A 144,179-nucleotide genomic window follows, 5' to 3' on the forward strand; every position below is an offset into this window, starting at 1 on the left:
TTGTGACTGAATCATTGATAGGGAAACTAAAACTGGGGAACACTTAGGGCTAGTTCACACGTGAACTGCCCGCGCGGGTTTTGACACAGAGAGAGACGCGGCGAGCCGCGTCTCTCTCTTGTCAAAACCCGCCCGCCGCGACCATCGCTGTCGCGGCTTAACCCTCTGCTGTCGGCTCAAATGAATGAGCCGACATAGGAGGGAGCTGCCGGGGGCGGAAGCCGCGCGGCTGAGCCTGCGCGGCTTCCGCCTGAAGAAAGGACATGTCCTTTCTTTTCTCCGCTAGCAGCAGCTCGCCGCTAGCGGAGAACAGAAGCCCGGCGGTCTCCATAGACCACCATTAAGGGGAGGTTTTGGACGCGAAATCCGCTGTCAAAAACCTCCCCTTATACTCACGTGTGAACTAGCCCTTAAAATGTTTTAATAGTGCATTATTAAAGGGGTTGCCCATAATAAGACCAATATGGCTGTTTTCCTCCAGACAAAGTAATGCACCTGACTACAAATTTTGTCTGGTACTGCAATTGAGCCACATTCATGTCAATGGAGCTTAAAGAGGACCTTTCACCACTTTTGGGCACATGCAGTGTTATATACTGCCAGAAAGCCGACAGTGCGCTGAGTTCAGCGCACTGTCGGCTTTCCCGATCTGTGCCCGGTGTAAAGAGCTTACGGTGCCGGTACCGTAGTGCTCTATGGTCAGAAGGGCGGTTCTGACCATTAGCCAGAGACGTCCTTCTGCCTCACGGCGCCAATCGCGCTGTGCTGTGGAGCCGGGAGGAACGCCCCCCTCTGCTCACAGCGCTCGTCCATAGACGAGTATTATCAGGAGCGGGAGGGGACGTTCCTCCCCGCTCCACAGCACAGCGTGATTGGCGCCGCGAGGCAGAAGGACGTCTCTGGCTAATGGTCAGAACCGCCCTTCTGACCATAGAGCACTACGGTACCGGCAACGTAAGCTCTTTACACCGGGCACAGATCGGGAAAGCCGACAGTGCGCTGAAATCAGCGCACTGTCGGCTTTCTGGCAGTATATAACACTGCATGTGCCCAAAAGTGGTGAAAGGTCCTCTTTAAGCTAAGTTCACATCTGTGCCGACTCCACTGCATAAACCGACAAAAGAGAAAAGTCCTGCTAGGAGGAGAGCTCAGCTGTGAGCCTAGACTTAGCTGTAAAGCTGAATTCACACAGGGTTTTTTGGACCGGATTTTGAAGCGGGAAGCCGCCTGAGAATCCGGCCAAAAAACGCCTCCCGCCGCTAGCCGCGACTGTCATGGCATTCCGCTCCGGATTACGTCTGCCCTTTTTGCGGCTGATTCAGCGGAAAAAAGGGCAGGTTGCTTCTTTTTTTCCGCAAGCGGGAAGAAACGGCTTGCAGAAAAAAGAAGCAAATGGCTCCCATTGAAGTCATTGGGAGGCGGATTCCGCGTCAAAGTCCATCCAAAAAAACCCATGTAAATTCAGCTTAATACTAGAAATGATCAGTGGACAGGTGTAGCACTGATACTAAAAGAAAGCAGCCAAGTTTTATTAATCTTGAATGGCTCCTTTATAATATGTCTGTGTGAGGGGAAAAATATCGGTGCAAAGAGAGAGAGAGAGATTAGTTTTCAGCCATCTTGGTCTGCACGTTCCATATTAGAAGACTTTTTGCACGTATCCTATTATTCTTCTTGAGAGAAATTGCTGCTCTGTTATTTTGTTCAGAATGTTCAGAAGAATATCATGTCCCATAACAAATACAGAATGTCCACAAGATATGAAATCAGTCTAAACCAGTTCTGAGAGCTCAAGGCCAGACCAGCCATCTGAGCAGTCTGTGCAAATACTTTCATAAGACCAAAAATGGAGGACACGGACAACCATGTGATAACTCATGAATTGCTTCTGCACATGTTCATAATCTGTAACCGCCCATTATATACTCTAACCAATGATAATTCATATTTTTATGTGATGTATCATATTGGCATACATCCATAATTCATCTTTATAAGCTAACAATTTGTAATAAAGTTTAGAACACCTATGATTTACAGCATCTGAGTATGCGTATCTTATTGTTCTCCGAGCTCGTTATTTATCTTTCTTTGTATTTTTTTAATAAGGCCAAGGGAGGTAAAAAAACAAACCCAACAAACAAAAAAACACCTACTCACCTTTCCCCAGTACTCCAAGCATGGTCCAGTCCTTCTGCTCATCTGTCTTCTTGCAGTGGAATTCCTCTCTGGCTGTGATGTCCTAGGTCCCTTCCACCAAATGAATGGCCTCAGTGGTCACGTGCAACGGAGACCTCTGCCGGAAGACAACAACAAACCTGCAGGACCGGAATGTGCTGGAAGGCACCAGAGTAGCCGGGACATGTGAGTATGATTTTGTTTTTTTTAACCTCCCCCGGCTTATTTAAAAAGTAAAGTTTATGCCTGAACAACTCCTTTTATCCCATATGTAACCTACAAAATAGCGCTCAAATGTGGACATATACTTTAAATAATATTTTCTATATGCAATCAAACTTAATTAGGATTCCCTTTTATCATGTCCTTGGATACGTGTGAAAACTTTCTTGACGTCATCTTTTTTGGCTAGCTGTTCAGCAAATATTCCATTGCAATCCGCAGTGTCGTTGAGCCCACGTTTCAAGAGAAAGTCCACACATCCTGCATGCTGACCAGAACATGCCATATGAAGTGCTGCAGGGGCAAAAAAAAGGTTATTTCTTCTCAGCATATGCCTGATTTCTCAGTGAGACTAGGGTCACACCATCGCTTGAAGTCCATTCAGGGATTCTGTTCCCCTCTCCACTTGCAGAGAGAAAAGCGAAAATGTAGAGAGAAAACTGAACAAAAATGCAAACACAGATGTGAACCTAGCCTCAGAAGCATGTATAAAAACTAGTGTAATAATTTGAATTGCATTACCTACAAGTAACACCAAAATATGTGGTCCAAATATCAGCTCAACAGAACACTATAGAGCAGGGTCAGCAATCTGCCACAACCCAGAAGTTTTGAAAGTACAACTGCCTTCATGCCCAGTCAGCCATAGCACGTCAAGGTTTGCTGGAAATTGTGGTTTCACAACAGCTGGAGTAATTCAGTTCTTGATCCCTGCATACAGCCTAGTCACAGAGGTTTTCCAAACTGGCCACTTGCACTCGAAAGATCTGAAACTAGGCCTCACATCAAAGAAATTTTTAATAGAGGGGAAATTGTATTCTCTTAAAGAATTTTTTTTACTAGCCCCAAATGGACTTTTCATACGAATGACGTATACACAGAGCCAGGGGACTTGCTGATCACCATGGGTCTGGGTTCATACAGCATTAAATGGTGGCCATTCAAGTCAATGGCTGTACATGTAATACATGTGGCTCACTATTCTGAGAAATATTAAGGGTGTTAAAAGTGAAGGACCCTCCTCTATGACATCTACATGCCTTTGTAAGACATATGCACAGACGTTACGTTCAGGCTCCAATGCTTTTCACCTAATAAAAAATCAGACTACCAATTTAATGAAAAACAAAAAAAATTAGATACTGCATATGATGATGTGTTGAAGATTAAATAATTGAAAGATACCTTCTATTAAGGACAGGTATCCTTAGGATAGGGCAGCAGTTTTAGATTGCTGGGGGCCGAGCTCCCAATAGCCCAGTGATTAGCTAATTGAACAGGACGCAGCAGCACTGGAAGCAGCAACACCCTTTCCATTATACAATGTCAGCACTGGTGCTGCAGCTCCTTCCCATTCACAATAATGGGAGAGTGGACTGAGTGCTGTGATTTTGCTGAAGTCTATTCAATCAGCTGATTGGTAGTGGGCTGGGAGTCCAAAGGATACATAATCAATATAAACGTCTTGGAAAACTCCTTCCTCTGGCACACCATGCTAGCTCAGGACAGAAGAAAGTTAATATCTTACCTGATCTTCCTTTTGAATCTTGGCTATTTAAATTGGCTCCAAGAGATAAGAGAGTTGACAAAGAGCTAATATGTCCTTCCTGTGTTAATGTAAGACAAACAGAAGCAACAATTGTTTAAGACAGTCAGTCAAGGAAGTCTGTCAGCACAAAATATGACCTTAATCTGATCACAGTACCCAGTATTTAGGACTTCTGACACAGTTTGGAAATATCCTTTTATTTCTGACCACTGCTCTTTTGCTTTGAAAATTCTTCTTTTATAAATTTGTAAATTGAGTGAAAGGGTTTTAGGGGGGTGTAACCTGCACCTCGGGCTTCTGTCAGCACTGCTGAGATTGTCAAAAGTGGAGGATGGGGGTCATCTAGGTAACAGTGACCACAACACAATAAATTTTCTTGTATACATTATGTTCAGTAGAGGGGGCACTAAAACAATGAACTTCAGGAAGACTAATCTTCATCTGCTGTGAGAGGAGCTTAGCAGGAATTACTGGGACAATGTCCTCCAAGTGAAGGGAACGCAAACAAAATGGGATGTTTTTAAAAAGCATTCCAAGTAGGACCATTGAAAAACATATACGATACCTTATTGGAATAAGTGGGACAGAAATCATAGAAAACCAATATATGTAACTAAAATGGTAAGGAGTGAAATAAGAAATAAGAGGAAGCATGGGGGAAAACATGTGCACCTGGGTCCACAACTGGCTCACTGATATGAAACAGAGGGTACTTGTTAATGGTAAATACTCAGACTGGTACAAAGTCACCCTTGGGGTGCCACATGGGGGTAATTATTGGGTCCCTTCCATTTTAATAAGTTTATTAATGACCTGGTAGAGAGGTTACAAAGCAGGGTGTCTATATTTTTAAATGATACTAAACTCTGTAAGGTAATAAAAAATGAGGAGGATAGTAGAATATTACAAGGGGATCTAAGGAAGATGGAGGCATGGGCAGAGACTTGGCAAATGACGTTTAATGTACATAAATGTAAGATGATGCATTATGGTAAAAAAAAAATGTATGATTATGTACTTAATAATACATTAGTGGATAAGACTGGCAATAAAGACTTGGGGATTTTGGTGGACAGCAAGCTTACCTTTAGTAGCGAGCGCTAGGCAGCTGCCACCAAGGCAAATAAAATTATGGGATGCATCAAAAGAGGTCTAGATTCTCATAACAAAAACATAGTTATGCCTCTATACAAATGACTGGCATGGCCACACATAGTGCATGCAATTTTAGGCCCCAGTATACTAAAAGGGCATACTTGAACTAGACAGAGTGCAGAGAAGGGCTGCCAAGATTATTAGGGGAATGGGTGGACAGGAGTACCAAACCAGATTAATAAACATGCAGGGACAGCACAAAGAACTTTCTAATGATCTTTTTACTCCTAGCCAATGACAGTGACAAGGGGACATCCTCTATATCTGGAGGAGAGAAAGATTCACCAGCAACATAAATGGGGATTCTTTACTGTAAGAGCAGTGAAGCTATGGAGCTCACTGCCTCAGGAAGTGGTGATGGCAAATTCACTGTGCAAGTTAAAGAGGGCCTGGATGCCTTTCTCAAACAGAAAAATATAAAGGGTTATGGATTTTAGATTTTGGTAAGGACAAATTGATCAAGGGTTTTATACTGATTGCTAGACTGGAGTCGGATATAAGCCACATGTGGTGTTTTGTCTTTCTCTGGAACAACACTGTTGAGTTATAGATTGGACTTGATGGACCTGTGTCTTCATCCAACCACATCTACCATGTAACTATATGTAACTATTTCATTAACCTCTATAAGACTGTTGGAGATAGCTCAGTAGAGTACTCTGTCAGTCTCACAGAAGTGAATGCCGCAGTAGTTATGCATGCATACTACCACTCCATTCATACTGGAACTCCCTTTCCTGCAATTCTAGAGGCCTAATGGCAGACCCCAGTGATCCAACACATATCGCCTACCTTGTGTTAGTGGGAAAACTCCATTAGAACTTTTGATCATCATGACTATGCAAAAAAGTCTCTCCAGTGGCTCTCCAGTCTGACTAATAGAAGGGCCACTCAAAGAGAGAAAATCCCAATTTATGAAGGTGGCTGACTAGATGGAACAAACCCTTTACATGTTACATATTGTAAATCAGTGTGGACACCTGACCTTGGCAGCATAATGTAGCGGGCTCAACTGCATAGAAGTTGCTGTTTCATTTACGTTAACACCAAGATGAGACACCAAGTAATGAAGTGACTTGTCTTGTCCTGTAACTGCGGCCCGATGCACTGCCTGGGCTCCCATTTTATCCACTGCTGTATAGCAGACCTAGTGGTAAGACAATGTGAACACATGTAGTATATGTGCATATCTCTAAACTGTAATTAAATAGGTTATTGCAAAGCCAGTGAGATATTAATTTATTAAGAAAAAGGAAGTATATGATTTTCCATAATAACATAATCACAGCTATTTCATTAAGTATTGGACAATGTAAATCTGAACAACTCTGGAAGCCTCGAATGCAAACCTCCAATTCAAATAAATGAGGGCAAGACCTCATAGGTGAATTGGGCTCACATGATGGTTTCCCCCCACCATGTCTTCCATTATTCAAAGAGCAGGTGGAAGAAAAGCTTCTTCGTGAATAACAGGTTTTAAACCAGTCCATTCTCAGAACTGGAGTGGGTCCCAGGGTCTAGACTGTGGGGGGGAATTTATTAAAGTGAGCACAAAGCATTCTGACATAAAAGGTTGTCCATTTTTATGTAATGCCAGAAGTTATATTTAAATAGTTGAAACTTGCATAGTATTTCTGCACACTTGTGTGAGCTCGGTATCCAGTAAATTTATGAGCTGCAGATTCCCACACACACTGGCACTGACTGACAGCTTTCTCCCTAAGAGGGTCGATTCAAATATGGCACATTTGTTGACTGCCCATTCATTTTAACAGAGTGTGCACAAATCCAAGCACATACTGCAGAAAAACTCCCTCAAGTATGGAATGGATTTTTCAATAACAGAACATTTTTGCAATGAACCTGCCATGTGTGCATATGGACAAAGCTGTCGATCAGTTGCCAGGTATAATATATTTCTATACGGGACAAACATTCTGATCCATTATTGTAAATTATTTGTATTTATATGGGTTATTTGGTCTTATACGATCATATTGACTGACTGAAACATGTGATTGATGAAAAATGTTGTAAGTTGAAACTATTTCTTACTCCTTAGCTACAGACCTTTTTCTTTTCTATCAGTAGTTCAGCAATTTGGAGGTGTCCATTCTGCACTGCATCCATGAATGGAGTTACTCCACAGCTGTCCTTACAATTTGGATCATAGGTGCACCTTAGAAAAAACAAAGGATTGGATTGTTTTTCATGTTTCACATGTGATCATCACTGAATGAACAGTATACACTCACCGGCCACTTTATTAGGTACACCTGTCCAACTGCTCATTAACACTTAATTTCTAATCAGCCAATCACATGGCGACAACTCAGTGCATTTAGGCATGTAGACATGGTCAAGACAATCTCCTGCAGTTCAAACCGAGCATCAGTATGGGGAAGAAAGGTGATTTGAGTGCCTTTGAACGTGGCATGGTTGTTGGTGCTAGAAGGGCTGGTCTGAGTATTTCAGAAACTGCTGATCTACTGGGATTTTCACGCACAACCATCTCTAGGGTTTACAGAGAATGGTCCGAAAAAGAAAAAACATCCAGTGAGCGGCAGTTCTGTGAGCGGAAATGCGTTGTTGATGCCAGAGGTCAGAGGAGAATGGCCAGACTGGTTCGAGCTGATAGAAAGGCAACAGTGACTCAAATAGCCACCCGTTACAACCAAGGTAGCCAGAAGAGCATCTCTGAATGCACAGTACGTCGAACTTTGAGGCAGATGGGCTACAGCAGCAGAAGACCACACCGGGTGCCACTCCTTTCAGCTAAGAACAGGAAACTGAGGCTACAATTTGCACAAGCTCATCGAAATTGGACAATTGAAGATTGGAAAAACGTTGCCTGGTCTGATGAGTCTCGATTTCTGCTGCGACATTCGGATGGTAGGGTCAGAATTTGGCGTCAACAACATGAAAGCATGGAGCCATCCTGCCTTGTATCAACGGTTCAGGCTGGTGGTGGTGGTGTCATGGTGTGGGGAATATTTTCTTGGCAATCTTTGGGCCCCTTGGTACCAATTGAGCATCGTTGCAACGCCAAAGCCTACCTGAGTATTGTTGCTGACCATGTCCATTCCTTTATGACCACAATGTACCCAACATCTGATGGCTACTTTCAGCAGGATAATGCGCCATGTCATAAAGCTGGAATCATCTCAGACTGGTTTCTTGAACATGACAATGAGTTCACTGTACTCCAATGGCCTCCACAGTCACCAGATCTCAATCCAATAGAGCATCTTTGGGATGTGGTGGAACGGGAGATTCGCATCATGGATGTGCAGCCGACAAATCTGCGGCAACTGTGTGATGCCATCATGTCAATATGGACCAAAATCTCTGAGGAATGCTTCCAGCACCTTGTTGAATCTATGCCACGAAGAATTGGGGCAGTTCTGAAGGCAAAAGGGGGTCCAACCCGTTACTAGCATGGTGTACCTAATAAAGTGGCCGGTGAGTGTATACCGTAGTTATCTGCTTCTCAGCTCTCTTTCTGTGATATAGTGATTGTTGAGGATGGCTGCACAGGTTAGGTCTGACTTTGTGATCCGTTGGGGTGAAACTGCTGTACAGGAGTAAACATACATTCCTATATTGTGTGAAAAAACAATTTTGCTTCTGTTTGGTGCACCCAGGGTGTGACCATTTCTGCCAGACAACCTACTTTTGTCATAGGTCTCAATTTATGGTGACCACAGACAGGTGCTTCTGTAGACGCTGCCTCACCTGAGGTGCACTGGACAGCTCAGTGTTAAAAGTTGATTTTCTCACTAGTAAGATTGCACATTGACACAAAAAAGGTATATTTCTACACCACTAACAACCTACAAAATCATAACTAAACATCTCTGAGCACAGTTGAAGCCAGTGAATGAGTACAACTTGCTTTACCACGCTTGAGAAATGCAAAGAGGCATTCTAAAACCTCTGAAAACAAGTGAACAGAACTACAGACAGGCCTAGGATGACCACGTTTAGGGCCCAGAAATCCCAGCAAACTTAGTTTCAAGTTCCTTTTTATAGAATCTTCTTATTTTATAATTACAGACTATTAAATATGTTTTCAGTAAGACAATACACAAAGTATCATTTGGGAAGTTACCTTTCTAGAAGAATCTGTACCACATCAAAGCATCCATGCATTGCTGATAAAAAAAAGAGCAAGGGTCATAATCTATAAATACATTTTGTTTTATTAAGTAATAAACTAGTTTTCATGTTTTAGACACTATGGTTTTTATAGCGTAAGGCTGGGAAACTAATCGAAAATAACCAAACTGAACGTCAAGCTTGATAACCAATAGGTACAGATAAGCTCAAATACGTCTATGGAGGATTCATATAGATCGGAGGTTTAATAAGAAAACCATAAGCCTTTGGGGCCTATTATGCTATTCTTATGGTTGGGCGATTATGAAATAAATAAAAATCATGGCAAACTGAACATTTTACCTAAAGTAACGGTTAAAGAACAATTTTTATTAAGACACTCCTCTCACTAAAATTCATTGAGTTGACTTTTGGTTCTTTTGCGATAAACTACCCAGCATTATGTTATAGTAAAGATGTTTATGCAATATGAATATACATTCTGCATATTATTTTGAAGGGTGTTACCTGCCGTGTGTAGAGGTGTTCTCTTTATCTTGCTCTCGGTATTCCAAATATCAGGGAAGGTATCAAGCAGATAGTTGATAACATCAGGGTCACCTTCTCTAGATGCAATGTGAAAACTGTTCCAGCCATCCTTATTTTTCAACTTGGGGTCGGCCTTATGCTCAATGAGATCTTTAATAACATCTAGGTTTTTTCTTGTGGAAGCCATCATCAGGGGGGTCCTGAAATGAGCAGACTCTATTGTTACATTATGTGACTAACCATGAAGAAAAGAAAGGTCAGAAATGAAACATGTTTTCTTAAAGGGTAACTAAACTTTCAAAGAACTTTTGATTTCTGGCATTATTAGTGTCTTTAATACATTTTGTAATATATTTTATTAACAAATTCTGGCTCCTTTCTACTAAATCCTACCTCTCCAATCCTACCTCCTATTCTTCCCCTTCCTACTGTATTGAAAACTCTTCCTGCCTTTTACTGAGTAACTGTGTATGTAGTACAGAACTGTGTAAAATGTAGAGAGAATGAAGTGACGGGAGGTCAATTCAAACAGTTATACCTCGGACATTATAAAACATACAAACTTGCTTTTTGTGTGATATGAAAGAAGAGATTCTCATCTTTCATATGATACTAAGGTTATCTATTTTATTTCCAGTGATATTACTAGTGGAAAACACAGTTGGGATTAAGATATTTATATCATATATAAACACGTGGACAAAATTGTTGGTACCCCTCTTTTAACGAAAGAAAAACCCACAATGGTCACAGAAATAACTTGAATCTGACAAAAGTAATAATGAATAAAAATTCTATGAAAATGAACAAATGAAAGTCAGACATTGCTTTACCTTTTGAGGTAATCACTGCAATCAAACGATTCCTGTAATTCTCTATGAGACAGATATTTTGGCCCACTGCTCATGAACAAACTTGGGTGTGAAGGGGTTTTTTTTCCAGACGGCATGTTTCAGCTCCTTCCAAAGATGCTCAATAGGATTTAGGTCAGGGTTCATAGAAGCCCACTTCAGAACAGTCCAATGTTTTCCTCTTAGCCATTCTTGGATGTTTTAGCAGTGTGTTTTGAGTCATTATCCTGTTGCAAGACCCATGACTTCTGACTGAGACCAAGCTTTTTGACACTGGGCAGCACATTTCTCTCTAGAATCCCTTGATAGTCTTGAGATTTCATTGTACCCTGCACAGATTCAAGACACCCTGTGCCAGATGCAGCAAAGCAGCCCCAGAACATAACAGAGCCTCCTCCATGTTTCACAGTAGGGACAGTGTTCTTTTCAAGATATGCTTCATTTTTCCGTCTGTGAACATGGAGCTGATGTGCCTTGCCAAAAAGTTCGATTTTTGTCTCATCTGTCCATAGGACATTCTCCCAGAAGCTTTGTGGCTTGTCTACATGTAGTTTGGTTATTATTACTTTTGTGAGATTCAAGTTATTTCTGTGACCATTGTGAGTTTTTCTTTCATTAAACGAGGGGTACCAACAATTTTGTCCACGTGTGTACATATTGTATATATATTTTCATATAAATATAGAATATCATACATAACCCTAGCATCATTTGAAATAAGAGAATCTGCTCTTTCATTTCATACCGAAAGCAAGTTTGTATGTTTTATAATGTCCAAGATATAACTCAGTGGCCTAAGGAAGGGATATGAGGATGTCACAAGTAGTGAGGTCCTGTGTCCTTTCATAAGGTTGCTGATTGACCTGATTGGTCATGTGTGGCGGGGTTTTCCCCAGAAAAAAAACAACAGAGCTGCAGGACCGGACCACACTAGGAGACGCCAGAGCACTAAGGACAGTTGAGTATGTTTTTATTTATTTTTCATCTAAATGATGACATACCAGCTTAGCAAGGTTTGGACAGATAAACTTCTATGACTACTTTAGCATACTTGGTACCTAGCCTGAAGCGTGTATTAAATAAGTATCCGGTACTCGATACTTTGCACAGTGCAAAGAAAAGCAAAAGCGATCCAAGGCGAGCTAAAGGGTGGAAACGAGCTTTACAGCAGTCTTGATTTTCCCCAATTAAGTGAGGACCTCAGAAGTAAGTGGCTGGCCTCTGTGCCTGCCTCCCTTACCAGTCAGCCCTCTTCAGGCAGTCCACCTTTGCTCCCTTATTCAGGAGGTACAGCAAGCAGTCTCGGTGCCCCATGGATGCCGCTTCATGGAGAGCCCTCTTGTAGTCATTATTGTGAACCTCCACATCCATACCAACCACCTCCAGGAGGTAGGAGAGCACAGGAAGATGGCCATGGCGGGCAGCATAATGCAACACAGTATCACCGGATCTACCAAAGTGTTTATTGGGCAGAGTAGACAGTAACCTGGTGTCCCTCTGAAGCTCCTCCTGGAGGAGATGTATTTTGCCTTCTTGAATTAATTTTAGGACGTGTTTCTCCTGTTCTTCCAGTGACATGGTGATAGCAGGCATTACAAAGAAGTATCTGCAGCCATAAAGAAGTGCACTGTCCCGCAGTATCTGCACCAGTGCGCAGACATATGTTCAGATAAGGCAGCAGCTACACTGTCCTCTGCAGGTTATTCATATATCACCCTTGGTCGGACTGAGTCAGGCCAGACGTATTGTAAAACTTTAAATGCCCACAACCTAAACCTCGGGTTATTATATGTTTGGCTCCGTAGTTTACAGTCAATGGGCGTGTCCATACGTCTCGTCCAATCAGCTCTTCGCGTACAGCGCCAATAGCCAGAGAAGGCTTTCTTCGGGCTTCCGTACACTGAGTATTACTTTCATTTTACACCACTCTGCTGCTTATGTGGGCTATTGGCTAGAATAAAGTGAGTACAGTGCACACATAGCTACTGTCTACCGGGCCGGAGGGGGGGACGGAAGCGATGGTGTGGAGGGTGGCGATCGCTGGAAAGCAAGGCTGGGACCTCGCAGGGAAACGTCAATGTTACTTTATCCACTAGTAGCAGTACGTGTTCTGTCTGCTCATTGGTCACAAGTCATTGTGATTGGCTACTGGTGGATAAGTTTCAGGTATAGGTTAGGTCAGGGGTAGGGAACGTACTATCTCCAGCTGTTGCAAAACTACAACTCCCAGCATGCATACTGGCTCTGCTGTTCTGGGAACTCCCATGGAAGTGAATGGAGCATGCTGGGAGTTGTAGTTTCACAGCAGCTGGAGAGCCAAAGGTTCCCTACCCCTGGGTTAGGTGATCAGGCATGAGGGGCTGGCCAGTACCGGCCACGTCTGTGTGTAGCTGTGTAGGGGTTTCCACTTTTTAGCTATGTTATAAGCATGGCTGATCTCTGAGAGCTTACTGCATAGACCCCCACTTATGATTTAGAGAATGGGGTCTCTGGTTCAGCCCTTTTAATGATGAGCTGAAGCACCTGAACTGTGGCCCGAGCGCCTCCATAATTGAGATTGCAGGTACTCCACCATGAGACCTCTAGTATAGTGGTTATTAATGGCAGACCTAGGAGCTGTCATGGTTTTAATGGTAAGAGCATATAGGTTCATGCTGCGTTTTTTCGGGTTATCCGATGGGGTTGATCAGTGTGACAACATGTAGCGCAGCTTCGGTATAGATTGTTACTGTGAGGACATACACTTCCTTCATTGCCCCCCATTGAAAGCGGTGGTAGGCAGTTTGGGGTATTATTTTTAGCAGATTTCGAGGCAGAACATACCTAAACCTATCTCCGCTCCAGAAAATACAGTGTGAACCCACCCTAAGGGTCCGTTCACACAGAGATTTTTGGTGAGGAAAAAATCTGCTTCAGGAATTAGGAAATTTGCCAATTACATGTGGATATTCAGTCTCCCATTGACTGCGTTGGTTTTTGGAATACGCCTGAAGGAACCTTTTTTTTTTCCGCTAAAAAAAATCTAGCAGAAACCGTAGAACTCTATGGGGGAGGACACTATGTAAAAATATACATAGTGTCACAAAGATGATATATGTACTGCTACAGACTGTACTTCTCATCCAGGATCCTGCTTGATGGTCTTGACTTCTGACCTACAAAGTTTATGGAACTGTGACTGTCTGGATTTCAATCTGCTGCCTAAAATTCTCACTTCACTGGCCTTGCTGCCCTGTTGAGCAGAAACAAAATGGAACCTCTTTTACTGTCATGCACCAAACCTCAGCATGTGCCTGGGCAAGCTATGAGGGGAAGAGTACTGGAGCAGTGTGAGCAGCTTAAGACTATGGGATGGTAAAATTTGCCCATATAGACCAGTAGTGCAATTCAGGGGAATAAAACAACTTTTGCAAATTCCTGACATTAGCACTAAGCTGGCTCCCCAAGTCATCACAACGGGTAGAACTTACTCTGTCTGCCAGACAGTCACAGACTTTCCTTTGCCATGGACTGCAGATGACAGTTTCAGGGGCTGTGTGCAGCCCATTCTTTGATTCCCTTGCTTTAAAGGAAACCTGCCATTGGGTTAAGCTGTCTAAACCACAGACCGTATAAAATCCTTAAAGTGTCCCTTTTCACAAAAAATTAGTTTTCTAGTAATCATGCAGCATTTCATGAAAACAAGCTGGGCACAGGTGTATATATCTAGGCTTTGGAAGGTGATCCCGATGTGTGTCCCTGTCCTGCTTTGCTCCATTAACAAGTTGCATCAAGTAGACATTTGTCACTCTAACTTAGTCAGGGTTGGGAGAAGCCACAACAGTGGACTCATCTTCCTGTTCTTGGATTTCTCTTCCTCTGACCAGGTTAAGGCAGCATGAACGTAGTGACATCTTTACTTTAAAAAGCATAACACTGCATAAATGTTTATTCACACTGCACCTTTTGTTTAGAGCCTGTATTGACTCTGTGTACAGAGAAAATAACTTCATGAATGTCATATTCAAAGGAACAGCTAAAACCTCTATATTAAATCTGTGTCTCATACACTACTGTGGTTGCTCTATGACAGCTCTATACAAATCTGAGCCATAATATGGTCAGCTCTGTGAGCTCTAGAAGACTTTATTATGTTTTTCCAATTAAAGATAAAGTTGCTTATGTATTTTTTCAGCAATGTTATGGGTAAGAAGGTAAACAGCTCTAACTACACAAAACCTAGTGCTATTGATTCTGTCCCATGGAATAGTCTCATTGCTTGTGACATCCAAAAGTTTACTTAGATTTTACACTGATCATTTTCTTGCATTGCAGTGAAAAGACGGAAGCATCTTACAAAAACAGATTGTCAGGAATTGGCTCAGAGCAGAGAAAGTTTGTCCTCCCTCACTCAGCCTTTCAACCAATGGAAAGCCAAACAAGATGTGCACAGAGGCCTGTACCCTCGTATCAGGACTACCAGATGTCTTCAAGGTAGACGCTGCCATTTTATCTCATGAACATTTCTATGAATGTAAAGACATAGAAAATCCAAAAAGATTAGCCTGGCTTCTTGTCACATTTGGAAGTCAACTTTCGATGTACAGATGCATCTCAAAAGACAGCAAAAGCCATTGATTCAAGTTATCACACTGTGCCACAGTGTTGTTAATAGGTTATGAGTCAAGTTAACCTTTGGAACATCTGTATATGTCTTGTGCAGCTGTTTGTTCATAAATCTGATGTATGCCAAATAGTAATTGGATTCCCCACAAAATAACATCTGTGGAGCTTTGTTTCTCTTCTAAGGGCTCGTTCACATCTGCGCCTGGTCTCCGTTCTGCAGGTTTCCGTTTCCTGCACAAAACAGAGGCAGGAGACGGAAACCTGCAGGACTCTTTCATACCCATTCATTTGAATGGGTTTGAAAGGTGTCCAGCCGTGAGCGCCGGTGAGTGTTTTATGCTCTCCGCCGCGAAAACGTATTTTTAAAATCGGACACAGAGTTGGACATGCAGTACTCTGTGTCTGATTTAAAAAAAAAAACGGTTTCGCGGCGGAGAGCATAAAACGCTCAACACCACTCACGGCCGGACCCGGTCTGACAGCTTTCCATCTTCTGCATGCAGAAGACGGAAAGCTGAGAACGGAGACTTGAACGCTAGTGTGAACCTAGCGTCAGCTGTAAGATTGTCTCATACATCTGTTCATATCTACGCTAACATTTTCTTTTGTTAGAACTTTAGTACGGATGTGAGTTATTGCTATTAGAAATGTATAAATAAATTGACAAGTAAAATGTTGCAGCACTCACAGTAAGGGCTCGTTCACATCTGCGCCCGGTCTCCATTCTGCAGGTTTCTGTTTCCTGCACAAAACAGAGGCAGGATACGGAAACCTGCAGGACTCTTTCAAACCCATTCATTCAATGCGTTTTATGCTCTCCGCCGCAAAACCGTTTTTTTTTAATCCGGACACAGAGTCGGACATGCAGTATTCTGTGTCCGGATTTAAAAAAAACCGTTTAGCAGCGGAGAGCATAAAACACTCACCGCCGCTCATGGCCGGACTCGGTCTGTGGTTTCCGTCTTCTTGCATGCAGAAAACGGAAACCACAGAACGGAGTGCCGAACGCAGGTGTGAACCTATCGTCAGGTGAAAAAAATATTTTTTTTGCTCCATTAGAACTTTTCCCATTAGAACAAGGGACAACTGGGTGTTACCACTTGAAGATGCCTCTAAGGGTGCATTCACACAGAGGGAAATGGCGCGGATTCCACGCCGATTTTGGCATGAGTTCAAATGGAATTAGCGCGGAATCTGCGTTAGATTCCACACAGAGAAAAAGCCTCCTCAAAGAACTCTATGGGGAGGCTTTTTTTACACGCGGAATCTAACACAGATTCCGTGCGGATACGCGCCAAAATCGGCACTGAATCCGCGCCATTTTCCTCCATGTGAATGCACCCTAACATTACCCAGTCAGTGCTGACCGCTAGGCGGTAAGACGACGCACCCTTTTTATAGGACTGCAGGAGATAGCTGAGTATAACAGTTCCATATAAATGGAGCTGTATTGTGCCTACATTATCATCTTTTCTTTGAGATTAGGTGCAAGGAATCTTAATACTCAGAATCAGTGGAGTTCTGAGCTGTCTGGCTGTAAGTGATCAGTCACTTATCTCTTATTCTACAGACAGGGGATGAGTGCTGTTATTGGTAAAACTGCTGTAGGCTGAAGCCCCACCTTGTGGAAACACAGTTTTGTTTTGTTTTTTTGCAGACTTTGATGCGTTTTTTTGAGCCAAAGCCAAGAGTGGATTGAGCTGTAGGTAGAAGTATAAGAGCTGCCTATATATTTCCCATTCCTTTTGCAGCCATTCTTGACTTTGGCTGAAAAAAACGCAGCAAAATCTGCAACAAAAAAGCTACGTTTCCGCAACATGGGGCCTTAGCCTCAGGCTGAAGTGGCACATGGTGTAAATGCTGCGGTTTGACTAAAAAGTGCAGAGCTATACAGTCCCTGCAAAGGACTCTCTCGAATCCCATCCACACATTGCAGAAAAATACCCTCAGCGAAAATGTTGTGATTTCCAAAACCATCATGTTTTTTGGAAATCGCAGCATGTCAATTATGCCTATACAGAAATGCTGGCAGTTTCTGTATAGGTATAATTGAAGTAGAAGGTCCGCAGAGGAAAACTCTGCAAACTTTCTAAGTGCTGCGGGAAAAACCATGATGCTTTTCTGCTTTTAAGCTGCAGCCCGCTATGCTTAGCCTTAGGCTAGGGATACACAGTGCTAATGTTCAGTGGGTGGTTGTGTAGTAATTTTGGCTTGTTTTTAGAAGAGGTTGGTCTACTGTAGGGGGAAACAAAAAAAACCAAAAGTTTCTCTTTTTAAGAGGTTCATTGTAATCAAGGTAAAGTGTTCAATTAATTATGATTTTGAATTGGGTCACATAATTGCCTAATCCTAATTATGGGGTTTGGTTCTTTTAGTCATGTTGATAAAAAATTATAATTCACTGCAAGGTGCCAACCCACTCAGAACTATTAAATGTTTCACAATAAGTAAGATAAAAATTAACTTTTATTCAAACAGTTAAAAGAAAAGGACCCTAGGCCAAGGATGACTACAATATCAGCAAACATCTAAAATTGTAGTATTGCGATAATCTCAAAACAAATCCATATGTCAACCTGGGAGTAGTTACTCATCTTCAATTGTACTGGGACAAACAAAGCAAATAGTATCCAATATATATACCAAAAAAGGAAACCATGTGTCAGAAAAGAGGACTCAATATAAAATATCCTCATATGTTTCGGAATGAACGTGATCTAGTCACCTAATATGCTTCCAATCTATTGTGAGAGAATGATTTCAGATAAAACTAGATTCTATATTTACTCATGGGTTGAGCCACAATCACATGATAGCATATCACTACTCTCCACTACCACATAAGATAGGAATCAATAAGTGTGGCAGCTAGAACTTTGTAGTCAGTAGGTGCTAACTGACCCAAGCTCTAAATTATCTATAATCTCTATGCGTTTCACCCACTTGTCAGGTTCCTCCGGAGATATAAAAGTGATTGTTGTCCCCGAAGGTAATGAAACAATGTCCAGATCAATATGCAAAAAGATTGCAGTCAAAACTGCAGTTCCTGGACCTTTGATGATGAACTTCGGTATTTGTGTGTACACAGAGGGGGAGGTGAGATAGCAGGAAGGCTGATGCTGCTGCTGCTGCTGATGATGACTCATCAGCCTCCCTGCTCTCACCTCCCCTTGTGTACACACAGCACACAGTGCTCACTGAACTTCCAGTGCTCTATGCTGGCTAATTAGCATATCAATAAAAGCGGGCTAATTCAAAAACGGCTGGGAGGATTTACAAATAAAAGGTATGTGTGGAATAGCTTTTCTAAAGGCTATGCAAGTATATGCTTAGTTAAAAATGAGTTTTCCCAATTATAGAATCCCTTAAAACTATGTTTTAGATTTGCTCTGTGATACCTATGGCTTTTTGTATCTGACTTTTTCTGTGATGTTCGGTTTTAGCTGCAGGTCTCTTCTGCAATCCCCTGGAATAATGCAAATTTAAAACTACAGCAAAAAGAGCTTTAGGTGTATGTGTTGCAGGAGAGTTGTTAAAATCTCATCCACCCTGCTACTATTGTTGAACACAGCAGGTTAAAATTTAGTGATCATACTGTATGTGGCCCCAGACAGAGTCTGCAAGAAAAAAACATGTGCCCTCATCATCCTTTTTATATATGCTGCTGTTTGTGCTTTTCTAAACGATCACTCGTACATGTTATATTAGATTAATGTCTGGAGTAGATGCTCCTTAAGCAAGATGCACGTATGGGAAGCAGATTTTCAGTTTTGTATCCTGCTCTGTGAATCTGCTTGGCAATACAGTACAATGCTAGTGAATGGGTTTTACAAAACCACAGGTTTTATGGTCTTCTACAGATTTTCAGATATGCAGTATGTATTTTGCAAAGGATTTCATCCTTTACAAAGGCAAATAGTAAAGTCTAGGCAAAAGCTAATTTTTTTGCATGAATTTACGGGCGACTTTCCAAATTTGCTGCAAATTGTTTAAACAAATACTGTAGCTTTAATGAATCTTAGAATTCTTTTCTAAATATGTTTTAATATTCCATCTCTTTATAGGTAAAGAAGGAAAAAACACTTTTTCTCTTAATACTTTACACGAAAATCTAAGCACAGATAATTCCTGTAGCAGCAGCCATACCCCTGAAATGGCAGAAGATTTGTCTAGTCCTATTGATGGGGATATGGTAGAGATTGACAGTGAGGATGAAGAATCTCCATTGGAATCCACCTTCAGCAGAAAAAGACCTTTTTCTTCTATTGAAAGTAGAGACCTCTATTCACATGCACATTGTCCAGGAGAGGATGCTCCGTTATCTTCCAGCAATTTCTTTGAGGATGATGATGATGATGATGAAATGGGTCTTATGCTTGATTCCATTTCTGAGTCTTGTTATGGACTGTTTGGTGTGACTGATCAGAGCTATCCACCATGTGGACACATTAACCAATTCCCAGATGAACTACTGCAATCCATATTCAGTTTCCTTCCAGTTGTGGACCTCTATGAGAATGTCAGCTTGGTTTGCCATAAATGGAAGTCTTTGGTCCACGACCCGCTGGTATGGATATGTTTTCATTAAAAGGTCATTTGTTGCAGGATTAATTGGTCTGTCTTGGCAGTGCAAATAACTTATTTCTATCTAAATTACATGGTTGTTTTCAATGTTCAATGATGCCCAAATAAGTATCAACATTGAAGGAAAAAGACATGTACCTCACATCAACATTGTTCTATTGCTACTAAGTAAAAAGGAACATGAGTATACATTCTGGTTAAGCTATATAAATGAAACTGTGCTGTGTGGCAACCATTTTTGATGTTGTGTTCTGCCAGTGGGGTGGCTTAAAGCCAAGGGGGCTAAACCTGGCAGCAGGGTTGCAGTTAAAGTGGCTAGTGGACTTATATAGTTTAAATCAAAATGTGACCTAAGAGTCTTATGTTGATTTTTATAAATTTTGCTTAGTATAGTATATTGCATACATTGTATGTATAATGTGAATGTTTGTTTGTGTTTGGATGTACATAGTAGCACCGGTGTTCTGCATTTCAGCAAAGCACATGAGCAGATTTATTAAGACTGTCATGTAATATGCTAGTCTTACTCAACTACTGCACTGATATGTGATGTGCCATGCCTCTCTCGATAAATCTTGCATATGTTAGGGATGTATAAATGCCAGAACTGAATATAATAGTATGGATTCTGCACTCCCACACCCATTTCCTGTTTTTTTTTTTTACGATTTGCCTTTTATGGTGGGAAAATTTAGAAAATATGCAGTTTTTTACTCCAAACTGACATACATGGCCATTATGGAACTTTAAACCAGTACATATGCCTTTTTACATTTCACAATGCATGTATCAGCACCCAGCACAGTGAAGTCAATTCTTGGAAAAACTTGATCTTGAAATTTCAACCCCCTAAGTGCTTTGGTTAATAGCGACCATGGCATCTAGGTGGTTTCTAAAATAGAGCAGTCCCTCTGTCAGACATCTGCACCCACACTGATGTGATCACAAGATGCTGTTGCCATTATATGGTATCTGGGAACTAGAGATAGGTGCATCACATGAAATTTGTTTCACAAATATTTGGTTCGCCTGCCAGTTTCATTTTGGACCAGACTTGTTCAGTTTAAACGAAAAGTGCTTGAGTGTATCCAGAATCTGGAGTATAAGTAGCAGAGGAGCAGTAAAATAAAAAAATCCTAATACTCTCCTTCCCTTACCTCCCTGGGCTTCTTTGCTGCATCCAGTGCACATTCTATAATATTTTCAGGCCTCTTCTGGACTCTTTAGTGGCGTCACAGGCCCCAGGGACTGCTATGGCCTGTCATTGGGTCTGTGCAGTCAAATAGGGTGCAGTGACATCAGCATGCTGAACCTCAGTTTAAATGCTGAGGTCTGGAGTATAATAGGGGTTTATGGATCGTGAACCCCAAAAATCTCTATTTCCGCTGAACCTGATATTTCTGGAGAATTTGTACACTCATCTCTCTCTACTAATGACTTGATTAAAGAAGATCTTTCGTGTCCTCGGGCACATGCGGTTTTATATACCGCTAGAGAGCCGACAGTGCACTCAATTCAGTGCACAGTCAGCGTTCCTGTTACATGCCCTGGGGAAGAGAGATCGGTGCAATTATCGATAGCTGTTCAGTCAGAAGGGCGTTTCTGTCAATCTAGCTGAAAATGCCCCTCCTGACAGTATTGTGTGTAGCGCTATACTGTAAGGGGGCGTAAGCGGTGAAGAATGCCCCCCAGTACTAGTCTATGGATGAGCACTGTCAGGAGAGGGGGGGGCATGCCTTATCTCTCAGTGTCATGGCTGGGCAGTAAGAAACACCCCCTCACAGTATAGCGCTACACACAGTACTGTCAGAGGGGCAATCGCAGCTAGACTGTCAGAAACACCCTTCTGATGGTGAAGAGCTATCGGTAATTGCACCGATATCTCTTCTCCTGGGGCACATAATGGGAAAGCTGACAGTGCGCTGAATTCATCGCACTGTCAGCTTTCTAGCAATAAATAAAACCGCGTTTGCCTGAGGACGTTAGAAAGGCATGGCCTATTAGAATGCCTTTTTGTTTTCACATTATCTACATAAAGCACTGTACTATATGCAAAATATTATACAAGTGATTTAGACTATTATATATTAAAGCGCCCTAGTGGGAGTAAAAATAGTGTGTAAAATCCAAGAAATGGCTTGCTCATTAAGGCCTAAGACATTTGGGGGAGTTACTGTACCTCCTAAAACATTACACAAGTCCAAGTGGACTCTCACTTATTATATCCTTGTGACACACTGTTTGATTATTTTTTTCCAGTTTATAAGGTGGAAGAAATTGTACCATCGGTACATTGCAAAAGATGAGAAGAGTGTATTGGAAATTAAAGATCTTCTTGAGAAGAATGGGATAACTGCAGACAACCCACTCTGTATACTGAATCTAGTAAAGTAAGAAAACTATTAATATTTTGTCTTTTTTTAAAACTACAGCACACAACATGACAAATATAGCAGTTGGCTGTTGCTATCAATTCCATTGACCGTGAACGCAGTAGCACCACTCATGTTTGACCACGCCTCCTTTTAAACCCCTCCTACTTGCTGTCCTAAAGTAATGAGAAAAGGGTGGCTTTGGAACCCCCATTCTAGTGATCAGTGAGGGTCCCCTCCCTCCAGCATTTAGGCATTTATCACATATAGTCATAGTATCTTCCTCCAGACAAGACGCTGATTTACCTTTTATACTCCCATGTTCCATTGTCAGTAGCTCTATAACGGCTGCTGCCAGTGGTGGATGATTTTTTTTTTTTTTTTTGTCGACAACCCATTCATTCCATCCCTGGCCCATTCCCACATAAATTTCATGTTAATGCAGAAATCAATGGGAATGCTGCAGAAACGAACCTATTAAAATATGACATGGAACGGATGGCAAAGGCTGAAATAGAGGCCTCTATTATCGACGTGACACATAGCATATTTAATTCTGGATATTTTATAGTTTCCAATTACAGAATTATTACCAAATCTGACTGGTCAAGGCTTTAATCTAATAGGTCATGCATGCTACAATAGAGGTAATGCACTAGTTAATTGTAACCTTCTGACATTTACTGCCACATCTAAACAATTGCTGTAATTTTTGCTGTTATATCAGGCTAGTTGTCTTTTATACTATGTCACTTTGTGTTGGCATCCCTATAATATATACTTTTATGTATCTAGCTTTGTTTTTATTTTTGTATTTTTTGGTTTTCCCTACTGACTAATGTTTGAATACCGTGCAGGTACTTCACTACTTTCTCAGCACATTTCGCCAACTCACAAACTATTTTGGACTGTCTAAAGAGCCATCATTTATATGACGTTGCTGAAAAATGTGTAATCCAGAGACTTCCAGAGCTGATGTGTAACAATGAGGTAGGTATATATTCTTATTATTTGTGAAGATGACCTTAAATTATAGGTTCAGTCTTGTGGTATCAAACTACTGGACCACTGTACATTGTGGCACTGTAGTTAACTTCTCATGTGAAGGCTTTAAGTGGTTATCCAAGTGTTTGTAAGAAAAAAAGCTGCCTGGCACCCCTGCAGCCTGTACGTGGCCTCAGAGGCTGTGTGCCGTACTGCTTGCATGGACCAGAAGAGGACTGCCAGAGGAACTGCAGTGGACACTGGATTGTTGGGGGATTAAAGAGGTGAGTACTGGTTGTGGGTTTTTTTTTTCTTCAGATACTTGGAAAACTGCTTTATCTGCATGGTGACCGCCTATTAAGTGCAAAACAAGTGTTCTAAGAGACCTATCTGCATATTTACACTCCTAAGTCCATATTTATAGGCGAGAGGTTATCAATAATATATTGTAGGAGTAAATTTCTCATCAGTGTCTAATAATCTATATTTGTTCTGATTATTAAAGTATACATATAGCATTAAAATACAAACAAAGTTAAAACTTTGAACCTATGATAGCCCAGAACTGCATTCACAATTCTGCAGGCTTCAGACCTGAACTTTCTCATCAAATCTATCAGGTCCAGCACCTACACTGAACTCAGTCTTTTGTTTGGCTTTGTATTGTCATCTTCTGAGCAGTGTAGGAGAAATAGGCTTTTGCTAGACTACAATATTTCATATGCTGTTTTGTCATTGGATATTATCAGTCACTGCTAATACTGTAGAATAATTTAACTTAATGCCTTTCTACTTTTTCTGTTTTGCAGACTGTGAATGCGTGGGCAGTCATGGCAGTAATGGTTCTTCTATCAAAAAAAGTAGATGATGTCCAGAGGCTACTGAGATGCCTGCAACAGTTCAGATCACCTCTAAGGCTTAGTGAAGTCATAGAAGCTTTATACTGTTTGGCAACTCTTATCTTTGCAATGAGAGAACACAAGATTCTCATCAGTAATAGGTAAAAAAAAATCAGATCTAAAATAAGTCACACAGCCGTAATGGCTTTACTTGAATGACTTCATAACGTGTAACACAGATCAGTGGTGGAAGCTGTTTTATCTCTGTGTTCTCAGATGGCTGGCCCTCTGTTTCTGTAGTTACCCTTCTCTTCACTAATACTTGACTGGTATAGAAGATTGGTGCAGATGTTATCACATATACAGTATTATAAAACCATGACTTGGATCCCCACTGATCACAAGAATGAAGAGTCCCATATACCCACCTTTTGAATAAAATGACAATTGTGTTTGTGTAATGCCATGTTTGTACTCAGCTTCTCTTTTGCCGTCGCATAGAGATGAGTGGAGTAGCAGTACCCCTATGCTAACATTGCTGCAATTTACATGGGCGATCCCTGTCCTTGTGATTGATGGGATACCCCTAGCATCTTCCTGTGGACGGGGAATAAGTGTTGTTCATGCAATACCCGTCTAAGTAGGAACTTTCATGCACATGAATTGGCATTTAGTTAATTTTTTGCTTCTCCTCTGTTTATGTTTTAACAGAATCCATTACAACATATTTTATTGCCTATATCTTCTGGAAAACAGCGGTTCACAGCAAAAAAGGCCATCCTATGATAATACTAGGTATGTACTGGAATATTCTACATACATGCAAATAATAATTGTATTTGTGTCTGATAATTTATTAACTGCCTGGTGAAATTCAAGGATTTAAAGGGAACCTGTCAAATGACTTTTCCACTATAAACTCTCCCCATCATGTTAAGGATGATGTGATTCCTTTTTCATTGCTGTCTCTGTAATCTTTCTTTTGCAGTAAAGTGAAGTTATAAATGTTTGAAAGCATAAAAAGGAAATAAACCCTAGTAGTCACGGTGGGCGGGGAACAGCCTTAACCTAGTCCTGCTATCTCCTTGCATATCATGCTTTCTGGGTGTGATTGACATCACCTTCACAGTCCTCTCACTCCCTGACATCACAAGGGAGATGTCAATAATGTCCAGGAGGGCGTTATTAGCAAGCGGAAGGCTAACTAGGCTGAATCTGTTCCCCGCCCAGCCTGACTACTTAGGGTAATTTGCATAATGCTTTTTATGCTTTCAAACATTCCTACACATGATGGGTCGAGTTTATGGTGGGAAAACAACCCGACAGGTTCATTTTTAATTTGCACTTGAATTATGAAGAGGAAATAAATATGAATCGATATATCGCAGTACAGTATACTCATGTTAATAGATTATGATTCTTGCATTAACCAGTTTAGAAACTACACTCCTCAAGGAATTTCTAAGGGTCATTTTGACCTCAGTGTCATACATGTGGATGTAACCTGCTGTTTGGGCACATAGCAGGGTTCCAAAGTTATATTTCCAGGTAAAAAAAATAAAGGGCCAAATGTAGGTTTTTCTAAAATCAAGAAGCAAAACAATAAAAAAAAAAAATAAATAAATAAAAAATAAAAATCAGCTTTCTAGTTAAGTGTCACAATCTGGGCCTGAGCTTGGTCTGCTCTTTCTGCTCCAATGTTTTCTTCTGGCTGAATTTCCCGTTGCACGTGATTGCTAAGTCCAATCAGTAGCCTCAGCAAAGAACACAGGACTGCGGCTGGGACTTTCCCTGGAAGAAAACACCAGAGCAACAGGACTGAACCATGCTAGAAACACCATAGCACCGGGGACAGATGAGTATAAGGTTTTTTTTTGTTTGTTTGTTTTTTTTTTTACCTTATAAAAAAATGGTTATCCTGGACAACCCCTTTAATTTTTAGAAAGAATCTTATGTGCTCAAAATGATCACTTATTACATTTTATTATTACATCCTTGATAAATTTCTTAAGGGGTGTAATTTCCAAAATGGTGTCTGAAGAGAAATTCTAGCAAAATCTGCCTTCCCAAAGTCTAATGGCACTCATCCCCTTTCTACGCCCTGCAATTTGGCCAAACAGCAGTTTTCGTTGTATTTTAAAGAAATAATGTTCCAAATTTTAGGGTGCTTTTTTCACCTATTTCCCTTTGTGAAAATGAAAAAATTTGGGTAAAAAAGGAACGATTTATTGGTAAAAATGTATATTTCATAGTCATTGCTGATTCCATTTAAAAGATTTTTCCACCCTGACATCTACGACCCCCTTTGATTAGTTGTTCTAAGCAGCTTGTAGACAGAATGGAGCAGGTAGCAAAAGCTTTGTTTTTGTGTAGTACCAGGTTACTGAAGATCAGCTCCTTTGACTTGAATAGGAGCTAAGCTGAAGAGACTTGGTTAAGCCAGCAGTACAGGGCTACTATGGAGGAATTCAACACTTGGTACCTGGTTGTCATCAATCTTTTCCTTTTAATGGTTTTAGTTTAAAATGTATATTTTATTTTTACAACAACTTGTTTATTGGTATTTACAATTAGAAATGATTTAATACAGATGAAATTTCCATAATGTGTTTTGCAATGTTAATTTGTAATTCTAGACAAAAGGCGACCATCAACCTAACAAATGAGCAGCAGCAAATAATAAACCACGATATTCAAGAAGGACAAGTTGTGAAAATCATGGCTTTCGCAGGTAGGAAAATGGTGCAATGAGATGTTTACAATAAAAAAAAAACATCCATGTATTTGTACAGTGTAAAAAAAAATACTTATGTGAAATATCTGAATATAAATATGTATGAATATGAAGTTCGAACTTAGCATATGACAATATTCCTTTGCAGTTTCCTGTGGACTTAGGTTATTTTTTTTCACTGTCTTTTGGTTTATATCAGAGATACCTTGCTGTTATACCAATACTTATTTTCTTAAATAGAACTCCTTAGTAGAGATGAGCGAGTACTGTTCGGATCAGCCGATCCGAACAGCACGCTCCATAGAAATGAATGGACGTACCTGGTACTTCCGCTTTGACGGCGGCCGGCCGCTTAACCCCCCGCGTGCCGGCTACGTCCATTCATTTCTATGCGAGCGTGCTGTTCGGATCGGCTGATCCGAACAGTACTCGCTCATCTCTACTCCTTAGTAATAAAGAAATAGAGAGCACTACAGACCTTTTATTCTTGCAAGTCCCAGTGGCCAACCCCAACCTGATCACACATGATTGTGATCATTGTGGAAAGCCCTTCTAAATGATGGTAAAGGGGTTGGACAGCCCAAAAGGTATTCTGAAATTTATTATTTTATTTATTATTTTTCCACAATATTGTTAATATTTTAGCTATCAGCGCATATATCACGCTGAGTGGTGAGGAACGCCCCCCAAGTACTAGTCTATGGACAAGTACTGTCGGTAAGGAATGCCCTTCTGACAGTATAGCACTACGGACAGTACTGTCAGGAGGTGCGCTCCTCACAGACTGTCACAAACACCCTTCTGACAGTGAAGAGCTATCAGTAACGGCACCGATATCTCTGCTACCGGGGCACATAACAGGAAACCTAACAGTGTGCTGAATTCAGCTGAATGTTGGCTTCCTAGAGGTATATAAAACCGCATGTGCCTTAGGACATGAAAGGTTCTCTAAATAAAAGGAACGGATGCCAGCCATGCTGCTAAGCAGTTATACTTTTCAGTGTATAGGCACATTTGTCTCTGCTGCTATGCGGACTCCTGTTACATTGCTTATTAGTATTGTGTATATATTTTGTGTAGGTACTGGAAAAACCTCAACACTTATTAAATATGCAGAGAAAAGACCTCACCTACGTTTTCTGTATGTTACATTCAACAAATCCATTGCAAATCATGCTAACCAGCTTTTCCCCAAGAATGTGGTTTGCAAAACTTTCCACTCGTTGGCTTACCAAAACACAGGAAAATTGTAAGTATTTTACAAGCTATTGCTGTTATGGCTACTTTATCCAAGACCATTGCATATCTTATGATACCGAGAATTTGAAAAACAGACAGCGCAGAGCGCTAATAGTGTAATACAGTAAGGTTAAGAATGAATATGACGGATAGCTAGCAATTAGCTGCTCATCTCTTAAGGTTGTGGTAAGTGGATGCACACTTGAGAAAGGTTTTTACCCAAAATGCGTTGTGTGTTACACCTATTTGGAACAAAGATTTATTCAAGTTGGACCAGCGCTCTATCGCTTAATTTTTTTGTAATCTTCTGTATTGCATATCTTAGGCTACAGTCACATCTGTCTAAAAGTCCAACTGAAATTAGAGATAAAAATTCCTACAAGCCCAACGTTTTTTGTACAGAGATGTCACAAAGTAAACAATGTACATATCTAATGTATGTACACATATCATATGTAATGTACACACTCGTGGGGTTATTAAATAGAGATGAGCGAACACTGTTCGGATCAGCCAATCCGAACAGCACGCTCCCATAGAAATGAATGGAAGCACCTGTGACGCTGACTTTGCTGGCGACCGGCCGGCGTCACAGGTGCTTCCATTCATTTCTATGGGAGCGTGCTGTTCGGATCGGCTGATCCGAACAGTGTTCGCTCATTTCTATTATTAAATTATTAACGTCATGTGCCTCACATCATAATAGTAACTACCCTATGTACCTCACAGAAATAACCCTGACATACCCAGTGAGAAGTGCATAAACATCCTAAAATAAAGCAAAAGGATTTACTAAATTAATAACCCCATTTACCTACCATTAGTTGTGTGGCATATGCGGTGAATGATGTAAGAAAAATGGAAGTATCAATTTTTTTTTTTTAACACCATATACCTTGCGTTAGTAACCCCTTACCTTTTAAAATAACCATGTCCAATACAGTGCATGTTAGAGATGGAGAAGACTGCAGACAATTTGGGTACATGTCGCTGGTAGTCAGTCCTTGGGTGCTATACTACACTGTGCCATCTCATCTCTCTCCATTACTCCAGTCTCCCTCGCTGAACTGTTATTCCACTGCTGGCAGTGGTTAGTTAGAGGCGCTGAGGAGCTTACCAACTGCTGCAGCAGAGTAGGAACTTGTATTCCTTGCTGTAGGAGTCTGTAAAACTGGTTCTGTGAACTTCTAGTTGAGTACCCCATGTATAGAAAATGGAAGGTACACTGTAAGTGCAAAAAAAAATTTGCTTAAATTAATTACAAATCTTAACATTTTTGTATGGGTTATTTTTTTTTTTAGGTATGAGCAAAGGAAGAAGCTGAACCTCTTCAAACTCACTTCATATACAGTGAACTTTGTCCTTCCGGAAGGGGAAGCTGGTTTTGTCAGAGCCAAACTTGTAGTTAAAACATTGGAGAATTTTTTTGCTTCTGCTGATGAAACAATTGAAAGAGAGCATGTTCCTATATGGAGTAAAAATAACCGTGGAGAAAGGCAAATGGTGTCTCCATTGGAACAACAGGTACCTGTTTTTTTTTTTTGCTTGTAGAGATTCCTGGACTACCAATAAATTCAGTGGGGAAAATAAACAGCTATAAATATTCCAGAATCCTGGTGCATGCTTTACACCTAATTTATGTGTGAGCAGGGCTGCTGGACTCACCAGTTCCGTGGCATAAATGATGCCTGAATTTTATGCCAACTATGACTTGACATAGATTTTAGTTCTGCCGCTCTGCCCTGCTTGAGAATATGCCTGTTATATGGAGAGGTGTGTCTTTGCGGTTACAGCGTATGTAGATTGCCTTTTTTTTCTGTATCGTATGTATAAAAAATGTACTCATTACTTTTATTTGTAGGGCCTTGGGCTACCACCCCAAAGTTTGTTTACTTGTCCTAAACCTTTCTCCTTCTAAATTGTATGAACTCGAATCTGAATTGAGTAGGTGGTCCCCAAATTACACCCAAATTATCAGTTAAAATCTTAGAATTCTGTTTTCTCTGCTACACAGGATCGGTCCTCAGTATGTTGCATCCACTGCTGGGTTCCAGAAACTGCTAGTGTATGTGGAGCTTGTTTAGCATCGCTCCTATTCAAGTGATAGGTTTGGAAGACGGGGAGTCAAAAACGCAACAAGCGGCAGGAAGGGCTTCTTGGGCATGTGAACCATGAAAAACAGCACCGTCGTGTTAATAACTCCTTAGGCTGCATTTCATTCTATCTTATTTGCACTCGCACAACCTAGCCCAGGCTCGGCCATGTATCTCTCAGATCTGTGCAGCATGTGTTTTTTTTTTTTTTTTTTGGGGGGGGGGGAGTTTTAACTGGCCCATTCACCTCAATGAGTGTACAAGACCTGTGAAAATACACCCAATAGTCACCCAGATAGTCCAATTGGTGAAAAATAATAGAGCATGCTCTGTTTTTTTCATGGATCATGGGCACCACGTGGCTGATGAAGTTGGTCTTGTGAATAGGTTATATTCACATACCATATATACTCAAGTATAAGCCGACCCGAATATAAGCAGAGACCCCTAATTTTACCACAAAAAATTGGGAAAACTTATTGACTCGAGTGTAAGCCGAGGGGGGGGGAAATCCACCATTGCAGATAAAAAGTCTGGTCATGTGAATTGCAGCTTAGTAACTCCATGGGGATCATAGTAATAGCAGTTAACCCCATCATGTCCCTCACATTAACCCCCTGTGTGCCTCACATAAGAGTTACTGATATGTGGGACATATGGAGGTAATTAGGTATCTTCATAATTAAGGTCCTTTATTAGTACCCCCATGTGTTTCACATATTAGTAACCCTTATATGGGCACACAGGGGTTAATATGAGGGACATGATGAGGTTAACTGTTATTAATGTGAGGCCCATGGAGTTACTGAAACTAAATTAATAATCCCAAATGCCTGACATTAATAGGCAGAGTAACTAAAGGAAGGTCCCTGTGTGTGTCACTTTACTGTAGCTTCCTCTCCTCTATACAACAGACATCTTCCATAGGACACAATGAATCCTGGCCACTCATCTGCAGGGTAGACGCTAAATCCTCGTGTGCTAAAGGACCTCTGATGATGTCATGACCATGTGATCGGACTCTGGTGTGGGTGGAGCTACTAGGATTTAGACTCAACCTTATCTACAGATGTTACATACCGGTGGCTACAGGACCTTTGATGACATCACAGTCACATGACCTCATGACAAGCCAATCACAGAGCAGTAGCACTAAAGGACCTCCCCCTTCCAGGTCCTTCCAGTTTTCTGTGCTCCGTGGACCCTGATTCGTGTATAAGCCGAGGAGAGCTTTTTCTGTGTGAAAAATGTGCTGAAAAAGTCGGCTTATACTCGAGTATATACGATAACTGTTTCCATTACTAAGTCAAGAAAAATGGACAAATAAGTTCATCACTGCTGTATCTGTTTTTTGCTAGCCAAGTTTCATTCACTTTGCATCTGTTATTAATGAACAGTGAAAAAAGAACTGGGTTAATTAATTTTTTTTTTTTTTAAATTGAATAACCTAACACGTTTTTTGTTAAAAACAGACCCATTCATGTCTATTGGGTCCATTGTGTCTGCTATTGTATAGGGAGGGGTTTGATGAACATTTTGTAATATATTTTATTAACCTGTACTTTCTTTTACCAAAAAACAAGTTGTAATGTCCCTCCTGACCCTCTATTGCCAGTATATACAAATAGTGGCATATCTAGTTTTATACTACCTAGAAAACTGTTTCTGGCCGATGCCCCATGTTGGGGAATAAGAAACGTCGTGAGAGCAGCATAACATCTAGTAAAACAAGATGCAAATGTATCATAAATAATGTGCAGGGCAGAAAAAGACAACAAAAAGGCAAAATAAATGTGCACGTATTATATGCAATTGTGATAAATGGGATGACAGGAATTCCCCAACCCCTATTTAAACTTTGGTCACACTTGGGTGATTACAGACAGTACGTTTATTCTTGTTTGTATCTTCTTCCTACTGATATTAAATGCTTCTTATGTATTAACTTTTACTTATATAGTAATTTGTTGTTCGCTACAATGTGCTTCTTTTCTTTTTTTCGATGAAAATTGTTCTTGTTTCTCTCGACATGTCATGAGCTACTTTTGTCGCTATTGCTGATATTTTGTTACATGGTTATATCATTCAATAAATACCTTTGCCTAAACATATTTTATACTCATTTCGTGTGTAAAAATTCACAAGGAGCCCAAAACTTCTTAGTGAATTACACGAGGAAGGAAAGGTCTGTAGCACAACTCTACTGTGGGGAATGTAGCTCGGTAGAAGTGGTGGTGCGTTTTAAACAGTCAAGACAGGGATACAAAAATGTGCAGCAATCAGGTTTATTTACAAAAAAACTGGAAAAATAAATAAAACCTTCACTTCAGGCACAAATAAGCAAATTATAATACAGCCTTAACTTCAGGCAAAAATAAACAAATTCCTGCTCATCCAAACAACTAACTGAACAGAAGTTATAACCTAATTTACTACCAGACACACAAAAAAACACAAGCACAAATTGGTCTCACCAGACTCAGGGTTACAGGACAGACCCAGTCACTTCCTCTCCTCCCAGGATCTGCCCTGAAGTGCAGGCTCAGCAGGTTTTTATGGCCCAATACCAAGCCTATGACCCGCACCTGGGGCTGAAGCCTACTCCAGACCCGCACTGGACCACACATAAGGTATCCAGGGGTGATATAGCGTCATACAAGCACTTTGCCTTTCACCTTCTCACTCTACATAAAAAAGTTTAAATGTTAAAATTCTTGTATTGAAAATCAATCTGTATATTTGTGTTCTTCTTGTAGTGCTACTTCTACACTCTCTATGGTTCATTTTATAAATTTCTCTCCTTTCTTCATAGTTTGCTGTGAGAGAAGCATACAAGATATGGACAAAAATGCAAAGCCTTGAAGAAACTCGGGAGCAGGCTTATAAAATGACACATGATGGTGAGAAGTTAATCTTGTCTTTTATTCATAAAGGTTAAGGTATGGTATTGGGTTGCAAAGCATCAGGTAAACGGGCGAACCCTAATAACTGAATTTAATTACACTTTTATCATTTCAATATCAAAAAGGAGTCCTCATTAGAGTCAGATTGATAGTTTATACACCTGAAATGAAGTAGTACTGTGAGAATCTAAAGATTATCATTGTTCTATGCCAAAACAATACTGTGAATCAGGGAATGACTTATAAAATTGCCATCTGAACTGTTTATAAAAGAAATCCAAGGTAATCTGATAGACAAGCAACCCATAAAAAGCAAGATTGATGTTTTTAATGCTTAAGATTTTGAGAAGGTATGTAGTTATGTAGCTTTTGCTATGAATTCGTTATCTTGTTTCTCTCGTTTTACAGGCTATCTTAAGCTTTGGCAGCTCCGCAAACCAGATCTTTCTTCTTATGATGCTATATTTGTAGATGAAGCTCAAGATTGCACGCCTTGTGAGTAGAATACTGTCAAAAGATACACAAATGTATTCATTGTTATCCTAGCTTGGACACTACTGTCATGATCATCTGATGTGTTTATGACACATCAAAAGTCTATGGTTTGCAGCATTTCAAGATGGAATATTTGGAGAAATGAACAGCAAAATGATTTTGTGTAAATTTACGTTTTTGTTTTTTTTTCCCCCAGCCATTATGGAGGTTGTCCTTTCCCAAAAATGTGGGAAAATATTTGTTGGAGATCCTCATCAGCAGATCTATACATTTCGTGGTGCTGTAAATGCTCTTTGTGAGGTGCCTCACAGTCACATCTTCTATCTTACACAGGTGAATATAGCTGTATACTCCATGCATAACCTTTATGATTGTATGACCAAAAATGAACTATTTTTAAACCAAGTTTTTATGTTAAACATATTTTTTAAAGAATTTTTGAATTTATTTTACATTTTCTGTAGTAGCAACAAGGTGGCTCAGAGGTTACCACTGCAGCCTTGCAATGCTGGAGTCTTGGGTTCGAATCCCACCAGGAACAACATCTGCAAGGAGTTTGTATGTTCTCCCCGAGTTTGCGTGGATTTCCTCCCATTCTAAAGACATACTTAAATGAAAAAAAAAGTACATTGTGATCCCTATATGGGGCTCACAATCTACTTTTAAAAGAAAAAAAAAATTCTGTGTCACTATTTATAGTCAAGAATAGAGCTATATGCTGCAATTGTCACTCTGGACATTCATTCTCACCCTGGATTTTCATTGCAACAGTCTCATCATTTACATTACAGACAAAACAGACAGGCTCATAACATGATTTTTCTGTCTGCATTTTTAGGGTAAGTTCACACAGGGTTTTTTGGATTGGATTTTGACACGGGAGTGGAGGGAGTGTCGCGCCACAGACGCCCACGGCTGATACAGCCATGGAATCCGTTGCAACATAGGGCAGCTTGCTTCTTGATTCCGCAAGCGGAAAAAAACTATTGTGGAAAAAGGAAGTGAACGGCTCCCATTGAAGTCAATGGGAGGCGTTTTTTTAGGCTGATTCCGCGTCAAAATCCGGTCCAAAAAACTCCGTGTGAACTTACCCTTAAAGTGGAATGGGGAACGGAATCCCCAAGCGGAGATGAGGCGCAGGTGTGAACCTACTCTAAATATGTCCTAAAAATACTAGCACTAATCGCGCTAATAAGGTCAGCACTATCCAAAAACATATTATTAATAACAAGGCAATGAACACTTGTGTAAAAAGCATGAGGCACTGTGGTTTAACACCATCTATTGTATTTGATAGTGGCTTGTACCTATCCAAAGATCAGAATGTAGTCTACACGTTTATTCCAATTTGTATTCTAGAGTTTCCGATTTGGTGCTGAAATAGCTTACGTTGGTGCTACCATACTTGATGCTTGTAAGAAGATACGACACAAAGCTTTAGTTGGAGGTAACCAAGAAGGTGAGAAGTCAGAAATGTTGCCACTGTTATTTTTAAGCTTTACAAATAACTTTGCTCCAGTATATTGTGCATACAAGCTGTGTTAAGTCTTTGACCAACAGACAAACAATTTTGTTCATGCTAAATGGCAAAGCTCTTGTATCTGTGTCTTGTATTTGAAACTAGTGCTAAATGTGTCATTTACCAAATGCTAGAAGAGACCAATGGACCCTATTGACTTATATGTTAGTCCATTAGGTTCCATTCATTGTCTGTCATTTTGATGGGAAAAACAGTCCTACATGCAGTGCAGCGCCTCCCAATCATATGATAAAGTGTGTAAAAAAGATTCCTTGCAGTTTTGAACATAGCCTGAAGGTTGTATTACACAGCCAGATGTCGGCCCTCAAGTGCCAATCAAGACAAAATTTCTATTATATTTTATTTATGTGTGTGCATATTTTTCATATAGAGATATATATAGATATCTACTAGCCTCTTCCCACGACTTTGTCTGCCGGTTTCTGGCGTCAATGATCCGCTTATATTCAGCAAATTGCTGCCATCAATGTTTTGCCTGCTCTGGAATTTCGGCAGCTCTCAAGCTGTCCTGCTGCTGAACTTGTGCTGCTGATCTAAAATAAATTTCTCTCTGTGTGCCATGGTATTCTTTATGTATATTTTGTTTTTGTTCAGTAGCGATAACAAATTTCTCAACACTGTGCACTGTGTTAGTGCACATTACACAGTGGCTTCCTTGGAGAGGTGCTAGCAAATATGTTCAGTTGCATCAAAATATACACAGTGTAGCATTGTATGTCACCTATTTGGGCCTCTGCTCTGATTTCCACACCATTGTTCTCGGAAAACTCCATTTAAACTTGGACTGGCTCACTGATGAAGACGTGGTGAGCCCCAACTCACCTAGCACAGTACGCTCACCGTTTATCATACAGACACTCATCGTACAGTATATACTATAGACACATTGGGCTACTGAATGACATCCAGGTACAGAGTTAAGGGGATATTGTCACTCCTTAGGGAGAGACCACCATATAGGTGTGTGGAGACTTATTAAGCCTTTAGCACTCCACTTCGCAAGGGACCATGGGAAAAATTTGCAAATCTGTCTTCCATGATGTAATTAGGAAGTCAGCTGCTGCCTCAGTGTTGCAAACCAATAGAGGGCGCTCACTGGAATGTGCAAGCCTGTCTTCCCTGATGTAGTTAGGAAGACAGAATTCCAGTGAAATAACCCAATAAAGGCTGCTCCCTTTAGCATCATGCTTGACCTTCCAAGTACATCGAAACGGCCATGCTCGATTGAGAAGACTGTACCTGGTAATAATCCCAGCATCATTGCAAAACAAAGGCCTCTTGGAAGGTCGAGCATAATGCTAAAGGGAGCCTTTATTGGGTTATTGAGCGCGCTCTATTGGTTTGCAACACTGAGGTAGCAGCTGACTTCCTAATTACATCATGGAAGACAGATGATCCCATGATCCCTTGCGAAGTGGAGTGCTAAAGACTTAATAAGTTTCCACACACCTAAATGGTGGTCTCTCCCTAAGGAGTGACAATATCCCCTTAATCCCTGTCTAAGCCTCTCACCTCAACCAGGTTATAGTCCTCTCTACATCGAGCTGATGAGATGCAAGTACATCGAAACGGCCGTCCTCGATTGAGAGACTATACCTGGTAATAATCCTAGCATCATTGCAAAACAAAGGCCTCGGAAAGTCGAGCATGATGTTAAAGGGAGCAGCCTTTATTGGGTTATTTCACTGGAATTCTGTCTTCCTAACTACATCAGGGAAGACAGGCTTGCACATTCCAGTGAGCGCCCTCTATTGGTTTGCAACACTGAGGCAGCAGCTGACTTCCTAATTACATCATGGAAGACAGATTTGCATATCCAGGTACAGACTCAGGCCATGCTGTATCCTTCCTCCCTGGGCCCCATTTTTGTAATCACACTCCAGCACCCCAATAACCAACCATCTTGTAGCATTTTGCTGCTTCCTGAGGTCTGCATCTGTATGGACACACATGCCTGGTTCGCAGAGCTAAGAGGCCCCAGTTGAAAGTTGAAGGCAAGAGTCAAACAGCAGATTACTGACAAGGCCCAGGACAAGCGGAGGAAAAGGCTAGGTAGCAAGCTACTGAACAAAATTGTGAGTAACATTTTAGGAATTTGAGAACAAATATCGGGTAATATTTGCATATAGATGTATAGAGGTTCCCCAGAATGAGTTTTACTGGTGGGCATTATACACCCCAGTCTGACACTGCCCTCCCTCTACACAGAGCAGACTAGACTATGCCCCATACCACTGCAGTTTGTTTCCAAATCTACATCCACATAAATATTTTATCAGTGATACTTTTATTTTCTATATCTAGATGTTGCTAGATTTAGATATTTTGTACTCCAAAGTACATGCTTGTGTTATGTTTCACCATTCTAAACAAAGGCTCCTATGTTTTTTTTGCATTGCAGGTACAGTTCGAGAGCATCTCCAATCTAAGGTTGCCATCCTATCTAGAAGCAATGCATGCGTGTTTGACCACGCTGTCAGTGTTACAGATAGAGAAAATCCCCCATTGATTCACATTATAGGGGTGAGCATTGAGATACATTTACTATGTTTTACAGTTTGATGTCAATACTGCCTGACTTTTTTATCCGTTACTGTGTATAAATTTGACAAACTAGAAAACTACCTTACCCACTGCTCTGTACAAGGTGAGCAATTCTGTTAGGGATGTATCTATTGATACTCTTATCTGTATGGATACCTTTACATTTCTGTGGGATTCTGAGATCAAGTCTCCCAGCATATCCTTATTGTACCGTTTTTATATAGAAGATGCTCTGGTGACTTGTATTGCTGGAAGTATTATATAGAATCCAAGTAACTCTTGAGACCAGGTCTGAAAGGGCCATATTTGAGCAAGAATTTTTAATGTGAATGTAGTGGTTTAATGTCCCTAAGTCTTTTTGTGGGTTGTTTTTTTTAACTTTAAATAGGAATAAACTGTAAACAAAATAAAAATTCTAATTAAATATTATTTATGCCTCAAATGGGTATTCCCATCTTCAAGGATCAGATTCAGATTTGCAGCTGAAGCTACCTGAAGTGTTTTAACCAACACATTGCTTTATCCAACTTCCTCAGTTTGACAGATCTACATTTCTTCATTTCCTCATTGTTTACAGCCTAGGTTACAGTCCTGCTCACATAACGGGATGGTGACTCCTAGCTGTCTATATTCTCTTTTCTTCTACTCCCACTGCATATAGCTTTCAGTTTTGTCAGTTTTTGTCAAATTGGAAATAATTGCTGTTTTCTATCAGGTTCTCTGTTGTGTTTTTATAACAATTTTTTTCTAATAGGTGTAAATTCAAGCCGTATTTTTGGATTATTCTGTTTCTTATATAATCTTCTGTTTTAGAGGTAGTGGGGTGATGTCCAGGGCATTCACTTCAGGGAAAAAATTAAGTGGCTTATAGTTTACATTTCTTTTTCAGGGACCAGAAAACTTTGGACTGAGCAAAATACTTGACATTTGGGTATTACTTCAGTCAGAGTCTGACAGACTGAGACGTAAGTTTTCTTATCTGTATGTTTTCAAACTATAAGGGAGTCTGTCACCAGGGTGAACCAGCAACACAGTTAAAGAGTGATTCAAGCTCACCTGAATATAACGCCCTTTTAAAATTGAAAATTTGTGCCTCCAGTACACAATATGCAAATGAGCCGTATACCCCACACTGCTCTACTATGCTGGTAGGAACACAGAGCCAGGTGAGATTTCAGCATAACTCCCTGACCCTGTCACTCAAGAATGAGGGGAGGTATTCAGCCGGTGTTTATCTTTTGATCGGCCGCCTCAAGCAGCGGGGGAGAACCGGCATCTCAGTCTACCTGCAGCACCACAATGGTGCATTTCCGATCACATGTTCATTAATAAAAGACGCGTCGTATACCAGCTAAAGTCCATCTTTTCATTTTGTGTACTTAGTTTCTGGACACCCTTTATAACAAGACAGTCACAGATGTCTCATGTCTCAGAAAGGTTCTTTAAGACCAGGGACACACTGTGAAATATCAGTGGTTTAGCCATCACAAATCTGCTAGTAGAATTCGTAGCAGTTAACAATTGCAGAAATTTTGATGTGATTTAAGCAAATCTTGTTCATATGCTATATTATAACCCAATTCGCAACACATCAGCTATCGCTGCATGTTATACCTGTGGATTTCAACCTTTGGATTGTAATGCAGGATTATGATATTGATGACCTATCATTAAGATCAACCACCACCAATCTGACATTAATGAACTAATAACCCCCCTGATCAGTTGTGTATGAAGAGACTACAGCATTTAGACAGCCTCTTCACTGCTTATTAGATACAGCACAGTACAATATATTGCAGCTGTGCTTCTTATTGCAGTTCAGCCCCATTGACACGAACAGGACTGAGCTGCAAACAGACAACATGAACGTGATATCACTGGCCTGTGACGTGGAAGCATTGCTCACCGAAACACTGCTGCCACTTCATACAGATTAAGCAGGGGAGGTGTTAGGTGTTGGGGCCCCCCTTTGGTAAAATAGTGATGACCTATCCTAATAATTCTTGTCATGAAACAATATCACACTATTGCATTGTCTTTTTATAATAATTCCCCCTCTCCTAAATGGGGAAGGTACCTGTATAGTACATTTCAGCACCAAAGCTAGGGTGTGATAGAAACCTGTGCACTTTTTATTATGTTTGTACCCAGGTTTATGTACAACTCAGATATTTATGTGTGAATGTCTAATTCATGATCGTATAACAGGTCATAGCTGGTTTTGTAAAAAGGGGAATATATATTCCATACATGTTCCATTAAACTTTTCCTTTCCCATGAATCCAATTCTGCCTTTAACGTGAAGCGGCTGTCTAGGATAACCATTTTTTATATCCTGCCAAGGAAGGTCCTTGGCAGGATATAAAAGAAGTCCCTGCCACATATGACCACTCAGGCCAATCAGTGGCCTAAGGAAAGGACACGGGATGTCACATTTTTTTTCACCTTCCCCCATAAAAAAGCCTTATAGAACTTTATAGCACAGCTATTTATTTATTTTAGAGTCCTATATAAAGAGCCCTTTGTGACAGAAATTTCTCAGATTAATATTTATATAACATCAAACCCTTTCCAGTGATAAATCTATAATTATACTGAATCTGTATTGGATGACATACAGTAACAATTCCATATTGACTGGTTTCAGTGTTGTAGCTATAAAACAATATATTCTGATTTGTTTTACTACAGATTATAGCCACCAAGGTTAGGATGGTAGTATCTAGAAGCAGCAGATGTCTATACAGGATACATACAATGCATTTATGCAGTCATTATGTTTTCTTTCTCTTGCCAATAGAAAGATTATATATTAAAGACAGATTCATTGCGACATGGCAAAAGAAAGGGTTTGCAGCATTAAAAGCTTATGCAGTAAGTGCTGAAGACCGAGAGTTGGAAGCCAAAATTTCTGTTGTTGAAAAATACAATCGCAGAATACCAGAGTTGGTAAAGAAAATCGAAATGTGTCATACACCTCATACCGCAAATGCAGGTAAGGGCCTTGGACCCTGGATAGTAGAATTTGTTTACTGATATGCAGTGTAATATATGCCATAATTGTTTTTATTATTTTTTTTAAACTGTAATTTTTATGTAGATTTTTTTATCAGAAAAAAATATATGCTATAATTCATTTTAATGCTCTGGACACATCTGCATTGTGGTTTTTGTACATAACAGAAGCCACATAGCAGTGTTTGATCTATCATATGATGCCCTACTGACTTCATTGACTTACTGTAGCATGGAATGAAACCCTACTGTATCAGAAATGATATAGATAACACCACCAGTACTGTGGGAAAACAGATGAATTTAACTTTGTTGATGTTGGGTCCCAGGTTATCAAATGTTTTATTGGATGGAAAATTAGTATATGAAAGAACCTTAACAAATAAAAGAACATTCAACTTATTTATGGCATATATTATGGAAATACCATATTTTTTTATTGTTATGGATCCCACACTTATCCCAAGTCTGACATGACAACCTCCTTGTTCCACATGGAAAAGGCGCTAATCTAAAAAAAAAATTCAGATTATATTTTAGGAACTGTACATAAAGCTAAAGGAATGGAATTTGACACTGTGGAAGTTACAGATGATTTTGTGAAACTTCCCTGCGCAAGACACAATTTAGAAAGGCTTCCGATTCCATTTGGTGAGTAGCAATCCCTCCACTAGACCCATTAAATGTCAACATCTTTGCCACTTGTTATGTGGTACTTTTTTTTACTCAGCCCTGAGTATTTGAGGTATGAAATGGGTTTGTTCCCCAAAACAGTATTCAAAAACCTCATTTCTATATTGTGTTGTGCCCGTTGGATAAAGAACATCTTTTACAACATGTCTAGCTCTTTACTTCATTTATTAGGCTCTGCTCCACTGATTCTGACACATTTGGAATTATTTCTGTAGCCCCCACCATTCCTGAACATTTATTGCTGTTAGTTTTGGTGCCTGATATGTTATGATGGTTGTTTACTGTGAGGCGGCAGGAGCAGGCAAAGGGTGTGATTCTGAGCTCTGACACTGGCTGTCTCTGATTGGAGCTCTGAGTCACACCCCCTGCCTGACACCACCCTTCTGACATTACAGAGTTTAAATAGCACAGCAGGCACCAAAACTAACTGTGCTGGTTGATGTGAAATGGTGGAGGCTAGAGAAAAAAATTCCAACTAGATGGAATCAGTGGAATGGTGCCTATTAACCTTTCTAAGAACTTGAACTGGTGGAGGTAGTAAAAAAGGTCCTCTAAAACTAAAATGTTAAGTTTTAGTAAAAAGGTTACTGGAAGAAAAAAAAAAAAAAATTCTGCATGTTTAACACTAAAGCCATTCAGGAACACTACAGAAAAACTCTATTACACTAAGTTTACATCCGAAACCTTATGCACTTAAAAAGCCTATACTATAGACTGTAATGGGGTGTCCCGGGTTTCCGTCCGGTTTCATTGAAGGGAAAACTCCTGAAATGATCCTGAACCTAAAATAGCAACCAACAAGGAACAGAACAAACATATCACACACTTTAGATGTAGTGTCCTTTTAAAAGTGCTTACACTAGTATATCTTTATTTCTAGATCCACTAAAATGCTTACAGTTCGAGGGAACATAAGTATTACCTTTTCACCCTATTTTTTTTCTAATTCTGAATATTGGAAATTGCCAATGAGAGGATATAGTATAAACAAAAGGTAAGTATATCCAGCAACGAAGGAGAATCCAATGATGGATAAAACTTAGCTTTTATTAATGTATAATACAGTCCATAAAAAACATTGTGAGATACTGTGTGTGAGTAAAAAGGTATTAATCACAAAAACATACCCAAATGAAAAAACGGACCAAGATTGCTTTTTTTCACGTGATTGACATATGCCTTAGTTCTTGTTGATTATCTCTTTACGAGACCCTTTGTGTAGTACTATCATGCGACCATGTTACTATGCTTACTTACCGTATGATGCCTGAGTTACATATTTTGGTTATTGCGGTTACCTGCGTAGTGTAGTACTATTATGTCACCATGTTACTATGGTTACTTACCGTGCGATGTCAGAGTTACATATTCTTGTTATTGTGGTTACCTGCGTTTTTGATGTGATATCTTATCACATCACCATGTCGCTGTGCCATGTCATCACATCATCATTCACGTTACCATTTACACTGAGATAGTCACGGTAAAGCTTGTTTATGTGGTTTATTTATATTCTTGCCTTTATTGTACACTAGCAGTACCCGCGACTTAGTCCACCTGTAGCGCCGTGCAGGCTTCTTACTTTGCCTTGTGTCCACAGCGGCTCCCTTTTCCTCATCTCATCCCTGGCGCCTGCCAACCCCTTTTTTTCCTACCCACTCCCTCATGTGCTCGCTTCTTACTCCTACCCCGTGCCCCTTTTCCGCCACCACGGGACAGCAGGCCAAACCGGCGTTCCAGACTGCGGCGCAGGCGACCCCCTGTCCGGCAGAGCACTGCGGTCCTGTGGTAAGCCCACACAGGCGGGGCAGCATACGCACTTCTCGCTGCCCCAGAGTACGGGCGCTGGTTCAGGACGCTCTGGACCTCTGAGAGCTGCCATGTTCTTGTGGACGCCGGCTGATAGCTCCGCCCACATAGAGAAGCGGCACCCATCCAGGTGATCTGCTGATGGGGCTGGGATGACGTCATCCCAGGTCCTACAGCGTCCCAGGTCCTTCAGCAAATTCAAAAGTGAAAAGCACCGGTCACGGGAGTGAATTGCGGTGGTGTACGGGAATTCCATGTAGCCTATCGTTCAATCCGGGACCCAAGGTATGTATGTGTGCAATTTCAGCCAAATCCGTTCGCCCGTCTAGGTGTCATTGCGTCCCCTTTTCAACCCCCCTTCCCCCCCGATCCCTTTGCACGCAACCCCGGCCTCGGCCTCCTCCCCTGCGTGGTGTTAGGAGCTAGGCCCGAGAGCGCAATAGGGAGTTTGTGGCTTGCTATGCTAAAAAGTGTGTGGGATTGCAGAGCTGCTGGTATGAGTTGTGGTTTTGTGAGGGTCCTGGCAAAAACCTATGTCTGCGATTGTGACGAAAAGTAGCCTATCGTTCAATCCTGCCTAGGAACTATGTGTTTGTTGAAAATTTGAGCCAAATCGGTTGAGCGGTTTTTGCGTGATTGAGGAACAAACATCTAAACATCTAAATATCCAAACATCCAAACACACATACTTTCACATTTATAATATTAGTAGGATGGTGGGTTATATTATGTGACGTTTTCTTATTTGTATTACATCTACTTCCCTAAGATATGTCACGTGACTATCACATGATCGCATCCCCACAGTCACTTCCCTTTTCTCTTGTAGTAAAGCCTCGCTCCTCTTAATGCAGGAACCTTATATGCCTCCTTTTGGTAACATCGCATATTTCCCTATGGAATTATTTAGTACTAGCATCTTTGTTCCTCTTGTGTTGAAATTTTCTCCTCCAAGGTATGTTTTCACATCCAGTGAGTTGTTAATTATATTAAATATGTGAAATATGAAGGTTATGCAATATTTATTTAATACTTGCCTTATGAATTTATAAATTGTCTTTATATTGTTGCAGATGTTTTACAATGTAGAAAAATAATTTTGAATCATGATTATTATTGTATCGGACTCAACATCACTGGCAATTGTATATGTTTTGTTTTTATCAGCTGTGTGCATGCCATTATGTATATGTGACCCATAGGTGTGAATTACTTAGTCCCAATTCCACATTTTGCTGGCAGGGTATTTATCCTGCGTGCTTTCCACCAGTATTATCGCTATGACTAAGAGTTGAAGTACTCAAAATGCGTCAGCGGTTAGCCATGCGTATGTTGGTCCGTTTTTTCATTTGGGGATGTTTTTGTGATTAATACCTTTTTACTCACACACAGTATCTCGCAATGTTTTTTATGGACTGTATTATACATTAATAAAAGCTAAGTTTTATCTATCATTGGATTCTCCTTGGTTGCTGGATATACTTACCTTTTGTTTATACTACGTATTCACCCTCATCCGGGAGGCATTGTCCGTGCATCAAGAGATCCCGTATTATGCTATGTATTTGTTGTTTGCTTTGCACACCACTTTTCTTCTACAATGAGAGGATATACCTGTGTATTACATAGAATATGTCTGTATGCAGTTTTATTATTGCTTATGTTAATTAACTTTTACTCTTTTTCCTGGCAAGCATACCTTGGTTAGAAAGAGAGAGATTTATTTATTTTTATAGTGTCAGATACTTGTATTTCTATCATTTCCTTTGCTCTTTTCTTCCAGTTGTTTCAGCTGAAGATGAGTGGAATTTGCTCTATGTGGCGGTAACTCGTGCCAAGAAACACCTCACAATAACAAAGTCTATAGAGAATATCTTATCTCTAGCTGGGGTAAGTATATGAATATTGAAATCTCTTTCTTAAAGGGAACCTTCACATTAATTTGGGACACTTATGCACTGATGGTTTAGTGTCACAAATACTGCAATTGCCCAAGAGATTTGTCTCAATTTTATTTTATTTATTTTCTATTTTGGAGACTAGTTTGCAATTCCATAAAATATAAGGTTCACTTCTCAGCAATTTGATGCCAGTCTGCGAGGTACAGAACCAAGTTAGGCAGTGCTGTGCTAAGCTTTTTTCTGATCTGATCTACACCATTTCCGTAGCTCTACACTTAAGGAAAAAGTGTAGCTAAATATGAAGCTCTCATTCACGTATATGGGAGTTGCAGAAACAGTTTAGAGTAACGTTTTTTAGCAGTACTGCTTTTCTGTTTCCTGTCCAGCGATGAGTTATTCTCATCTTGGCAGCAATTTGCCAAGATGGTTTTTAACATTGTCCTGTAACACCGTGTTTGTTATATACCATTATAAAGCCGTTCCGATGCTGAATTCAGTGCACTATTTTGTGTGTAGCTTCTATCATTGCAGAGATATAGGTGGCATTAGTTATATCACTGCACTGTACTGTCAGAGAGACAGTCTTTATAGCCCAGTATCATCCCTGTGTATTCTGATGCATTTCTAAAAACTATCACAAGTTCCCAAGTAAAAAAAAAAACTGTAGAGGGCTCAAAAGAAAGTAAAAGAAAAAAAAAATGAATACAAAATTGCTTTCATTGATTATTATTTTGTGGACCATTGTAATAATATTGATACAGAGTTAAAATATAATCTATACCACATAGTGAAATACTCTCTGTTCCCTTGTGCAGCCCTTGCTTGGGTTTATTTTACTTACTTTTCCTTGTATCACTGTTATTTACATGCATTGAATGGGGAGGGGAGAGAGAGCTTGCAAACAAAACATAACAGCAGCATGTAACCTCAGATGTGGGAGTGATTTATTACCCCTCATTTCATTGCAGGGGAGAGTGGAGAAGGTGGGGTACACAGAGAGTGAGAGAGAACTTGCTGGTTGCAAATTTTTATACATCTCCCTTTGCATTGTGTTATGCAGAGGACAATACATCATGTTTTCAAATATGAAAATTGAAATAGACCTTTATTTTCCACATATAAAGTATCATCCAAACTGTTTGGTAATAACCCAATCGCCTGCTGAGAATTCACTTCATACATTTTATTTATGGCTATACCAACTAAAGGTTGCTTAGACTATTTTATATATATATATATATATATATATATATATATATGCGGTTAGCATAATTTTTCCCTGTATAACCAGGAGTAATAACACATTTTATGATAATGACTGTATTACGTTTAGTGTAAGTAACAGATTATTTGTCCAAAAAACATCTTATTTTCTATGTGCCTGGATTAATTCTTATTGGTTGAAGGTTATTTTTTGCTTTCTAACCTATTATTCAGAATTTCATCAGGGTATATTTAGTAATGTTTGCTATGATTCCTCTATCATGCCCTCTTAGAGTACAACATCCTTTCCTCTTCATTCTGAAGGCTGATTGGGATGAGATCATTTACATTCTGTTTGTTGGCCATTATCTATATCTTTGTTATAACAGTTTGTTGACCTGTTCATGTTTTACTTTTTGTAGGAATATTCTCTAAAAGCAGAGCTGACAAGTCAGATGTTGAAAGATGGCCCAGTACTGTGTGCTTTGTCACACTGCAGGAATTCTATACCTGAACAGAGTGTCTTGACTATGAGAAAGTTGCCGATCACTTACGTAAGGAACTTGGGGAGGAAATTGTGTTTTCCAGCATTTTCTGTGCAAAACTTGTTCCTCTATTCTTTAAATATTACTTTGCCTGCATTTTGTTGTCATGAATCTTAATTAGTAGGAATTTTTTTTCACTGTTTACTAGTGATGTGATAGATGAAATATTCTTAAATGATTATTTTCCCTGTATATTCATAACACAGAGCTCCCCATCCAGTAAGGCTTGGTTCACATCTGCATTCGGTAATACATTCAGGGAGTCCGCATGGGGACCCCCCGAACTGACTACCGAACGCATTGCCAAGCGGTGAGACTATAATGGGGTCCGTGTGCTTTCTGCACGCTGTCCACAAGAGTCATGCAGACATGTTCCGTGCGGACACCACACAGAAAGCACACGGACCCCATGATAGTCTATGGGGTCCGTGTGCATATGGGTTCTCCCAGCAGATGTCAGGGTAGATAAGTTCAGATAGTTGTATTGAACTGCCCAGTCCTTTTATTCTCAGGAGATATGTCACTGCCAGTAGAGTCTGGTAGGGGCCTTTTCCCCTCTCTATATTTGATGCACATGCACCGTACAGCCATGAGTGTGAATTTCTGTGGAAGATTTGTTGATATACCTGTCGACCAAACAAGTGTTTGATTAACTTCTATCTAAAGTGTCAATTCATTCACCTGCCTGGTCCATATAGATGGAAGTGCCTGCTGCCTGTTGGCAGCAGCGGGCAGCCCCTACCTAGTTACTGTTGGCAGTGGGTTTTGTATTTGTTTATGCTGTGTAAGTTTTTCCATGGAGAACTTTCTACTAAAGCACAAAAATTGTAATGAATAAATTGGCACATATTCATTTACATGAGGATTTTGCCCTTATTTTAAGATTTACCTATCACAATGTCAGGAGGTCTGTCCAAAGTTGGGACAGATGCTGAAAATATAACATACATTAGATGATCATCTTGAATTTTTTCAGTAGTAATTGAATGGATTTGGGTTTGTGGCTTTTTTGTTGTCATAATGTGCATATAACTGATATTCATATTGTTTTTCTTTCCAGAGTGACAAAAGTGAAGATAAAGGAGGCTACATCTGCCATGCTTGTGCAGAGCAGCGGGTTGGTCCATTAACACAACTGATGATCTCTCAGGAGGTGTTGACAACTATGGAAGTTAAACTAGAGAGCATTATTCTTCCCAGACAATATGAAGTATTGCTGCAAAATATCTAAATGAATGACATCGAGCAAAGACATGCTTACCCATAATTCGAATATGATGTCAGTCAATTGCTATATGCTTTTTTTTTTTTAAACATTGCCCTTGATATTGTCAGTTTTTATGGCATTTCTTAAGTCACATGCTTTCATCATGTACTGTTATACCCAACTGAAGACTTTGTTGATCTCCTAGCAAAAATAATGTAGATGGCCAAAAAGGAAGTATTTTGTATGTTCTTTTAAAACAAAATTAAAAACTGCATAATTGTCATGTTTTTTTTTCATACATGTAGCACTTATTCAGTTTGATCACTCTCCTGGATTAGGCTAGATTCAGACTTGGCATTTAAATGATCAGTAACTTTTCAGGCAACTTGGACTCGTGAGTCTGGGCCAAAATGTAATGTACTGTAATTAAGTGTTGCTGCTTTTTTCCTTTAGAAAAACTTTCTAAAGTTCCTCCATAATATCTAATTTACAGTTCACTCCCTGTTGCTATGCAAGTTTCATCCCCATAGATGCCAGACCGATCCCAGTGAGTGGAAGATGGTGGCCTAGTCCTTTCATATAGTGAATGCATATGGGAGACGCTGATTTTCCACACAGCCTCACACATGGCTGCAAACTGTTTTGCACAAAGGACTGGAGATTCTGCACATCTCACAGTTTACAATTAGAGATGAGCGAACACTGTTCGGATCAGCCGTTCCGAACAGCACGCTCCCATAGAGATGAATGGAAGCACCTGGCACTTACACTTTGCCGGTCGCCGTGCCAGGTGCTTCCATTCATTTCTATGGGAGCGTGCTGTTCAGAATGGTTGATCCGAACAGTGTTCGCTCATCTCTATTTACAATGTTAGAAATGTCTTCTATGTACTTGTATCTACTTCTGGCTTCTTGTAAGATTACAGATGGGAAATTATCCACAGATAGCAGCAGCTTTACTGACTGTACTCATAGATTACTATTTTCAATGCCTGCACAGTAGATGCTAGTATGGAGTGATACCTGCACGTATTTGCTTTGTATTTGCAGTTTACTGTTCATATAGGATCTCCTATATGATGGCCACTTGGTCTTTTCTCAGCTATGTGTTTGCAGTTTACATGCAGTTATCAGTTATAATGGATGGGGGGGGGGGGCAAACTGCTTATTGTATGCTCCCACAGCCTGAAATACAAATGCAAAACGTGCTGCAGTCATAATGTGATTATTAGCAGCAGAAAATCTTATAGGCCATCATGTATGAAGGCTTATATAGTCATAGAACAGACTGCCTAGAAAGACCCTGCACATATTTCAACTTTTTATGAAAACTCATGTAACCTTTAAATAAACATTTGTTCACATGATGAGCTGTTTGGCTGTGATATCTGTTCAGGTTACAGATCATGCACTGAAAAACTCTCCCATACAACTCATTAAGACATATTTATTATCTGCTTATGCCAATTTTTTGTTGAGTAATAAATGTGAATCCAAGGTCTGCAACTTTGTAAGTGCCAATTGCAACAAAAATTGTTGCATCTGTTGTTATAACACTATTATTGCCACTTTCCCTAAAGGGACTGTGGTAAAGACATGTAAGGGGTTGTACCATCAGCCCTGACAGATTTAATATCACTTATGCCAGTCTTGTGGCATATATAAAGCCCGAAATCTGGATCTCAGTGCATGTGCTCAGACACTGCAAGTGCACCTGGTTTATAAGCAGGGTGCTTCTTGTTATATATTACCTCAATCCCAAACCACTAGAGGAGATATGAATTCACGTGGTTGTTGTAAAGTAGATCTCTGAACTTCTGTTAACTGGCTGACTTTGTAGTTATGTACAGAATGTACCCAACATAGAAAAGTGAAGAGGCAGCACTACCGCATGTTTTTCAGGCACTAGTGTTAGAAAAATGCTCATAGAACTACGGTATGTTGACAGAGTAAAGTTATACTTCTATGAATGCAGTCACATAAATTACCGCATATACTCGAATATAAGCCGAGTTTTTCAGCACAGTTTTTGTGCTGAAAAAGTCCGCCTTGGCTTATACTTGGGTCATTACGGTAATTCAACAATATCATAGTTACAGACCCGGCATCCGGACCTGGCATACAGACACCGGGACGAATGCCGGGCTGCAGCATCGCCACGCTCATAGCAGGAGTGTAGCGATGCTGCTCATTTCAAACTGCAGAAGTACTTACGGTACTTCTGCTAGCAGGCCCGAAACGCAGATACACGCTGGGTGCGGGCCTGAGCTTACGTGGCCACGTCACCCGGCGTGTATCTGCGTTTCGGGCCTGCTAGCAGAAGTACCGTAAGTACTTCTGCAGTTTGAAATTAACAGCATCGCTACGCTCCTGCTACGAGCGTGGCGATGATGTGGCCCGGCACCCGCCCTGGTGTCTGTATGCTGAGCCCAGATGTCGGTTCTGTAATTATAATGGTGCCCTCTGCTTCAGAGTGGTCACCATACCAACCGGCACCTCCGCTGTAACTTTTACAGCGGTAATGTCGGAGCTCCCTGCAATCATGCCTGCAATCAGAGATTGCAGGCATGCGGAGCTAGGACATCTCTGCTGTAAGTGTTACAGCGGAGATGCTCTACGATGTCCTGGTACGAGGGGTCCAGGCAGGTGCTGCCATGCTGCTGGAGGGAGCAGGCACGACCGGCTCTATCAAGTGTGGTCCTTTAGATAGGAACTGCGGCTGGCTTCTGCCGGGAATTCCCCTCAGCGCTCTGTTAAATAGTATGACAGTTACAATATTCTCTAGTACAATAAGGGTTAATACCCTACTGACATCATATTTGCTATATTCTGGGAACATGGGTGCGGTTAGAGTACACCATAGTAGAAATCTCCTTACATAGCAGCAAGATGGAAGGTAACACCCCCTCTCATGAATATAAATTAGTGACAAATACACATGTCTAGGTCTGTCTTTGGGAAGACCAGGAGGACGGTCGTTGGGATGACCAGGGTGGGTGACCCTGGCAGGTTGTCATCCATGAGGGGGATCCATGGGGAATCTATGGCAGGTCTGTCTGCTATACCTCTCTGTCATCCTGGACAAGATGTTGTGAATATCCCAGATGACCAGACCAGATGATCAAGCATGAACCAAGCTGTAAGTACAAGATATCCAGATAGAAACCTAACTTATCTGAAGATGTAAGCTATTGACAATTGACTGATATGTGTTATTTGGACATTTTCCCTGTTCCTGTGTTTTCCTTCAAGATATTAATAAACCTCTACACTGATTTATAACAAGCTGACTCCTCCCATCGTGATAAGGCCCACAACACGTGGAACTAGTCTCACCCGCAAAATACAAGATATTCAACACGCTCCTCCTTCAGGCAGTGCTTCTCTTTTGCACGCTGCTCTATGCAGCCTGCAAAAGAAATGACAATTTTTGCAATGCATTAGCATTGTAATGCATTGCATCCGTGATCAGACCCCCTGGGGTTTAAGACCCGTAGGGGGTCTAATAAATGCAAAAAAAGAAATTTAATTAAAAAAGGGAAAAAAAAAAATAAATAAAAATAAAGTATTAGTAAATAAAAAGTATTAAAAATTAAAATCCTCCCCCTTTCCCTAGAACACATATAAAACTAATACTGTTAATACTGTGAAGCACATACACGCTAGATATCCCTGTGTCCATAAATAACCACTCTACAAATATATAAATATATTTTTCCTGTACGGTAAATGCTGTAGCGGGAAAAAAAGTTGTCTAACTGCCCCTTCCCCGAGACTGAGTTTTTTTTCCCCTCCACTTGGGATTCAGCCTGACTACGTCCAGGCTAAGTATAGGGTATCTGCACTACTCATATTCTGTCGGGAAGGGGTTAATAGGAGCACTGCAGATACGCTATATTCAACCAGGCTGAATTCCAAGTGGGGAAAAAAAAAAAAAAAAAACAGTCCTCAAGCTCAGGGAAGGGGCAGACAGACAACCAAAACACCCCCTCCCCTTCCTCAGCGTCTACTGCACCCAAAAACTCTGTCCATTTTAATTTTTGAAATTTTCCAGTAGCTGCTGCATTTCCCCCCTCGGCTTATACTCGAGTCAATAAGTTTTCCCAGTTTTTTGTGGTAAAATTAGGGGAGGTCGGCTTATATTCGGCTCAGCTTATACTCGAGTATATACGGTACTTTTTTTCTTTTTGTGATTAAAAACATTTTCACAAGCAGTGAAAATTTAATATTGCTAAATTCTGTTTAATTTTTTTTTTATTTTTTTCTAGTTTTGCGAAATAAGTGATGACGGAAAAATAGTATAAGAAAGTATAACACTTTATGGTTATATGAAGGCCTGTCAATTCTAGGTGTTTTATTAGTACTAAAATCTTATTTTGTATGCAATTAATATCATATAGCTTATGTAGCCAGTGAATCTACAATAGTTATCAATATTGCTGAAATCATACAGACACAGACAAAAATCTTGCTTTTACCAGTACACGGTAAAAGAAAAAAAAAAAAACTTGTTAGGGTATGTTCACAATTTAGGAATCTGCCTCCTATTTTTTTTTTCAATGGAAGGCAGAGAGCAAAGCAGGACACTGAAAAAATACGGGTCCTGTCAGATCTGTCCACGGATTTCATGGCATGAGATACTTGGCTGAACAGTCCCAATTCATCTGGAGGTGAAGAGCGAGTGAAAGCCGCAGTGGAAAGCTGAAATGCTGCCTCAGTTTCCTGCCACAGGGACACGGAGGGATCGAAAATGAGGATTCCAAGACAGAATTCTACCAATTCCTCTTCATTTTTATAAAGCGTGAACAGCCCTTTATGGAATTGCTGATGAAATGTATGGAAAACCAAAATTCTTGGAATGCAAAAAAAAGTTTAGTAAATAGTCCTGGTATGTAAAGGGGTTCTGTGTGAATTGGGGGGAAAAAACATGCCAGTGTCCTTGCACCGATAGATGCCTGTATACCCATGGCAAAGATTCAGGAGCTCGTTTTTACTATAGGGGTATAATTGTTCAAATAAATGTAAGTGCTACATCTTTGTAAAATCTGTCCTAGAATGAAAGGATGGGGGTCCCAGCTACTGGAGGAGCAGGAATTTGGGGGGAGGGGGCTTAATATCATTCCTTTCTATTCAGACTGAGATTGAAAAGAGGAGGTTCTGCTCCACAAGCATCTACCGACACTACAGCCACTACTTCAAAAGTCCTCGCACAGTCTGAATAGAAAGGAATGTTATTGGGGGCAACACGGTGGCTCATTGGTTACCACTGTAGCCTTGCAGCAATGGAGTCCTGGGTGCGAGGAGTTTGCATGTTCTCCCCGTGTTTGCGTGGATTTCCTCCCATACTCCAAAGACATACTGATAGGAAAAAATGGGGCTCACAATCTACATTAAAAAAAAAAAAGGAATGTTATTAGTCTTGACTCTACCCTTTTCAGCAGCAGTTACTTTCTAGGATTTGTAAGCTGGTTTTACATGACAGAGTTTCAGGTGTGAGCTGGATTTACTGGCCTGAACACAATGGCAGGAGATGGACTCCTAGTATTACAGCTAAGTCAAGTATTGTTTCATACAATAACCACTCCAGGACATTATTTCACTGGGAGGCAGGGACTGCTAGCATTATACATGATTGTAATGTTTAGAGCCCTTCTCCCTGCCTTGTATTGTGGCCGGTAAATCCAGATCACACATGGACCAGGTTTCAGCCGAAACCCAGTCATGTGAAACCAAACTTACACAAAGGACAGAACTGGTGGCCATTTTGTTGTTGACAATCATACCTCTATAGACAAAACAAGCTGCTGCATCTTACTAAGGGCCCGTGCACACAATGTAAGGTGGCGCTGATTCTGACACGTAAACGCGTGTCAGAGTCAGTGCTTCAAAACAGAATCCCATTGACTTCAATTGGTTCTGTTTAACGCACGTAACACATTGAAATCAATGGATTAAAAAGCCTCCCATTGATTTCAATGTGTAGCGCTTGTAAGATGGAATCCATTGAAGTCAATGGGATTCTGTTTTGAAGTGCTGACTCTGACACGTCAGAATCGACACCGTGTTACATCATGTGCACAAGCCCTTAAGGGTATGCAAGCATCTATCAGGGCAAGTATCCTAATGTGTGTTTGTTTTTTTTTTCATTTAAAGGGATTTACCCTAGAGGAAGTTGCATATGAATACTATACCTGATGCCCATGAAATAAAAATAGGCTTAATTTATAGATTGTTTTTTAAGGTAGGATTTGTTTGACATTAGATCTGGTGCAATTCCTGACATTGGAAGGTGAGTGTGAACTTGAATGAATACTTTGTGGCCTTCAGCAGTTTGCCTTGTGTTTTTATTTTTAGATTATGTATTTCACAATTCTTTTACTCTTTATCCATGTCTGGTTAACAGCCTTGCATTACATGTTCATGAAGTCTGACGTACTGGTTACAAAATTTATTCAGCATATGCAATCCCATAACTGCCAACCTATATGTTTTAGGATGAGTTCACATGGAGTTTTTTGGTCAGAATTTTGAGGTGGATTTTGCTCCAAAACACGTCTCACCATACAGTCCTATGTAAGCCGCTTGTAATTGTTTTGCGCTAGCGGAAAAAAGAATAGTCGTGTCCATTCTTCAGACGGATTCCACCTGAAAAAATATATGCAAGTCAATGGGAGGCGGAAAATCCGTGGAAAATTCTGACCAAAATCTTCACCAAAAAACTCTGTGTGAACTCAGCCTTAATGGTTGCATTTCTGAAAACCAGTACTAGAGCATTTTTTAAATAATCTTTTAGCCTCATCAACATGACAGTACCAACACTGGAGAGATTGACTCTTGACCCGATCAGGAACACAGAGATTAAAAGCACCCTCATATCCTCAGTATATTCCTGTTCAGAAGGGTTTGAGTTCCCTGTACCACTGTGCCAGGTTTCCTGTCAGGGTCTTCTCAAAGGCTTCCGCTGCTGCTTCTTTGGTGCTCCTCAGTTGTAGGATAGCAAGTAGCACTGGTCCCAGAGTCAATGGTGGTGTGACACGGTACATCCATGTCAGCATTGGTTGATGACGTCACAAGCTGGGAAAATTGAATAGGGCTTGCCGCTATCTTCTGTATAGACCGGAGCCTATGTCAAAACTCTCTCTAATGATCCAGTTTGAATGGTGGGAGGGATGGGGTTCCATTTTGGGGATCTGATACAATTTTACAGAGTAAAGAGAATTGTAACTTAGGTAATGAGATTTTTATATCACAGGGATGATAGCTACAAAATTTAGTAACCCATTCCTGACTTTTTTTTTTTATACAGATCAAATCTTAAATGATCCATGTCCAATTTGACTTATGTGTCAAGAAAACTAACTTCAGGGGGCGAGGCCTAGTACATTGGAGCTCATCTTTGAACCTAACTCCATCCTTAGTCCGTGCATTTGAGCGTATACCACAACATAGGTATGGGCAAAACATGTTCAAAATGCCCCACAGGAGGCACGCTATCCTCGCAGGCACTGGAGGTGCCAATTTCCAATTATTTCCTCCCACTGACAGCCAACAACAATAAGGACATCACTTCTGCAACCACCTGTCGCAGAAGCAGACTAGCAAAGTCTGCTGGTACTGCCCGTCAGACAATGGACCACTACCATACCCAGTGTTTCCCACCACCAGATGTGGTCGCACAAACGCCCAGAGGCCCTCCTCCCTAGTAAGAGGGACATGGGTGATCTGACCACTGATCGCAAACTGGGGCCAGATCTCAAATGCAACAGTGAGGGATAAACTGTAGAAGTTCCAGACTTTGGTCACAGCTTCTAAATCTCTACAGAAGTCCTGTTCTTCCATTACTACTCAGTATTGCAAATTGATGTCACACATTGACGACATTGAGAACTACAACCGAAGCAATAATATCAGGATCTGTGGCTTAGCTGAAGCCACCCCACCGAACATTATCCCTACTCTCACTGAAATATTTAACGAACTGCTTGGCCGCCTTGCCACACCCATATTGAGCTTGACCCTGCTCATCCTGCCCTCAGAACTCACTACTTGGATCCAATGAAACCTCGTGATGTCATATCTCAGGTACACCACTACGTCCTTAAAGAGATCATGCTTAAAGATCATGCTGAAGGCTTGGAAACAAAAACGAAGACTTTGATGGCGCTCAGCTCTCCCTCTTCCCTGATCTATCACACTATACCTTGAGACAGAGAACCACTTCAAAGTCGTTGCTGTCTCTCCTCCAAGAATGGGGCTTTCCATTTGCTATTTAAGTGTGACTTAAAGACAGACTGTTGGTTCTCTACCTCCCCACGAGAAAGACTACCGCTTTTATTCTCATGTGCATAACTGATACAGCAAATTGGAGTATATCTTCCTTTTACATGCCCTTCCCCTCCAAGCAACTGTAGCCAACATTGACTAACCAATCATGCACCTATCACCTGCCTTCTTCCCCCCACAAAACACCCAAACTCCTGTAAACTCAATGAGTCTCTCTTTCGTCATGTTCAATGTCTGCCAGTCTTCAGATTCTATCTCTAACATCACACATGACCACTCACAGGATGGCATCTCCTAACCCATTCAATGGGCGGTTCTGAAGTGTGTTTTGAAAGGGGTACTGATAAAAGAAGGGGCTAGGCTTAAACATGAGGCTGGTATAAAATGCATTGCAAAATATTGGTATTTATATGTGTGCAAATTAATGCACAAATTGATGCCAGATGAGCCTAGGAGCCTTCAACATGCTTTTGTCTGTCATGGCAACATATTGCTGGCCACGGATCTCGTTCCAGGTACCAGCAATCCTCAAAATGATAGTACCCATGCACCACTGGGAAAATGGAGTCTCAGTCAAAGTTAATCACAGGCGTTAAGGTCCCTGGCACCTCGCATTAGCACCGGGTCTCTGCTGAATAATACAACAGAGACCCCGGTGGCCATGGCTCTGCTTTTGAGCAACCGCCATATTTAAAATACCTGACATCTGCCATACTATTATGGCAGATGTTGGGAAGGAGGTGAGTTGAGAATTATGTTGAGGATGGGGTTAGTCTGTGAACTCACCATAAGTTGTGTGAAAAGTTCATGACCATTTAAAACAGAAGGCAAACTACTTCTTTGACATAAATCATAGGTACTGTAAACCAGACCAACAACCGGAGTACATTTTAATTTATTTTATTTTATTTAAAAAAAAAAAAAGCGCTGACAAAAATATAAATATCTATATAAAATGTAAAAATGTTTTTCAGATAGACATAATTAGTAATACAAATGTTAAAGCAAAAATTGCAACTTTTCTCTTGCCCATTCTTAATATCAAAACAAAATTCACATATAAACGGTTAAAGAAAGAAAGAACAAAGATAACTAATAGCAAAGTAAAATTATCTTGTATGCTGGAGTTGATAAAGTGCATGCTTGTGATAATACAATTTAAGACTACCATACAACTACACCTTCAGTAATTGTTGAAATTCTTATTTGGCCAACAGCTATTTCTCCTGATCCCACATTCCCATACATATGCAGAGTATGAATGGGGAGAAGGCAGTGAGGTTGGGCCAGATGTGTCTGGCAGTGGCTTAACTCTCTCAAGAATAAAAGAATTGGCCTTGTACAGTTCAACCCACCTGATCCTTCTTTGTCCCAACAGTACCTGGTTTCCATCACACTTGACATTGACTCCCATTAAAATAAAAGATATACATATCTGACCAATAGAATCCTATGGGCACATAACTGGTATACATGGGAAGTATATTTTATGAGCACATATCTGGTACACAAGGAAGTATGTGCTGAATGTATTGCCCACCATGCAATGTCAACCTATCCTATTTCAGCAAATAAATGTTACTGCTTGTATAATGAACACAATTTTGCAATATAGTTTCTATATCAATTCCTTTAGTTTTCTAGATCTCTACTTGCTGTCATTTACTTCCAGTGGATGAAATCAATCCATGGTCATGTGATGAGCTCCTTACAGTCACAGCACAGTAATAAGACAACAGTCTTGTAACAACTGGACTATTCTATTGACATCAATGGGTCCATGAAAAAAGCAGATGTAACAAGGGATGCACACTCAGCCAACATTATTTAGTTTATATGAATATAGCCTAAAAGACAAGGGAAATGTAATTAAACAGTTTTACCTTGTCTGTCCTTCAAATATTTATGGTTTCAACTTTTTTTTTTTCACTAAATAAAAAAAAAAGTTTTTCAATTTTCAAATTCATTTTGCCTGAATTACTTGTTTGTGAGTACGCAAAAAAAAAAAAAAGAAGGAAGGCTGTGCTACATTATGTCTGGATGGGCTTGCAAGGATTGCCTTTTATAGCTCTGATGTACCTACCTACACTTGCACCTTAGGCCTTATTCATACTACCGTCTTTAAAAAAAAAATAAAATGGACAGGAATAGCACTTGTGTATTCACTTATCCATTTTTTTTTTCACGAACAGTAAAAACGGTCTATTTATCCATTTTGTCAAACACATGGATCCAATAGAAATCAATGGATCTGCTTTTAACGGCAGTAAAAACATTGATGTCGGAGTTACATCCACTTAAGAACAGATCAATTTGTTTGGTCAAAAAAGGAAAGGCCACTGAAATTCAACATTTGACCATATAAAATTTTGGGGGGGGGGGGCTGTCCTCTTTTGCTGTTATGTACAGCTCTGCCATTACGACAATCAGATCAACTAATTGCAGTTTGCTAATAAAGGCTTGGACAGTGCAAACTTTCTAGGTAAACACAAAGATAACATTGAGTTTACATTGTCTGTTCTAGAAGCATATAATTTTTTTTTTTCCTCTATGTAGCCCTGCGTAATGTAATATACACTTACTGGGCATATTATTTGATCTGCATTTATATTAGATTTCTAGTAATGATAGTAAACAATCGCTCATGGAAAAGGCAATTTCTATATCTACTGAGGTACTTCATAGTGTCCTGTCCATCAGACATTCATCCATCCCAACAGCTTGTCAAAATACTGGAAGTGAGAGGAGGAGAGAGCAAGCAAACTACTGAGAGAATGAGAAGAGGAAACTCATCTAAGGCCCACTGCAGACAATTGTGGCTATGATCAGTGTGCTATCCGTGTATTTTACGGATAGCACACTGACCCATTCATTTCTATGGGCCCGTACACGTGACTGAATTACACAGTCACATATGCGGGCCAACAGTCCAGGTCACTCACAAGATACAGAACAAGTGCTATTCCTGTTCATTTAATGAAAGGGGCCGCGGAAGTACGGCCAGTGCACGGGCAGCACACGGGTGCCTTTAAGTTACGGCTGGCCGACAGCATACGGTAGTCTGTAACCGACCTAAGTCTGATAAAATTGTTTTACAACATCTCTCTTTCAGTGAAATATTTATAACACCTTTTACCTCAATCCCCATTTATTGGTTAGGAGTTAGTTAAGGGTAACTTCAAGCCATCCTATAGTTTCAGTATTATCTGCTGTGCTCTGGGAGATGGATTGAGGTGGAAAGCAGAGTCTTTGTTGCAATTTTTCAATGCTAACCAGTGCCTTATTTCCACAACAATATAAAACAACCGCCTGACAACCGTTTTTGCAGCTTATGTCACACGGCCATTTTGAGAACACATTGATTTCAATGTGTCTATTCACATGTTCATTTTTTGTCCGCATTTTTTTTTTTCCAGTCGAAAAAAAAAAAAAAAATGACATGCTATATCTTTGTTGTTTTCACAGATCCAATAAAATTAAATGGATCCATTTTTTGTCAGTGGCAGCTATATCAAAACGCAGTATGGTAAAGAAATTATATATTTTTTTCATGCATTTTTTTTACAAAGACTTTTCAAAGTTCAAAAGACACCTGCCCAAAATAACACAAATTCAAACATTCCACCCAAAATATATGTAGAAAGTGTCAGAAATAAAACAATTTTTTTTTACATATAGAAATGCTACATAAGTACAATAGGTGAAGGAGGCCCTGTGGGCGGCTTTACACACAGTGTAGTGTTATGCCATAAACAAATCCAGGACAAAATCTACATGTGTTATTTTTTGGATTTTGATGCAGATTTGACAATTTTAAAGTTTGTTTGTAAAATGTGCACATCTTGATGTGGATATGTCTGGCATAAAATTATGCACTGTGTAACTCCACCCAAACGGTATGTTCACACACTGGAACTTTGAGCCGATTTTTGCAGCAGATATAACTCAAAAGCAGCTCCAAATTCCACTTGAAATCTGCTTCCATTCATTTCAATTGAAGGCTGATTTTTTTTTGTTCTATACTAGATAAATTTTTTCAGCCGACACAAGAAACAAAAACAAATTAAAAAAAAAAAAAAAAGAAGAAGTGTCCTGCTCGTTGTTCAGGCAGATTGTGTCTGGGGCTAAGCCCCTACTTAGCAGGCTGCAGCAAAAAAGCATGAAAAACCGAGGCAGTAATGCATACTGTTTTTTCCCGAAGCGCTTTCCTCTGTGGACTTTCTGCTTCCATTATACCTATAGAGAAACCACCAGCATTTACTTAGGTATAATTGACATGCTGCAATTTTCAAAACTGCAAAGGTTTTGGAAGTTGCAGTGTTTCAGCTGCATGTAGTTTTCTGCAATGTGCGGATGGGATTTGCTAGAATCCCATCCACTTTGCAGTCATTGTACAATCCACAAATTTACTGTGGCATTTCCACAAAATGAGGCGCCAGCCTGAAACTCCCATTGAAATGAATAGGAGGCAGATTTTGGAGCGGTTTTGAAGGCTAAGGACTTGCGTAATGAGCTCCAGCCAAAAAACGCTTTTGAAAAGATTGCAGGGAAAACACATCACATTTTTATCCACAGTGCTTCTCACAGATAAAGTCTGCAGAGGAAAACGCTTCGGACTCTGTTCCTTTTATACCTACACGGTAAACACCAGTTTTTCCATATGTACAATGTTAATGTTACAAAAATGCAAGCATTTTTGTAATCGCTGCATTTCCAGATTTTTTTTGCAGTGTGGGGACTGGATTAGACAGAATCTCATCCACTCTGTAGGTACTGTAAAATTTTGGTGTTTACACTATGTGGGGCCCAAGCCGGAAGCACATTTTGGAGCAGATTTTCAGAATCAGTATCAAAATCAGCTTTGAAAATCTGCTTCAAATTCCTAAAGCAACTTTCCGGCTAACAAATTCAGCATCAAATTCCTATGTATTAACCAGCCCTAAAGCCTCTTGCAGACAACTGTGTGCTAGGTCAGTGTGCTATCTGAGTTTTTCCCATATAGCACACTGGCCCATTCATTCCTATGGGCCGTACACATGACTGTGAATTACGTGGTCCCGTGTGCGGGCCAACAGTCGAGGCCACAAAATACAGAACAGGTCCATTCCTGTCTGATTTTGTGGCCCTGCTTGACATCCGTGTGCTGCCCATGAAGGAAAGGCCTAAAGATGCAACTTGTTAAAGGTATGACCATACTTACTGAATATGCTGTTGAAAATGATAGTTTATCCAGAGAATTCTGCAGAAGCAAATTCACACCGTCAAACATATTTTCTTGCCGTTTTTCCTATACTCACCACCAATGGTGCTCCTGTAATAAAGCTTCCCTACTGCAGTCACCTCATGTTATGATTGACACATCAACACTGGAGGCCTGCTGTACATATTCCAGAGGTGGATCAAAAAAGCAAGAATTTGTTTTTTTTTTATATTCACAGAGTGTATATTTTCAGCAAAATCCACAACAATTAGGATAAATATAAATTGTCATGCTGCAATTGTTAAAACGTCAGCATAGTCTCACATTAATGTTCTGTGTATGAGAAGCTAGCACATTACAAAAATGAGTCTTCCTCATTTTCTTCATGCGACATATCTAAAACAGGAGAGTTGTCCTGAGGTCTAGCATTCTGTAGAGGTGTCTGGGTATCCTCTGGGTATCTAGTAGATATGAGGAAACAAAATAAGTAATCTGTTAGATGGGACGGCTTCCATAACTCACAAAAACATACTGGAGTATCTGTATTAGGACAGTGTCACACAGTGTAGTTTAAGACTTCTAGACAAAAGCTGTAGCAAAAGAAAGGGAGAGAAAAAAAAAAAAAAAACACATGGTGAACTGCAGTGGAAAATGTTATAGTTATGCCCATGAGATTTTATGATTGAGCAAGATTTTTGGCAATAATGGCAAAACAAACTAAATAACCTCCACCCCTAACAAATATCTCAGCTAGTATACTGCATGACTGTGCTGCAATCTTGTGTGATTTTGCAAGGAAAGACATGATATCTGTTGCTCTTAATTCATAGAATGTCAAATAAATAAAAAGTTACCCAACTACAAATTATAGGAGTTAAAGTTTTGGAGATGAGAGGTTGAGCCAGGAATTGATTCTGATAATACTATGTAATTGACATTGGTCTCTAAGGGTTTTCTTTTCCTTCCTCTAGATCAGTCAATGTGTGCCATCTACAAAGAGTTGGACTGCCCACAGAGGGTATCCCTAGAATCATTTAGAACCAAGAGAACTCTGTTCCCTCTTGACCCATCCCCTGAGGTGTTTATTTGGTGGAGACACACCAGGTTCTCAATATCTTTGTTTGTGATAGGTGGGTCTTCACCAAGGATTATCTCATTTGGAAATCTTCAGGATTACTCTGGCCTTTCATTTCCTACGATCACTCGCCCCTCTCAACCCCTCCCCTATTACCTTGTTTGTTACAAGTTCGATACCTTCTTTTCCTTTTACTTACATGTTTTAAGATTCTGGATTTTATTACTCTATTTCTGTATTATACCATTTATGATTTACGTTATTTTTTAAGGTTAATGTAATTTTTCTACCTGTACACTGTATCATTTGCTGTTATACAATAATTACTTTTTGAAACTAAACTTCGCTAAGGCTGGGTTCACACCAGTGTTAGCTCTCCGTTTGAGGATTCCATTCCACTTTCTGCATTTTTCAACCTTTTTGGGTGGAAACCGAGTTGACCCCATTATAGTCTATGGGTTCCATGGGTTTACTAAGGTAACGGTTTTTAATGCGGATTAAATTTCCATCTGGGGAGTCCCCAAGTGGACCTCCCGAATGTAAACCTAAACACTGATCTGAACCGGGCTTAAACCTAGACCAGACAGGCAGAAGACATGTCAAGTTTATCACAGTGGCTCATGTGGCATGATAGATTTGGCCCATCTTGCTAGACATGTTAATATACAACATTACATCTGGATTCTTCTGTTTTTTTTCTGCCTTAAAAATGGAAATCACACATTTTTATTTTAACATTGAAGTCAATTATGTCAGAAAAAAATGGAAAATCTTCCAATTATATTTTTCTGTTAGTTGTTCTCATCCCCAGACGAATTAAAGGGCAGACAATGGTAGTCTGAACGTAACTTCACTGAAGTTAGACAAAGATTAAATGCCTCTTTGCATTGATGTAAATAATTGACCTACCCTCCTCTTCTGCGATACCAGACGAGGATCATTACACCAGCCACGAGTATTATAACCACTAGAGCGCCACCTGCTGCTAATAAAACACAAGTACATATTAGACTTGTTCATGATGTATCCGCTGAATAAATACGTACACAGCAAGACCAGCTTCTCTTACCTGTTGCTATGGTTTCTGTTTTCTGCCAAATACTTGTCGGTGTATCTACAAAATGTAAAATATTAATATTTAATTATTAAAGTTAAATATTAAATGGTGTGTACATGCAAATGATAGCAATGCAAATAACATAGGCCTTACATAAAACAATCCAAACAAAAGGTTTCATTGTTATTAGCAACTAATCAGATCCGGTGTCCAAATACCAACGATATTACAACTTTCGGAAATAGTAAAAAACATAATATACATCTTTATTAAAGTTCATAAAATACATAAATGTGCAATCACATACAAGACAAAAACACCCAAGTGAGAACTAACCCTGAGTGGATATAAAAACATATATAGCAAATAAACTGGGCTGAATCCCCCGACTGACAAAACCACATACCCCTAAATAAACATTAGCAAAAGCCCTTGCAAACACCTAACCCAACAAAGGTGATGTAACAAGTAAAACAGAACATAATACTAAACCAGTATGTGGAGCATTTAGCCCAGTTTATTTGCTATATTTTATCCATTTGTGTTTAATTCAAGTGTTTTTGTCTCATATGTGGTTGTATATTTATGCATTTTGTGAACTTTACTAAAGACGCATGATTATGTGTTTTACTATTCTTGTGTGTTGTGTTGTATTTTCAGGACTTCCACAGGATAGGTTCACGTATGTTATATGTAGCCCTTATTTAAGAAGGTTCAGATTTGATTTGTTGGGGTAAAGCAGCAAACATATAATTTGCGCAATTTGAACCCGGCTACAGCATTCACAATATTAAATAAATGTGGCTGTTTATGTGAAAAGGGCCCACATTGTCGATATGGAGTTCTTGGTATCATTGTAACGGTTATGGTGTAACATTGTCCGAAACAGCAAAAAATTTTTTATTGAAAGCACAATTGACATATTTTTAAATAAAATTTTTGCATAAAACAAAATTGTGATTTTTTTTACCCAAATATGTTTTGGACTATTTTCTCTATAATTAGTATCGACGATCTGGGCCCTTTTCACGTAAACAGCCACAAATAAATAAATAAATAAATCATTTCAATAAATTCTGGACTTGGAGATTCCTATTTTTTGCTCATTTCTGTGACATGATTACATTTTCAGAAACTTTTTTGCATTTTATAAAACTATTATTCAATTATTTTTTAAGCTTCTCCACTATGGGGCTTGAACAAACAATCATTAGATTATTTATGCCAAAGGTTGCAATACTACAGCATTATTGTCTGTGTGAAAATTGCTATGTTATTAGTAACAAAGCACTAGTAAGGCCTGGTTTACATCTGCGTTCGGTATTTCGTTCAGGGAGTCCGCTTGGGGACCCGCCGAATGGAATACCAAACGCATTAAAAAGCGGTGGGCAATGAAAGCACACGAACCTCATAGACTATAATGTGGTCCGTGTGTTTTCTGCATGGCGTCCACACGAGCCATGCAGAGAGGAAAGTAGTTCTTGAAGTACTGTTCCATTATACTTTGTATTAACTGACCTGTATGGTTTCTAGTTTGCACAGGAGTTATAAAATTGGTGATAGTGCCATGTGCCACGGTATAACCTGTAGTTTCCGTTACAGTTGTGTAGGTTGAAACAGTGATTTCAGTCTTTGTCTGCACAGTCGCCTTAGGAAATGTCTTAGGTAAGGTCTGTGTATAAAGCTGTAGTCCTGAAAACAATAATTAAACACACATTACCAGTATTTTAGAGTTAGAGATACACTAACAGTAACTAGTAAATATACCATCTAAAGGAAGTTAATAAGTGCTCTGCAGTATAACCAGAAGGCAAAAATATGTGGAGAAACTAAAATAAAGTCAAAGTCAGCATGGCCAGCGCCATACACAGCAAACATGTAACATTTCAGGTCAAGTTTTTATTTCTTTTCTTGGAGTTTCCACTTATTTAATTAAAAAACCTCCTAAAACAACTTCACTGTTATACGAATTTCTAGCCATCAGATGCTTCCAGGCACTTGTACACACTATTTTATTAACTAACCTGGAGAGTGTGTGCTTTCTGAAGCCAGGTGATCACTCACAGTAGAAAGCCTGTTCACCAGAGTCCGTCCAGGGTTTTGTGCAGTATGTTTCACTGTTTCTTGTGTAGAATGTAGTGTTTCATGGAGCTTGACTGTTGGTTTCAATGACATTCTTGTAAATTCTTCTACTGTTGTGGACGGTGATGTGGAAGCATGACTTGAACTTGATACTAAAGTGACATTTATAAATATATATGACATGAAGTGACCAGTTTGTATAAAATCATTTATTATAGAATATATACTGTATTATAGTCATTACAATCATTTTACTACCACTGTCACAAGAAAAGAGAAAAATAAGGATCAAGTAAATGGAAATGGGAATGTCCATCAGATCCATGGAAATAACTCTTCAAATCCATAAACATACCAATGTCTGATCCAACGTATACTGAGACTTTAGGACATTAAACATTACTTCTAGCAGTGAAAAAAAAAGATCCGGCTGATAGAAATCTATTGGACTAGAATAGAAATATTCTAAAATCAAAATGGGAGGAATAAGGGGGGATGTTTAATGCTATAGTGCAAGTGGATGAAAGGTGCACGGGAAAAGTTACCTAAAAAAATAAGGAGGGACAGGGAATACTCACAGTGTTATCAGGCAATTAGAGTTGAAGGCAGTATGGCAGACCTGGGATGCGAGGGTAAGCCAAGGTGCTCAAACTTTATCAAAGAGCGGGCAAGTATCAGAGATAGAGGCATTAATCTTTTTGTGGAGCATAATGGTGTCATTTCTCCGAACAACATTAGTCAATACGAGAAAAGGTTTCCTCCATTTGAAGGTGATGTGGATTCTGGAAACGTTTTCTCATTGTTTTGCCTCTGATAAAATTTGAAAATAAAAAAAGGGATCAAAGCAATAGACATTCCCCAAAATGATACAACTAAAAAGCACATCTGGCCCCGCAAAAAAGGCACCCTATGCATCCTTGTACACAGATATATAAAAAGAAAGTTATAGGCCTCAAAATACCTCTCAAATGCCTTTGTTAATAAAAGTACAACAGTCAATCCTTTGCGCTGGGGTTAGGGTAGAATCAAGTTCTCGCTTCTAGGCCACCATAAAGTCAAGTTTAGGGTTGGGATGGGACATTAAGCATTCCATATATACTTGAGAGAGAACCCCTTTCTGCTGCTCAAAACAGAGTCTCTGGATTGAGTGAAGTACAGGAGCATAGAAAATGGAAAACTTGTGCAGTCTTAAAAGCCTCTGAGGAAGGCATATGAGAATGTATTAATCACTGGCAGCAGTATTGAGATTGCAGATTCCATCTGGCCCATTAACCAAAGAGACCCACAGATTACCCTAGCCACACTAAGGTTGCTCCTTAGCACTCTCAACCATCACGATCAAGAATTCACTCTGGTAGGGGACCCCGCACAAAAGATTGCACCGGGGCCCACAAGACTTTAGTTACACCACTGAGTATCATCTAGTTCTTCCTTACGCTAGGTTCACACCTGCGTTCTACTCTCTGTTCTGTGCTTTCCGTCTTCTACATGCAAGAAGACTGAAAGCACAAACCGGGTCCAGCAGTGAGCGGCGGTGAGCGTTGTATGCTCTCCGCCGCGAAACCGTTTTTTTAAATCCGGACACAGAGTACTGCATGTCCGACTCTGTGTCCGGGTTAAAAAACCCGGTTTCGCGGCGGAGAGCGTAAAATGCTCACCGCCGCTCACGGCCGGACAGCTTTCTCACCCATTCAAATGAATGGGTGAGAAAGACTCCTGCAGGTTTCCGTCTCCTGCCTCTGTTTTATGCAGGAAACGGAAACCTGCATAACAGACACCTGGGCGCAGATGTGAACGAGCCCTTAGTCATAGGACTATTTAGGGCAGTTGCCTGGGTAGGGGAGATGAAAGGGAGGTTGAGAGAACTGAGAAAGGAAGCAATCTCCAGTGGACTGGTTGTAGTGGGATTAGTGGTCATAGTACCACCAGGTTCCAGTATTTGGTAAATGGATTTCAATCTCGTGCTTTCAATTTAGAAGCTAACAATTTATCAGGATTATTATTTATTATCCCTCACGTTGTAGAATCTGGAGACCCTCTTTCAAGGATCGGACAAGAAAGTATTTATAGTTGATAGAGATGAGCGAGTAGTATTCGATCAAATACCTCCCCTGCATAGTTATTGGTGTAAAAAAGCGCCAGGGAATGTGGGAGGAGCATCAAATTTTACTGCGTTTACCACATGGTATTCGACCAATTACACCAATAACTATGCAGGGGAGGTATTTGATCAAATACTACTCGCTCATCTCTAAAGTTGACAATGAAGGCCCACATGAAAGGGGAAGCTCCAGCAGTAGCACACTTGAGCCTTTTGAAGTGCTAGGGTCACAGGGCACATACTTTCTATAAGCGAAGTCAGGAACTATTTTTTATCCAGTGTTTTGCCTTCGTGCAATTGCCCCATATTTTCAGTCCAGTGTTCTTGGATCTCCTACATCAGGGGTGCCCAATACGTCGATCGCGATCTACCAGTCGATCGCAATGGGTCGATCGCGGGATGCAGCCAGGGATCCCGTTGTCTGCTTGTTCACAGTGCAGCTTGAGAGTCGACTCTCAGCCTGCGCTATGAACAAGCACTCCGGACACTTGCAGGCCGCTCTTAGGAATGGAGGGAACCGGGGTGCTGCTTGTTCACAGTGCAGGCTGAGAGTCATCTACGGACACTGGCAGGCGGGGCTGCCGCAGCCCCAGCCTGCCAGGTCCAGAGATAACACTCAGCCTGCGCTGTGAAGAAGCAGACACCGGGGATCCCTGGGCTGCCACAAATGCCGCTGTCTCCTGCTGTCATGATCCACCCAGCCACGCCCACATACCAGTCCCACCCACAGACACGCCCCGCCCACAGACCCGCCACGGCCCCACCTACAAGAAGTGGGTAGTAGATCTTAGGGCTTGGTCATGTTATGAAGTAGCTCACATGCTGACAAAGTGTGAGCACCCCTGTCCTACATGATAGTCACTGTTTTTTTTTTAACTATTTATTTGCTATTGGACAGTTACTCCTAGCAGAATTACATATAAAAAGAAACTCATAATATAAATAAGGGATATGGGATGGCAGACAACTCCTTACTGTACACACCTCCTGCCTCAGAGACAAATATAAAAAAATCTGGAGTTGAAGAAAATTAGGAAATGAAACTAGATTAAGCCTTGAAATGGTAATCTGGCTAGAATTAGAATACAACACACTGTGTTAGTCAACATGTTTTTTTTTTAAAAAAAAACACACTAAGATTTTTTTTTTGGTATCCAATATATATATATATATATATAATGTTTTTTTCAGACAAACAGCTTGTTTTTGCTGCTATAACAGTACTTGTACTAGTGTATGCATTTAATGAAACAAAATGCTATTGTCCGGAAAAAAAAAAAAAAAAATCACTCATAATTGGCTGAGATACAGGCAGTCTTTTAAAGAATTTCAAAGGTTTCAGGATAGATTAAGCAAGTACAACCACATTTAAGATAAAAACACATGGGATTCACATATCAGTGCTGTAGTGCTGCATGGTGGCTGTCATCGCTGTGATGCTGTACCTGTGTCCAGGTCATGGGGGCTTAATCTGGTAGTAGGAATATTGTTGGGCTGCAGGGTTGTTTCCACTGTGGGCTCTGTACTGCAGTTTCTCTACCCAGTAATGTAGGGACCCACTATACAGAGGTTGTTGTAAATTGTCTGGTAGGCTTATGGTCCTTGATCAAATTGTATACTTTTCTTAAATGTGGTTCTAATTAAAGTTGTTTTTTTTTTTAAATAAAAATCACAGTTCTTACCTGAAGTAGTGAATAAAGATTTTGTACTGCCTGGAGTGGTAATAGAAATTAATGGGTCTCCTAAGATGGACACAAAAAAAAAAAAAAAAGTTTTATAAAAAAAGTTAACCCAGAATCAATGTATATATGGTTGTCTACAAGCCAACTTGTTTCTTATTATGGACATTTTGCTGTGGAAAGTGCAGCAAAGCGATCTGGTCCGATGACATAAATACTCTGGAAAGAGCCTGTTTGATTCAACAATGAACAGTACTTACGAATGCAGGAGATATTTCCATATTTCCAGTCTGCCTTCTTAGTTTTATCATTAAATTGGCAAATAGCAAGATTTGATGTGCCAACCTGACGTTTGTAGCCATCTTCGCATATATATCGCAAGTGACTGTTCACCTCAAAGATTCCTGAAAACATCTTTGTGTTCTTCACTCTCTTTGGGACACTGCAGACTAAACAGGGAGAAAGAAGAAAGTATATGTTAAATATATTACTGCATCTTTCCCAAGAGATAAATCTTAGACAATGTAGCAATTTAGGTTTGAACATCAAATTGGGGGAAATGGATAGCACCTGATAGATGCCACTAAATACCTTCTTGTGTATTGCACATTTATTGGGAATGCAGAATACATTCTTTATCTAAATTATTTGTAAGGCTATGTTCACAACTGTTGTGGAGTGTGTCAGTGTACTCCCAAAATTGCCAGACGAAAAAGTCCTGCAAGTCCTTCATTTTCATCCAGGGTTTCAGTTTAAAAAAAATTCCAATTGAGAAAAAAAACAAACAATGTTGCTTCTCCTTAAAGAGGTTTTCCAGACAAAAAAATATGTTTGTTTTTTTAAAAAGGCCGGTTAGTGCTATTAATGGGTTAATGAATGCACCCATATACCTTTAGCATATTTTGAGTGATTTCTGGGAGCTCCTGGTATCTCCTGCTTTTGATTACATGCTTCTGCTTCCTTGTATTTAACTTCCTCACTAACCCATCTCACCTTACTTTCTTCTTCCATCCTAACTCCCTCATACCCCCACCCTGTCTCTCTAGCTATCCTGCTCTTCCCTACCTACTCATCCCAACCACTGACCCAAAATTATATATATTTACTTTCCACGTATCTTCCTGTGAGACAACCTTCCTCCTCCTGTACTGATTCTGTCTGTGCGAGCTCTTCTCCTCCAGCGATGATCCACCTCTACTGCAAATGCGTGGATGCGCAGAGGTGATTTACCGGAAGCAGGGTGAACAGTGCTTGGAGAACAACATGTACCCTGCAGAATCAGTACAGAAGGAGGAGCCGTCTCACCAGAAGAAGCGTGGAGTATAATGGGGTGGATTGGTAGTAGTGATAATCCATTTTCAGAAACAGGTAAACTGATCGTCACTAGAGATGAGCGAACAGTGTTCTATCGAACTCATGTTCGATCGGATATTAGGCTGTTCGGCATGTTCGAATCGAATCGAACACCGCGTGGTAAAGTGCGCCATTACTCGATTCCCCTCCCACCTTCCCTGGCGCCTTTTTTGCTCCAATAACAGCGCAGGGTAGGTGGGACAGGAACTACGACACCGGTGACGTTGAGAAAAGTAGGCAAAACCCATTGGCTGCCGAAAACATGTGACCTCTAATTTAAAAGAACAGCGCCGCCCAGCTTCGCGTCATTCTGAGCTTGCAATTCACCGAGGACGGAGGTTTCCGTCCAGTTAGCTAGGGGTTAGATTCTGGGTAGGCAGGGACAGGCTAGGATAGGAAGGAGAAGACAACCAACAGCTCTTATAAGAGCTAAATTCCAGGGAGAAGCTTGTCAGTGTAACGTGGCACTGACGGGCTCAATCGCCGCAACCCAGCTTTCCCAGGATCCTGAATGGAATACACTGTCAGTGTATTCCCGTATACCCGATATATACCCCCGATACCCGTTCCAACGGTGTGCCCCCCCACCTTCACCCCAGAAATACCCTGCAAGTCCCCTAGCAATAGGATTGGGGCTATATACACCCACTATTTTTGCTACTGCCATATAGTGCCATTGTCTCACTGGGAATTCAAAGAATATATTGGGCTTACATATAACTTCAATTCCAGGGAGAAGCTTGTCAGTGTAACGTGGCACTGACGGGCTCAATCGCCGCAACCCAGCTTTCCCAGGATCCTGAATGGAACACACTGACAGTGTATTCCCGTATACCCCATATATACACCCCAAATCCCCGTTCCAACGGTGTGCCCCCCCACCTTCACCTCAGAAATACCCTGCAAGTCCCCTAGCAATAGAATTGGGGCTATATACACCCACAATTTTTGCTACTGGTATATAGTGCCATTGTCTGACTGGGAATTCAAAGAATATATTGGGGTGACGTGCACCCACAATTTTTGCTACTGCTATACAGTGCCATTGTCTCACTGGGAATTCAAAGAATATATGGGGGTTATGTGCACCCACAATTTTTAATACTGGTATACAGTGCCATTGTCTGACTGGGAATTCAAAGAATATATTGGGGTTACGTGCACCCACAATTTTTAATACTGGTATACAGTGCCATTGTCTGACTGGGAATTCAAAGAATATATGGGGGTTACGTGCACCCACAATTTTTAATACTGCTATACAGTTCCATTGTCTCACTGGGAATTCAAAGAATATATGGGGGTTACGTGCACCCACAATTTTTAATACTGGTATACAGTGCCATTGTCTGACTGGGAATTCAAAGAATATATGGGGGTTACGTGCACCCACAATTTTTAATACTGCTATACAGTTCCATTGTCTCACTGGGAATTCAAAGAATATATGGGGGTTATGTGCACCCACAATTTTTAATACTGGTATACAGTGCCATTGTCTGACTGGGAATTCAAAGAATATATGGGGGTTATGTGCACCCACAATTTTTAATACTGGTATACAGTGCCATTGTCTCACTGGGAATTCAAAGAATATATTGGGGTTATGTGCACCCACAATTTTTACTACTGGTATATAGTGCCATTGTCTGACTGGGAATTCAAAGAATATATGGGGGTTATGTGCACCCACAATTTTTAATACTGGTATACAGTGCCATTGTCTGACTGGGAATTCAAAGAATATATGGGGGTTATGTGCATCCACAATTTTTAATACTGGTATACAGTGCCATTGTCTGACTGGGAATTCAAAGAATATATTGGGGTTATGTGCACCCACAATTTTTACTACTGGTATACAGTGCCATTGTCTGACTGGGAATTCAAAGAATATATGGGGGTTATGTGCACCCACAATTTTTAATACTGGTATACAGTGCCATTGTCTGACTGGGAATTCAAAGAATATATTGGGGTTATGTGCACCCACAATTTTTAATACTGGTATATAGTGCCATTGTCTGACTGGGAATTCAAAGAATATATGGGGGTTATGTGCACCCACAATTTTTAATACTGGTATACAGTGCCATTGTCTGACTGGGAATTCAAAGAATATATTGGGGTTATGTGCACCCACAATTTTTACTACTGGTATACAGTGCCATTGTCTCACTGGGAATTCAAAGAATATATTGGGGTTATGTGCACCCACAATTTTTACTACTGGTATACAGTGCCATTGTCTGACTGGGAATTCAAAGAATATATGGGGGTTACGTGCACCCACAATTTTTGCTACTGCTATACAGTTCCATTGTCTCACTGGGAATTCAAAGAATATATGGGGGTTATGTGCACCCACAATTTTTGCTACTGCTATACAGTGCCATTGTCTCACTGGGAATTCAAAGAATATATGGGGGTTATGTGCACCCACAATTTTTAATACTGGTATACAGTGCCATTGTCTGACTGGGAATTCAAAGAATATATGGGGGTTATGTGCACCCACAATTTTTAATACTGGTATACAGTGCCATTGTCTCACTGGGAATTCAAAGAATATATTGGGGTTATGTGCACCCACAATTTTTACTACTGGTATATAGTGCCATTGTCTGACTGGGAATTCAAAGAATATATGGGGGTTATGTGCACCCACAATTTTTAATACTGGTATACAGTGCCATTGTCTGACTGGGAATTCAAAGAATATATGGGGGTTATGTGCACCCACAATTTTTAATACTGGTATACAGTGCCATTGTCTGACTGGGAATTCAAAGAATATATGGGGGTTATGTGCACCCACAATTTTTAATACTGGTATACAGTGCCATTGTCTGACTGGGAATTCAAAGAATATATTGGGGTTATGTGCACCCACAATTTTTACTACTGGTATACAGTGCCATTGTCTGACTGGGAATTCAAAGAATATATGGGGGTTATGTGCACCCACAATTTTTACTACTGGTATACAGTGCCATTGTCTCACTGGGAATTCAAAGAATATATTGGGGTTATGTGCACCCACAATTTTTAATACTGGTATACAGTGCCATTGTCTGACTGGGAATTCAAAGAATATATTGGGGTTATGTGCACCCACAATTTTTACTACTGGTATACAGTGCCATTGTCTGACTGGGAATTCAAAGAATATATGGGGGTTATGTGCACCCACAATTTTTAATACTGGTATATAGTGCCATTGTCTGACTGGGAATTCAAAGAATATATGGGGGTTACGTGCACCCACAATTTTTGCTACTGCTATACAGTTCCATTGTCTCACTGGGAATTCAAAGAATATATGGGGGTTATGTGCACCCACAATTTTTAATACTGGTATACAGTGCCATTGTCTGACTGGGAATTCAAAGAATATATGGGGGTTATGTGCACCCACAATTTTTACTACTGGTATACAGTGCCATTGTCTGACTGGGAATTCAAAGAATATATTGGGGTGACGTGCACCCACAATTTTTGCTACTGCTATACAGTGCCATTGTCTGACTGGGAATTCAAAGAATATATGGGGGTTATGTGCACCCACAATTTTTAATACTGGTATACAGTGCCATTGTCTGACTGGGAATTCAAAGAATATATTGGGGTTATGTGCACCCACAATTTTTACTACTGGTATACAGTGCCATTGTCTGACTGGGAATTCAAAGAATATATGGGGGTTATGTGCACCCACAATTTTTAATACTGGTATACAGTGCCATTGTCTCACTGGGAATTCAAAGAATATATTGGGGTTATGTGCACCCACAATTTTTACTACTGGTATATAGTGCCATTGTCTGACTGGGAATTCAAAGAATATATGGGGGTTATGTGCACCCACAATTTTTAATACTGGTATACAGTGCCATTGTCTGACTGGGAATTCAAATAATATATGGGGGTTATGTGCACCCACAATTTTTAATACTGGTATACAGTGCCATTGTCTGACTGGGAATTCAAAGAATATATTGGGGTTATGTGCACCCACAATTTTTACTACTGGTATACAGTGCCATTGTCTGACTGGGAATTCAAAGAATATATGGGGGTTATGTGCACCCACAATTTTTAATACTGGTATATAGTGCCATTGTCTGACTGGGAATTCAAAGAATATATGGGGGTTACGTGCACCCACAATTTTTGCTACTGCTATACAGTTCCATTGTCTCACTGGGAATTCAAAGAATATATGGGGGTTATGTGCACCCACAATTTTTAATACTGGTATACAGTGCCATTGTCTGACTGGGAATTCAAAGAATATATGGGGGTTATGTGCACCCACAATTTTTACTACTGGTATACAGTGCCATTGTCTGACTGGGAATTCAAAGAATATATTGGGGTGACGTGCACCCACAATTTTTGCTACTGCTATACAGTGCCATTGTCTGACTGGGAATTCAAAGAATATATGGGGGTTATGTGCACCCACAATTTTTAATACTGGTATACAGTGCCATTGTCTGACTGGGAATTCAAAGAATATATTGGGGTTATGTGCACCCACAATTTTTACTACTGGTATACAGTGCCATTGTCTGACTGGGAATTCAAAGAATATATGGGGGTTATGTGCACCCACAATTTTTAATACTGGTATATAGTGCCATTGTCTGACTGGGAATTCAAAGAATATATGGGGGTTACGTGCACCCACAATTTTTGCTACTGCTATACAGTTCCATTGTCTCACTGGGAATTCAAAGAATATATGGGGGTTATGTGCACCCACAATTTTTAATACTGGTATACAGTGCCATTGTCTGACTGGGAATTCAAAGAATATATGGGGGTTACGTGCACCCACAATTTTTAATACTGGTATACAGTGCCATTGTCTCACTGGGAATTCCACAAATAATTTGGGGATTCATTCACCCTACATCTCAGGCTCTTGCCATATTCACCCAGGTTGTCAGTGCTGCACCAGCTCGTTCCCAGACAGCTCGGCCCGAAAAACACGTTACCTATATAGAGGATTTGGACAATGAAGACAACATGTTCTAAATCTAATGTCTGCACCTTCTCCAGAATTAAAATAAAGGCAGCGTTTAACTTTCAAATAGCACTGCACAAAGGAAGAGCTTATCAGCTTGTCTCATGACATGCTACTGAAAAGTTTCATTTGTGTATCTTAATGTAAATATAGTTGTATAAGCTTTTTGGGTTTTAGGCACTGCCAAGTTATTTATTACCACCCGCTCCCTTATAATGATGATGACGCCAAAGTCACTGTGGGTGTTCAGAGCTCACAGCTTTGGGTGACATTTGTCTTGCTCTCTGTCGGTACCAGCTGTCTTTTTGGATACCGTAAAGTTATGTTGACTTTATTAACAGCTATAGAAGCTTTAGCCAGGTTGTGACGGTGTGTAACCCTAACAACACTAAGTGGGATACACATTAATAGTCAGTCTATGTACGCTAAACGTATCACTGAAGTAATTTTTTTTCCCTCTCCCCTAATATAAGAAAGGAACAGACATTAGACCTAGACCGGGGTTCGAGGCTTGAAAAAATCCAGTATTATTTGTTCTTCATGATGTGAAATATGTGTTGAAAAGCAACCCAAGATGAAGTCAGCCATGTGTGCCAGTGTGTTACTTGGCATGCCTTTGCTGGCCCCAACTGTAAGGGTCACTCTCCATTTCCTCCATTTTCCACTCCCCTTCACACCATTTGTGGTGAAGCAATGGGATGCACTGAAGTGCACCCTCTAGCCTCGTGTGGGATAGGGACATCAGATGCCACTCCAACCCCCTCGTCTTCCTCCGCCAGCCAACGGTGCGAAGATGAGAGGAGTGTGCTCTGAATGTTTTCTGCCTAGCAGAGGCTAGTTCTCACTTACGAAAATGGCCCCACTTTGACCTGTATATCAGGCACAATGGTGTAGGTTTCAAAGAAACATGGCACCAACAAGTTGGAAAACGTGGGCCATGCGTGGACCGTGTTTGAGTCTGGCAAGCTCCAGATCTGCTACCAGGTTCCAGCCATTATCACAGGCGCAAAAATGCCAGGCCCCAGGTGTAGCAGGGAAAAAAAAATGCCATCTCAGCCAGGATGGCATCCCTGACCTCGGAGGCACTGTGCTGTCTGTCCCCCAAGCTGATCAGTTTCAGCACGGCCTACTGACATCTCCCCATGCCAGTGTTACAGTGTTTTCCGCTAGTAGCTGGGGTGGAGGTTGCAGCTTCGTAGGGTTTCAGTCTACTCCTGCCATGAATTTTGGCCTGGGAGAGGAGATAGGCCACCCCAGTTTGCACCCGGGGAACAGACTCCACCACATTCACCCTGCCTGTCATTAAAGATAAGCACTGCAGCATCCCTGACCACAGGCGCTTGTCCATGTGTCGGTGGTCAAGTGGACCTTGCAGCAAAGTGCAGAGCTCTGGGCCCGACTGATGTTATGGGACACATGCAGGCGCAAGGCAGAGACAGCACACCAAGAGAAGTAGTAACGGCTAGGCCCAGCATAGGGAGGTGCCCCAGCTGCCATCTGCTGACGGAAGGCCTGGGTCTCCAGAAGCATAAACAAACACCAACATCTCCAGGGCCAGCAGTTTATCGATGAGGCTGTTACAGGCTTGGGCATGGGGGTGGGTTGTATTGTACTTCTGCCTGCAATGAAAAGCTTGGGAAATGTGGAGTGGCTGGGAAGAGGCGCATGATGGTGCAGGCCAAAAGGGCGCATGAGGGTGAACTCCCCAATGTGTCAGAGATAGGTGTGTAGGTGTCCTTGCATCATATACTTGCACCATATTTGGCTTTGGAAGTTAATTTTGTGCCAAAAAGTGGTTAAGACAGCGATCCCTCAGCTACTCCCGTTACACTGTCTATTGAAGTTACCATCTGTGGAAGTGGACCACCATTTCTAAGATCCCAAAGGAAGCAGGCAAGAGATGTGCAGTTCAGAAAAAAAGATGAGAAAATAAGTTTAGGCTGTAGAGCACAGAGGGATCGGAGAGGACAGAGCTGGTGTCGGCCAGGTATTCCCACAACATGCGCCTATACTTGTCCCTCCTGGTGACACTAGGCCCCTGAGTGGCAGTAATTTGTCCAGGGGGGCCATTAACGTGTTCCAGACCTAGGAATAAGTCTTCCAACAGGGTAGAGTTTTGCATGCCTTTGCTTCTACCCACTGTTTTTGCTGCTTAGCTTCCCTCCACATCTACTCTGCTTTCACCCCTAAACATCACCCCAGTTTATGCCTTTGCTTCTACCCAGGTTTTTTGTTGATTTAGCTTCCCTCTACATCTACACTGCTTTAGCCCCTAGACATCACCCCTGTCCATGTGGGGTCGGTGGCCTCGTCATCCACCAACTCCTCTTCCAATTGCGCACTGCCCCCTTACTGCAAACCGCACATGACCACAGCTTGCCTTGATGGCAACTGTGTCTCATGATCCCCACTTAGGTCCAGACAAGTCGGTGGCGGGTCCAAAACCCCAAAATTGGAAGGAAATGGCAGATGCTGCAGTATTTCTAACACCTGTTCCTGGTGCTCGGGCCTGGTCTGTGTTGTACCCTGCACCCTGCTTAACGCATCTGCCATATCCGAAGTTGTGCTGAGCGCATGCTAATGTTTCGTGTCCAGTGCAATGGATGGGATGGGATTTCACATAAGTCTGCCACCCATGGCCACTCATGGTTGAGCAACTGAGGGAGTTGACTTTGACGAACCCGAGGGTTTTGGAGTTGGAACTACATCAAAGGTCTGTGCTGCTCACACACTCTGCTCAACACATGATATGTTTAGTGCCAGCAGTGTGGAGACGTCGCACAACAGCCGTTGTTCCAGCAGGTACAGGCGTTGTAGGAGTGCATAGAGGCTAGCAGCGGCAACTATACACTTTAAAAACTATCCGCACAAGCGCCACACTTTCACCAGTAGCTCAGGAAAATTGGGGTACCTTTTTCAAAAGATTAGCAGCAATGAGTTAAAAACGTGGCCCAGGCATGGAATATGTTGCAGGCTGCCAAGCTACAGAGCCAATCCCAGGTTACGGCCATTATCACACATGACAACATGCCTGGGCCCAGGTGCAGTGGCAAAAACCACATTGCCGTCTCATCGAGGATGGCAGGACTCACTTTGTAGGCAGTGTGCTGTCTGGCCCCCAAGCTGATGAGCTTCAGCACGGCCCGCTGACGTCTCCCCACACCAGTGTTGCAGCGTTTCCAGCTCGTAGCTGGGGTCAATTTAACAGCGGAGGAGGGTGGTGTTTCAGCCCTCCTCCCAGGAATGTTGTGTGGGGAGACAAGTCAGGCCACCACATTTTGCGACCCGGTCCACGCCTCAACTACATTCAACCACTGTGCCCAAATTGAAAGGTAGCGTCCCTGTCCGCATGCACTTGTCCATTCGTAACTGGTCACATGGAACTTTAGGGCTAAGCGCTGAATTTAGGGACCGCCTCATGTTTGGGGGAAAGTGCTGGTGTGGACGGCACAGTGCGGTGGCGCAGTAGACACTCTGCCCAAAAAGGGCAGAGTGTCCCCCAGCCGGGATTCCAACATCTCCTGGGCCAGATTTCTTGAGATAAGGCCGTTGAAGCCTTGGGCATGTGGGTGGGTTGCGCTGTACTTTAGCATGAAATGAAAGGCTTGGGAGATGGGGAGTTGCTGGGAAGAGGCGCATGATGGCGCGGGCAAAAGGAGAAATGGCAGGAAAAGGTGAGGATAAGGGTGAACTCCCCAAAGTGTCAGAGGCAGATGTGGAGGTGTCCTGGCTCCTGGTCTGGACTGCAGCGCCAGCCCTGTCAACAGTGGAAGAGGCAGTGGCCGCCAGGCCAAACGACGATTATCCTGCGCTTGCTCTCACCCACTGAGCCCAGGGCTTGCCTTCCAAATGATGGCACCCGCAAGAGGTGGTGAGATTCCTCTCCGCAGATCTCCAAACCATCTTGGACTTGCAAATTGCACTAAATTTGTCATGTAACTGACATGTATATGATGAGTCTATCCATTGTCTGTTCATTTTGGTGAAAGTCAGCCTGTCAGCTGACAGACAGCTGTGCTTGTCAGTGATGATGTCACCGGCTGCTTGTACCCCCAGTTTTTGCTGCTTAGCTTGCCTCCACATCCACACTGCTTTTGCCCCTACACATCACCCCTATCCATGCCTGTGCCTCTAGCCATAAGTCTGCCACCCATGGAAACTCATGGTGCAGAAAGTGAGGGAGCTGACTCTGAGGAACCCTTGGGTTTTGTAGCTGGTACTCCATCAAAGGTCTCTGCTGCTCACACACCCTGCTGAACATACGGTATCTAGGGTTAGAGCGTGTGGTGACCTCGCACAACAGTAGGTGCTTCAGGCAGATGTAGGCCTTGCTGGAGTGTATTGCGGCTAGCTCCAGGTACTGTAGACTTGGGAAAGTGGGTGTCCAAGTGCCGCACTTTCACCCTTAGCTCAGCTAATTTGGGGTATGTTTTTAAAAATCATTGCACCACTACATTGAACATGTGGGCCAGGCATGGAACGTGTTGGAGGCTGGCAAGCTCCAGAGCCCTCCAACAAGCTAAAAAACCTGGCCCCAGGGGCAGCGGGGATAAACAAATTGCCATCTCATCCAGGATGGCATCCCTGACCTCAGAGGCAGTGTGCTGTCCGTCTCCCAAGCTGATGAGCTTCAGCCCAGCCTGCTGACGTCTCCCCACACCAGTGTTGCAGCGTTTTCAGCTCGTAGCTGGGGTAAATCTAACAGCGGAGGAGGAGGAGGGTGGTGTTTCAGCCCTCCTCCCAGGAATGTTTTGTGGGGAAACAAGTCAGGAAAATTCTTGAAACGGGAGAGTTTTGCATCTTTGCCCTTGCTGCCTATGGACATCCCTTTGCCTCTAGCCACCATTTTCCCTGCTTTGCTTGCCTCCACATCCACACTGCTTTTGCCCCTAGACATCACCCCAGTCCATGCCTTAGCTTGTACCCCCAGTTTTTCCTGCTTAGCTTGCCTCCACATCCACACTGCTTTTGCCCCTAGACATCACCCCAGTCCATGCCTTAGCTTGTACCCCCAGTTTTTCCTGCTTAGCTTGCCTCCACATCCACACTGCTTTTGCCCCTAGACATCACCCCAGTCCATGCCTTAGCTTGTACCCCCAGTTTTTCCTGCTTCGCTTGCCTCCACATCCACACTGCTTTTGCCCCTAGACATCACCCCAGTCCATGCCTTAGCTTGTACCCCCAGTTTTTCCTGCTTAGCTTGCCTCCACATCCACACTGCTTTTGCCCCTAGACATCACCCCAGTCCATGCCTTAGCTTGTACCCCCAGTTTTTCCTGCTTAGCTTGCCTCCACATCCACACTGCTTTTGCCCCTAGACATCATCCCTATCCATGCCTCTTCCCCTAGCCATAACTCTGCCACCCCTGGAAACTCATGGTGCAGAAACTTTGGTTGCTGACTTTGAGGAACCCTTGGGTTTTGTAGATGGAACTCCATCAAAGGTCTGTGCAGCTCACACGCCCTGCTCAAGATATGGTATTGTAGGGTTTCAGCGTGTGTGAATGACGGACAACAGCCTGTGTTTGGACAGATGTAGGCCTTGCTAGAGTGTTTTTAGGCTAGCAGCGACTCCTGTGCACTTGCAAAAGTGGGCGCACAAGCGCCGCATTTTCAACAGTAGCTTCGGTACATTTGGGTATGTTTTTAAAAAACTTTGCACCACTAGGTTAGACGTGGGCCAAACATGGAACGTGTTGGAGGCTGGCAAGCTCCAGAGCCGCTACCAGGTTCCAGCCATTATCACAGGCGTAAAAATGCCAGGCCCCAGGTGTAGCAGGGAAAAAAAAATGCCATCTCAGCCAGGATGGCATCCCTGACCTCGGAGGCACTGTGCTGTCTGTCCCCCAAGCTGATGAGCTTCAGCACCGCCTGCTGACGTCTCCCCACACCAGTGTTTTAGCGTTTGCCGCTAGTAGCTGTGGTGGAGGTTGCAGCGTCGTAGGGTTTCAGTCTACTCCTGCCATGAATTTTGGCCTGGGAGAGGAGATAGGCCACCCCAGTTTGCACCCGGGGAACAGACTCCACCACATTCACCCTGCCTGTCATTAAAGATAAGCACTGCAGCATCCCTGACCACAGGCGCTTGTCCAAGTGTCGGTGGTCAAGTGGACCTTGCAGCAAAGCGCGGAACTAAGGGCCCACCTGATGTTGAGTGACACGTGCTGGTGCAAGGCGGGGACGCCACACCGGGAGAAGTTGAGACGGCTAGGGACGGCATAGTGAGGTGCCACAGTTGCCATCAGGTCCGGGAAGGCGGGAGTTTCAACAAGCCGGAATGCCAACCTCTCCTGGGCCAGCAGTTTAGCGATGTTGGCGTTCTAGGCTTGCGTGGGTGGGTGGTTAGCGGTGTATTTCTGCCGGCGCTCCAATGTCTGAGAGATGGTGGGTTGTTGTAAAGAAGCGCCTGATGGTGCCTTTGATGGTGCAGGAGAAGGAGATAAGACAGAAACAGGGGAGGATGAGGGAGAAGTCAACAAAGTGGCGGAGGCAGATGAAGTGATGTCCTGGCTCGTCCTCTGGAGTGTGTCGGGGGAAAATCATAATACCCCAGAGATATGCTGTCTGTAAAGGAAAATTAATTAACAGGCCAAGATCGGCCTCCGCCATCTTAGCCTGGAGAACCACAAGACACATGGTGGTCGTGTATCAAAATGGATTCTGGTTTAATGGTGGCTAGAACAAAGTATATATCACATGGCATAGACAGAACAGGATTGGCTAGTATAATTAGCATACATCCATTGGTGGAGAAGTTTGTAACAATAGCCCTGATGCATATCTATTGGATAAGAAACTGGAGAGAGGTCACCCCCCCCTGAGGACTCTAAAATGGAGTCTTGTGAGCACATGGTCTGGTGACCGCAAACTTCACACAAAATGGCAGCCATCAGCACATGTCTCAAATACACACCCTAGATGTCTATCTCATGGTATTCTAAAGACAATAGGCATCCTGTTGGAGACAATTAGCTTAATTACCCTTCTCTTGTCCCTTTATCTTAAAAAGGGTCTTTGGTCTTTGATCCTTTCCTAACAATGCCCGTGGTTCCTGCCGAACTGTCTCCATTTTAATTAGTTTCTTTGTAAGATAGCAACACCCAATACACAGAGCATAGTATTTACATAACCAGTCTGGCAAGATCCAAACTGCATCTCTCTGGGAGAGAGAGATGGACAGATAGAACCATCTCAGCCCCCACCTCTATACACAATTTTTCATAAGATATTATTGTTCCCCCACAATTCCCCCATTAAGACATTTATTATTTTTCATATCAGATGAGTACGTTCACTTAGTTCCCTAAATGCCAGCCCTGCTGGATTCCCCATCTGATATTTTTTTTTTATAAATGTCTACCACTTATATCTATCTTTATCATAACATCTATTAAAACATATCAAAATTAACTTGAAAGAAAATACTATATACACAATATGCCCATGGCAATTTGTACAATGTTTTGCCATATCCCCATTATCCTTTTAGGAAAGCAAAACAAAAAACAAACAAATAATGTCCATTTCTTCATTCCTGCCGTGATTCAGGAATCTTTGTATAATGGGAAGCAGGTATCCTCCAATTTGACGGAGGTGGCAGTTGTCATCAGCACTTAGGAGGGGCCGTCTTTCTGATATGTCTTTTCACTATCACTCAATCACCACCTGCAAGCTATGTGCTTCTGGAAAAAATCAAAAGATCAAACAGGGTCTAGAATAGAAGAAAACGCCTGTTCATGTGTTACTTTCAGTCTTTGACACAAGTTCTGGACATAGCTGGCAGTACTTATCATACTTAAGTTGTGAAGTCTGGGGAAAATACAACCCTTAGTCTAAGCACCCTTCCATAAAGCACCTTGAATGGTGACAGACCTGTCTTAGTATTAGGAGTGGTTCCTACTGAGTATAATGCTACAGACTCTGGCCTGGGCCTTCCTGTCTCTGCCATGGCCCTTTAGATTTTTAACTTTAGTGTGCACTTAAACCTTTTCTACTTTGCCTGAACTCTGCTCAATCCCCAATACATACATTATTTTATTCATTATTTCACCTGTGACATGTGTACTTCTATCAGACTCTATCCTCTCAGGTATCCCCAATCTACACACAAGCTCAGATATCAATTTCTTGGCAGTTACCTGCGTCGTTGCTCGGCTGATCCAACCTGAGACCAAATCTCCACACAGACCAACACATTTGTACGTTGTAAATTCAGGCAATTGTATGTAATGGATACAGGGGTTTTGGTGTGCATGCGGTGTGTCTTAACTACCTGTCCTGGATTGTGTAGAGCACATATGTGACATGCTTTTATGTGATTCCCTGCAGCCCTTCCAAAACCTGGGGCAAACCATAGTTTACCCACTAGTGACTCCATGGCATTTCGAGAGGCATGCACCTTACCGTGGGCCAAACCAGCCATTTGGGGGTATGCTGCTGCGGGCAGACACAGTCTATCCCCCATTTTCCACATTCCTTCACATTCTCTGGCACCAGCCTTTGTCCATTTCTCAATTTCCTCACCAGTCACCTAAGAGTACAGCCCCTTGGGGTCTGCTATTTTTCTCACCTGGTTGAGACCCTTCCATGGTGGTAGCACCGCTGCTCAATCAGCCTTCTAATTTCCAATACTCTCAGGGTCTCTTCCCTTTGTGTGAGCTCTGACTTTCACAATTGCCAACTGCTTAGGGAGCAATATGGCCATATCTCAACTGACTTACTAAGTTTCCATTCTTAATTGGTTTGCCCTGTGCCGTCAGGAAGTTCCTGGACCTCCATATTGGACCATAACCATGTGCAATGCCAAACGCATACCTGGAGTCAGTGTAAATGTTTGCTGTGCTATCAGGCGTCTATAAGGTCAGGCCTCTTATACTGACATGTGTGGTGGAAGGGCTTCTTATACTATGGTGTCATGTATAATGACTACAGCATACCCTGTATTCAAATTTGCCTTTTTCTGTTAGGTACCTGGAACCGTCCACAAACATCTCATAGTCAGGATTCTCCAATGGGGCGTCAGTGACATGACCAAAGCCGCCTCTTCTGAGAGGGAGTTTAAAAATATCTCATCTACTAAATATCTCATTATCTACTCCCCCCTTTGAATCATGAACTCCTACTGGTATAAGAGTTGCAGGATTCAAAAGTCAAATAACGCTGAAATGAGATGTTTGAGGAGGATGTAGAGCAAATTCCATGTTACTCTATCTTGCCAAAGAAATATGACATCTGTCTATCTGTGTGAGGATTGCCTTACCACCGTTCTGATAGAGGAAAACACATCAGGTTCAGGTCTGTCTATCTGTAGCACAAAAAAAAATTAAAATTATCAACATATCACCATAATATTCACTTAATTTCCCATAAAACATTTGCCTAATCTTTTAATACTCTGCCTATTTCGGGCAGTGTCACATCCCCTATTACTTCTCTTGACTCTTTTTAGTTAAGGTGACAATAAGAGACACTTCTAATTAGATTTCCAGTGTCTCACTTTAAGCTACACAGGGCAATACAATACTCTATTTGCCCTTTAGCTGTTATACAATAGGACTTTTGACACTAATTAAGACATTCTGTTGTTTAAGGGTCCAGCCATTGTAAGTGGCTGGCTGGCTAAAACTTGCCAAACCTGTATTCAGACTTATTTATACAATCCTAAGTAAATTCAATTCTCTACAACTTCTAATTATTTCAGAATTACAACTAATTCATTAAATGCTCAAAATATATCAGCAGAAAAGGCAAAAACTTTAAGGGATCAATCTATCTCCCCCCTCCCCCATCATAACAAGAATTTATACACAAAAACACATTACAGAGCAGATATTCGAGTGACTTCTAATCTACTTAGTCAGATGTCTATCACCTTGTAGCAAACAATGCCGCAGAAACACCACTTTTGTTTTGCAAAACTACGATTTATCTTTACCTGCGTGTACATATTAAGATAGCTCACATGCATTGCCTACCCCTTTATGGTGCCTAATCCCATATCAGAAGGATCAATCTGAATAGAAATGATCAATAACATTTTACAAGTATTCGATACAACTTTTTCACAAAATAATTCCCGATTGTTAACATTCATGGGTTTATAGTATAAACTCATAACCAATAAACACTGAGTACCTAGTACATGTACATGGTATATCAAGTACATCTCATATTCACCAGAAGACATATATATATATTCAACGATGGAAAAGAACTCATATCTACTTGTCACCCCCTCTGTGGGACTATCAGCATTCAATTTCTTCATCTGCTCCCTGTGGAGTCTAAAAATGTAACAATATAAACATGAACAAACAGAGCATGTACATGTAACACATATGGGCCCATTCATATACATACATGCAAACTTCACACTGGAGCTCCAGACACACACACATCCATTAAATCATAAAGAACTTGTCAAATTTTCTTATTTTCCTACAAATAATCACAGAGTTAGTTATAATTCCTGCACAGCTCAATATTGAAGAAAAATAAACAAAACATGTGATTTAGATGCCTTCGTCTTCTCCTCAATGTGTATATCACTGGAAAATAAACATAATGATGATTATCTAAAATTTATGACATTAATCCAATTCTAAAGACATTAAATATGATTTAAACAGCCAATACTGATACCAACATTACATATTAATATCTTTGTGCAGTTTTTGAATATGTCTATGGCAAACCCCTCTCTTCTAATTACCACAGATGTTCAGAACCTTTTAAACTATATTTGAGGTTTCGCCTTAAGGGCCAACTGCCAGAATTTTAACATTTTTCTTTCTGAGATTCCAATCAAAGTTTTTACCACTGTTACACAAGGTTTAAAAATCAAATACTGGCATTTCTAAAAACAGCTTAAATTATACAGTTACAAATTGTTAAACCATATATTCATAATTCTCCATACATTATACCAATGATGTTACATCGTATCACTCATAGCTGAAATCTTAGCTAACTGCCGTGTCTCCCCTCCCCCCTTCTTGCTACCAAACCTGTATACCATGATACCTCTGCTGTGGATATATACGAGTCACACTGGGGGGAGGGGCCTGACCTTCATCATCACTCACATGGCACTAACAACACAATGCCATGTGCAGAATGCATTGATCTTTTAACTGGACTGAGTGTGTGTCCACTATGCATTTCCTTACACTAAGGAAAATATACACACACTTAATACCTTATTTCTGTAACCATTCCTTACTTAATTTGTTTTTCCAACTATCCAATATCTTATCAGCAGTTTCTCACCTCCATTTCTAACTGCTCTTTCCTTAAACTATCTTTTGGGTTGATTTCCATACCGGCTGACTCTGCACTCCCCCCATTCTGTTCTTCAATCAGAGCTTATTCCTCTTTGTAACTGATGCTCCTGTATCTGTCCTGCATGATCTAATCTCCATTGGTTCCCAACATTTACTATCAAACAATCCTATCTTAGGAACCCCTGCTCTCTTAAGGATTTTTATTTATTTATTTATTTATTTATTTATTTTTCCTTTTTTCTTTTACTTGGGCGGCAACTTCTCTCTCTCTCTCTTTCTATTAGTTCATATGGGGTGTACCCTATCTCAGAGGGTCCCTTCCCCATACTAGCTGATGGCCAGTCAGCTGTGAGCTTCCCACTCCTCTAGGGCAATTAAGACAATAGAGGGTCACCCTTGACTACTCGAGGGTCATACATACTGACCTCTCTTAGTGGGATCTCCCAAACAGTCACTCTGTTTTCACTGAACTAATCTCTAATGTACAAGTTTCCGGTATCTGTGCTCAAGGCAAAACCTATTCTGAACACCCCTGAATCTTTACACGTACTTGCGCGGATTCTACTCAGTCCTTAGTGTTTAAACAAGGACTTTTCAATCACTCAGTATTAAGGATGGAGACTGACTCTCCCTTCTATGCCTCCCTATACACTTTATAACAGATGTATCAATCAAATGACAGCATGGACAGTATACAAAGAATGAGGTATAACATTCCCACCCCCTTTACAGACAATATATTCTACTGGTTCTTCCGAGCTATATAAAAATGGCGTTGATTTTATACTATATGCAGCACTAACCTCACTTATCAACACACAGGATCCGGGACACGTAGGAACTCAGATTAATTATTTGGTAAAGCACACGCTTACCTTTCTTTCAGCGCTGATTTATTCATCTGAGGTCCTCCGGGCCCGTCTCCAAATCGGTTGGTGAGTGGATCAGTACACTATCAGCTGCACATCAAACGATCATCAACGCCCCACGTTGGGCGCCAGTTTCTGTCGGGGGAAAATCATAATACCCCAGAGATATGCTGTCTGTAAAGGAAAATTAATTAACAGGCCAAGATCGGCCTCCGCCATCTTAGCCTGGAGAACCACAAGACACATGGTGGTCGTGTATCAAAATGGATTCTGGTTTAATGGTGGCTAGAACAAAGTATATATCACATGGCATAGACAGAACAGGATTGGCTAGTATAATTAGCATACATCCATTGGTGGAGAAGTTTGTAACAATAGCCCTGATGCATATCTATTGGATAAGAAACTGGAGAGAGGTCACCCCCCCCTGAGGACTCTAAAATGGAGTCTTGTGAGCACATGGTCTGGTGACCGCAAACTTCACACAAAATGGCAGCCATCAGCACATGTCTCAAATACACACCCTAGATGTCTATCTCATGGTATTCTAAAGACAATAGGCATCCTGTTGGAGACAATTAGCTTAATTACCCTTCTCTTGTCCCTTTATCTTAAAAAGGGTCTTTGGTCTTTGATCCTTTCCTAACAATGCCCGTGGTTCCTGCCGAACTGTCTCCATTTTAATTAGTTTCTTTGTAAGATAGCAACACCCAATACACAGAGCATAGTATTTACATAACCAGTCTGGCAAGATCCAAACTGCATCTCTCTGGGAGAGAGAGATGGACAGATAGAACCATCTCAGCCCCCACCTCTATACACAATTTTTCATAAGATATTATTGTTCCCCCACAAGTGCATCGCCAGCACTGTGAGCAGAGGCAGTGGCATGAACGGCGGGCGACGTTTGTCCTGCCGTTGCTGCCTGCCACTGATTCCATTGCTTGGATTCCAAATGACGGTGCATTGAAGTGGTGGACAGGTTGCTCTTCTCAGGGCCCCTACTCGATTTCGAGAGGCAAATTGTGTAGACGACACTATATCTGTCCTCGGCGCATTCCTTGAAAAAACTCTACACCTTCAAGAAACGTGCCCTCGATGGGGGAGTTTTTCTGGGCTGGGTACAAAAGGGAACATCTTCGGACATTCCGGGTCTGGCCTGGCTTCGGCAAAGCAGCTGACCTCTGCCTCTGGACATGTCTCTGCCTCTAGCTACCCTTTTTGGTGCTGCACCTGCCTCAACATCCACACTACTTTCCCAGCTTGACATCTGCCTTGTCCAGGTGGGGTCGGTGTCCTCGTCGTCCACCACCTCCTCTTCCAACTCCTGTCTCGCCTCCTCCTCCTGCACAATGCGCATGTCAACTGGCTGCCCTGACAGCAACTGCGTCTCATCGTCGTCGATGAGGGTGGGTTGCTGGTCATCCGCCACCAAATCGACCGGAGATGGAATGGAGGAGACTCTAGTGTTTGAGCATCTGGACACAGATACTCGTCTGTTAGGTCCGTGGAATCGCGAAATGGAGGGGCAGGTTGCGGTACAGTCAAAGGAAGGGAGAAAAGCTCTGGGGAGCAGGGACAGTTGGGGTTATTGTTCTGGGAAGATTGGGAATTTTGGGTGGAAGGAGGACAAGACTGTTGGGTAAGAGGAGGTAGAGGCTGACTGGCTGGTGGACAATGTGCTTTAAGCGTTATCCGACAGCCATTGCAAGACCTGTTCCTGGTTCTCGGGCCTACTAATCTTTGTACCATTCAGCCTAGTTAATGTGGAACTTTTGTGCAAAGCGCAGAACTTAGGGCCCGCCTGATGTTAAGGGACACACGCTGGTACAAGGCTCAACTCACCCTAAGTGCCAAAAACACTGCTGGTGCAAGGCTCTACTCATGCCAAGGGCCTCAATCTCTGCTGGTAGCTCAGCTTAAGGTCATGTAACTTTGTTTGGAAGGGCTCATGTTAAGGGCTAGAAAAGTGAATTTTGGAAGGTCTTACCACATCACACACACACACACACACACACACACACACACACACACACACACACACACTCAAAATGACAGTTAAGGGTGAGGGCTTTTGGAATTCCCATTGCCTATTCCATTTGTGGTTGTCATGGGGAACGTGATTTAAAGGGGTGGTTGTTACTGTTTGTTGAGCTTAAATTGGGGTTTGTGTCCATCCATTTGGGGAGTAAAGAAGGTTTCCAGGTATTTTCCCACTTTGATAGAGGTTTTTTTGAATGTGGAAAGTGTGTAGTTGTTAGGCAGTGATGTTGGGGTAATAGAGGGTCTTTGGTGTGTTAGATGCCCCCAGACATGCTTCCCCTGCTGTCCCAGTGTCATTCCAGAGGTGTTGGCATCATTTCCTGGGGTGTCATAGTGGACTTGGTGACCCTCCAGACACGGATTTGGGTTTCCCCCTTAACGAGTATCTGTTCCCCATAGACTATAATGGGGTTCGAAACCCGTTCGAACACACGAACATTGAGCGGCTGTTCGAATCGAATTTCGAACCTCGAACCTCGAACATTTTAGTGTTCGCTCATCTCTAATCGTCACCAGATAATCAGAAAATGTTTCTGGGGCCGACACATGATGGCCCCAGGGTTATGGGTAACTTTACTTTTTTAAAATTATTATTTTTTTTATTAATAATGTTATTTAGAAAGTTGGAGGTGGAAGGGGAGGAGGGTGTTTAGATTAGTCTAGGGATTTTCAGTTATCCTGGACAAGTCAGAGCGTTAGTCTCCAATGGAGACTCTATTGGAGAGACCATCGTAAGGAGGATTTCTTTCTCTGCTGCTTTGTAAGTGAAACACCTGACGAATCCCATTATAGTTAATACGGTCTGCTGAACTCTGTGTATTTTAGTACTGCTAGTGTGAACTCAACGTCATTTAAAATGAAGTAAAAGAACAAAACAGAAATCTAAATCCAAATAATATTTGGAGTGATCAACCTTTGCCTTCAAAACAGCAGCAATTCTTCTTGGTGCACTTGCATACAACGGGGCAAATTCATTACTCTTTAAACTAGAAAGTTAATATTGAGGTGCACATTTGGTGCAAGGCCCTTTCTTGTGCCAAATATGTGCGTCAATACCCAATACATGGCCCCCGCCTCCATTGTGTGAATGTGAGTGGTGCAGGGATCAGAGAAGGCTGAGGCATCTGCGCCTCGGTCCGACAAAGGATAAATCATTAATAAACATTGCCCCTTTAATGACTAATTTACTTATATTACGAAAGATTGGGAATATTCTTAAAATGAAAAGACTGCTGTGAGATTTGCATTTCTTATATAGAAACATGTAGTAATCTACTTACCACTATTTTCTTAAAGTTCTATCACGGCAGTGCATGACATTTGGAAAATACTGTAGCTCGTCCTCTTGACTGTACAGCAGTTTCACCTGGTAAAGTATAAAGACAACTCTCAGCAAGTTGCTCAGAGTACATTTTCAAGCTTGAAATACAAATATCTAAAATAGCCAAACATTTTAAACAATTGTGACAACTCCATGCACTGCTCAGATAGGACTTGAAGAAAAAAGGAGCCATAGTTTGACTATAGCCTATAATATATGGCTAAAATAAAATAAATAAATAAACACTCAAACAACACAACCTAGAAGGTTGTGCGGCCCTTCAACAACACGATTTTGTAGGTAACTAGAGATAAGTGATTCAGTTCAGATTAAACCAGATACTGTGTGGTCTTTTCAAGGGAGGTGCAGCAAGAACCTAATAAACACCTCTACTTATTTTGCCTTCGCTCTCCTTTGCTCCCTCCCAGCATCCAATGGTGCCTCAATGTTCTCTTCTGGTCACCTGGCTGACATCATGGTCCCCCAGAGCAAGTGACATCAGCCAAGAGTCTGGAAGATGATAATGAAAGACTGCCAGACACTGCAAGAGATCCTAGGTGAAGTGAGACAAGGGAAGTAGAGTAGTTTGTGTTGCCATACCTCCCTCTATATTCTGGTGTCTGAAGAATGCTAAACAAGTTGTCCTGGATCGAAACAGGCAGGCAAACCCACAAATGTTCATCAAATGAACCTTGTGAAATTCAGTAATTTCTATGTAACCTTTTCTCTACCGTATTTACCTTGTTGCCTCGAGCAATAAACTATAGGGAGGCTGACAGGAATCAGCAAGCACCATTAGTGACTGAAAATTTCGCATAAATTAACCACCTAATTGGACTGCTGGTGGACACTCATTGAGGGCTCCAAAAAGGATTAATATTAAAACTATGTGAATAAATTTATACTGTATAATGAAGTTACCGACACTCTTGAACATTGAAATTATAACACTAAGAACAAGCCATAAAAGTAAACAAATGAAGAAAGTAGCAGGTGTCTGTAAATGATTCAAGCAATTGGTGCCATTCTGTGGCATGTAGGAGGGGCATAAAAGCCAGAGCTACTTCAAAAATTGGATCAATTGGTGTGGGATGATTGTGCAATGCCTCCTGTTTGTTGACATGTCTGATATCACCATTTGTCACAAACTGAGGGGGACAGAAGCTATGAACTGAGAAACCTGGGTGATCACTTCTGTAGATCTCTGTGTGCCTGGGCAGAAAGGTCAGTCCTGATCAACATTGCATGTCCTAGTGGTAGGGAAAATAATGATGGAATAACAGCAAGAGGTTTGCAGAGATGAACTTCTGCATGGATGGATCATCTGATTGGAAGAATGGCATGTAGTGATCCATTCTGGGATGAAAGTGGGATTGGATGCCACATCCCAAACTTAGGATGGCAAACAATGTCAACAGAAACAATGAATTGTAAGACATTAGGTTATGAGCCAGACATCCAGCTACAGGCATTGCATTGACCTCATGTACCTGCTCTTAAAGGATATTATGGCGCATATATAGATGACAAATGTGGCCTATCCTCTTCAGGGAGGAGTCCTGCTTTTGTCTTGATTGCAGCTATAGTCATCCATATAATAGCCATATTATTATTATTATTATTTATTTAATTTATATAGCACCATTAATTCCATGGTGCTTTACATTTGGGGGGTTACATACAATACACAGAATATACAGGTAGATATAATACTAACAATGACTGACTGGCACAGTGGGGTAGAGGGCCCTGCCCGTGAGGGCTTACAATCTATGAGGGAAGGGGGTAGAGACAGAAGGAGAGGGGGAGACTGTACAGATGGGGGTGCGGTGATAGTGTTATTGGAGGTTGTAGGCCTTCCTGAATAGGTGAGTCTTCAGCACCTTCTTGAATCCTGTGATTGTGGGGGTCAGTCTTATGTGTCGTGGTAAGGAGTTCCAGAGTATGGGGGATGCACGAGAGAAATCTTGGAGACGGTTGTGTGAGGAGCGGATGAGGGCAGAGCGGAGAAGGAGGTCATTGGAGGATCTGAGGTTACGTGTGGGCAGGTAGCGGGAGATGAGGTCACAGATATATGGAGGGGACAGGGTGTGGATGGCTTTGTATGTTAGTGTTAGTAGCTTGAACTCAATTCGCTGGGCTATTGGTAGCCAGTGGAGGGACTGGCAGAGGGGAGCAGCTGATGAGGATCGGGGGGGTGAGGTGGATTAAGCGAGCAGCGCAGTTTAGGGTGGACTGGAGGGGGGCGAGGGTGTTAGCTGGGAGTCCATGGAGAAGGGTGTTGCAGTAGTCTAGGCGGGAGATTATGAGGGCCTGGACGAGCATCTTGGTAGTTTCCTGGGTGAGGAAGGGGCGAATTCGGTGGATGTTCTTGAGTTGGAGGCGGCAGGAGGTGTTGAGGGCTTGAATATGTGGCTTGAAGGATAGTTCAGAGTCCAGGGTTACCCCAAGGCATCGGGCCTGTGGGACAGGGGTAATTGTGGTTCCATTAACTTTGATAGATGGGTCAGGTGGTGGGGCCATACAGGATGGGCTGAAGATGATAAACTCTGTTTTCTCCATGTTGAGTTTGAGAAAGCGGTAGGAGAGGAAAGGCTACGGCTGCTAAACAATCTGGAATTCTGGCCAGCAGGGAGGTAATGTCTGGTCCAGAGATGTAGATTTGGGTGTCGTCGGCATAGCAGTGGTACTGAAAGCCGTGAGATTCTATGAGTTGGCCCAGGCCAAGGGTGTAGATGGAGAACAGGAGGGGTCCTAGGACGGAGCCCTGGGGGACACCTACAGAGAGAGGGCGAGGTGAGGAGGTGGTGTGCGAGTGGGAGACGCTGAATGTGCGGTCGTTGAGGTATGAGGAGATCCAGGAATGGGCCAGGTCTGAAATACCAAGGGATGAGAGAATTTCTAACAGGAGGGAGTGGTCAACTGTGTCAAAGGCAGAGGAGAGGTCGAGGAGGAGGACAGAATAATGGCGCTTGGCTTTGGCGGTTAGCAGGTCATTGGTGACTTTTGTTAGGGCAGTTTCAGTGGAGCCATAACCATTTAGTCTTCAGATCAGGTGCAATAGCTCAGCACTACATTATTTGGCCATTCCTTCAAAGTGTCCATTCTTCAACAACATCAGTCTAATCATTATACTATGAGCAACCAGTGTGGCCTAAGCATGCTGCCATGGCCTGTAGCGCCTCCCTTTGAGCACATCTAGGATGTCATTGGTGAGCAATTGCAAAAGGAACTCATTGTTCTATGTACTTTCTATAATTTCAATTCACTTTTATCAAGGAAACTTCAATCACCATCAAGGATAGTCAGTACGTCACATTCAGCTAAGCCACACTGAGGTAGGATATGGAACCTTGTTAAAGAGGACCTTTCATCTCTTGGGGCACATGCAGTGTAATATACCACTAGAAAGCTGACAGTGCGCTGAATTCAGAGCACTATCGGCTTTCATGTTCTGTGCCCCCGGTGAAGCGCTATCGGTGCTAGTACAGTAGCTCTTCACTGCCAGTAGTGAGTTTCTGACAGTCACTCAGGAACGCCCTTCCTCACAGCAGCATCTATAGTGCTGTACTAAGAGAGCGGGGGAGGAACGCCTCCCTCCCCACCTGATAGTACTCGTCCATAGATTCGTCATGGCTGGGCAGTGAGCAACGCCCCCTCTCCCAGTACAGTGCTATAGACGCTGCTGTGAGGAAGTGCATTCCTAACTGACTGTCAGAAATGCCCTCCTGACAGTGAAGAGCTATGGTCCTGGCACCGATAGCTCTTTACTGTGGGAACAGAACGGGAAAGCCTATAGTGCGCTGAATTCAACGCACTGTCGGCTTTCTAGCAGTGTATTACACCACATGTGCCCCAGGTGGTGAAAGGTCTTATTTGTAAAAATAGGCGATACCCATATCTGCTAGACTTTTATGGCATATTCTGTAGATATGCCATAAATGTGTTTTGTGGGAAAACCATTTAAATCCCATCTATATTGTTATTATAGTGTAAATGTTTGACCTTATCCTGCAACATGGTAAATAAAATGAATTTAAAAAAATAAAAAAGTAAGGTTAGGTTCTTGTTCTAATTTGAGCACTATATTTGGCGGGATAATTTGAAACATTCCTCTAGGCACATACCCCAAATTTACATAGTTTATTAGATAAAAACAAAAAATAAACACACACACACACACACACACACACACACACACGCACGCACCAGTCCATTAAATCTACCATATAATTGTACTGTGTTGATCTAGTGAAAGACAAACATACCCTAGGAGGTGGATGCCAATTGCTACCCATTATTGGAAAATCGTATCACCAAACATTTAGCACCCATAATTTTAAACACATAACATTTTGTTGAATGAAGGAAACCTGGTCCCTCTTGAACTTATTAAATACATCAACCATCACATGTGTGCTACTTTTGACATCTTATGATTTTATCTTCTCTGGGATAACATGTTTCAAGATAAGTTGCGATGTTTGTTTACACTTTATTAATTTATTAATTAATTGACTTGTATTCTGCATTTTTAATAGTTTTTCACTCTGCAGGCGGAGTTTTCCCTGAGCTACTGGGTGCAGACTATCAGCTATGATCGGTCTGTGTGTCTCCTACAGGTAGCACAGGAAGAAAACAGGAGATTCTGCTTCTAAAGTCTCTCACACTCATACAAGATGTTCTAGAGAAGTCCTGGGCAGTACGGACATAAACACTTATTAGTTAGCATCAGCCTCTGGGTACATAGACTTGAATTTTGAGCTGTCATTTAACTTCAGCGAGTTTCTGTCCATTTTGAGAGATTAAAGGCTCATTCACATCTGTGCCCAGGACTCCGTTATGCAGGTTTCAGTTTCCTGCACAAAACAGGGCAGGAGACGGAAACCTGCAGGCATACCATTCATTTGAATAGGTTTGAAAAGTGTCCGGCCGTGACCGCCGGTGAGCGTTTTATGCTCTCCGCGGTGAAACCGGGTATTTTTTAACCGGACACAGAGTCGGACATGCAGTACTCTGTGTCCGATTTTAAAAAAAAAAAACGGTTTTGCCACGGAGCTCAAAACGCTCACCAGCACTCACGGCCGTACTCGGCATGACAGGTTTCCGTATTCTGTCAGCAGAAGACTGAAACCTAATACGGAGTGCCCAGCGCTGGTGTGAACCCAGCGCAAGATTGATTCAGCAAAGGTTTCAGAGTAAGGGTGCATTCACACTACGGAACGCCGGCGTGTATCACAGCCGTACACGCCGGCGTTACAGCAGGGCTGCCGGACACTTCCCATTCATTTCTATGGGAGCCGGCATGCGAGCGATCCCCATAGAAATGAATGGAAAAAAGCAGTCCATTCATTTCTATGGGGAGCGCTCGCATGCCGGCTCCCATAGAAATGAATGGGAAGTGTCCGGCAGCCCTGCTGTAACGCCGGCGTGTACGGCTGTGATACACGCTGGTGTTCCGTAGTGTGAATGCACCCTAAATGTCAGTTTAGGAAGAAAAGCCGGAGGAAACAAAAGCCAGATAAGTGGGGAAAGAGGCATTTTCTCTTACAAAATATATTAAAAAGTTTCTGTACTATTGGTTTTAAAAAGTTAGTGTCACTTACATTTACTGGCCACAAATATTCATAAGTCTTTTTCAATGGCAGTTTTATCCAATATTTTACGATATAATACCTAACAGTAGCGGTTATTTTGTTATCTCAAGTGCATAACATTACTTTTATCCATAATAAACTTCATTGACCATTACTCCTACCAAGTTTCCCCAAAGCACTCTGAATATTAAAATTATGTGTTAGTATGATGGTGTTATTTTAACTTTATAAATCATTGAGTTACTCCAGGAGAGCATTTCTCTTCATATATTTTATCCACCACAAGGTTTAAAAATTTAGACACCTTTAGTTTCCAGCCTCAGTTTTCTACCCCCAGATTTTCTGTATATTGTCAACATGCAACCCTTAAATAATAGAAATAAGGGTCTATTTGTTGTACTCAGTTCTTCCAGAGCATTGCTGTCTGTCAACTGAACCCAGTGATTTGTCTAGTTTAGACTGCATATATACAGCAGTTTTTTTGTTTTGTTTTTAAATAATTCTTTATTTAACAAAGTTCAATGTACAAAAACAATGAACAATGTATAATAAAAACAAACAAAAAATTAAGCACCACCAATGGAAATTAGAGATATCTGGCAGTCCAGGAGGTAACAAGCCCAATTGATAAGCTGTAATAAGGCACCTAGAAAGAGACTCCAAGGACAACTGAAACAAAGACCTATCGTAAAGAGGAAGGGGAGGAAAGCAGAGATGGAAAGGGGAGGGGGGAGCGTGACAACCAGGTGAAGGAATGGGTTGTTAGAAGGAGGGGCCAAAAATGCAGGGAAAGAGGTAAAGAAAAAAAAAAAAAAAAAAGGCCGGGGGTGGGGGGCACTTCGGGTTATTTCAGGGAACCACCATTTCTCTCAACTAGGCCTACACAGTCCATCAGGTCCTCATATGGTCTTGATGGCTCTGCATGCTCTGAAACATAATCCATGGGGGCCAGGCAGGACTGAAAGTAGTGCGTATTTTTGAGGGGTGTAGGGATTGTCTTCCATTTTCTGAAGGTTTTCTACTTTTTGGATCCAATGCACCATCGTGGAAGGCATGGAAGATTTCCAGAAGATCGGTATGCAAGATCAAGCAGCATTCACAAAGTTTTTGAGGCTGGATTTTTGATAGGCTTATAGGGAGAGGTCAGAGACATGTAACAGGAAATGGTTGGGGGGTCATAATACCTCCTAATGTGTTCCTTCCCCCAATGCCTTGTGAAATAATGGTAGCTATCTGTTAAGTCTCGCTGGTTTGTTTTCCAATTAAACCGTTTTAGGCATCTGGAGAGTTCTGCAAAGGCAGCCAAGGTTAATTTTAAAGCTGGCTACTCTTTGGAAGTCTTTAAGCTCTCTGACTGGGGTTGGAAAAGAGGCTTATGGGGGAAGGGGGTCAGAGAGAGTAAAAAAAAAAAAAAAAAAAAAAAAAAAAAAAAAAAAAAAAATCGGTAGAGGGGAGGCAAAGAGGAGTGAATTGGGCATGGTGGATGACATTTATGACTTCAGTGGTATTAACTGTGGCCTCCTGATACATAACAAATCAAACATAACAAAAGGCCTGGGAGGAATGGTGCCAGTTGCATAGTCAATACCTTGAATACTTATGAATCATTATAGGCAGCAGAACCAAGAAGCTATGTAGGAGCTATGTAAGTGTTAAGTCACTAATAGTTACAGCCTGCAAAACACAAGAATGAACTGGAAAAAAAAACAAAAGTCTTTTTACAGTGCAAGGATACATAGCCAGCATTACTCCAATTGTCGTCTAAGTGTCACCACTGGTTGCCCATCATGGTGACCGAGACTAGGGATCAAAAGTCACCCCTGGGTTCATGCTAAATTGGAGTGGCAGCGCCAGTTTTGAGTCAAAGAGGCAGAGGTCAGAGAGTCCAAGGAATTTCACTAGGTCAAGAGAATGGAGAGCGAAGGATGATCCATTACGATGGACTATAAGGTAAAAGAGGTGACCTCACCGGTATGATGCTCCAGAATCTGAGAAGATTTGCAGGACTGGCTTAAGGAGACAACACATTGCCAGGGTGCAATGGAAAACATCTAGTAAAAGTTGAATCTGGGAACGTAGGAAGGCAATGGTTCCTCTCCTCCTTGCTCTCTTTAGGATCTCCTCTTTCTCCCTATATAAATGTATAGTATACAACAGTGTACATCATGGGATCGGAGGCTTCTGTGGATTCTGTCAATATTAATTTCCATGTCAATTGGATGGTCGATTAGCTTATTAAAGATGGAAGTGGCAAAAGAGTTGAAATCAGAGGCCAGTACTGATTCTGGGACTCCCGGAGTTTAATATTGTTTTGTCAGCCCTGTTATCCAGATCGTCTATTTGCAGGAGGAGAGCTCGATGGAGTGTTGAGGGACTCGCTACATAGCCTGATGCAGAATTTGACTCTTAACAGGAGGGAGTGGGTGCCATGATAACAGAGAGACCAGTGGAGAGGGCTGTGATGCTGGGCAGGAAGGGGGAAGGCCTGTTAGCCACTGGGGGAGAGATGCCAGCAGTGGTGTGCAGTGGAGAGCTAGGCGCTGGGACAGTCAGGCCGGCCATGGTTGGCGGGAGAGGGTGCCCAACTGATTCAGACATTCAGTCTGCATGTGGAATAGTGGTGCAATGATGGTAAGCACGGATGCGGCATGCTCCAGCACCAATTTGGAAGGTGTAGGGCTAAGTAGCAGTTCCTCGTTTGCCTGCCATGGCTCAATACATGAGTTGAAAGGTAGGCATGCCCAGGAGGGATCGCCAAGCAGGGGCTCTGTAGATAAGCTGCTTAATGCAGCCCTGCCTAGTACACACCTCCTGACAGACTATTTTCTATCCTTCTGTTTATCCCTCCTATCCTTATGTTGCTTAAGGGTTAAATTTGTAATGTCCCGGTACTGCTAGTCCAATTCCCTTTTATAGTCCTTGCAGACTGAGATGATATGGACATTTGCATATAAGGTAAAGCGTTTATTCCCCCTTCATTCCTTCATTTCTATTTTTCCAGAGCCAGCACACAGGGGATCTATATGCGCCATCTTGTGGATGTTTTTGTGTACTACTCTGCCTATATTTACCATTGCAATGTAATTTGAGCTGGCACTGTAAAGGGAGTGTCCATTATAATTAGGTGACCTCCAGGACCACTCAAGGGAGCTTGGCTGACCTGGAGGCGGAGCTGAGTGAACTTTTTGGTCTTTTGTCTTTGGTGTGGAGCTGAGCACATGGGAAGCGGTAAAAATGGCAGCTAAGTCTGCGGGAAATTGTAACAGAGACGTCTTTTCCTCTGTACCCAAGCTTCTTCTCAGAGAATACTTTCTTCTGAATCTCCAAGCAGAGATGTCTTTTCCTCTGCCTCCAAGATGTTCCTCAGGGAGTGTTTTCCTCTGAAACTACACGTCTCTACGGAGTAGGCCGTCCTGTTATCCATACATCTGGGAACTCCACACGTATCTCTCTATTCAAGTAAGTCTTTGGGACAAATCTATATTTAAGGAGCCCATAGCTAGTCCGACGGAAATCGAGGGTCCCCCGCCGTCGACAACTTGTATCTCCTCTTCTATATACGTGTACCCAGCTTTGTTGAGGTCTAACCCCCTGGATACAGGCCATCCTTACAAGTATATACAAGTTTAACTTCCGTCCGCCGATGAGCTGAATACATACGCGATTAAAGCAGGAGCTGTGAGATCAGCTCCTGTTTTAAAGCTCCGGCCCGGCTTGCGTGTGTAGACGCGATGACGTCATCATATCGCGCCTACACACGCAAGCCGGGCCGGAGCTAAGCAGTAGCTGAGGTCACAGCTCCTGCTTTAATCGCGTATGTGACTGGAGAGAGGAGCGTGGGGGGAACGATGGAAGGTGAGTGATAGAAGGTGAGTGTAAGTGTTTGTTTTGTATTAAATATTAAGGTGGAACATAATGAAGGGGGCCCATGAAACTGGGGGGCAAATGAAGGGAAGGGGAGGAACGGCATGACACTGGGGAAGATGAAGGGGGTGGGGAGAGAATGGCATGAAACTGGGGACAGAGATGGAGGGGGCCCAATGAAACTGGGGGGCAAATGAAGTGGAGGGGGGGAACGGCATGACACTGGTCCTCTATAAAAGACAGATATATATCCCATTAAGCTTTTTGAAAAATGTGCTGCTGCATTTTGTTTAATACGATTTTTTTTACTCTTTTGTTAGTATATTGCATAACTTTACATTTTTTAAACTACCTAATGGTGTGAAGTTGGGCATCATTTTATATAAACTAGTGCTTTGTTCTTGGAAAAACAAAAAGAAAGATTGGCCTTGAATAGATGAAGACCTTGGATTGTTTCCAGCTCCATACATTGCAAAGGTAGTAGTTACATGAGCCAAAGAAGCAGTAGTCACATGTCTGTATTTTGATAATCACAGACAACACTACACCATGCTATTTCGCGGGTCATATACAGTCTGTGGTTGTTATTTTTAAAAACAATTCATGTACTTTCAATGTCTCAGGGTCTATAAATAAAAAAATAAAAAAACAGACCCACAGGCAGTGAAAAGAGAAACAGATGTCTGAATAAAAGCATTGAAATTAATTAATTCATATATACGCTGTCCATCAAAAACGCAGACAACATCGGTACATAAATTGGGGATATGTGAATAAGGCTTAAGTTGTGTGATGTCAACTGCTATCTCCCAAGAGTTCTTATTCACATGGTAACCATTATTACAAAGCTCCATTTATATAAATATAAAAAAGTTAAGTGTAATAATATGGTAATACAAACAAGTTTTTGTTTCTTTTAAATCTTATAAAAAGTTTTGAAGATACCGTGATTGTATTGGGAAAGTCACTATGAATACTGTACAAACCACACACTAGAAAAAAAATGAAATAGGGCAACTGCATTTCCTTTCCCTGAAATCCACCCCATTCTAAATTTTATTCCTGCTTCCTAGAACATTATTCAGGATATTAAATGGTTCCATTATGAAATACAATTTGTTACGCAAAATATAAGCCTTCACATGGCTCTGTAAACGGAAGAAAAAAAAAGTTATGGCTTTTAGAAGTCGAGGAGTAAAAAGTTAAAATGCAAATGTGAAAAAGGATTTGGTACACTATAAATTAATACAACAGTAACAAATGGGCAAACAAGTTTTACTTATACGGCATAAAAAGTTAATCCCTTGCATATGAAGGGCAAAAAATCCTCAGATTTATTGATATGAGATTGAACTGAATGATTCTAGTACAATGCATCCAACAAATAGCAGTAATGACTGCGGTAATAAAGATCATGATAACAGAACCGTACACGTGTGAACAACCTTTACAGCACAGGACACAGACTAAAAATAATGCAACTGTTAATATTCTATTCCAAATATCAAACTGCATCTCTTACCTTGGTTACTGTGAGTGGGAAGCGACAGCTGGAGGACAATAAAGATCTTGAGCAACACAGCACTGAGAGTTGTGGCCATCAGACACAGCAGCGCCCTTGGTTTGTAGCCTGAGGCGTTCTGCAGTGGGCTAGCCACTATGGACTACACAGCTACACATGTATGCCTTTCTTTGCTGACTGCTGGTAGACCTTCTGGAGAGAAGGCATGTCTTACCGCCCTGCAAGCCATGGAGTCTCTAGCAGAGCGTTTTTACGTGGGCTGTGGAATTCCTACTTTCACTTTCAGTTATAATAGGCAGCTGTGTACAACATGACGTCACACAGCAGATACGCCTCTTGGGACAGACTACTCTGATAATATTACACTTCACAGTGGATATTACTCTTTAGTGTTGAAGGCCATGATAGACACAAACAGGTTCAGAAGTGTTTTACTGCTCAATAGCAGAATGCAGCCAATGACAGTCTGTAATCCACTAAGGCTGCATGTTAGTGGAGCTGCTGCTGCCAATGACTGCAGGATTATACTGAATATAATAATTATTTTATTGATATAGCGCATGCATAGTCTGCAATATATTGCTTTCAGTCACATGACTATGGTAGAATGCACCCATCCTCAATTGCTGAGTATTTTCTATGAGGCTGTGGTTACAGACCGCTTTTTGCTGAAGGACTGTCTGCAGTATATAATTGTAGTAATGCCTATCACATGTAACTACACAGCTCACCTGTATGATAACCACCAGTAAACTGAAAACCTTGGTTTAGGGCTAGTTCACATTAGTGTTCCGCTTCCGTCCGGAAGGAGTCCGCATGAAGCTTCCCCCCCAAAATGGAATGCTGACGCAACTGCAAGCGCTGTGCAGTTAGACACACGGACCCTATATAGAACACAAACATGGAATGGGGGTAGTACAACGTAACAAATAAACATATAATACCCCTATGTATGGTCAATTTGTATCCACATAGTCAAATCCTACTAGATATATAAACAAAGAAAATGGATTGACCACTACTCAAATTATATGAAAATATTCAAATTTTATTAAATACAAAAATAACAAGACAATTTAAGGGTGCATTCACACTACGGAATGCCAGCGTGTATCAGAGCAGTCCATTCATTTCTATGGGGAGTGCTCGCATGCCGGCTCCCATAGAAATGAATGGGAAGTGTCCGGCAGCCCTGCTGTAACGCCGGCATGTACGGCTCTGATACACGCTGGCATTCCGTAGTGTGAATGCACCCTAAAAGGTGATAGATAATTTACCATCAGGCAAGAGCAACATCATCACGCAGGCACAATAATTAAGTTCTAACCTGTAGATACATATGAAATATTCTAGCAGAAAACCATATGCAGTAAACTCCTCACAAGTCAATAACCCAAGCAAATGGTTGTGAACAATGTTAGAATGACCAAACATGTATTACCACCTTAGATCAACATTAGATGTCCAACATAATAATGCATCATCCAAGTAAGAATGTACATATAACATCAGTCTGCACATCTGAAGTGTCATATATTTGAAACATATAAACATAAAGTGTCAAGCCAGCTCTAGTCAAATATCAACGTGTGCAAAGGTAAGTAATAGAGAAGCATGTATGACAATAACAGTGCAACAACCATATAGTAGACAAACTGAAAGGTCTCCACTTGAGAAAAGAGTAAATTCTCAAGTAAAGAACACTGGGTTCTACTAAACATAGCATACCCATTTAGGTAGACAAGGGGAGAAACCTGACCGCGTGGTGATGGCGCCCGTCCCCGACGCGCGTTTCAGCGTATGTGCCTTCTTCCTGGGGGAAAACCCAGGAAAACCCAGTGCCACGCACTGCCCACACGAATCTCGTGCGTGCAGTGCGTGGCAAGCACATGGATCCCATTATAGTCTATGGGGTCCGTGTGCTTAACTGCACAGCGCTTACAGTTGCGTCAGTATTCCGTTAGGGGGGGGGGGGGGGCTCATGCGGACTCCTTCCAGACGGAAGCCGAACGCTAATGTGAACCAGGCATTACTAGCATAGAAGAAATTTGTTACTCATGCCTGCAATTAAAAATTGCACGCAACTCTTAAGGGTGGGTCCACATAATACAGTTTTGCAAAAAAAAAAAAAAAACTGTTTTAAAAATCACATGCAGTCTGAACCCAGCCAAAGTAAGAAAGCACCATGTTACCCTAGCTTTACACGTTGCTTATTTTTCATTAACAATTGTACACAGCTATGGGAGCCGCCCTGACAAAGTTCTACTTCCCGTCACATGAAAATTGTATGAGTTGCTGGGTCCTAGAAGACCCAGATCAGCTCTGTATCATAGCTTAGGAGGCTGCCTTCCTCCTGTATAATTGGGGCTAAGGCATGAGTCCCAGTTAGGGTCCATTCACACAGAGTTTTTTGGCGAGGATTTTGACAAGGAAAAAATCTGCTTCAGGAATTAGGAAATGTTTTTTTCTTCCAGTACAGTGTATGGACCTTGAAAAAACTGCTAGCGGTTTTTCCACCCGGTTTTTGCCAATACTACGTGGATTTTCCACCTCCCATTGACTGCGTTGGTTTTTACAGGCGGAATCTGCCCGAAGGAAGCTTTTTTCCGTTAGCTGAAAACTGTCAGTGTAGGCTGAGGGACTGCGGCTTACACTGACAGAAGATTGCACTTCAGCCCTGACGCAGGTACGATGCCGTCATTCATCAAGTATTGCTTTGTGGTGAAAGGAGGTCACCTGGCTGCTCTGCGAGGGAGTGCAGGTGATGCTTGGTTCACACATCAGTCATTTGAATTCAGTTTTACACTTTGGACTGATGCACATACTGATTGCATACTGACAACTTTTTATGCTGATAGCAAACGCTGTCCGTCCCCTAGAGGACAGATAAGGGGATTAAAAGTAGCAACTGTAAACAGAGTAGAGATAATGATATATAATAAATGTCCTTATCTCATATAATAAATGTCCCTATGTCCTCCTTATCTCTACTCTGTTTACAATTTTCTACTTTTAATCCCCTTACAATCAGTATGTGCATCAGTCCGTTTTAAAGTGTCAAACTGAATTCAAACTGACATATTTTACCAAACTTCAGTCCAATCTTTCCAACTACATTTGGGAGGGTAAAAGATCCAGGGTCTGACTTAAGGTGATGACACGCCCTTGGTCCCATGGGGGTGCGGGTGTCCCAGATGTTAAAAAATATTATATGGCGTCTGTCCTAGATCAACTTAGGGTCGGGTGGGATGAGACTTCTAAATGGCGCTGGGCCGAAATTGAGGAATGCCTTCTGGATGCCCCGCTTATGAGTATTTTATGCCCTAAGGATTCAAGTCTGCCCGTCACTTCCCCTCCCTTAGGGTGCATTCACACTGAGTAAACGCTAGCTTATTCTGAACGTAAAACACGTTCAGAATAAGCGGCGTCTAAAGCAGCTCCATTCATTTCTATGGGAGCGGGGATACGAGCGCTCCCCATAGAAATGAATGGGCTGCTTCTTTCACTCCGTGCAGTCCCATTGAAGTGAATGGGGAGTGCCGGCGTATACGGCAAGCTCTGCTCATGCCGGAGCGTACACGCCAGCACTCCCCATTCACTTCAATGGGACTGCACGGAGTGAAAGAAGCAGCCCATTCATTTCTATGGGGAGCGCTCGTATCCCCGCTCCCATAGAAATGAATGGAGCTGCTTTAGACGCCGCTTATTCTGAACGTGTTTTACGTTCAGAATAAGCTAGCGTTTACTCAGTGTGAATGCACCCTTATTGAGTATTAGGGCCACGGTGTCCGCTTGGCGTTATTTTTTGTCATACACTTCCAGAGAAGACCTGGTCCCTTTATCAAAGCTACCCATACTATATTTAACCTCTTTTCTTCCCCAGCTGCGACTCCGTGGTTGGGTCTCTAGGGGTCTCTATAGAGTGACACAGCTGTTTACGGACGACGGGTTTAAATCGTTCTCCATGTTACAGGAAGAGTTCCAGCTCCCTAAAACGGATTTCTTTAAATTTTTGCAGTTGCGTCATTTTTTTCAATCCTACGAACCCTCTAGATTGACCTTTCCCAGGCTAGCCTTAAAGCTGTGGAATAGGTCCGCGCCTGTTAGAGGTGGGTTATCTGTGTTTTATGGCTTTTTCTCTGTTCCCCCGGAGCGGGTCAAGCCTCTTCACCTGCTTCGTTGGGAGACGGATCTTGCCAGAACCATCCCTCTGTCTGACTGGTATACGGCAGCTGGGTTTGTTAAACGTGTATCTAAGGGGGCTGCACATTGAGAAACGGCTTTGAAAATTATGCTGAGGTGGTATAGGACTCCGACCCAGTTGGCGCATATTGATCCTTCTTGTTCTAGACTCTGCTGGAGGGGATGTGGCCAAGTAGGTTCATTCTTGCATTTGTGGTGGGACTGCCCTCCGGTACAAACCTTCTGGATAGCGGTATTTCATTTCATGTCCGCCATAGCTGGTTTTGATATCAGTCCCTCTCCTGGTCTCGCCCTTTGTTTCTTAGATATTGGTAGTTTCCCCTCAGAGATGCAGGTCGTCCTGGGTCAGATCGTGCTCGCAGCTCGGGCCATGATCGCTCGCCAGTGGAAGTCCGCTCTTTGTTTGACCTTAGCTGAACTATTTCATCATGTGAACTTGGCATGTACCTTGGAACGTTTGTTGTCTAACAAAAACCATACTTACGCCAAGTTTCGATCCCAGTGGTCTCTCTGGATTTCGTATGTGGAGTCTAATAAGGGTGTTCTATCTCCTCGGCCTCAGGCCGCCCCCAGGGGGTCCCCTTGATTACTATTTACCCTCTATGTTATTATCCCAGGTGGCTTTATTTTATTTTATTTTATCGTGTTCAATTTTTCGGATGTATTTTGTGCTTTTCTGGTATTGTATTCAGGTATGTGGTTATGTTGTTTATGTCATTGTTTGGTTTTCTTGTTCTTTTCTGTTCCTATTCCGTCTCCCCTATTTCTCTTTTTCTTGTTTCTTTCCTGTTCCCTTCTGGTTGTGTTCCCCTTTTCATTCCCTTCTTGTGTTCTTGTTGAATTGGTGTCTTTATAGCGTCTGTGTATCTGGTCCTTTGGTCTTTGTATGTTCGGTCATGTTTGTGTCATTCATGTATTTGAGCTATAGCCCGGAGTTCCAGCTTGCGATTCCTATTCTACTGCTTGGACGTATGCCGATTCTTCTTATGTTTGTAATTGCTTTTTTATTGTATTGTAAAAGTTTTCTTCTTTTCAATAAAAATCATATTTAAAATAAATAACACACTGATGTGTGAACCAAGCCTAAGTTCAGGAGCATATTATACTGTGTGCAAGTTTTTACCTTTAAGTACAAAGTAGTTTTGTATCATTGAAAGTCCTGTAAATCCCCCAAATTTTGTCTGACTGTCTGGGAGGCATCCATCAATACACGGACTGCACAATAGACAAGGCCTATTCAGTTACCCATGCTGCTGCACCTATGCAAAGAACAATTATTCGCTGACATACAAGCCTTTACTAATGTCAGCCTTTAAAATGTGGCAGGTTCTTTACAGTATGAAAAGTTTAGACCTCTAAATTTCACTACACATGACCCTCATAAGCAATACAACATTTGAATTGGGTCAGGCGCAAAAGACATTATATAATGGGTATGAGATGGGTATTCAGCAAATCCTACAACTGGTAAATCATTACTAGAAAAAGGCATCGTTTGAAGAGCTAAGGAAGCAATACCCCATAGTGTTCATTCCTCTCAACATACTTACAGGTCTGTAGCTACGTGGCCAGTGTCCTTCCCAGACTACCCTCTGTGGACGAGAATATCTTGCATTGAGTATTCCTGGACTGCTGGGACCTATATAACCTTTAAACCATAAATAAATAACAAAACACGCCCCTTACCGCAAATTGGACGGACACCGTCATATTTGGTTAGTGGGATTGGCCACAGCTTTATTTAAAGTTATATTAACACTTAGGGTAAATAATCAAAAACTTTTAACTTGAAATTCAACAAATGCATTTATCCATGTCCCTATCGACCATGTTCTTCGTCATTATGGCAACCGCTGACCACCAGCTGACATGTAGACCACTTGTGTACCTTCATGGAATATGGACCAAGCCCCGCCTGCTGTGACAACTGAAAAGAAAGAAGACAAACAACAGAAAAACAAAGAAAGAACACACAAAAGACAAAGAAAAAAGACAAAGAAAAAAAACGTAGGGGCAGGGTGGGCAAGAGTGCTTTCAGCCTATTGCAGACCAAAGGTCTGGAGCCCTATACACGTGCCCCTAAATATATAATATACCAAAACTGATACATTACTTGGTAACGGAGGCAGGCTTAGCTTTGAAAAATAACTATACCCTGGCAACTATGCATCCAGACCTGGCCCAGCAGTCCTAGCCCTTTTCCCTATGCGATGCAAGTGGCGACATGACTGCTGGGACCTATTTAACCTTTAAACCCCACCCCTTACCGCAAATTGGATGGACACCGTTATAATTGGTTAGTGGGATTGGCCACAGCTTTATTTAAAGTTATATTAACACTTAAGGTAAATATTCAACCGACTTTTAACTTGAAAGTCAACAAATGCATTTATCCATGTCCCTATCGACCATGATCTTCGTCGTTATGGCAACCACTGACCACGAGCTGACATGTAGACCACTTGTATACCTTCATGGGACACGGACCAAGCCCTGCCAAGGAGGGGGCAGTGTACCCCCCTACACCTAACCCCGACCAACTCCACCCGCCAACACCAAAGCACGCTCCAGACCATCCCGGAGACCAGACAAAAACACATCCAGACCAATGGGATTCAAGTGAACCCCATCATGAAGAAGAAGGTCCCTGTTGTCCCCTTCTAATTCAGTATGCCTGATTGTTACACCTCCCAAGGACTTGACAAATCTGGACACTCTGACATTCAAGACACGTCTAGCCCGCTCGATGGCCGCAGGCACAAGGGCGCCTTGCCACCGCACCCGGGGGACCATCTCAGACCATACCACAACCACTCTGCTGAAAAACTCGGGGAAACGGGAGAAGTCCTGTTTTATGATGGATATAAGGTCCGCAAGCTTGACCTTGCCAAGGTCATTACCCCCGGCGTGGATCAACAAGACAACAGTGTCAGTGACTGACCTGCTAAACTTCGCCATCTCGGCTAAGACACGATTACACCTCAATCCTCTGATACCGAGCCAATGCACATCCATGCCGGAGAAACCCAGAGACACACCTCCCGGGCGCACAGCCACTCTCTTCTCTGCCCAAAAGATGTTGGAATGCCTGAGAATCCAAACCGACACCGGCGGAGAACCTAAAAAGAAACAAAACGGAACAGGAACAACAACAATAATAATCAACACGTGAGCAAATCTGGGTGGATATATGAGCGGTAGCTATCCGACTTCCAACGCCCAAAACGTTTTACCCCGTCCTCACTGAAGCCATCCGCATCAGCAGTAGTCGCCGCTCCTATCCTGAAGGAATACGTATCAAAGTTTCGGGGTTCCAAACCCAGATTCACTAAACACATACGGAAAACAGAGGTGAATTGGTATGGAGTTAGAGGGAGACCTGACTCATGATGCAGAAAAGGGATACCTGTCAGATGGGAACGGACAAACTCACCAACAACCTTAATCGGACAAAAGGGGGAATCAGTGGAGCGGACAGACAACCACGACCTACGGCCATATACAGTACATCGGTTTTAGATTTGCGCATGCAAACTCTAATTTCAGTCTCCGACCACAACACATCATGCTCCCCCAGACCACCCCCCAACCTAACACTCGCCGGAACTAACTCACAAATGTGCAGCATGCAGAAAAAGGCTAGAGAGAAAGCCGAGCGAAACAAACAAGCCTCACTCTCTATCGAACACACCACAGGTAACACAAACATCAACCATTCCAGCAGCGAAAATGACACAGGGCGATGCAGGTCCCTACGCAGACTACCCTTCTTCCAGCCTTTCAGGATCTGAGGAACAACAAAAGACTTAGTCACATCTGTACGACCACACAACTTCAGCATAAAGGCTACCCCCGACAAGTCTGCGGGTGCTCTTCCGCCAGAGCAGGACAACCAAGTCTCCCAAGCCTTGGAATGCCGTCTCCAAGTAGCCGGCGCTACAGACTGCTGTAGAAGGGCCCTCAACTCCTCTCTATCAGGTCCCACAAGAAAGCTGGACAAGGATAGCTGGATGAAGAGATCTGAACAGCTGAAATTGGGAGCGAGACAAAGCTTCAGCAACAGTATTGTCCATGCTCAGAACATGCCTAGCGCGGAACCATATACTCACTTGCAAGCAGCGCAAAACCAGGTGACGCAACAATGACAGAACCTCCAGAGAGGAGGAAGACTAGCTATTATCAGCCTGCACTACAGACATATTATCCGTCCAAAAACAAACCCTACTATTGTTAAAATGCTGGCCCCACAATTCCACTGCCACCACAACAGGAAAGAGCTCTAAAAGGGCTAAATTCTTAACTAATCCCGCATGTATCCACTCCACAGGCCAACTAGCCCTACACCAGGAATTACCAAAGATAGCCCCAAAACCATCACTACCGGCAGCATCAGTATGCAGAGACCACTCGGTACTAGACATTTCCGCAGATTTGCAAACTGCCTTCCCATTAAAAGAGGACAAGAAACACTGCCAGACCCGAAGATCCTCCCGCAGCGTCCTCATGACCATGATGAAATGGTGCAGAAGCAGTACACCCCTAGTGGCAATAGAAATACGCCTGCAAAAAACCCGTCCCATAGGGATGACCTTGCAGGCGAAATTCAACAAACCAAGGAGAGTCTGCATCTAATGCAGCGTGACCTTCCTAGCCTGAATCACATAATCAAACAAGTCAGTGGACCCACAGTCTTTTCCGCGGACAGGGGAACCCCTAAGCGCTCCATCAAGATCCTAAAAGTACGCAAGACATAACTACAAACTGTGGAATCCGCCGGGCCTACAATAAAAAAGTCATCCAAATAGTGCAGGATCGCCTGATGGCCTGTCTCAAAACAAACGATCCACTCTAAAAACGTACTAAACACCTCAAAATAAAAACACGAAATGGAACACCCCATTGGCAAACACATGTCGACGAAAAACTTTCCGTCTAATGCACAGCCAAGGAGGTGAAAACAATCCGCATATATCGGCAATAAACGAAATGCCAATTCGATATCAGATTTGGCCAAAGAGCACCCGGACCTGCCCGGCAAACCGCATCAACCTCCCTATCAAAAGAGGTGTAGGAAACTGCTGTCACCTCCTTTGATATGCCGTCGTTGACAGACTCCCCCCTGGGATAGGACAAGTGATGGATCAAACGAAACTTCCCAGACTCTTTTTTGGGAACCAAACCCAAGGGCGACACACGCAAATTGGGGTAAGGCAGCTCGTCAAAAGGACCAGCCATCCTCCCCAATTCGACCTCCTTCATCACCTTGTCCCAAGCCAGGGCAGGGTCGTCAATGACCGATTTCAAATTACCTGAAATTACATCAACTGGGGACTCAACAAAAGGGATAACAAATCCTGCACTAAACCCATCCTCAATTAGCCTTGCTTCCCATTTCCGCGGATATAACTCTAGCCACGGATGAAGCAGGTCCCCTCACCGGCGTTCTCAACGCCGCCGGTAGCACCCACTCTAACCTGCTGCTGCTTTCCCTTCCTGGAGCACTTACGTGCTGGATGGGTCCCCCTGCAAATTGAGCAGTCATGCCTAAACTTGCAGGAGGAAAAGAACCTACAGTGGCCCTCGTTATAGAGCCAACAAGAGCCGGTAGGTCTGTGGGGACCTGAGGATGGAGAGGGAGCTGCTCCCCCTGCGCTAACTGGAAAAGGCTGCTGGGGCCTCTGTGACAGGATGAGCTGAGACCAGACATCCAAGGCCTTAGTCGCCCAGCCAACAGCCGGGGTCAGAGCCATGCGATGCCTGAACTCCTCGTCATAACGCCACCAAGCCGTACCTCCATGCAGCTTGTGGGTGCTATAAATGGTGTCCAAGTAAACAAAAAGTTCTGTACCCCTAGAAGGACAATGCTGGCAAATAATGTGTGCCAGCACTGAAAATGCCTGACTCCAGTTGCCGATTGGCACCACGTTTAAAGGTCTGTTCCTTGTCGACTGTTATATGTTCAGGAGACAGAAGGGACCAAATATCAACATACTGTATTCCCCTTTAACTATTTTTTCCCTGGTCTCCCCCGGCACATGTGTGCCCAATGGGGCGACCCCACAAAAAATAAAATCCCTAAACGCTAAACCTTGCAAGGGAACCGCAGGGGAAGGGAACCACCCAACGCTCCGGCCCCTAGGGACAGAGTAGTAGATCTGTTTTCTACCTGAGCAAGCGCTCGCCTAAGGACTGCAGCAAAATCTTTGCCAGGGAGCGGGTTACAAAGGGCAGCCCAAGAGATTAAGCAATCCAACTCCCCGGCTCTTGTGCTCTCGGTATCCAGCCCCGACACTGTAGGTGGAGGGACATCAGCTGGCGGGTCGTCCAAGGGGCGCTGATCCGCTCCTGGAGTAACCGCAGTGCGGTTATGGGACACCGAGCGATGGCGATTAACAACTGAAGAAGGCCTGGACTCATGGCGGGGTGAAGATTTGTTGCCATGATGAAAAGACGTCCGAGATGATAAGCGCGGTTGACCAGCCGCTCTGGAGGAGTGCTGGCTAGAAGACCTGGAGGGTGCTCGGTGTCTACAGTGCCGACGACAACAGCAGTGGACCCTGCGAGGGGAACGTCGGGACCGTTGTTCCCCCCGACTGCAACAATGGTGGCGGTGATGACAACTCCGACCTGAAGAAGAAGAAGAATCCGACAAGTATGACGTCCTAGAGGAACGAGGTGACAGCACCGGGGAACCCCTAGCCCGGCGACCCGCCCTCCTACCACCAGACCTGAAGTCAGAAGACCTGTGGGTTACATATGAAGACCCCCGTGACCAGTCCCCATGACGGCCCCCAGAACAGCCGTACCCATCAGAGACCACGGAGGACCAATGAGAGGAAATGGAGGGATCCTGAGTAGCGGACACTGCACCGCTACCAGCGGCCCTATTAGAGCGGTTCACAGAAACCTGGCCTGGCGTGACATGGCTGAAAAGTGATGCACTTATGGCCTGTGAAGCTGGAGATGGGACATCCCTATTACCGCCTAATGGGACCAGACCACCTTCCCCTTCAATTAAAGGAGCTATCCTTGCATCTGCCCCACCCCCACCCACAACCTCCTTGATAAATGGCTAATCGTTATGTGACTCCTCTCTAAAGTCCCCTCCCCCTTGGGCGCCCTAATGGCATCCGCAGCTGGGCAAGCCTGAATCTCCCCCTCCCACCTCCCCCTGGATGACAGACAAAATGGAGCTCTGTGCTGGGAGTGGGGGGTCGAACCCACCCACCCCAGGTGCAAGGCGCTCACTGCTGATCAGCTCCGTGTCCCAACAAAACTGACCTCCCGCTCCGACGGGATGCCCAGCGGCCATCTTGGGCGTGTGGTGAGCCGCGTGCTCTTCCCAGCAGTCGCGTGCCGGCTGCCGCAAGCCGGCCTGCCTTCTCCAGGCAAGGCAGCCCCGCTCCGGCCTACAGACCAGCTCACATGCCCAGCCGACGACTGCTCTGCTCCGGAAGCCCCTGGCACCTTCCTCTTCGTCCCCCGAGCCAGGGGACTAGGGCTAAGCCGCAGGGGAGGTCTGCTGATACGATGAGGCCTATGAGAGGCCCAACCATCCGCCTCCTGTCTGCCTTCATCTTCCGGTGCCCTCCTGAGTAAGTCCTCGATCCAACGCAGACCTCCAGCCTTAATACTGTCAAGGATCTGCCTCTCCAAGTTCACCATGATGCGGTCTTCAGAGAGCTGTGCTTTCAAGGTATTGCAGACCAAAGGTATGGAGCCCTATCCACATGCCTCTAAATATATAATATACCAAAACTGATACATTACTTGGTAACAGGGGCAGGCTTAGCTTTGAAAAATAACTATACCCTGGCAACTGTGCAGCCAGACCTGGCCCAGCAGTCCTAGCCCTTTTCCCTATGCGGTGCAAGGGCGACATTACTCAGGAGGCTATATTTCCGAATTATTTGAACTAGCTTATGAGCAAAAGCTGTTTGCCTTGGCAGTCTAGACTAGATTAATTCCCTCCTTAGATGTATATACACTGCTGAAAGCCCTAAAGTACACTTATAGAACACTCCTGTCAACAAGATGATAATCTGTATCCTACATAGGTCTTACATTTTCTCTGTCTATGTGTAGTCAGGTGGGTGTTCATATGTAACATTGTTTGTGGATCTGCTTCTCCATTTAAAAATTCTGGAAACTGGCCAGAAACTACAGTACATTGTAGCCAATCTTAGTACTTCTTTGAGGACTGGGAGAGTTTCAAGTAGATCTTACCCAGTAGAATACAGGATACAAATACAGACAGCACTTCAGCCTGACCATTTTGTATTTAGGAGATAAGGAGGAACTGGTTGGGGATGGGTCTAAGACCACATTTTCCTTCCTTTTTTCCGTCAGAACAGAAGGTAGGGCCCGCTGGCACCATACCTCTGACAGCAGATGAAGCAGAGTCTCTATGATTGCAGGTGTTATGATTGTATTTTCTATTTATTTTTTTTCTCTATGGTTGTATATATTGTTGTTCTTTCCTTCTTGCTGATCCTACTAATATTATAAGGGGGTGTTCACACTACCGTTGGTGTCCGACTGCAGTGTCCATTGCTACTGTCCGTTCAAGATTTTAGCAACGGACACTAGCTGTGTCCGTTACAATTTCCATTCATTTCAATGGGATTTCATCTGTTGTCCGTTTGTGTCCGTTTGTGTCCTTAAGGGTCCGTTAACAACCATGTCCGTTTTTTCAAGCGAACAGAGAAATCACACATGCAGGATTTTTTTGTCCGTTTGAAAAAAACGGACAGAAAGTGTCTGTTTTTTATTTAACATTGAGGTCTATGGGCAACGGACATATAACGGACAGTAACTGATGGCCATCAGTTACAGTCCGTTATTTTCTGTCCGTTTATTTTCTGCACATGCTCAGAAAGCATAAACAGCAAAAAGAAAAAAACAGACAGTATAAAAAACGGACACTAACTGATGCTAATGTGTCCGTTTTTTTTAACTGATCCATTAAATGGATCAGTTAAAAAAACGGAACATTAACATCAGTTAGCATCAGTTAGTGTCCATTATGATAGGTGTCTGTTTTTTTTCTTTTAAACGGACACCTTCATAACGGACACCAACGGTAGTGTGAACGCCCCCTAAGTGTGAAAGTTTGTGTGTTTGGATGCTTGGGAGTTTGGATGTTTGTTCCTCAATCACGCTAAAACGCCTGGACGGATTTGCGTGCAATTTTCCACAAACATAGTTTTCCCTTAGGATTGAGTCACAGGCTACTTTTGGTGCCACTAAACAACATGGCTTCCTAGCAGGAGACTCACAAAAGCAAGACTCCTAGCCCCAGCTATAGACTCACACACACTGCCTGGCATTTCCTGCCTCAACCTGCCTGCACACTCCTTACTGTCACCTCAGGAGTAGCCCTCACTCTACTCACTCACATTTACATATAGCTTTCCACTATATAACACATCACATTGTCTGTATCACTACATACACAATACAACACATCACATTGTCTGTATCACTACATACACAATATAACACATCACATTGTCTGTATCACTACATACACAATACAACACATCACATTGTCTGTATCACTACATACACAATACAACACATCACATTGTCTGTATCACTACATACACAATACAACACATCACATTGTCTGTATCACGACATACACAATACAACACATCACATTGTCTGTATCACGACATACACAATACAACACATCACATTGTCTCTACCACGACATACACAATACAACACATCACATTGTCTGTATCACTACATACACAATATAACACATCACATCACATTTGCTAGCCCACCAAACTTTTTAAAGCACTTTTACAGTTTCACACGTCTGTGTCCGCCCAATTCTCAAATCACCGCAGACGAAGTCGCGGGTAAAAGCTAGTATAGCATATTTGTGAAATATATATTTTATTGTATTCTACAAAATGATTCTTTTTCACTTTTACCATCTTTGATCTCATCCCAAATGTGGCATTACTGTGTCAATAGTTTTTTAATGGTACGTATTGTATAACCTAATAAAAACTGTTTGAAAAAATTCACTGTATTAGAAAGAATATGCTGTACACAGCCACCAAATAATACATATAACATGATAGGCAAGAGGCATTAGTCAGAAACATCCCCAGTAGAAAATATGAAGAATTGGAGTACAGATCACAAGTAAGCAGTATGTACTGACATACATGTAGTAAGCTGATACAGGTATAAAATTATAATAATAATAACTTTATTTATATAACGCCAACATATTCCGAAGCAATTTACAAGTCAGAGAGTACATGAAAAGACAGTATTCAACATTACAATGTGACAAATAAATTAATGTATCAAATAACAGGAGTGAGGGCCCTGCTTCACATTCTATGAGGAAATAGGGAGCCACAAGAGGTAAGAGGACCTGTATATACACAATGTCACAGACAACAATAAACATAAAATTCATGCAAGTAGCCAATGAGTACCAATACATAGTAATACTAGTACATTAGTGATAATACTAATTCCACATGGAAAATGGATTAAAAACAAGTTATGCTGTTATGGAGGATCTACAAGTTATTATACTGTATATGAAGGTTTATTAACTTTCCCTCCCTGCACAGTTTACTCAATGTGCTCAGTAAAGGACATGCACTGTACAAGTGTATGTGTGCTGTTAGTTTAGTTACATTGGATTTGTTTATAACTGTGATAAAATCAGGCCATGTAGCTTTAACCCCTTCCCGACATCTGCTGGAATAGTACCTATCTTAAATGTATACTTCTTGAGGCTTGCCTATGACAGGCCTCAGTAGGTATGTAGCAATTTCACCAAAGACTGAACTGTAGCACGTTCAAGACCCCTAGGAGGATGTAATAAAATGCTAAAAAAAAAACCTAGAAATTCAAATCATGCCCCCTTTCTGTAGATCTGAAATAAAGAAAATGAAAAAAAAAACTGAATAAGGCTGGGGCCCTATCCACACATTGCGAAAACATATGCGCAGTGGACATGCTGCGATTTCTAAAATCACCACGGTTTTGGAAATCACACGTCACTTATACCTATGGATACACCGGTGGTTTCCATATATATATACCGTATATACTCGAGTATAAGCCCGAGTTTCTCAGCACAGATTTTGTGCTGAAAAAGTCCCCCTCGGCTTATACACAAGTCATTACGGTAATTCAGCAATATTATAGTTACAGACCCGGGATCTGGACCAGCAAACAGACACCAGGGCGGGTGCCGGGCCGCAGCATCACCACGCTACTGTTCATTTCAAACTGAAGAAGTACTTACGGTACTTCTGCTAGCAGGCCTGGAACACAGACCCCGCCCCCCCCTGCATGCAGGGTTCCTCTGTCCGCTTGAGAAGTCGGACATCTTCACTTGCGGACAGGGAAGGACGGGCACGGAGTGCAAAAGAACGCACCCGATGCCCATTCAAGTGAATGACAGGTGTCACGGACACATCTAGTGTCCGCTCCTAGTGTCCGTGACAGATTTTGAGCGGACACTAGGAGCGGACACTACATGTCGGACACCGACGGTAGTGTGAACGCCCCCTTAGCCATTAAAAAAGGTATCAGCCACTGAAGACTTGCAAGTTTTTTGTTTTGAAGATTTTACTGTCAGACCAATGTTTGCTGTCAGTAAATGAGAATATTATTGGTTATAGTCAGAGGATGACACAGCACTATAACATCTCCATAATACACTGTATTACGGAAGTAACACTGCTGCTAGGGAAGAATGTATCTGAAATATGACACTAGGCAGTGACGTAGATGCCTTCTGTCCTTTACTATGGAACTCCGTGTGCTTCTGAACAGGCTCCACGCACATAACTTACTGCTGATCTTGCTACATTTCTATCCAATCTAGGCAACCATTTCTGAGCTACACACATTTCAGCAGCAACCAATTTTTGTACTAGTGGATTGCTACAATGGCCCAGCCAGATTTACTAATAGTTAGATAGAGGAAACTTAACTGGGCAGTCTGAAAATGCTTCAGACTTATCATGGTGGCTGATGCTGCATGATATACCTGGCATATCCTCAGGCTATCTAGGTTACCTTTATACCACCTTTTAGTTGCCTTACTTTGGGTCCATGCACCTAAATAGAACTCCACACAAGCATCTTGCTGGCATAGAATTCTTGAAGAATGAACAAATAGATAAGGTATTACGTGCCTAGGAAATTGGTCAGAATGAGAATAGGAGAGTAACCCTATAAAAAAGGTATAGTTTTATTAATAATGTTTTTAAAATACCCCTAACAAAACATAACAAACCCCAAAGAAAAAGGTTACTCATCAAAGGGAGCTAATATTATGAGGGCCAATACATAGTACCGAAGGAGGGAAGTATCAGTGTGTAACCACCAGACCACAACCCCTCATAGTGATTGGCAATGCCCACGCCACTAAGATCCAGGTGGATTAATATTATTTGTGCTCAACAGTTGAGAGTAACAAAAAACTACTTGTTAAAAGAACAATTTTCCCCAACCAGGACCAAGTGCCAAGATAAATCTGCATATAAAGAAAGCAGATAAGCTATGCACACTCAGCCACATAAAGCCCTTGTTCATCAAACAGAACAAGCTGAATGAACAGCTGATAGTGAACTCAATTTGGGCTACAAAAACTCCCAAATGTGAGCAGGACCCACAGAGTTTTTGCTTCAGTATAGGAGTCTGCTAACTTGATTCAATTGAGCAGGCTACAACTAATATCCTATTGTAAGTACACTGAGATTAACAGGGCTAGGGGTAAGGGCACATCTACTTGCTGATATATAAGCATCTAACACGTTTCAACACCAGTAGCTACTGATAAAACCGGCATATCATCAGAGGTTTACTGTGCTAGGATGCTAGGAGATCTACACTAAGTTTCTTGGTATTTAGGAGTATACAAACAAAACCCCCTCTCCCCCATTGGCACTGATTCATGGCCACACAGAGTAGCTGAGGTTGTGGCCTGAAATAGACAAAGGACTGCCCTAGCTGCCGACATTGGCTGTTACGTCTCGCTGTTACACGAGGCCTACCCACCACCGGCCGGTCAAGGATCTTCACGCATGCTCATTAGATCACCAATCCTATTGCGGGATGTGACACACCTTCGCAGAACCTCTGTCCACAGGCCGAGTGTAAACAAAGCACTCATCGGATCACGATCAAGTGCAAGGTATCAGGAGGAAGCCTATGCCGGTAAGTAAGCAACAAAAGGCCTTAATGTTTAAATGAGCTGTGAGAACACCATTGCAAGGTATTATACAGATGGTGAACCCCAGAAAACCCACAATCAAAATGGACACACATGAAAGTGTAATCCAGATGTATCATATGCCAAAATCTCAAATGACATCGCAAAAAATTATCCTATGAAAATCGAGAGTATAAAAATATCTCAAGAGGCAACCAAAATTTAAACTAAATAAAACAGGCATATGAGATCCCTTCATTCAGACCCCATGGTTTAACTGTTTTCAAAATTAATGTCCAATGTGCTTCACTTTGTAGAGGCTTTTGATCAAAGTTGCCCCCTCTGGGGGAAGGATTCATCAATTCAATGCCCTGAAAACTAATGCATGAAGCGTTCCCTTCATGCTGGTCACATACATGTCGGGCAACAATAGAGTCATCCTGGTGATAAATGTTAGTGAAATACTTCCTTACTTGACTGCGGAGCTCCCGACTGGTCTTGCCAATGTATTGGACCCCACATGTTCAACTAATGAGATAAATCACCCCCTCTGTTTTACAGTGGATGAAACTCTGGTTTTTGTACAATCTCTTGGTTGCGGTGCTAACAAAGGATTTACTGAAATTCATGAAGCTGCATGCACGACACGACCCACATGAATATGTTCCAACTATCCCCTTAGCCTGTCTTTCTAACCAAGTGTCAGGATTAACAGGAGTTAATGCAGAGTTTTTTGGTGCTGATTTTGTCGCTGAATCCACCTCAAAATCAGACTCAAAAAAAGCCTCCCAATAGAGTTCAAAATCAGCGCCAAAAACTCTATATGCACTGATCCTAATGCTTCAGCACACACATACTCTGTGTACAGAACAACAAAATAAATGATAGCTTCTGCATGGTGGGGAATAAAAACAAAAAATGAAAAATGTCTGCAGTAGGAAGGAGTTAATCATCTCTTGAAAATGTTCTATTTATAATCCGTGGTCATTTATCATTTCTGAAGCTTCTTACTCAACCTTCTTGTGAATTAAAGGTTTTCCAGTTTTATGTACAGTAGTTTATTCATAATGAAAAATCCTACAACTTTTTTATATATTTTATGTTTCAGTTCCTCGCAGTTATTGGTTATAGTCAGAGGTTGACAAACAGTACTATAACATCTCCATAATACACTGTATTACGGAAGTAACACTGCTGCTAGGGAAGAATGTATCTGAAATATGACACTAGGCAGTGACGTAGATGCCTTCTGTCCTTTACTATGGAACTCTGTGTGCTTCTGAACAGGCTCCACGCACATAATAATAATAATAATAATAATAATAATGATACATTTTATTTATATAGCGCCAACATATTCCGCAGTGCTGTACAATTTGTAGGGTTAAAATACAGTCAGATACATTACAAAGAGAATCATTTCACACAATGGGAGTGAGGGCCCTGCTCGCAAGAGCTTACAATCTATGAGGTAGAGGGGGTGACACAAGAGGTAGCAGGGGCGGCATTACTTATACAGGGGTCAGACACTTCTGTAATAGAGGTGACTGTCATTACACAAACATAAAACTTTATGAGCCGTCACCAGTCGTGTCCTGTAACATGTGGATGGAGCTTGGACCTATAAAGTTATCCTGAGATGACATCATATCATGTGGGGTAATGTGGGAGCGAGGACAGAGGACGGTTAAGGGTTTACGTTAGACATTGTGATAGGCTTGTCTGAAAAGATGCGTCTTTAGTTTGCGTTTGAAACTGTAGAAATTGGGAGTTAATCTGATTGTCCGGGGTAGAGCATTCCAGAGAAGTGGTGCAGCTCGGGAGAAGTCTTGTATACGAGCGTGGGAGGTTCTGATAATAGAGGATGTAAGTGTTAGGTCATTGAGTGAGCGGAGAGCACGGGTTGGGCGGTAGACAGAGATGAGGGAGGCAATGTATGGGGGTGCGGCATTATGGAGAGCCTTGTGGATGAGTGTGATAACTTTATATTTTATTCTATATTGAATAGGCAGCCAATGTAGCGACTGGCACAGACCAGAGGCATCACTGTAGCGTCTAGCCTGATAGATGAGCCTAGCCGCTGCATTCAGAATAGATTGTAGAGGGGAGAGTTTAGTAAGGGGAAGACCGATTAGTAAGGAGTTACAGTAGTCAAGGCGAGAATGAATCAGAGAGACAGTAAGTGTCTTTAGTGTATCTCTGGTAAGGAAAGGGCGTATTCTGCAGATGTTTTTGAGGTGGAGGTGACATGAACGTGCAAGTGATTCAACATGAGGGGTGAAGGAAAGGTTTGCGTCAAACATAACCCCGAGGCAGCGGGCCTGCTGCCTAGGAGTTATAGTAAGGCCTGAGACTGCAATGGATATATCAGGGACAGATCTATTAGATGGTGGAAACAGTAGTAGTTCAGTCTTGGAGAGATTTAGTTTCAGATACAGAGAGGACATGATATTTGAGACAGCAGAGAGACAGTCACTGGTGTTCTGTATGAGTGCAGGGGTGATGTCATGGGAAGATGTGTATAATTGGGTGTCATCAGCATAAAGATGGTACCTGAAGCCAAATCTGGCAATGGTTTGTCCAATGGGGGCTGTGTAGAGAGAGAAGAGCAGGGGGCCTAGGACCGAGCCCTGAGGAACCCCAACAGCAAGGGAAAGAGGGGAGGAAACAGAGCCCGCAAATGATACACTGAAGGTGCGGTCTGAGAGATAAGAGGAGAACCAGGAGAGCGCCGTGTCATTGAGACCAACTGAGCGGAGCCTATTGAGGAGGAGATGATGGTCAACAGTGTCAAAAGCTGCAGAGAGGTCCAGAAGAATAAGAAGAGAGAAGTCGCCATTGGATTTAGCCATTAGGAGATCATTGGAGACTTTTGTGAGAGCCGTTTCAGTAGAGTGCAGAGCGTGGAAGCCAGATTGTAAGGGGTCAAGCAGAGGGTTAGCAGAGAGATAGCGGATTAAACGAGAATAGACCAGGCGTTCCAAGAGTTTGCTACATTTCTATCCAATCTAGGCAACCATTTCTGAACTACACACATTTCAGCAGCAACCAATTTTTATACTAGTGGATTGCTACGATGGCCCAGATTTACTAATAGTTAGACAGAGCAAACTTAACCAGGCAATATGAAAATGCTTCAGATTTATCATGGTGGCTGATGCTGGATGACATACCTAGCAGATCCTCAGGCTATCTAGGTTACCTTTATACCACCTTATAGTTGCCTTACATGCACCTAAATAGAACTCCACACAAGCATCTTACTGGCATAGATTCTGTATGTTCTGTATCATGTATGCTAGAAAACTGGTATAAATAATGTTAAACCTGACGAGGTCAGAAAAGTGGCGTGACTTGTATCCCACTAACAGTACAGTGGGCCCATATCATCAATTCCATTGGTGGGACCTAGACATCCCAGGCTGACACTGGAGGCTGAGTGATCTAATCTGGAGGCAGGGGTGCAAGCTAGGAGGCTCTTATTGACTCTTTCTGTTTTCTGAATGCCCCTGAGAGTGTGAGAGAAGTGACTTGGGGAATGAATTGCTGCAATTTTGAAAGGTTTTATTTTGTTGAGGCACTCAGCTGAAAAAAACTGCTGAAAAAAAAATGCAGTAAAAACTTTTTTTTTCTGCAGCATTTTTCATCGAGTTGCTGGCTATTTCTCAGCATTTAAATCTACAGGGAAAACACTTGCATTTCTCCTTTTTCCAAACTTTCTGCATTGTGTGGAAGAGATGAAACAAAATCTCATTCACTTTTGCTGGTACTGTAAGCGTAAACTTTTTTTCTGCTGGGTTTTTGCTGGGTTTATGCAACAGGTGGCTTTAGCCTTTGGGCAGAATGTTTCTGTCAATGAGATAGAAGTAAGAAGAGGAGGACTGTACTGGGGGAGGTAAAAATAAATAAATAAATAAATAAATAAATAAATAAATAAATCAACCATACTCACCAGTTCCAGGTGCTCTGTTGTCTCTCACTGCAGTCCACTTATGCCTCTTCTTTTGCTGGAAGTCCCTGCCACATGTGACCAGTGAGGGCAATCACAGTAGTGACTTAATGCTTGTTAACTTGATTTGTTAAAAGGGTTATCCATGATGTACAATTTTTAGCAAGGAGGCCGCGCGGTACTTCTTCTGGTGGAAGTCCTCCCTTCACAATAACTGCTGAGGCCAATCAGCAGCCTAAGGAAAGGAACCAGTATGTCGCTCACATACAACATCTATGAAGTCCCATATAATTTCCTTAGGCCTTAGGTCACGTGTGGAGAGGACTTCCGCTGGAACAAGACCCCATGAGCGGCAGGAACGGACTGCGGTGAGAGACACCGGAGCACTGGGGACAAGTGAGTATGGGTTTTTCTTTTTCACCTTCCCCTTTCACTACATAACTACATAGTCATACTCCAGCTTCAATAGTTATATTACTATGACACCTGTTCTGTGAAGGCATCAGTGGTTTGTTGAAGAACAATGGTGAACAAACAGCATCATGAAGACCAAGGAACTCATCAGACAAGTCAGAGATAAAGTTCTGGAGAAGTTTAAAGCAGGGTTAGATTATAAAAATCTGTCTCAGGCTTTGAACATCCCAAGGAGCACTGTTCAATCCATCATCCAAAAATGGAAAAAGTATTCTACATCTGCAAACCTACCAAGACATGGATGTCCACCTAAACTGACAGATCAAGCAAGGAGAGCACTGGTCAGAGAAGCAGCCAAGAGGCCCATGGTCACTCTGGAGGAACTGCAGTAATCCACAGGTCAATTAGGAGAATCTGTTCACAGGGCAACTAGAAGTTGTGCACGCTACAATTCTGAGGCCCCACGTTGCAAAAATGCAGCTTTTTTTGTTGCAGTTTTTTTTTAGCCAAAGCACAAATGGCTACAAAAGGAATGGGAACTCTATAGGAAGTTCTTATACTTCTCTCTTCTGTTCAATTCACTCCTAGCTTTGGCTCATAAAAGCGCAGAAAAATTTACAACAACAAAAAAAAGCTGCGTTTCCACAATGTGGGACTTTAGCTTTATGGAAGAGTGGTAAGAAGAAAATCATTGTTGGAAGAAAGACATAAGAAGTGTTGTATGCAGTTTGCCACAAGCCATATAAGGGACACCGCAAACATGTGCAAAGAAGGTGCTCTGGTCAGATGAGACTGAACTTTTTGGCCTAAATGCAAAGCGCTATGTGCGGCGGAAAAGTAACACTGCTCATAACCATGAACAATGTGAAACATGATATTGGCAGTATCATGTTGGTGGGATGCTTTTCTTCAGCAGAGACAGGAAGCATCCCATTAGGTACCTGTGGCAAGATATGAAAATTGCTGTTCACAGACGCTCTCCATCCAGTGTGGCTGAGCTTGAGCTATTTTGCAAAGAAAAATTGGCAAAAATCTCGGTCTCTAAAAGTGAAAAGCTGGTACCCCAAAAGACTTTAAAAAACTGTAAAAGGTGCCTCTGCAAAGTATTGATATGAAGGAGGGGGGCTGAATATTTTTGCCTGTCACGCTTTTCGGATTTTGATTTGGTTACAATTTTGAAAGCCATGTAACATTTCTGTTCCGGTTCACAATTATCTGCTTCTTTTTGTTGGTCTATCACTTAAAATCTCAATAAAATACATTTAAGTTTGTGGTTTTAAGGTAACAAAATGTGAAAAAGTTCAAGAAGTATGAATACTTTTGCAAGGCACAGTAGTTATATTTTTCAATCTGGCTTTACCCTTTAGGATATCCATGGTTCCTACGGTGTTCATCATGTTGATAGCAGAAGTGGGGGCCCACCTTCATTCCTTATTTCAATGACTTCTTGATTATGGCTAAAACGGTTTCAGCCATGTGTTCAAAATTCCGTGCCATCTGGGATGGATTGTGAATTTCAGAAAAATCCAGTTTAAATCTCTAGATTCTGGCTCCCAGATGGTATTTTATTCCATAGTTCAATGAACTTATTGATTCAGACCCCAGTGCTGTCTATAAGAAGAGCCATACCAGTATTGGGGACCTTGAGTAATCTTGTAACCCAGTGAAGAGAGGTTATTAAAAATATATATCCACTTGCGATGCCATATTATCACTTTACATAAGATAATGTAATATATGTGTGTCTATACATATATTCTCTTAATTGGTAATTGTACCCATATGTTTTAAGAAATGTTACATACTGTGAGTAGAGATGAGCGAACAGTGTTCTATCGAACACATGTTCGATCGGATATCAGGGTGTTCGCCATGTTCGAATCGAATCGAACACCGCGTGGTAAAGTGCGCCAAAATTCGATTCCCCTCCCACCTTCCCTGGCGCCTTTTTTGCACCAATAACAGCGCAGGGGAGGTGGGACAGGAACTACGACACTGGGGGCATTGAAAAAAATTGGAAAAAGTCATTGGCTGCCGAAATCAGGTGACCTCCATTTTAGACGAATAGTGGATTTCAAATCCGGGTCATATGAGAATGTGAACTTTGTGACTATGAGACAGGGATAGCTGTACAGGCAGGGATAGCTAGGGATAACCTTTATTTAGGGGGGAATGTTATTAAAAATAACTTTTTGGGGCTCTATCGGGTGTGTAATTGTGATTTTTGTGAGATAAAATTTTTCCCATAGGGATGCATTGGCCAGCGCTGATTGGCCGAATTCCGTACTCTGGCCAATCAGTGCTGGCCAATGCATTCTATTAGCTTGATGAAGCAGAGTGTGCACAAGGGTTCAAGCGCACCCTCGGCTCTGATGTAGCAGAGCTGAGGCTGCACAAGGGTTCAAGCGCACCCTCGGCTCTGATGTAGGAGAGCCGAGGGTGCACTTGAACCCTTGTGCACCCTCGGCTCTGCTACATCAGAGCCGAGGGTGCGCTTGAACCCTTGTGCACACTCTGCTTCATCAAGCTAATAGAATGCATTGGCCAGCGCTGATTGGCCAATGCATTCTATTAGCCCGATGAAGTAGAGCTGAATGTGTGTGCTAAGCACACACATTCAGCTCTACTTCATCGGGCTAATAGAATGCATTGGCCAGCGCTGATTGGCCAGAGTACGGAATTCGGCCAATCAGCGCTGGCTCTGCTGGAGGAGGCGGAGTCTAAGATCGCTCCACACCAGTCTCCATTCAGGTCCGACCTTAGACTCCGCCTCCTCCAGCAGAGCCAGCGCTGATTGGCCGAATTCCGTACTCTGGCCAATCAGCACTGGCTAATGCATTGTATTGGCGTGATGAAGCAGTGCTGAATGTGTGTGCTTAGCACACACATTCAGCTCTACTTCATCGGGCTAATAGAATGCATTGGCCAGCGCTGATTGGCCAGAGTACGGAATTCGGCCAATCAGCGCTGGCTCTGCTGGAGGAGGCGGAGTCTAAGATCGCTCCACACCAGTCTCCATTCAGGTCCGACCTTAGACTCCGCCTCCTCCAGCAGAGCCAGCGCTGATTGGCCGAATTCCGTACTCTGGCCAATCAGCACTGGCTAATGCATTGTATTGGCGTGATGAAGCAGTGCTGAATGTGTGTGCTTAGCACACACATTCAGCTCTACTTCATCGGGCTAATAGAATGCATTGGCCAGCGCTGATTGGCCAGAGTACGGAATTCGGCCAATCAGCGCTGGCTCTGCTGGAGGAGGCGGAGTCTAAGATCGCTCCACACCAGTCTCCATTCAGGTCCGACCTTAGACTCCGCCTCCTCCAGCAGAGCCAGCGCTGATTGGCCGAATTCCGTACTCTGGCCAATCAGCACTGGCTAATGCATTGTATTGGCGTGATGAAGCAGTGCTGAATGTGTGTGCTTAACACACACATTCAGCTCTACTTCATCGGGCTAATAGAATGCATTGGCCAATCAGCGCTGGCCAATGCATTCTATTAGCGTGAACTGAGTTTGCACAGGGGTTCTAGTGCACCCTCGGCTCTGCTACATCAGATTGCTACATCTGATGTAGCAGTGCCGAGTGTGCATCAGATGTGTAGTTGAGCAAAACTGACTCAGCACTGCTAAGTCTCTGCATTCGCATAGGAATGCATTGGCCAGCCTTCGGCCAATCAGCGCTGGCTCTGCCGGAGGAGGCGGAGTCTAAGGTCGGACCTGAATGGAGACTGGTGTGGAGCGATCTTAGACTCCGCCTCCTCCAGCAGAGCCAGCGCTGATTGGTCGAGTTCCGTACTCTGGCCAATCAGCACTGGCCAATGCATTTCTATGGGGAAAAGTTAGCTTGCGAAAATCGCAAACTGACAGGGATTTCCATGAAATAAAGTGACTTTTATGCCCCCAGACATGCTTCCCCTGCTGTCCCAGTGTCATTCCAGGGTGTTGGTATCATTTCCTGGGGTGTCATAGTGGACTTGGTGACCCTCCAGACACGGATTTGGGTTTCCCCCTTAACGAGTTTATGTTCCCCATAGACTATAATGGGGTTCGAAACCCATTCGAACACTCGAACAGTGAGCGGCTGTTCGAATCGAATTTCGAACCTCGAACATTTTAGTGTTCGCTCATCTCTAACTGTGAGACATTCCTTAAGTGGGGGTGCCCATTAGCTGATGTCAAAGGTCATCCTTGATTGTTGTTGGTATGGTAAACAGGATTAGAGGGGCCCCTGAAATGAGAAACATCTGTCTGAGTTTATATGTCTGGACTTTGTTTGAGAACTATATCCATGCTGGTAGTAACTGATGTTAGCTTCCACCAATAGGAATTGAGAATGAGGGTTTTGATGTATAAAGGATAGCTGGGCCCTGTATGCCTCTGAGAATGTACTCTCCCACCTCGAAGTGAATATAGAATTCTACTTCTTTAAAACTTGAAGTCTAAAGTGGTATTTCCTGAAACACCAGCAGTTCCCTGAACTTAAGTTTGTTGTTTCTATTGTTCTCAAATCCTAATAGAGGAAATTTAGCGTCTACAAGTACAAGGCTTGATCGGTTAGATTGGCCATCTCCCTGGCTTATAGCTCATTGGGTGTTACCTGTAGGTATCTGTAGGTTTGAAATCCCTTGCCACTTTTTTGACCAAAAGGGTTAATGCCTCTGAGAAATTTATAATCATGTAATGTATGAAAAACATTGTTATCCTTGAAAGCTGAATGCTAGATATAGTTGCTTATGCTTGAAACTGGTATAATGTTATATCATAAGATGGCTCCTGTATCCAGAATGGGTGCAAGAAAAACAAATGCTTGGTTTGCTTCCACAAGACAGCTCCCCAAGGTTACCACGCAGGACCAGGAGCAACTGGCTATATATGGCACTGCTTAAACTTTTTTTGTTTGATTGAGATGTACCATACCAATCAGGAATGAATATGAAAACTTACGTTGTTGTTGTTATATCACTTCCTTTCTCTGCTACTATTTAACCCCTGGGCTTTTAATAAAAAGTGCATCAGCACACATTGTTTAGCTGAGAGAAGAACCAACACAGAGTGGTGTGACTTCTTTACCACCTGGCACTCAGCCTAATTAATTAGGATAACGAGAGTTACCCGGGATTATTGGTCAATTAGTCATAAATGCGACTTTGACCTTATCACCTCTATTGAGCAGAAGCATTGGGCTTCTTCAGATTTGTCAGATCTAGGAGGAAAGTTTTACAAGACGTGAATTCCCCCTGAGGTTTTCCTAATCTATTCTCTCTCTGGTGCTGTCGTGGGTGAGGGAGAAAAATGTTAATTACTTACCAGCAGTGGTTTAACTAGGAATGGCGGGGCCCGTGTCGAACTTTTGACATGGCCCCCACCCCCGACCAACGCTTCTCCCCCCGCATTCCTGTGCGCACTATTATGCCCCATACTGGCCCCTACACACACTATTATACCCCACAGTGGCCCCTGTACACAGTATTATTCCCCATAGTGGCCCCTACACACGCTATTATGCCCCATAGTGGCCCCTGCACACACTATTATGTGCCATAGTGGCCCCTGCATACAGTATGATGACCCAAAGTGGCCTCTTCACACAGTATTATGCACCATAGTGGCCCCTGCACACAGTATTATGCACCATAGTGGCCCCTGCACACAGTATTATGCTCCATTGTGGACACCCATGAACAATTATTATACTCTGGGATCTTTTCAGACCCCAGAGTATAATAATCGGAGACCCGGGGAGATACAAACATAAAAAACATAAATACCTATTCCTGGCTCCGCTACACTCCTCAGTGGTGTCGGCTATCTTCAATGACGTCTGGGACGTCACATGACCCGGGACGCAGGCCCCGATCATGTAATGTCAGGGCTGTCGTACAAGTAGGCCCGAAGCCTGTCCGGAGCTGGGAAAGGTAAGTAACAGTGTTTTTCTTATGTTCCTTACCTCTCCCGGGCCTCCGATCTGAAAAGACCCCCGAGTATAATAATAGTGTTTGTGGGGCCCGTGGCGTCTTTTACCAATCCCGGCCCCTGCCAGGATCGGTAAGTAAATAGGGTCCGTTACCATCTGGAGTAACTCCAGCCGGTAACAGCCTATTAAAAAAGAGAAAAAAAAAACCTGCAGCGGTAGTGACTGTCACTGGGCCTCTAATGCCCCAGGCCCTGTGGCAGCTTCTACTGCTGCTACCCCGATACTTATGCCCCTCATAGGATACATTATATAATTAGCACAACAGATCCTGCTGGATCCCATTGCCCATATAGGCTATAGTGGTTTATATTATATTAGGTCCAAACAGGTTTTGCTTGCATTGTACTGACAATATAGGAACAAGACTGAAAATTGAAAGACAGACAAAATAAGTATGTGACAAATTATCCCATGTTCATTTTGGAGTCTGGTCTAGAATCTATGGTTCTTCTGGGGTCTTATCCATTCTGGAGTCTCATCTGAGGTCTGTATTTATTCTGAGGCCTTATCTGGATGTAACGTTGGCCATTCATAACTACAATTCACAGACGACCAACTATTGGATACACTAATAAAGAAGTGTATAATAAAGTATAAAACTTCACTATTATTATGATATACAGATAAAAAATGGTGATAAACTCTTAAAAATTCCCTGGGCAAAATTTCAATTGTCACACTCAAAAACTGCTGGTTGCACCAACCATTAGAAAACCAGAAGCATGTCTTTCAATTTATGACACACCCATAATTTATTGCACAAAGTTGGTAAATGAGAGGCCTAGTGAATGGGAATACTATGTCTTACTTCCACTTTTCTTCTTTCAAATAAAGCATGTCCAAACACCACTGAAGTTAAAGTATGTCCAAACACCACTGAAGTGGACAAAACAACTTGGTTACTGCCAACATAAACTTGTGAGGGAACACACATCAACTCCTACCTTCAGGCTACTCTTCTCAGGTCATGCCAATAGGGATCAGTGAAGATGGATGTCCCCCTTCAAGCAGACCACTAACCACCTCAACAGAGTTAAGAAAACATGTAACTAGATAGCCATATGACACGATTTCCTTACGTTTCTTCAGATAAGAATCAAGGGCTCAAAATACACCATTAACAAGTAAGAACAGCTATAACAGGTGATACATAAATAAAGCTGAAGCGTGACCGCACTGATGCCAGCGGTGAAGGCATGTTTTTGGTTTTCTAGTGCTGTAATGGGTGGCTTTTGAGTATGACAATTGAAGTTTTGCCCACTGAATTTTAGGTGTTTATCAGCATTTTTTTAATCTTTAGATTAGAAGTATAAAAGTGAAGTTTTTTTTATTCTTTTATTATACACCTCTTTATTAGGGTTGGTTCACACTAGCGCCTGCATTCCCTCCGGAAGGAGTCCGCATGGACTCCCCCTGAACAGAATACAATCGCAATTGCAAGCGATGTGCTGTCAAAGCACACGGACCCCATAGACTGTAATGGGCTCCGTGTGCTTGACGCGCACTGCTGCAAGAGCAGCGTAATATAGTATGTGAACATCAATTCATAATAGTCATGAAGCCATGTCATTTACTAGGATAAAAAGTAGCCTATGTTTTAATTGAGGTTACAATCTATCTATGTGCCAAATTTTATTCAAATCCGTTCAACCGTTTTTACGTGATTGACTAACAAACACACAAACATCCAAACTTTCACATTTATAATATTAGTAGGATATATATACCGTATATACTCGAGTATAAGCCGACCCCCCTAATTTTACCACAAAAAACTGGGAAAACTTATTGACTCGAGTATAAGCCTGGGGGAGAAATGCAGCAGGTACTGGAAAATTTCAAAAATTAAAATGGTCAGAGTTTTTGGGTGCAGTAGGTGCTGGGAAAGGGGGTGTTCTGGTTGTCTGTCTGCCCCTTCCCTGAGCTTGAGGACTGTTTTTTCTTCTCCCACTAGAGAAGTCTGGCTGATTATAGAGTATCTGCAGTGCTCCTATTAACCCCTTCCCGACGGAACAGGAACACTGCAGATACCCTATATTCAGTAGACCGGGCACTTTCAGACACAGGGATACCTAATGTGTGTGTGTTTAGCAGTAATTTTCTACTTTTGTATGTATTCTAGGAAAAGGACTGATTTAGAACTTTTATTTTTTTATTTATTTTTTTTAAAATCTTTTCTTTTTTTTCTTTTTTTTGCACTATTTTATGGGAGATTCTATACATTGATATTGTATTATATTGATATAATTTTTTTTTTTGCTGACCCGAGTATAAGCCGATGGGGGCTTTTTCAGCACAAAAACTGGGCTGAAAAATTCAGCTTATATTCGAGTATATACGGTATATATATACACACACACAGCACATGTCAAAACAATGTACATATGCATCACTGCGAAGCATACTATTTAAGATGGCTGGAGTACTAACCAGTGGCAAACTTTTGACATGGCCCCCAACATTCCTTACCGACACCGAAGACCTCGACCAACCAACCCCCCCCATATTCCTGCGTGCTCTATTATGCCTCTAGTGGCCCCAGTACACAGTATTATGCCCCATAGTGGCCCCTGCACACAGTATTATGCCCCATAATGAACACCCATTAATAATTATTATACTCTGCAGTCTTTTCAGACCCCAGAGTATAATATTCGGAGACCAAGGGGGAATACAAACATAAAAAACACTATCCCCGGCTCTGCTGAAGTCCTCGGTGGTGTCGGCCATCTTCAATGACGTCAGGATCGTCACATGACCCCGGACGTCACATGACCCAAGACGCAGGTCCCGGTCAAGTGACGTCAGGGACGTCACACAACTAGGCCCGATGCCTGTCTGGAGCATGGATAGGTAAGTAACTGTGTTTTTTATATTACCTTACCTCTCCCAGGCCTCTGATCATTATACTCAGGGGTCTGAAAACTCCATCCGGTAACGGCCTATTAAGAAAAAAAAAAACGCAGCAGTAGCGCCTGTCGCCGGACCCCTAATGTCCAGGGCCCTGTGGAGGCTGCTACCCCTGCTACCTCGTAGTTATGCCACTGTTTACCAGTAATTTGATTTTCCAGAAATTCTTTCGCATCCCTCCCTTTTTTATTCAGTGGTGGTTGTCACATTGTCCAGTAGTATAGAAAATAAATAAATAAAAACATTTTTGTGTTTAGTACTTAGGATATGGCTGTTGAATTAGCCAGAGTCTCTCTCATTTCTCATATGAAACTTACTGACAGGAGGAGAGGCTCTACTTTCTTTATTTAGGTCTCCTATCCCTGTTGGGTGGATCCTCTCTCTGGTGATGTTGTGGGTTCTGGAAAATCAAATTACTGATAAGTAATTATCATTTTCTGTTCCAGTTTGACTTTGGTTGGTTAAACTTGGTGTGGAGGAGCTTGACTGGCCCACACAGAGCCCTGACCTCAACCCAGTGAATTCCAGTTTTGAATGAACTAAAATGAAGATTGTGAGCTAATCCCTGTGGTCCAACTTCACCTTTTGATCTTACAAATACATTTCTGGATGAGTGGGCAAAAATCCCCACAGACATACTCCACAATCTTATAGAAAGCCTTCCTAAAAGTATGAAAACGGTTTTAGCTGCAAAGGGAAGGTGGCTGCAGCTCTATATAGAAGGTGTTATCCAGGGACTGTTTAGAAACTGAACCTAAGGCATCTGGGCTGGTTCTGAATCTTAGGGGGCGTTCACACTACCGTCGGTGTCCGACATGTAGTGTCCGCTCCTAGTGTCGGCTCAAAATCTGTCACGGACACTAGGAGCGGACACTAGATGTGTCCGTGACACCTGTCATTCACTTTAATGGGCATCGGGTGCGTTCTTTTGCACTCCGTGCCCGTCCTTCCCTGTCCCTGCATGCAGGGTTTTTCTGTCTGCTTGAGAAGTCGGACATCTTCTCTTGCGGACAGGGAAGGACGGGCACGGAGTGCAAAAGAACGCACCCGATGCCCATTAAAGTGAATGACAGGTGTCACGGACACATCTAGTGTCCGCTCCTAGTGTCCGTGACAGATTTTGAGCGGACACTAGGAGCGGACACTACCTGTCGGACACCGACGGTAGTGTGAACGCTCCCTTAGCCACATGATCAGAACCAGCAATTGACACTGAGAATCTCTGAGCCTCCTCCCCCTTCTCTGTGTCCAGTGATATTACATGTATTAGGGCTGGCAGACTAGATCATTTAATAGTAAATCCAACTCCCATAGTATGAATAGCCTGTGAACTTGGGAGAGGTGGATTCATTTGTTTATCGGGTGCTGGATAGTATATAATAATAATAATAATAATAATAATAATAATAATAATAATAAATGTATCTTGGTAAGAAAAAATTGACTTGACCCCCGTGCTTGCTCTACTCAACATAGATGATAATTTGACGTATTTAAAGTGTCAATTATGGACACTTACCGTATATATTCGAGTATAAGCCGAGTTTTTCAGCACAGTTTTTGTGCTGAAAAAGTGCGCCTTGGCTTATACTTGTGTCAATACAGTAATTGAAAATGTCACATGACTGGTCCGCAGTAAAAGACATCTGTGGGAGGGTGCTGGAGCAGCGCTGCTGCCAATAGGTGAATGGTGAGGTAGTGCTGTCTCCAGGACCACCCCAAGATGTTTCCAGAGCATCTTCTCTGCCTTGGAAACATCTTAAGGCGGCCCTGGAGACAGCGCTGCCTCACCAACCACCTATCGGCAGCAGCGCTGTTCCAGCACCCTCCCACAGATGTATTTCACAGCGGACCAGTTCAATTACCACTCGAGTCAATACGGTAATTGACTTGACTGCATTGACTCGGCTGCAGCAGGCCTCCGCTCCAGTCCCGGCCCTCTCCCCCGGCTACATCACACGCCGGGTGATGTGGCCACGTTAGCTCAGGCCTGCACCCGGCATTTGTCGATGACGTCTTACTGCGTCTCAGCACAGGCGGCGCCATCACGCCCCCTACGCTGAGACGCAGGAGCAGCCGCAGGAGAAGACAAGCAGCCGCGGGAGAAGATGAGCAGTTGCGGCAGCAGGAGCAGCAGCACAAGGTCGGTAAGTATAACTTAATGTTTGTTTATTTTATAATAGGCCGCTACCTGCTTAAGTTGGCATTTTTAGTAATGATAGGTAGGATTGGTAGTGGGACCTGTCATTCCACCCCCTCCAGTCCACACTTTGAGGATGTTCCAGCAGTGACTCAGATGCAGAGACTCTGCTCATCAAGGGAGCTTAAGAAGCCAGCTCCAGCAGCAGATATTGGGGCAGAGTTTGGCTGGAGACCCAAAGAAAGAGGTCATATTTTTGGAGCTGGGTCCTGAATGATTCAACTGGCTTTTTGATTTCTGTTATTCTAGGTGAGGTAACCTATTCTATGTTTAGTTAGAGCCTAGCCGGGCAGGTATTTATTTTTGTATTGTTTTCGCTATATTTTTGAGTGAAAATAAAACTCTACCTTTGTTTTGGACTAAAGAAACTGGACTTGTGTGTCTATGCCATACCCACCTAGCAACCCCAGACCCTGACACTATATATGAAAAGCAAAATGGTTATCTGCTGGTTAAAAAAAAGAACAATAAATATGTGAAGATCTCAGAGAACACAGTATTTTTTTTGCTACTTTATTTGCTTTAGCAAGCTTTATTGAGTGTAAAAAAAGGAAAACATACTTAAGATACATAAGATATTGCACATGCAACACATAGGCAAATGTCAATATTACAATCTCATTATCCATTATATGGACATTAAAGGGGCTCTATCAGCAAAATCATGCTGATAGAGCCCCACATATGTGTGAATAGCCTTTAAAAAAAGGCTATTCAGGCACCGTAAATTTTATATTAAACTACCCTCCCGTTGTGATCTACTTACCCATCATGCACGGTGGGCGGGCATTCAGGGTCCGCCGTCTTCTTCATCCACGCCTCCTCTTCCTGCAATGTCCTCGGGTGCCGTCTTCCTCCAGCGCTCGCGAACTGACATTGCTAAAAAAAAAAATGGCCTGGGCGCATGCGCAGTAGACATAGTAGAAGCAGCATGCTACTGCGCATGCGCCCAGGCCATTTTTTTTTAGCAATGTCAGTTCGCGAGCGCCGGAGGAAGACGGGACCCGAGGACATCGCAGGAAGAGGAGGCGTGGATGAAGAAGACGGCGGACCCTGAATGCCCGCCCACCGTGCACAACGGGTAAGTAGATCACATTCTTTTTTAGGGTATTATTTTAAAACGGGGGGGGGGGGGTAGTTTAATATAACATTTACGGTGCCTGAATAGCCTTTTTAAAGGCTATTCACACATATGTGGGGCTCTATCAGCATGATTTTGCTAATAGAGCCCCTTTAAGTCTTTAGGATCTTTCATATGTAATTTAAAGTATGAAAAGGTACAGTATAATCCCATAGACTTTTATGGACAATGGAAGAAAATAAAATGAAATAATGGATCCATACATCACAGCTTCTTAATACAGATGTGTTAGGCTGAGGCCCTACATTGCAGAAACGCAGCTTTTTTGTTGCAGATTTTGCTGCATTTTTTTTTAATCCAAAGCCAAGAATGGCTACAAAAGGAATGAGAAATATATAGGAAGTCCTTATACTTCTCTCTTCTGCTCAATGCAATCCTGGCTTTGGCTAAAAAAAAAACTGCAGCAAAATCTGCAACAAAAAAGCTGTAAATATAAATTGATGTGTAACCTTATATATTTATATTTTTGATATTACAGGGGTTTGCAAATGATTGTATTCGGTGGATGTCCTGTTTTAATAATATTGTAACAATATGTGTACCGCTTGTATTTTCTTTTAGTATAATGGTATTAATATTTTGTTGTAAATTAAACAGTACGGGTATAAATAAAAATAAATTTACGGGTCATATCCTTACTTGTAGAATATAAAGAACACAAATACTATTTAAGGGGAATGTGACCATATAAAATAGCTCTATAGCGCTCCTGCTAATAGGTTTCCTTTAAAATATTTGTTTCTCTACTCATTAAGGCTAAGGCCCCACGGGTCGTATTCGCAGCACTAAAGCGCTGTGGGAAGAACCGCTGCGTGAATGCATTGCGGTTCTTTCCGCAGCGCTTTTAAGAGAAAGTTCACAGAGTTTTCCTCTGCGGACTTTCTCTTAACATTATATCTACGGGAAAGTCACCGGCGTTTCCGTAGATATAATTGACATACTGCGTTTTTTCCGCAAAGTGGGCATGGGATTCGCATGAATCCCATCCACTTTGCCTGCACTGTACAAAGCCGCGATTTTTCCCGCAGCGTCTCTGCTGCGGGGAAATCGCAGCGTTTACGTCCTGTGGGGCCCCGGCCTAAAGAGGCAATAGCTAAGGGAAAACCTGACAAGGCTGAAATATAGAATTCAGTTTCTTATGAAATCAAACAGCACATTGCCTCTCCTGGTTTTCGTTTAGAGGAACCTGGGCAGAATTCATCTCTTCTTCTTTTTGTGCAGGCACAGTATGTCTCTGCAAGATTTTGCATTTGCGTGTTGATTTTTTCCACCTAAAATGCCAACACATCATAGTAATTATATTATTGTAGAAAAAGAAAAAAATGTGTTTATGTGCATGGAGCCTTGATCCATGTGATGTCAAGTCACATAGTCATATCTTCCTGTAGCTGCAGTATGCATTAACATTTAGTCAATAGGGATGTGGTGACCATGTACTGAATAGTAAGATATGTTCTCAGTGCAATATATAGAGCTGTCCCTTATATACAGATGGCTCTAACAGTTGTTTGATGGGAACTCCGCTCTTAGGGAATATAACACATGTCCTATAATAATGGTCAGAATTTATTATTTGCATCTATAATGGCTTTTTCATTTATATTTATACGCACCCAACTTACTAAATGGGCATACAATGTGTAATAAATCTTTCACAAATTGTGATTGCACTGCTTGTATAAAGTTGTTTCACACTTGCCATATATTGAACACTCATTATGGTAGTACTGACCGTAGTATTATTTTGAAAACTGCATACATCACCACGATAACAGTTATCACACTAACAGTAACAATGACACAAGGGACATGTACACCTATTGAAAGAAAAACGTAGAGGTTAGTAAAGTCTCAAACTCAATCAGTTTCCCTGCATTCTAAATATCAATAAATATTGATGACATATCGAGGGGATCAATATCAGATCGGTGGTGCTTTCACTTCCAACGACCTCACCAATAAGATAATTTAATTGGCCTCTTCATTGTTCACCAGGAATGAGTTAGTGCTGCCCAGCAATTCATGTGAATTACTTGTCAGGCCCTGCAATGTAAATGCAGTTCAACACCAAACAGTCCCATCAATAACAATGCAAATACATTTCCTGCAGTGCAAGTTAACACTGCAGGAGGATCATGCTAATGCAATTGTCCAGTAATGTTAATGAATGCTACATATCATGTACTGTGATACAGAAGCAATGCAGTATTTGATACAGGGGAACAACCAATTCCAGGTTCAAGTCCCCTTGTGAGCCAATAAAAATAAAATAAAAAGGAAAGTGAAAAAAGTTTTAAATGGCATTAAAAAAAAAGAAATAAAAAGATTATAAAAAATTATATTTCTTTTCATAAAAAAAGGTAAGACAAAAAATAAACAAATATATTAGGTATCGCGGTGTGTGTAAAATTTGGAAATATCAAAAAATAATGTTTTATCCCATATGGTAAATGCTGTAAAAAATACTGCAATTCACAAATTAATGTGTTTTCACTTTACTTCAAAAAGCGATAACAAAATTGTACATTCCAGAAAATGGAAACAATAACACATAAGGGCTCGTTCACATCTGCACCCCGGTCTCCGTTATGCAGGTTTACATCTCCTGCCCGAAACTGGGCAGGAGACGGAAACCTGCAGTCATTTTACAAACTCATTCATTTGAATGGGTTTGAAAAGTGTCTGGCCAAGAGCACCGGTGAGTGTTTTGTGCTCTCTGCAGCGAAACAGTTTTTAACTGAACACAAAGTTAGGCATGCAGGGGCCACACGGTAGCTCAGTGGTTAGCACTGCAGCCTTGCAGTGTTGGAGTCCTGGTGTTCAAATCCCGCCATGGGCAAAAACCATCTGCAAGGAGTTTGTATGATCTCCCCGTGTTTGCATGGATTTCCATCCCATATTCCAAAAAAAGACATACTGATACGGAAAAATGTACATTGTGAGCTCTATGTGGGGCTCACAATCTACATTAAAAAAAAAAAAAAAAAAAGTTGGGCATGCAGGACTTTGTGTCCGGTTAAAAAAAACGGTTTCGCCGCAGAGAACACAAAGCGCTCACGGACGGACACGGTCTGCTAGGTTTCCATCTTCTGTCGACAGAAGACGGAAACCTGAAAACAGAGATCGGGTGATGGTGCGAACCCAGCGTAACTCCATCAACAAAAAGATAAAAGTAGTAGTGATGAAACATAATAAGGCCAATATAAATATGGTATCATCATAATTGTAATGGACTGCTGGAAAAAGTTGCTATGTCATTTTTAATCCAGAGAGAATGCATTAAAAAATAACAGAATTGGACATTTCTCTAAAATTAATAAAAAGATAATTAAAACAATATAGGTACCTCAAAATGGTGTCCACCAAAAATACAACTTGATGGGCAAAAAATAAGTCCTCACACTACAATGTCAACAGAAAAATAAAAAAGTTGCTGAGCATTAACCTTTTAGGCTGGGGCCACATGTTGCGTGATTTGGCTGCAGCGGAAACGCAGAAATCCTACTTTGTGCTGGAGGGGACAAATGCTAATACTGACATATCCTCGTTAAGCAATATGTGTTATATATATATATATATATATATATATATATATATATATATATATATATATATATTACACATCACATTATTTTAACATTTTCTTTCAATGTCAATGTTTTTCTTGCTTTTCTTACTACTAAATGAAATAACGACACAATATTTTCATAACTAACATTATAATATTTAATGGATTATTTACAGTACCTGTATATTGTTTTGCATCTGCTTGATGTGGCCCTTTGCTTTCTATGGAATAAATATATCACTTGTTATAGGACAAATATGTTATCATCGCAATGCTAAATAGGCAACAGGCCTGGGAAAAGATACCACTAACGCTAGGTTCACACTAGGGTTCAGGTCTCTGTACTTTGGGTCCACTTAGGGACCCAAAAAACGGAAACCCTATCTGCTTATGGTTAAAGGGATTCTACCACTAAAACACATTTTTTTCTAGTTGCCACGTCGGAATAGCCTTTAAAAAGGCTATTCGTCTCCTACCTTTGGAAGTGCTCTCCGCCGCGCCGTTCGTTCAAAATACCGGTTTGTACCGGTATGCTAATTAGATCTCTCGCAGCGATGGGGGCGTCCCCATCGCAGGAGCAGCGATGGGGGCGTCCCCATTGCAGCTCTAAAACCGACCGCAGCGCCGCCTCTATGGTCTTTGGTATCCTCCCTTTCCTTCTTCAGCGGCCTGTCGGACGCCTGTGCAGTACGCTCTGTTCAGCGAAGATTGCCAAACGTACTGCGCATTGCGCGAAATTGCGGTCCCAGCCATAGTGCGGGCACCGAAATTTTGCGAATGAGCAGTACGTTCGGCAATCTTCGCCGAACAGAGCGTACTGCGCAGGCGTCCGACAGGCCGCTGAAGAAGGAAAGGGAGGATACCAAAGACCATAGAGGCGGCGCTGCGGTCGGTTTTCGAGCTGCAATGGGGACGCCCCCATCACTGCTCCTGCGATGGGGACGCCCCCATCGCTGCGAAAGATCTAATTAGCATACCGGTACAAACCGGTATTTTGAACGAATGGCGCGGCGGAGAGCACTTCCAAAGGTAGGAGACGAATAGCCTTTTTAAAGGCTATTCCAACGTGTTAACTAGAAAAAAATGTGTTTTAGTGGTAGAATCCCTTTAAGACCTCGTGTACCAGAAACGTTGTGGTTTGGCTGAGGCGGAAATAAACGCAGCATTTTATAATCCCTGCAAAGTGGATAGGATTCTAATTAATCCCATGTACACATTGCGGAAAAATAAATGCAGTGGACAGACCGTTGAAGTAATTACACAACACTTTCAAAACCAACATTATAATATGTAATAGATTATTACAGTACCTGTACATTGTGTTGTTTCTGCTTGATGTGGCCCATTGATTTCTATGGAAAAATATATCACTTGTTATAGGACAAATATGTTATAATTGCAATACTGAATAGGCAATAGGCCTGGGAAAAGATACCACTAACGCTAGCTTCACACTAGCATTTAGGTATCTGCTCTTCGGGTCCGCTTAGGGATCCAAAAAGTGGAAACCCTATTCACTTAAAAGTGGTTACCCACGGAAACCCACAGACTGTAATGGGATCTGCCCCAGTTTCCCACCCTAAATCGGTGGAGAGAAAAGTCCTTCTTGCATGGGGGACAGGGTCCCTGAACCCTAGTGTGACTGCAGCCTAAATTAATTCTGCAAATACTGACTGTTGCTATATGCCTTGTAGTGGCTAAATGGGAGCAAAACTATGTTACCTTCTTTTAAGGATCTCTTTTGTAGCATTTGCAAGACTCACAAAATAGGCAAATTTGACAAAATATTGCACTGTGGGAGATCTTCTGGATTTAGCAGGGAAGATGACCCCCCCCCCATTGCCTGTGCAGGGCTATGATTTTTTGTACGCTCCAACACTTTATTTTTGAATTATATTCTCCTATAACTAGTGCCATTCCCTTCATCTCCTTTTATTTCTCCCATTCCCCTGTCTTGTTCATGTACGTTTGTCTATTGTGATTTGTGAAACTATTGCTATTCAGTTTATTGAAAATTTCTCCCCTGTGGCTCCACTCCACTGGGGGCTTAATATAAGGTTGTGTTTTTCTGTTCTGCTCCTTTACATACACTTTATAATACATGATGTTGTTGAATGGCTATGTCTTCATGTTGGCCCATATCTTTTCTTGTTTTTGATGCTTGTCTTTTTTGTATTTCGAACTTAAAAATAATAAAAAATCCAATTATATTTAAAAAAAAACAAAGAAAAAAAAACAAGACCTTTTCTTTTTTGAACCATTGACAACACATTCAAAAAATATATTCACAGACTTGGATTAGTATGTACCTGACATTAAGGCCGGTTGCAGACAACCATGGCTGAGATCAGTGTGCTATCTGTGTTTTTCCCAGATGGCACACTTATCCTTTCTTTCTATGGTCCTGTATTTTACACGGTCCTGTGTGCCGGCCAACAGTCCTGGCCTCAAAATATGGAACAGGTCCTAATCCTGTCCGATTTTGCGGCCCTGCTTCCATGGCTCCTATTCATTTAATTAAAGGGGTTACAGGAGCATGGCCAGTGCACGGGCGAGACACGGGGGACATCCGCGTTTCCTCTGTGCGCCGCACGTGCCTTTAATTCACAGTCTGCTGTTCGGCCACGGTCGTCTGCAAATGGCCTAAAAGCTTAGTTTAAAATATGTGCCCTAATGTAAGGTAAACTGGCATTATCATTATTGATGGTATGTCTTTTGTCTCTCTCTTTTGTGTGTATGGCCAAGCAACCCAACCCGCATGCTGTCCATATGCCCAAACAGTACATAATTATAGTGATTTTCCTGATAGTTTGCCAATTAAAAGGGGATAAACAAATAAATAATTAATTTCTCTAGAACAGGGGTGCCCAATACGTCGATCGCGATCTACTGGTAGATCGCAAAGGACGTATGGGTTGATCGCGGGATGCAGGGATCCCCGGTGTCTGCTTGTTCACAGTGCAGGCTGAGAATCATCTCCGGACACTGGCAGGCGGGGCTGCCACAGCCCCAGCCTGCCATTGTCCAGAGAGAACTCTCAGCCTGCGCTGTGAAGAAGCAGACAGCAGGGATCCCTGGGCAGCCACAGAACGCCGCTGTCTTGCTCTCGCGATCCGCCCGGCCCCGCCCACATGCCCGACTCCGCCCACAAACACACCAACTCCGCCCACAAGCCCGCCCGATCCCGTCCATAGGCCTGCCCCGGCACCGCCCTAGTAGATCTTTTGTCTTGGTCAGCTAATAAAGTAGCTCACACACTGAAAAAGTGTGAGCACCCCTGGTCTAGAAGCTCACATAAAACTGGATTAATTTATAGACAATGCTCATGAGCCTAGACATTACACATACCGTATATATTTGTTAGTGTTCCCCCTAGTGTTCTTTAGATTCCCTTTCAGTACATTCATCTATTGTACTGCTTATCACCTATACCCCTTAGCTCAGTTTAAATGCTCCAGATATCCTTATGTACAGGTAGGGATTTATTCTTTCTAATGTGCAGGTCAGCCAAAAAGAAGTTGCAAATCTGAAACAATTTCTCACCAGCCATGGGCAAAATAGGAACTCCTGCAAAAGACAGATTAAACTAGGGGGCCCTAAAACATGTACTGCAAGTGACACCAGACACATGGTTTATGTGTTCTAGTATAGTAATTAGAGATGAGCGAACACTAAAATGTTCGAGGTTCGAAATTCGATTCGAACAGCCGCTCACTGTTCGAGTGTTCGAATGGGTTTCGAACCCCATTATAGTCTATGGGGAACATAAACTCGTTAAGGGGGAAACCCAAATTCGTGTCTGGAGGGTCACCAAGTCCACTATGACACCCCAGGAAATGATACCAACACCCTGGAATGACACTGGGACAGCAGGGGAAGCATGTCTGGGGGCATAAAAGTCACTTTATTTCATGGAAATCCCTGTCAGTTTGCGATTTTCGCAAGCTAACTTTTCCCCATAGAAATGCATTGGCCAGTGCTGATTGGCCAGAGTACGGAACTCGACCAATCAGCGCTGGCTCTGCTGGAGGAGGCGGAGTCTAAGATCGCTCCACACCAGTCTCCATTCAGGTCCGACCTTAGACTCCGCCTCCTCCGGCAGAGCCAGCGCTGATTGGCCGAAGGCTGGCCAATGCATTCCTATACGAATGCAGAGACTTAGCAGTGCTGAGTCAGTTTTGCTCAACTACACATCTGATGCACACTCGGCACTGCTACATCAGATGTAGCAATCTGATGTAGCAGAGCCGAGGGTGCACTAGAACCCCTGTGCAAACTCAGTTCACGCTAATAGAATGCATTGGCCAGCGCTGATTGGCCAATGCATTCTATTAGCCCGATGAAG

General features: G+C 42.2%; 3 protein-coding genes across 6 annotated transcripts; 1 reads left to right on the forward strand and 2 right to left on the reverse strand.

Moving 5' to 3' along the window:
- Positions 1 to 1,918: 1,918 nt before the first annotated feature.
- On the reverse strand, positions 1,919 to 12,323 carry ANKRD16 (ankyrin repeat domain 16). Its single transcript, XM_075276272.1, has 7 exons — positions 11,843 to 12,323; positions 9,731 to 9,951; positions 9,216 to 9,258; positions 7,175 to 7,283; positions 6,090 to 6,251; positions 3,929 to 4,007; positions 1,919 to 2,694 (listed from the first exon to the last, which is right to left on the reverse strand). Exons 1-7 carry the CDS (start codon positions 12,193 to 12,195, stop codon positions 2,522 to 2,524), a joined length of 1,140 nt encoding a protein of 379 aa, XP_075132373.1. The 5' UTR covers positions 12,196 to 12,323; the 3' UTR covers positions 1,919 to 2,521.
- A 151-nt stretch (positions 12,324 to 12,474) lies between these two features.
- FBH1 (F-box DNA helicase 1) lies at positions 12,475 to 48,501 on the forward strand. 2 transcript variants are annotated; one of them, XM_075273938.1, is made up of 21 exons: positions 12,475 to 12,563; positions 14,917 to 15,075; positions 19,272 to 19,774; positions 22,051 to 22,181; positions 23,021 to 23,153; positions 23,957 to 24,147; positions 24,698 to 24,781; positions 26,623 to 26,717; positions 27,801 to 27,969; positions 29,261 to 29,483; positions 32,865 to 32,952; positions 33,364 to 33,450; positions 33,647 to 33,783; positions 34,810 to 34,909; positions 37,392 to 37,513; positions 38,424 to 38,499; positions 40,338 to 40,532; positions 41,081 to 41,203; positions 44,838 to 44,944; positions 46,581 to 46,712; positions 47,764 to 48,501. In XM_075273938.1, coding segments are annotated over exons 1-21 (3,027 nt in total). In that variant the 5' UTR covers positions 12,475 to 12,562; the 3' UTR covers positions 47,935 to 48,501. The 2 variants fall into 2 exon arrangements, with proteins under 2 accessions (XP_075130039.1, XP_075130038.1); XM_075273937.1 differs by having other exon boundaries at positions 12,537 to 12,703.
- Positions 48,502 to 57,124: 8,623 nt separating this feature from the next.
- Positions 57,125 to 102,552, reverse strand: IL15RA (interleukin 15 receptor subunit alpha). Of its 3 annotated transcripts, XM_075273929.1 has the most exons (9): positions 102,270 to 102,552; positions 91,246 to 91,331; positions 69,647 to 69,835; positions 69,390 to 69,449; positions 65,549 to 65,758; positions 65,043 to 65,216; positions 63,537 to 63,581; positions 63,377 to 63,452; positions 57,125 to 61,853 (listed from the first exon to the last, which is right to left on the reverse strand). In XM_075273929.1, exons 3-9 carry the CDS (start codon positions 69,798 to 69,800, stop codon positions 61,748 to 61,750), a joined length of 825 nt encoding a protein of 274 aa, XP_075130030.1. In that variant the 5' UTR covers positions 69,801 to 69,835; positions 91,246 to 91,331; positions 102,270 to 102,552; the 3' UTR covers positions 57,125 to 61,747. The 3 variants fall into 3 exon arrangements, with proteins under 3 accessions (XP_075130030.1, XP_075130029.1, XP_075130028.1); XM_075273928.1 differs by lacking the exon at positions 91,246 to 91,331 and having other exon boundaries at positions 63,377 to 63,449; XM_075273927.1 differs by lacking the exon at positions 91,246 to 91,331.
- Positions 102,553 to 144,179: the final 41,627 nt, after the last annotated feature.

This window comes from Leptodactylus fuscus, chromosome 5 (assembly GCF_031893055.1).
Source record: "Leptodactylus fuscus isolate aLepFus1 chromosome 5, aLepFus1.hap2, whole genome shotgun sequence".
Lineage (NCBI taxonomy): Eukaryota > Metazoa > Chordata > Amphibia > Anura > Leptodactylidae > Leptodactylus > Leptodactylus fuscus.

What these genes read in the sequence shown, in the direction of transcription:
- FBH1 (XM_075273938.1), top strand. An exon ending in TGTCTCCATTGGAACAACAG is followed by an intron (nt 29,484 to 32,864) that starts GTACCTGTTTTT and finishes CTTTCTTCATAG; the next exon opens with TTTGCTGTGAGAGAAGCATA. An exon ending in GAAAGTTGCCGATCACTTAC is followed by an intron (nt 46,713 to 47,763) that starts GTAAGGAACTTG and finishes TTTTCTTTCCAG; the next exon opens with AGTGACAAAAGTGAAGATAA.
- ANKRD16 (XM_075276272.1), bottom strand. Translation starts at nt 12,195, where the DNA reads ATGCCTGCTATCACCATGTCACTGGAAGAACAGGAGAAACACGTCCTA. An exon ending in TGCCTGAAGAGGGCTGACTG is followed by an intron (nt 9,952 to 11,842) that starts GTAAGGGAGGCA and finishes TGCTCATTTCAG; the next exon opens with GACCCCCCTGATGATGGCTT. An exon ending in AACACCTCTACACACGGCAG is followed by an intron (nt 9,259 to 9,730) that starts GTAACACCCTTC and finishes TTTTTTTATCAG; the next exon opens with CAATGCATGGATGCTTTGAT.
- IL15RA (XM_075273927.1), bottom strand. Translation starts at nt 102,348, where the DNA reads ATGGCCACAACTCTCAGTGCTGTGTTGCTCAAGATCTTTATTGTCCTC. An exon ending in TGGAAATATCTCCTGCATTC is followed by an intron (nt 69,450 to 69,646) that starts GTAAGTACTGTT and finishes TGTCCATCTTAG; the next exon opens with GAGACCCATTAATTTCTATT. An exon ending in ATCTTTATTCACTACTTCAG is followed by an intron (nt 65,759 to 69,389) that starts GTAAGAACTGTG and finishes ATGTCACTTTAG; the next exon opens with TATCAAGTTCAAGTCATGCT.